This window comes from Rhinatrema bivittatum, chromosome 3 (assembly GCF_901001135.1).
Source record: "Rhinatrema bivittatum chromosome 3, aRhiBiv1.1, whole genome shotgun sequence".
Lineage (NCBI taxonomy): Eukaryota > Metazoa > Chordata > Amphibia > Gymnophiona > Rhinatrematidae > Rhinatrema > Rhinatrema bivittatum.
In genome coordinates this window covers 197,588,185-197,732,363 of record NC_042617.1, presented here as the reverse complement: position 1 = coordinate 197,732,363, position 144,179 = coordinate 197,588,185, and the positions used below count along the sequence as shown (strand labels likewise).

General features: G+C 44.8%; 1 protein-coding gene and 1 long non-coding RNA gene across 4 annotated transcripts; both read left to right on the top strand.

Moving 5' to 3' along the window:
• Window positions 1-54,571: 54,571 nt before the first annotated feature.
• LOC115088722 lies at window positions 54,572-62,237 on the top strand. The gene is made up of 4 exons (XR_003855837.1): window positions 54,572-54,769; window positions 60,417-60,572; window positions 61,958-62,023; window positions 62,190-62,237. It is a non-coding gene; the product is annotated as an uncharacterized LOC115088722 (long non-coding RNA).
• An 11,119-nt stretch (window positions 62,238-73,356) lies between these two features.
• LOC115088721 (neurofilament heavy polypeptide-like) lies at window positions 73,357-140,892 on the top strand. 3 transcript variants are annotated; one of them, XM_029596963.1, is made up of 4 exons: window positions 73,357-73,398; window positions 105,075-105,317; window positions 123,027-123,203; window positions 140,122-140,892. In XM_029596963.1, the coding sequence occupies exons 2-4, from the start codon at window positions 105,162-105,164 to the stop codon at window positions 140,890-140,892; spliced, it is 1,104 nt and encodes a 367-aa protein (XP_029452823.1). In that variant the 5' UTR covers window positions 73,357-73,398; window positions 105,075-105,161. The 3 variants fall into 3 exon arrangements, with proteins under 3 accessions (XP_029452823.1, XP_029452822.1, XP_029452825.1); XM_029596962.1 differs by lacking the exon at window positions 73,357-73,398 and adding an exon at window positions 93,988-94,120; XM_029596965.1 differs by lacking the exon at window positions 73,357-73,398 and adding an exon at window positions 95,029-95,105.
• The last annotated feature ends 3,287 nt before the right edge of the window (window positions 140,893-144,179 follow it).

Genomic DNA, 144,179 nt, shown 5'->3' with positions numbered 1-144,179 from the left:
CCATATGGCCGTGGCTGTGGCCGGCGCCATTTTGCAATACGGCAATACGGCCCGAGTGCAGGAGGTCACTCCTGGACCCCCGCTGGACTTTTGGCAAGTCTTGTGGGGGTCAGGAGGCCCCCCCAAGCTGGCCAAAAGTCCCTGGGGGTCCAGCGGGGGTCCGTGAGCGATCTCCTGCGCTCGTGATGTCGGGGGACAGGAACCAAAATGGCGCCGGCGCCATTTCTATTAACGCAGCCATGGCCCGAGAGTGGAAGATCACACCGGGACCCCCCCACTGGATCCCAGGTAATTTAAAACATTTTGGGGGGGTTCAGGAGGGTGTGGGATTTATTTTAAAGGGTCGGGGTGGGTTTTAGAGTTGTTTTAGTTTGCCGGTTTTCCTGCCCTCCCCCTTCCCCTCCCCCGATTTACGATTTTTGACGATAAATGGGGGGAATTCCTATTGTATCGTGCCTCTAACGAGTTTTGATGATTTAAAATATATCGGACGATTTTTTAAATCGTCAAAAAACGATTCACATCCCTATACCCAAATCCCTCAACAACGAAAAGACTGACTGGCTAAAGGACACCCTTCATCTATACAACTCTCAAAGAAACATACATTCTAAAAACACTGGACTCCTAACCGTCCCTTCAATCAAACAGGCACACCTCACCTCTACGCGAGAACGTGCAATTTCCATAGCAGGCCCCACACTGTGGAACAAACTACCAGCAAAACTCAGAACTGAACCCTCATCACAGAACTTCAAGAAAACCTTAAAAACATGGCTACTCCACAAAGCGTATCCTGACAACAATTAACCCATACTACTGGGCTCCAACCCCAAGCAACCAGCCCTCTAACCCCCCACTTAACCCACCAAGAGAACCCCCTAACACCACCAGCAAAGGTTCTCTCAATCTTGAAAACATCAGCTATTACAACGATAATGCCAAGAAACTAAATAGCGTTCGTCAGTCAAGGTTTTGTTAAAATGTTAATATTGTTAAACTTTTCACTTAAATGTAATTTTCAAAATGTTACAATGTTACAATGTAAAGATAATATGACCGCTGTCACATTATCACTCAAGTTCTCATGTAAACCGATGTGATACCCATGTTTGAATGTCGGTATATAAAAAACAAATAAATAAATAAATTAAATAAATAAACTACTTGATTCCGCAGACTATGGCTGAACTGCAAGCATGCCAGCTATACCGCCTAGGCCTCCAGGCGATTGATGTTCCAGGAGGACTCTTCAGCATTCCAGCACCCCTGGGCCGTTAGCTCCAGACATTGAGCCCCCCAACTGTGGAGACTTGCATCTGTCAAGAGTGCCAACCAGGCCGGAGAGGGCAAGGGAACTCCCTTTCTTAGATGATCCTCCTGCAACCACCACTGGAGGCAGGAGCAGATTTCCATCAGCAAGTGGAGTCAAACCACATAATCCTGAGACTGCGAGACAGCAGAATGTGCAGAAGAGGACGCATATGCGCCTTTGCCCACGGCACCATTTCCAGGGTAGCTGCCATTAACTGAGTACCTGTAGGTAGGACCACACCATCTGGTGTGGTCCTACCTACAGGTACTGCCCTTGATGTCTCAAGTGCTTCAATTGATGCACTTGAGACATCAATCTCTGGATCCAAACTTATGGTAGGAAAACTTGGTCCAGTCCCTTGTCAAACGAGACCCCCAGATACTCCGACTGGGATGGTTGAAGATTGCTCTTGGTCAGGTTCAGCACCCAACTGAGCGCCTGCAATAAGGAGATCACCTTGTGTGTCACCAGGCAGCTCTCTTTCTGAGACTTGGCTTGAATCCGCCAGTCGTCCAAATATGGGTGTACTAGGATCCCTTCCTTTCGCAAGGTCACCTCTACTACCATTATAACTTTGGAAAATGTTCTGGATGCTTTGGCTAGACCAAAGGGCAGCATCCAAAACTAACAGCATCACAACATCGCAAAGCATAGGAAGCATTGGTGTTCCAATCGAATGGAATATGAAGGTAAGCCTCTGACAGATCCAAGGAGGTCAGAAATTCCCCCGACTGCACCATCATTATTACAGAGCATAAAATTTCCATTCAAAAATGAGTCACCTTCAAGTGATGGTTGACCCTCTTGACATCCAAGATGGAACAAAAGGAACTCTCCTTCTTGGGCACAACAAATTAAATGGAATATCACCCCATACTTTCTTGAGACGTGGGCACCGAAATCACAGTGCTCAGTCTGAGAAGCCTTTGAAGCATGAATTCCACTGCCTGCTTCTTCTGTGGGGAATGGCAAGAGGACACCATGAACACGTCCCAAGGTATACTGAGAAATTGCAATGCATTCCCTTCGTGCATCACCTGCAGGCCCCACTGGTTTCCAGGAAGAGAAGTCCATTAACTGCTATTAATCAAGTTGTCTTAGAGAATAGCTATTACTGGCATCAGTAGCATGGGATCTACTTAGTGTTAGGGTACTTGCCAGGCACTTGTAGCCTGGATTGGCCACTGTTGGAAACAGGATGCTGGGCTTGATGGACCCTTGGTCTGACCCAGTATGGCAATTTCTTATGTTCTTATGGTCCGATATGATCTCGACCCACCTCTTATAAAAGAGAGAGAGAGATCCCCTATTTCCTGTTCCGAAAGATGAGTTGGCAGACCTTCATTGGGAAGCTCAGGAAGGACCACCACCCGAGCCTGCTCCTCTCTCTTGGACTGCTGGGGATGAAAGGACTGAGACCTACCGAAAGGCTGAATCCGCTGAAAGTTCATCCCTCTGTAGGGACGAAAATGCCTGGAAACCCAGAAATGACCCTCATACCGAAGGGACGCTGTAACTGTTTCTTATCCTCTAGCAACTGAGGCACAGGAGTCTCGCTCCACTTACTGGCCAGTTTCTCCAACTCACTCCTAAACAAGAGCAAGTCTTTAAAGGGCATCTTGGTAAGATTGGCTTTGGAAGCTGTGTCAGCTGACCAGTTTCGGAACCAGAAACTTCTCACCCTATCATCGAAGCCACTCCTCTGGCCGAGGTCTGGACGAAATCACAGTCTGCATCTGCTAAAAAGGCAGCTGCAGGCTCCATAACCTCTCTGGAATTCCCTCCAGACTCAGTCTCCTGAGAGAGAATCAGACAAGATCTTGCCACTAGGACGCAACAGGAGGCAATCTGTAAATTCATCGCCACTGCCTCAAAGGCTTGCTTATGAATAGCCTCATTCCTTCTATCATGTACATCCTTCAGTGCCACTCCTCCCTCTACGGGGATAGTTGTCTGCTTAGACACGGCACATACGCTCTCTCACACTGGATCCAGGGGATATGGGTCTTCCAATGTCCGACCCCCTTTAAAATTTGCCTCTGGGGCATCCCTTTGCAGATCAATCAGTTCCTGGATGGCATCCATCACCGGGAAAAAACAAGAGGCTTTACGTAAGGAAACCAAAATGGGATTCTTCCTCGGCTCTGACATAGCATCCGAACTAGTAACACCCAGCTGTTTCAAGGTCTGGGAAATTAGAGCCAGCAGTTCATCTCTATGAAAGAACCGCAATATGGTTCAATACGTTCCAGCCCTGGAGGAATTTCCCAATCTTCCAGGGAATCTGGATCAACCTCATTATCAGTGCCATCCGGATTCTTGTCAGGAACACCCGCAGGGAGCTGGGGCAAGCCCCGGCACTTAAGCATAGGACTGGAAGAGGGAGGAACCACCAGCTGAGGGTCCAATCGGGCAGAAATGGGGGAAGCGGAGGACTGCACCTGAAGAAAGGCTTGTAAGCCTAGAAAAAATTTCACCCAAGAAAAAGCAGCCAGGTCCAGGCCAAGCCCAGAAGGAAATAGAGCTGGTCCCACAGAACTGCCCTCACCAGCGGAGGAGCTAGTCAAGGGAGAACCAAGATTTGGCATCCCCCCCAGTCAAGGCTGTGACCAACCCATCATCAGAATAGGAAGAGCCAGGCTTAGTAAAATCCTTGGAAGACAACTCTCCTTGAGTGTCTGAGCAGTGCTGACACAGGTTAGAAGCCAGGTCAGGCTGAGAAGCCATAATATGACAGGCAGTACAAATAGGAAAACACTTAGGCTTCTTGTTTACCGGCGCCATCGTTGCAGTAAACGTGTGTCAGAATGGCTCATGCTCAAAAATGAAATGCGCCCCCCCCCCCCCCCCCGCGAAAAAAAGCGTGGCAAAGCACACACACAACCTGTGCACCAAGTCAAGTTCATAAAAAAGTTTATGTACATAAAAAGCACACCCAAAAACCGAGTGCACAACATGTGCACAGAGCCAACACACTGAGCACGCTGACGGCCTAAAAAGGGCAGCAGAACATACAAAAGAGCACACGAAAACGGCTGCTATGGCCTACCATGTGGTGTGCAAGAAAAAAGCCTAAGTGCGGGGCCTAGCCCACCGGGAGCCACTCAACTCGCCAGGCTGCCTAGTTCCCCTTCCCCAACCCCAATGGGAGCTGGAACGAATGTCGGCACGATGTGCCAAGAACGGAGTTGAGAAGTCCTTAACCCCCTTGCTCTGATTCAGGTAAAACTTTCTCCTTTTTTTTTTTTTTAAAAACCTTACCTGAGCTCAGCGCTTACTGACTGAGTAGACAGATGGTCTCCGGCTGCAGGGGGTGAGACCATCACTGCCACTCTCGGCCTCCTGCACCCGCTGCCTTTCAGCTGAACTAGCAACTAAGTTCACGCTGGAAAACCCAGCCACTAGGACCAAGGCACACCACGGAGGGTCCACGGAAATCACCTCAGAAATTCTCAACTGGGGGAGGGACCTTTAGGTATCACCACAGGAGAGCGGGGCTTTCTTTTCCTGAATTTAGAATTCAAATTTCTCCTTTCAAAAATCTCAAAGCAATCCCCATTAGGGATGTGAATCGGGCTTTCGGACGATTGAAAATATCGTCGATATTTTCAAAATCGTCAGAAATCGGGGGCTCCCCCGAAATGATAGGAAAACCCCACGATATTGATCGTGGGGGTTCTCTTATCGTTTTGGGAGAGGGCGGGAAAAACGGCACACAAAAATAACCCCTAAACCCACATCGACCCTTTAAAACTAATCCCTTTGCTTCCCCCACCCTCCCGACCTCCCCCAAAAACATTTTACAGGTACCTGGTGGTCCAGTGGGGGTCCCGGGAGCGATCTCCCACTCCCGGGCCATCGGCCATTGGCTGCCACTAATCAAAATGGCGCCGATGGCCCTTTGCCCTTACCATGTGACAGGGTATCCGTGCCATTGGCTGGCCCCGTCACATGGTAGGAGCACTGGATGGCCCGCGCCATTTTAAAACATTTGTAAAATGTTTTTGGGGGGGTTGGGAGGGTGGGGGAAGCAAAGGGATTCATTTTAAAGGGTCAGGGTGGGTTTTTTGTTTATCAGCTCGGGCGTAGCCGATAAACAAAACCGCGATCGGGCCCGATGGAAAAAGCCCACATGTGAATCGGAACCAGAATCCGAACTGATTCCGGTTCCGATTCACATCTCTAATCCCCATAGGGAGATGCACATCCACTATCTGCTGGAGATGGAGAATACTGGCAGGCTGGGGTCACTGCAGGGTTATGTATACCATGGCATCAGCTTGCTCATCTCCATCAGCTGGCAGGGGAGCACAAACCCACTGGTCCCATCTGTCTACATGCTAGGAAATCAAGAGTTACAGAAGTATTGGAGTTTTCTTTACTTCTGATTTCCCCCTACTGATTTCTAGGGCAACTCCCTCCCCACCTCCTGTTATGAAATATAGCGCATCTGTTATGGATTATAACAGTGTTCTTGTGTATCTGACTAGTTCCTGTAATTAGGCATTTATTATTTCTACAGCTGACCATTCAGATTAGGGATTGTGCAAGAGAATTCAAGTCAAAATTGCACCTGCTGGATTTCAGTCTGGTTGAACTGTGATAAACAAACGAGATCTATCTGTCATTCACAAAAACAATTTGTTAGATTTTATGCCCCTGGAATCTTGACAAAATCCAAAGCAGATTTCTTAGTGGATTTCCAAGCGGATTTTCAAAAATCTACTTAAGATAGAAATATGCAGGGGAAAGTAAATTGTGCATTTTTAGTGCATGCAATAAACTTGCCTCTTGTTTGTGCTAAACGCAGTATGCACTTAATATACAGGCCCTTTAATGCTTTAATTTTATTGGTGGCTTTGAAGATCTTTTTGAAAAAGTCAAGACATGTTGAGTCTTTCATAAAGGAAATAAAATAGCCAAATAGATTAAAACATTTATATCCTGACTGAATAATTACAAATATTGATAGAACAAAAAAAAAAACAGCCTGGTGGTTATTTGGTAGTGCTTTTTGCTGAAAAGTAAGAAACCATATCTTTTGCTGGAGTAGCTGCAGAGGCAGCATTCACAGCCCCTGTGAGGAAGGATTCTCGGCCATGACACAATAAGAACATAACAAATGTAAAATTTGCTTTACTGGGTCCATCCAGCCCAATTTGCTATTTCCAACAGTGGCCAATCCAGGTCACAAGTACTTGGTAGGATCCCCAAAAAGTTGATAAATTACATGCTGCTTATCCCAGGGATAAGCAGTGGATTTCCCCAAATCCAACTTAATAATGGTTTATGAACTTTTCCAAATCGTTTTGTTAATCAAGCTAAATTAACAGCTTTTAACACATCCACCTGCAACAAATTCCAGTGCTTAAATATGTGTTTTCTCCTAGTTGTTTTAAATGTACTGCCTAGTATCTTCATTTATGTCCCCTATTCTTTGTACTTTTTGAAAGAGTGAACAAACAATTCAAATTTACCCATTCTACTCCCCTCATTCCATATCCACTGAGCTTGTGGCCAGATAAGTTGAATTTTAATTTGCTAGCCATAATATATATTGATTTCTTGCTGACATTGTTCTTTTTTTCTGCATTTCTGTGTTTTTGCATGCTTTGAAAGCTTTATATATTTGTCCTAACTTGAGTGTCTTTTGAATCCTTGCTAGTGTGTATTTAACTTACTGTCAGGCCAATACAGAACGGTGCTCTCTGTCGCACCGTTAGTCCTGCTTTTGGATGCACGTTTTTGATGCGCTATTATTACCCCTTACACACAACCACACTGAGCTTGTGGCCAATGCATGGCCAACACCCCCCCCCCCCCTCCGAAACTAATAGCGCTCATCACATGTAAATGCATGTTGATGAGCCTATTAGGTATTCACCCACAATACAGAAAGCAAAATGTGCAGCCAAGCCGCACATTTTCATTTCAGACGGCACCAGGCAAGTGTACAGAAAAGCAGAAAAAACTGCTTTTCTGTATACCCTCCGACTTAATATCATAGCGATATTAAGTCGGAGGCCCCAAAAATAAAAAAAAATAAAAATCTTATTTAAAAAAAAAAAAAAAATCTGCCCGCGGGTTGGAAAACAGACGTTCAATTTTGCCAGCGTCCGTGTTCCGAACCCATGGCTGTCAGCGGGTTTGACAACCGACGCCGGTAAAATTAAGCATCGGTCGTCAAACCCGCTGACAGCCGCCGCTTCCGCCAATAAGGAGGTGTTAGGGACGCACTAGTGTCCCTAGAGCCTCCTTATTTGCGCGGGCCCTAATTTAAATACTGAATCGCGTGCCCAGGAGCGGTGCCTGGACGCGCATTGGGAGAGCGGGCGCTCGCCTAGGAGCACCGACTCTCCCTCACGGTTTACTGTGTGGGCCTGTGTGTTTGTTAATTTTTTAAAAACAAGCTGCTTTTCTCTGATTCTGAGTCATAGGGCATTCCAGGAGGTCATCAAGAACTACTTAGAGGTGCCTCTACATAACACACACAACCCCTGAGCTTGTGGCCAAATACGTTGAATTTAAATTGATTTCTTGCAGACATTATTTTTTTCTGCATTTTTGTATTTTTACATGGTTTAAAATCTTTATATATTTGTCTTAGCTTGATAGTGTCTTTTGAATCCTTGCTAGTGTGTATTTAACTTACTGTGTTTTTTTAATTTAAAAATAAAAGGGCTGGTATCTATAAAAGTTGTTTGTTCCCTCCCATCCTATCCCACACCCATTCATCCCTAGAGTGTTTTTTCTTAAATAGTTCTTCCAAGGACTTAAGTTAAGTGAATAATATAAGTCCTAAGTACTAATATAACAACTTTTATTTTAGTAACTATTAGCAGAATGTCTTTTATTCACTGTAACATTTGTGGTGCTTATGTCCCAAGGAGAACTAAGGGTTGTTGCATTGGCACCGCGGCCGGGCCTGCTCACCTCACACTCCCTTCGACCAGCTCCGGGCACCCCTCCCTTGCTGCTGCAGCCAGCTCACGGCATCCTTGGGCTCTCCACTCACCGTCCTCCTCGCAGGCCTCGCGGCGGCGCTCCCGTTGGGGCTCCGCATCGTCGGCGTCCTCAGCCATGCCCCTAGGCGCGTGCGAGGCCGACGTGAAGCCCTTTAAAGGGCCCAAGGCGGGAAAACCCGCGGGGGCGCCTCCCAATGACATCACATAGATTCACTATTTAAAGCGAGGCCCTGTCCCCAGGACTTCACCTTGGCAATCGGGTCGACACCGTTGGTGTTCTAGTTTGCCTCCTGTTCCAGCGTCTCCTGTTCCAGTGACTCCTGTTCCCTGTGTTCTCCGTGTGTTCCTGAAGCCTTCTCAGGTAGTACCTCTTTGGACTGACCTCTGTTACTGACCACTGCCTGCCTGACCATTCTTCCGCCTGCCATCTGGAACTGACTCTGGTATTGACCCTTGCTTTGGCTGACTATTCCTGGACTGATACTCTGGCTTTGACCCTTGCGCTTCACTTGGACACTCTCTTCTGGCCTACTGTGACTACCAGACCAACCTGCTTGGAAACCAATCGCGGCTTCCACCAGACTAGACCCGCAGGCGCTGCCTATCTCGCCCGGAGAGCCTCCCCGAACTGCTACCTCCCTGAGGTCTCCGGTTCTTCCAGTTCGGGTCTAGTCCTTCCTTTCTGCATCAGCCGCGCACCCTTGCTCATGGTAGGCACACCCCTCCGCTATCTCTCCGGGAGACCACCAGAGGCCCACCTAAGTCCAGGTGGTCCGGGTACCCAAGGGCTCAACCTGCGGAAACCCCGGACTGTTATTGGTGAAGCTCCAGCTAGCCTCTGTCTCCTTGTGTGCTCCGCCTCCTGGTAGCAGGCGCTCCTTGGGTCCGACCAGAGGGCCTTACCAATCCTGCACCAGGCCAAGGGTCCACCTCCAGCGCAACAAGGGATGTCCAATTTGCATGACTTATTTGAAATAGGAATTGTTTAGTTTTCAAAAGATCCTCTCTTATCTTGGAACTTCCAGAATATCTTTCCCAACTCCCACAGATTATTCAGAACCCAAGAATAAATGATTTACTTTGGGCTCTAGTAGAACAAGATATATGATGGACACACCCAATTTTCCCAACTGTGCAGCATCCTGACTACCTACCCTCACTCCCACAGAAAAATCAGACATCCAGGAATAAATGGATTATACTGGACTCTGGATGATAAGGCCTGTGATGAGGAGACATCCACTCCCCCCACTGTTACCCTTATATAATACATTTTCTGCAGTGGATAACAAAGAAGCTCCAGCAATAGAAAATGAAGTATCTGAAAGAGACGTAGTCACTCATTGTACCCAGATACCTTTAAACATTATTAAATGTCATAAAAGGAAGCTTCTTCACCTGAGAGACTATGTCATCAAAGGAACCAGTTTGGGAAATCATTTTGATGGGGACATAAGAGTTAACTGCTTTCCAGGATCCTTAGCCAGTAGAAATACCAACCAGATATTCAATGCAATTGCAGAAGGGAATAGAGACTCTTATATCAATGTTGTCATCTAGCTGGTGACCAATGACTTTGCTAGAAATGGTATCCTTGAAGCACAGGAAGATTTCCAAAATCTAGGGAAGAAGATCAGACACATGGCAAAGACCATTGCCTTTTTGGAAGTATTACCTATTCAAGAAAAGGGGAAGGAAACATCCTTTTTTGAGCCAGAAATTGAAGTTAGAAAGTGATTTTTAGGTATATTGGAGGCTGGGGGCATGTACAGAGCAATAGATTATATGGTAAGGATGGTCTTGGGCCAGTCACTCCGATCACTTTTTTTTTTTCAACTTCCTGGCCAAAAGAAAATCTTGGCGGGTGGCCACGGCCTGAAGAGAGGCCTGCCCGGTTTTAATGATCATGGAGAGGATAGAAAGGAAGTATCCACTCAGGAAGTCAGGGGGAGGCCGTGCTCAGGCTTCCGAGAGTAACCTAGGAGACTTTGATTGTGATGGGCCACAGGCACTGGTGGCTGAGGAGTGAGGACACTGGGAACAACCGGAGCAGAAGGAGGTGGAGCTGCCTACAGAAACAGAACTCATGGAGACCTCGAACTGAACAGGAAAGGAGATGAGTCCTCAGACCTAAGCCCAAGAAGCCAAAACCCTGATGACTGCAAAGCAGCTGTAAGATTTTTTTTTGTCCTTAGTTTGAATTGCAGCTGGGTTCTGTGGGAGGTATGGGGAGGTTGAACTGAGCAGAGCCTCTTGGCTTGGCCCTGTGAACGAAAAGACTGTTGTAGCTGGTTTTTGGTTAGTTTGAATATGACTAGAGAAGCAGCAACTCCACAGCAGTGCTCTGAATGCTTGTAGGCACTGCAATTAAAAGGGAAATTAAAAAAAAAAGGGATTTTACTTTGGTGGTTTTTTAAATTTTTTTCTGAGGATGGGACTAAAGGAGGAGCAGCAAAACTGCAGTGATCTGAACACTCACAGATACTAAGTTAAGAGAAAAAGAAAAAAACTTGTACTTTGTTTTGTTTTTTTTATTGAGGCTGCTGAAAGGAGTGGCTCTGGAGCAGTGCTGTGGACATTCTCGGGCATGGCAATCGCACCAAACCTGACCCAATGGTGAGAAAAACATGGAGTTTTGGTTGGTTTGTTTTTTTTTGCACTCCTAAGCCAAGCAAGGCAGAAAAGATTGTGTCAACTTTTTTTTTTCTTTCTTTCTTTCCTTCTGAACCCTGTTGCAAAGTGCATCCTGCTGTGGCCCGAAGAGAGGCCTGTGCGGCCGCAGCAGAGCCCATCCTGTCATTGCCTGAAGAGAGGCCTGCGCGGCTAAGGCCCCTCCCCCTCCCACCCCCAGTCATGCAGGAGCAGCGGGTAGCAGTGGCCTTCTTTCACCTCCCAGCATTGTGGAGCATCGCTGCCATCCCACAGCGGCCAACGACAAGGCCAGAAGAAAGGGAGAGGCCTGAAAGCTCTGTGTGCATATGTTTATATGAATGAGAGAGAGTGTGAGCCTGGGTGTGTGTATTAAGGAGAGCCTGCATGCTATGTATGAAACAGCCTGCATGAGACCCTATATGTGTGTGTCAGAGTCTGCATGGGTATGAAAGAGCGACAGAGCCTGTGTATATTTGAGAGACTGTATATGTATGACAGAGTGAGAGAGCCTGCATGTGTCTCTGAGAGTCTGAGCCTGTGCGTATGTGAAGGCAAGAGAGAATATGTGTGTGATAGCATGTGTTGGTGGTGGGGGATGGGGGAGAGTATAAAGATTGTGAGATCCTACTCCTCCAATCCACAACAATCTGTAGGTGACTGGAAATCAAAAGATCCCAGGTATGGAGAGCTGGAGATTTTTAATCCTATTTTTAATTTGGGAGTGTTATTTTATGTGTCTGCTGTTTGTAATATTTAGTGTTTGGGAAATATTAGGAAAAATGTGTGACTTATTTTAATTACTGGATGTTTGTTGGCTGTTTCCTGCTTGACATATTTATTCTTTTTATTAGTATGCTTTTACTATTATGAATGATGTTCTATATCTCTTGACTTTATTGCTTAATGTTGCACTGCATAATAGTCAGGCTTGCTGTGGTTTCCAGAGCATGTGAGTGAGTCAGTGAGCATGTGTGTGTGTGTGAGTGAGAGAGAACGAGCGAGCCAATGAGCATATGTGTGAGCAAGAGGATTATTTAAATCAGTGAGCATGTGTATGAGCCAAAGTTTGTGAGCCAGACAGCATGTGTATGAGAGAGATTATAAGGGAATTTGTGTAAGAATAAACATGTAAGTTGGAAAGTGTGTATATATAAGAGAGAAGAGAAAGTTTGTGCACACCTCCTATCCCTGATCAATCCATGATTAATATAAAGTTCCCAGGTATGGAGAGCAAGGTATTTTTTATCCTTAGTTTTAATTATTGGGTGTTATTTGATACATCTGCTGTTTGAAATATTTTATTGATTGAAAATTAAAAAAAAACAACAACAATGTTATAGAAACATAGAACTGACGGCAGAGAAGGACCAAATGGTCTGCCCAGCAAGTTTATAGTAGAATCTGCTGCTCCATGCAGGTAAGCCCCATGCTTAGCAGTTTCCCAGACCATAAACATCAGGGCTCTTGTTGGTTGCTGTTTGAATCCAATTCCCCATTACCCCCATGCTTATCAGTTTCCCAGACTGAAAAATTCAGGGCCCTCGTTGGTTGCTGTTTAAATCCAATTCCCTGTTACCCTTTGCCATTGAAGCAGAGAGCAATGTTGGAGTTGCATCAAAGTATCAGTCTTATTGCTTAAGGGTAGTAATTGCCACATCAGCAAGTTTCCCACATGCTTCTTTGTTTCCCCAGACCATAAAAGTCAGGACCTTTGTTGGTTGCTGTTCGAATCCAATTGCCACTGTATATTCTATTCATCAACTGCTTTGAAATATTTATTCTTTTTAAGAGTATGGTTTTACTATTATGATTGATGGTTTATATATCTTGATTTTATTGTTTGATGTTTAATGAGGTATGGTGATGTTTCTGCTTTTCCATTGTTGCACTGCATACAAGGTCTGTCTTGTTATATCTTTTAATTCAGTTTTTGTTTACATGTTTCTAGTTAAACTTTATTGTCTCTTTATTCTGCATTTGGTGAGGGTCTGTGTGTTCACATGTGATACAGAGATGATCTATTCTGCTAGCGTGTAGTTTCTGTGTAGGGATTTTTAACAGCTTGTTCTGTTTTTGTAATATCAGGTGTATTGGTGTTTTAGGGCCTGGTGTAATGTTTGCAATGTTGCCTTTTCATAGGTAGGGTTGTAACTGTTTGGGTGCTGGCAGTTAGTATTGTTGTCATATGGGACGTTTACTATATTGTAATTCAGTTTACTCAAAGCTTTACAATAGTCCTAATACCATATGGCTGCAGGTGTCTTTTTTGGCAAAGTATTCTGGTTGGTACCATACCAGTGCATGTTAATAATATACATATTTTAAGTGATATTTTTACCTTAGAACACTGAATGTTTTTTATGTTAAATCTGTTACTATAAATGCATACTTTTTAATTGTTTGTGAGAAGGTGGGACCAGGAGTATGTGCAAGGATATAAAGTTCACCTATGACGTCTAATATCCTTGTACCTGCTCTGGCTGCACTGGCTCCACAAGAGAAAGCAGTATTCCATCTGGAGCTCTGCTACTTTGGGTTGGTCAGGGCTTCATTTTCTCTTTTTATAAGCCATGGGAACAGTGTGGGTTACTTCTGTTTCATCCTCCCCTGGAGTATGAAGGTAGAACAGAATCCAAGGAACTATAAAACCAGCAGATTGTTCAGCCTGCAGTCATTGGGGATGCACTAGAGTGGTGGGAGGTTTGTGGAGAAGTGGAGGGAAGCTATAGGCACAGAAAGCCATGAGGAAGTCCTGTGCAGTGTTGGGGAGGCTTCTGTCTGAGGTGACTGTACTGAGCTCTGAGTGAAGCGGCTGACTGTGGAACCAGCGAGTCTCCTAGAGAATGGGATTGGGAAAGGTAGGGGGCTGCTGCAGAATGGGGAAGAGCTGGCAGCAAGCAAGAATATTACACCATGATGCAGCAGTGCTCAATTGGGAGTACTCACTGTCGGGCCGATACGGTAAAGCGCGGCCGCGGTTGCCCGTTTTTTAACCCGCTTTGGACACGCGTTTTGAGCGTGTAAGGCAGACCCGCGATTCAGTATCGGCTTTTACGCGTCCTTATCGCTTGCAGAAAAAGACACGTATCCCTTTCCGCCCACCGCATGCATTTGATATGTTAATGATCGAATTAGCTATTCCCTCCGATACAGTAATGTACGCCCAAATTATCGCCTTTTTAACCCGCTATTTACCACGTCTTTAACCTGCATATTTACCGCCTACCCTGAGCCTGGCGCTAGTGTGGTGTTCAGTCAGCTTCATACCGGACAGCGCCATGGACAACATGCATTGGCTCTGGCGCTATGCCTCCGATCATGGATGCCCGGATACAGGTGGGAAGGTCCATGAACAGAAGCCCCGACATTGGACGTCCGGCTTCCGTTCATGGACATCCAAGGTCAAGGCTTCCGTTCATGGACCTTCCCGCCTGTATCCGGGCGTCCATAATCGGAGGCCTATGACCTTGGACGTCCATGAACGGAAGCTCCGACTTTGGACGTCCATGAACGGACGTCCATGAACGGAAGCCCCAACTTTGGATGTCCGGCTTCCGTTCATGGACGTCCAAGGTCGGGGCTTCCGTTCATGGATGTCCGTTCATGGACGTCCAAGGTTGGGGCTTCCGTTCATGGACGTCCATGAACGGAAGCCCCAACTATGGATGCCCGGATATAGGCGGGAAGGTCCATGAACGGAAGCCCCGACCTTGGACGTCCATGAACGGCGCTCAAGGCAGTGGGGCCTCCGATCATGTAGAAAAGAACCATTCACCTACCTGGTGAAATGACATTTCAAATAACATTTGAAATGTCATTTGAAATGACAGGTACCAGCGCACCCTGCATACTGTATAGGCACTGTATACCGCTCTATACAGTAAAATGGACTGCGAATGCCTACCGCTTTGGACACTCGTTTACCGCTGCTTGGATTTGCGTCTAATTTGAATACTGAATCGAGCGGCTTGTGAACCAAAATGTGCACGAGTCAAATGAGCGGGCGCCCGGCACTGCCACACTTTTTCTTACGCGTCCTTACTGTATCAGCCTGTGTGTGAGCACATAAGCAGCAGCCCAACAGTAGTATATCCGAGAAATCATTTGTGTATGTGTCTGTCAGAGAGTGAGAGACACATAAATGATTGTGAGAGAGAGTTTATAATATATTGGTGTCTTTCTCTTTGAAATGGACACAAACCCACACTCTGTGTGTGGGTGTGTCTTTGGGTCTGAGAAAGAGTATGTATTTTGTGTGTGTCAGTGTGTATGTGCCAATAAAGTTTCTGTAATCTAAAAATCTGTTTGTGACTGAGTGTAGGTGTCTCTGACACTGGCTTGCTCTGAAGCAAGTCTAAAGTATCGGGCTAACCTAGCCAGATGTACCCAATATTCTACTAGGTTAGCTGGATATCTTAGCCCCTAATCAGAATGCCCCTGAAATGCCCCTTTTTTATATGGCTAAATTATAGCCGGGTAAGTAGTTCATCTAAATGGCTTTTGAATATTGACCTCTATGGATCCCTAAAAGCTAGAGTTGGAAATTAAGAAAAGAGTATATAGGGGTAACCAGTATAGAGCAACAGCTTCTGCCCCTAACAGAAGACATGGGGATTACTACCCTTAACCATTAACCAATTAGCTTACATGATTTTGACACAGCTACAGCATTGCGCTCTGTTTTGATGGCAAGGAGGGAAAAGGGGGAATTAGATTCAAATAGCCAACCAGCACTGGGCCCTGATTTTTATGATCCAGGGTACTGATATGCAGATATTAGGGAAAAGGCACGGGACTGCTTCTACAGCTAAGTTCAAAAGCAAAGCTTGTTCAAGCAGCAGCATTGTATGAATTATCAAGAAAGCTGCTCACCCTGTAAAAATGTTACTAGCAGTAATTTCGTTATGGAATTGATAGTTGCTTGGTTTTGATTGTTAATATTACTACCCTTAACATAAGGCTTGAGGGTAACCTGCACAGAGCAGCAGTAACTACCATAAGAAATTTGCTGGGCAGACTGGATGGACTATTTGGTCTTTTTCTGCAATCTTTACATTGTTGCTATATTTTATAAGTACTACTGGCTCAAACTTAAACAGCCTTTATTTGCCTTATATTTATTCATAGGTCTAGGCCATAAACGGGACCCTTTACAATATTTTTTTAGAAAGTTTTCAGAATTATTAAAAGTAAAAACAACTTATCTTATAGGATGATCACAGGAAATCATTCATGGAAGAGCAACAACATAATAAGAGGGGGTAATAATTCCTAGATTCTACTTGATTTCTTAGCTGCCACTGCTGCACACTGAGCAGAGAATTTCAATATATTATCCTCAATGATGCCTAGATCCTTTTCCTGGGTGGTGACCCTAATGTGGAACCTTGCATTGTAAATTTATAATTTGGGTTACTCTTCCCTATGTGCATCACTTTGCACTTATCCACATGTCCAGTCTCACAAGGTCCTCCTGCAATTTCTCACTATCCTCTTGTGATTTAACAACTTTGAATAGTTTTGTATAATCTGCAAATTTGATTCTCTCCCTAATAGTTCCCATTCAGGTCATTTATAAATATGTTAAAAACAGTAGCACCAGGAGACCAAGATGGCTGCTGCATAGAAAGCATGCAAGCACCTCGGCTCCGTGGGAGAATCTCTGACTCAAGCCTTTTTCTTTTTCATCTTTGGGAAATTTCCTTATTTACTTGAAATGCCTCACACAAAAAGAAAGGCAAAAGTTAGAGACAATAATACCTCTACACCAATTCTTGATGCAAGACAGCCACGGATAGAAGAAGTGTTTGCGAGACTCACTTATTCATTGCCGGAGAGAGGTGCCTCTGGCCTTGGAAGAGGAAACATCCCTCAGCCCTGGAGCGCCAACAACTCCCAAAACTCGCCAACACCATTTGGAATCCCCAAAAGATTGGTGGAAGAACCAACTAAGATGCCGGAGAGGTATGCCGCCCTAATGACCCTGGAAGCCCTGAGAAGAGATGGCGGAATACTGTTTTCTTCAGAGAGCCCGATACAGGGCTCCAAGGGCCCGAGTGAGGAGGAAAGGCACAAAGAAGTCGACGGAGGGAGAGACCTCCTAGAGGTAGGAGTGAAAGTTCCAGATATACATGCAATGTATAATACTTTGACCAGACCTCCTAAAATTACATTGGAAGAAATCTGGAAAGTTCTAGTATCTATGAATAAATCAATAAATTCTCTATGATGTTAAAGGAAAATGCAAGTAAAGTATAGAGACTTGATAACAAAATTACCAGTATGGAAACAATTGTGAATGCAATGGAACTTGAAATCAAGTCCGTTAAAGAGGTGCAAAGTAATCTTATAAAGTCAGAGAATTTATATGTAAATAAAATGGAGTCCATTGAAAATGAAATGAAAAGGCCTAATTTGAGTTCTTTAATTTTCCAAAATCAAGTCTAATACCTCCCAAAGAGCTTTTTAAAAGTTACCTACTCAATATTCTAAAATTCCCTAGTCAGCCATACCGGCAATATCCAAGATATTCTGTCTACCATCATTCAAGGAAGAGAAGAGTGTAATAAATGAAGCACAAGATCAAGATTTAGTTCCATCGGTAAATTTAACAGCTTTGTTGGAAATGTCTCATACAGAGTAGGGCAACTCTTTTGGTGACGTTTACCTTTATCTCAGAGAGAGATTCAGTTCTGCGATTATTTTTTCATAATCAGACACAGCAATTTCATGGACAATTAATACGAGTTTTTCCGGACATTACAAAAACAACTCAAGATAGGAGAAAAAGATTTTTGGTAATGAGGAGTGAGCTAGTGTCAAGGGGTGCTAAGTTTCATTTATGATTCCCATGTAAATGCATTATTATTTTTCAGAATGCTAAATATATTATTGTTGACCCAGTGCAGTTGCATGTGTACCTGGATTCCCACTCCTAAAGTAACACCAGGGGGGATTGGCTTTGAAAAGGAAATAAGTGGGAATCTATGCATATCTGTTGTTTGATTTATGGTGTATGATTTTGTATATATACTATCATGGTTTACCTCATATCTCACCCATAGAGAATACCTGGTCAACATTGACAACTCTGAGTCCCCACGCATACCCCTCCTCCAGGGTGTCCTCCAAGGATCCTCCTTATCCTCCACCCTCTTTAACATATATCTTCTTCCCCTCTGCTATCTACTTTCTAACCTCGGTCTCAATTTCTTCATGTATGCGGATGATGTACAGATCCTCATCCCCATGCAAAAAACCCTACAAGAAACTCTAAACTTCTGGGAATCCTGTCTTGCCTCCATTAACTCTCTCTTAGACAGCCTCCAACTCGCTCTTAACACAGCAAAAACTGAAATCATCCTCATTTCCAACAAACTCGAGGTTACCTCACAGGCCTCTACTAAAACTACCCCCACAACCCTCCCCATCCTGCCATCTATAAGAGACCTAGGTGTTGTATTAGACAAACACCTTAATTTTCATCCACACATCAAATCCCTTCTAAAAACCGGCTTCTATAAACTCCACATCCTCAAAAAGCTCAAACCCCTCCTCCACCTTCAAGACTTTCGCCTTGTATTGCAGTCCACAATCCTATCAAAATTAGACTACTGCAATTCACTTCTCCTAGGCCTGCCCTACGCCACAATTAAGCCCCTATAAATCTTGCAGAACTCCATGGCACGAATCATCACAGACACTCGTAAGAGAGAACACATCACACCCATTTTAAAAGAACTGCATTGGCTCCCCATCCCTTTCCGTATAAAATACAAAACCCTTACAATACTCCATAACATGCTTCACAAAAATACCCACGAATGGCTCAAGGAAACACCACGTTTCCGTACATCCAATCGTCCATCCAGAGCCTCCACGGCGGGCACTTTACACATCCCACCCCTCAAAATAGCACACCACTCAACTACCAGAGAGAGAGCCTTTACCATAGCCGGCCCCTCCCTCTGGAATTCTCTTCCCACGTATCTCCGCCTTGAACCTTCCTTACCCAACTTCAAAAAAGGCATCAAAACCTGGCTTTTCTTACAAGCATACCCTGACTCCAATCAGACCTAAACCCCCTCCACTGCCACTTCCAATTCCCTTACCCCTTCTAATCCGTTGATGCATCCTAGGGAATTCCTGATTTTGTAAATTTGTTAATTTTTTATTCTCAGTTTTTTTTTAACACAGTTCCTATCAATTTCTCTCTCCCCTAGCACTTCACTACCTTTCTCCTTCCCGCAACTTCTGCGCTTACTGTCACCTGACCCCCATCCTCTCCTTTTTCCTTCACTGCTCCACCTCCCCCCTCCCTGTTATTTGTAATTTCCTCTTCCTCCTTTACAATGTTGATTGTGAACCGGCATGATATGTCCTATGAATGTCGGTATATTTTAAAAGCATTTAAATAAATAAATAAATAAATAAATAAATATATTGTCTGCTCCCTTAACTCTTGGTCTCCCAAGCCATTCCTATAATATTCAGATTTATTTAATTTCCTATACAGTTTTGAATTTAAGTATATTTTCCTTCTGTAATTTGCTGGCATGTTCTAATGTTTATGTTGAAAATCCGATAAAAATTTAAAAAAAAAAAACAGCACCAGTATAGATCCCTGGGGCACTTCAATATTAGGGATGTGCAGAGGAACATTTTTGTTCAGTTCATTTGTTTCATAGGGCACCTAGATTCATTTCATTAGTTTCATAGAAAAAAAATGTTCACTTGTTTCTCATTTCCCATTAAAGCTAATAGGGGAAGCAATTTGGGCTCCCAAATTATGATTTTTTTAATAATTTCTAATGAAATATGGGGGTAGACATCATCAGAAAGGTGAAGGCAATGGCATGCCATCAAATCAAGACTATATCAATGTGACACCAAAAGTTGCATGAATAGCCTAAAGCATCGTAGAGGGGCAAAGGTATACCAGCAGTTGCAGGAGTTCTCCAAGGCACTATTAGAAAAGCAAGTAAGCAACAAGAGTGGGAAGAAGACCCCAAGGCTTCAAAAGAAGGCATCAACAACAGAGGCTGAATCCTTGAAGGCAGCACAGGAGGCAAAGTGGCACCAAGAGTGGCATTAACATCCTAAGGCACCATGAAAGGGGAATGAAGCAGAAAAACGGCAGGAAAAACCCCAAGGCATCAATAAAGGGACAAAACAGCACAAAGAGTGGCATCAACACATCAAAGGACCATGAAGAGTAGAAAGAACACCCCAAGGTGTACAGTTTGGGGTAAGACAGCAAGGTAGAGTAGCAGCAATACCTTCAAGGTGCAAAGTTTGGATATGATAACAATGCTGCAGGGGAAAAAGGACTCCTAAGTTGTAGGATAATGGGGTATAGCAGCAAGGCAGAATGGCATGGCAGATGTCTGTCTTCCTGATGAAGCACTTGCCACTTTTAAGATTTAGTGCAAGAGAATGATCTGTCATCACTTTTGTGATATAAGCTATAATTAAATTCCCTATTTGAAACTGATCTTGCTGCTGCCTTAACTTTTGGGTTTCTTGTGAAATTTGCTTTCTGACTGAAACTTGTCTTGATCAGAACATGTATATGGTATCTCTTCAGTGTGACTTTCCTGGCAATTTGTGAGATTTGTTTCATTAATCTTTTAATCTTTTGCCATATTCTGTAGATGAACACAGTCTGTCTACCCTTTGTTGATAGAGACAGAGTTCAGCTGCAGAATATGGTGTTGCATTAGTTCTCTCTTCCTACTGAAACCTTTATCACATCCAGAACATGTAAAACTCTTTTCTCTTGTGACTGCATTTCTCAGTGTAACCAAGAAAGAAGAAGGGTGGGAGAAGTAGGTTGAAGTCCTACAGATGTACAACAAAACAGTAACGGGCAGATACAGTAAAAGTCGCGGTAGAGCGGGCGAACGCCCACTCTCCCGGCGCGCGCACAGGCTACTCTCCTGTGCGCGTGATTCTGTATTCAAATGAGGGCCCGCAGCACAAAGTGGCGCTAGGGACACTAGCGCGTCCCTAGCGCCTCTTTTTGGACAGGAGCGGCGGCTGTCAGCAGGTTTGACAGCCGACGCCTAATTTTGCCAGCGTCGGTTCTCAAACCCGCTGACAGCCATGGGTTCGGAAATCGGATGCTGGCAAAATTGAGCATCTGGTTTTCAACCCATGAGCCACGGGCCGAATTCAATTTTTTTTTTTAACTTTTTTTAACTTTCGGGACCTCTGACTTAATATCGCCATGATATTAAGTTGGAGGGTGCACAGAAAAGCAGTTTTTACTGCTTTTCTGTGCACTTTCCTGGTGCCCAGAGAAATTAACACCTACCTTTGGGTAGGCGCTAATTTCTTTTTTTTTTTTTTTTTTAATGTAATATTTATTGAAATTGAAACATTGGATACAATGAAATAATCAAGGAATTTAAAGAAATAGTCATAATACATGACAAAAAGAAAGAAAGAAAACAACTTATTAACCACATGTGTATTAATATAGTCCACATTCTTGAGAAAAGAAGGAGAGCGACTGTAGCTGCTACATCTTTCATTATTTTGCAGCCTTAATTACCTTCATAGCAACCTTACAAACTAATTACTAGTTTTATCTTTAATAAATTGTTCCAAGTGTAAAGGATCAAAGAAAACAAACTTGTTATTATTATATGTGAGTAAACATTTACAAGGATATTTGAGAAAATAGCTGGCACCCAAATCCAGAACCTTTTGTTTGTACGCAAGGAAAGGTTTCCTACGAGCTTGTGTAGCTCTAGAAACTTCAGGAAAAATGTGGACTTTCTGTCCACAAAAACTCATCTGCTTATACTGAAAATATTTTCGAAATACATCTTCTTTATCACACTTAGACACAAATGATACAAGCAGAGTGGCTTTGGTAGGAATATTATCAAGGGAATCTTCGAGGAAAGTTTTGATACCAGGACTTTCCAAAATATCTATCCCCCCTTCTTGATTTACCATCTTTTTCCTAATAGGAATATAGTCAATTTTTGAGATAGTTGGAATTTTGTCCTCCTCATATGACAATATCTCTCTCAAGTATTTTCTTAAAATTTCTTTCGGGGATAGCAATCTAGTATGAGGAAAATTTAACAAACATAAATTATTAGACCTCAATTCATTTTCTAAAGCTTCCATTTGATTATACATATATAATTTATCTTTTATAGATGATGCCATCACTCCCTGTAATGGGAGCAATTGAGCATTAATTTTTGAAACAGAAGCCTCAACATTTCTTAATCTCGAATCCTGTTCTCCTAATTTAGCACAGGTCTGTCCAGAAAAACTATGGATTTGGGATATAGAACTTGTCATTTTCTTATCAACTCTAGCAACCAGTTTCCAAACACCTTTTAAGGAAACTGACTCCGGCTCTACCTCCTCATCCAACTCATCAGACAGGTCTGGGATAATAGATGGAATAGGTAACAGAGCATTACTATCTTTAACTTCAACATTAGTTAATATCACATTTCTCTCCTCTCCAGCTGTCCCCCCTTCAGCCATATGCTGTGGGTTAGTGCTGGAGAGGGAGATTACCTCCGTTAACAACCCAGAAGCTGTCCCATTGTCCATCTGCAAGATTGCAGGCTGAAAGGGTGGCTGCTGGGGCCTAGGGCTCAATGAAATCCCCAAGGGTGAATTAACCGTGGAGCAATCCTTCATAGATGACTCACCCAGATGTAGCACGTGGTCATCCATTGGCCCAACTCTCACAGATGATAAGGGCAATGGGGAAGAAGTCCAGTTCTTTGATTTCCTTTTCTTCCCCATTTTACACCCAGGGGCGTGCCCCTTTGGTGCGCGGCTTCGGTGGCGCGCCTGCGGCTGTGCGCCTCAGGATCCTGCTTTAAAAAGGTATTCCAGGCTCCACCCGATGACGTCGGCTCCGGAGGGTCACGCCCCCTCTCTCTCCCGGTGACAGCGTGGCCAATCAGGGAAACGAGCAGCGAGTCTCTCTGGGGTCCTTGCAGAAACCAGGGCTCTCCTCCTCTCCTACTGGGTAGGCGCTAATTTCTGAAAGTAAAATGTGCCGCTTGGCTGCACATTTTGTTTTCTGAATCGCGCGGAAATACCTAATAGGGCCATCAACATGCATTTGCATGTTGCGGGCGCTATTAGGTTTGGGGGGTTGACGCGCTATTACCCCTTACTGAATAAGGGGTAAAGCTAGCGCATCAAAAATGCGCGTCCAATCGCGGGTTAACAGTGCACTCCACCGGAGTGCACTGTACTGTATCTGCCTGTAAGGTAGAGAACCAGAAAAGACAGACTGGGAGGAGAAACTTTTTTTTTTCTCTTTTTAAAAAAATTTTTCTGGGGACAAAACACCCAAGTATAACCAACGAACAAACAGGGTGGAAGAACTAGGCTGAGATCTAAACAGCAAACAACACGGAGGCACCAAAATCCCATCCTTCAAACCCCTCCAAATGTTACAAAACTCTGCAGCTAGAATTCTTACAAATACGAATAAAAGAGATCACATCACCCCCATTCTCAAACTCCTCCATTGGCTTCCAATTAAGCAAAGGATTCTTTATAAAGTGCTCACAGTAATTCACAAATCAATTCATAATATATCCCCACTTCAGTTAAGCACCCAAATACGTCATCACTCTTCAGCTAGACCCATCAGAGGAGCTTACAAAGGCACTCTACATGTTCCCTCATCAAAATCCTCGCTCCAGAAACGTACCATATCTACTGCTGGCCCCATTCAATGGAACGCGCTCCCGCCAGATATCCGTCTAGAGATTTGCCACTCCACATTCAAAAAGAAACTGAAAACCTGGCTCTTTAAACAAGCCTTTACAGGACCATAAGCACTTTTTTTCCCTACAACCAGCAAGAGTTCCTCATCATATCATTCTCCAGGATCTACCTGACTCTATATCCATTCTCTTGCTGCAGGTCTTACATGACATCTACTGTTTTTTTTTTGGTTTTTGTTTTATTTTTTTATTTTATTTTTTTTATTTATTTATACTGCTCTATGAGTTTTGTTAGCTAATTTGTTTACATTACAATGTTTATTTTGATCTAGTTTACCCTTTTCCAAGTTCCATAACCTTGTTCTATGTAATGCCTATTGGCAAAATTTATGTTTAGTTTCAATGTAAACCGATGTGATTTGTATTTCATACAGGAACACCGGTATATAAAAATCTAAAAATAAATAAATAAATAAATAATAGGCATGGCAGGTAAGCAACAGCATGACTCCAAGATGGTATATCAAGGGCAAGCCAGTAGGCAGAGTGCTAGCAGCCGGACCCCTAAGGTGGTATTTACATGTATTTGTTTATTCGCGGATTACATCTAAGGTATGGAGGTAGGCAGAATGGTAGCAGCAAGATTGCTAAGGTTTTATATCTGGGGTATGGCAGGTAGGCATGTGGCAGCAAGACCTCTATAGTGGTATATTTAGGGCATGACTGGTTGGCAGAGCGGTAGCAGCAAGACCTCTAAGGTGGTATATAAGGAGCATGGCAAGTAGGCATGTGTTACTATTCTCTGAAATAGCCACTCTTTCCTGCTTCTCACAGAGAACCTGTCCTGCCTTCATGCTGCTATCCAAATGTCCTGCTATTTTCCTGAACCTTTCTATCAGGTTTTATTTTTTATTTTATTTATTTTTATTTAAAATATTTCTATGCCGTGCTATCCTTTGTGGCTCACATAGTAAAACAATCATAAAATTAAGCAATATTTAAGACAAGTTGATCAATAGATTAATAAAACAAAACAAAAATTATATCATCTTAAAAAAAAGCCACTTTGTTCAAGGCTAGTTGTTATCAATGCTTTACAAGATTTACCTGAATGTGAACCAGGAACTTACATTTTCTCCAAATAAAAGTCAGCAAAAACTAATATATATAGATGAGTTTTCAGTTCTTTTTGAAGGTTTTGTAGCACACCTGTTTAAGGAGAGAGATTGGTAGTTAATTCCAGAGCGATGCTCTGTTATTGAAAGCATGCGCTCCCTGGATTCAGAGAGGCAGGTAATCTTATAACTGGGAATTTCTAGCAAATACTGGCCATGAGATCTTATATTCTGCATTAGCCTGTGGACTTTAAACAACAGGTTAATAACAAACGGGAGATCCTTATTAAAGGCATTGTGAATAATAATCAAAGTTTTGTAATGGATATGGAGCTAAACAGGCAACCAGTGAAGGTTATTAAGGATAGATGTAATATGTTCAAAACAAGAGGTTCCTCAAATGCTTCTAGCAGCATTAATCTGAATAGCCTGAATGAATTTAATGGTATAAAGAGGTAAACCAAGGAAGAGTGAATCATAATAGTCTATGCTTGGGAGGATGAGTGATTGAACTACTGCCTGGAAGTCAGCTAGATGCAAATAGGTCTTCAATCAGCATAGCATTCTAAACTTCTAATAGGATTCCTATCGTTGTTGGCTCCCAGCCCCATGGCATCCCTCACTGCCAGGTGTAGCAAGTGTGCAAAGCAATGAATACCCTAAAAGCCCCCATCATCTATTGCCTTTATCATATTTGCACCACAAACTGTCACAAAGAAACCTGCCTGAAAACTTCTGCTGCCAACCCTCCAGAATCTTTCTTATGGTTGACAGAATATTGCATGAGGTATGAGGGCTATGTATCAACTGGGTGTGCAACAAAGCCCACCTGCTCCCCGATGCTACATTCCTGCTATAGCTGTTGCCAACCCCAGCCTAAGCCAGGTCCTTTCAGTGCACCATCAGGTAGAGGTAAGAGTGCATAGCATTCGTACTAAACCAGATATTGTTGATGAAATGCATACTACTCCCCTCTACCTTAGCTAGCTGTGTCTGCATGCGACTATGGCGCTGATTGTACAGGGTTGGAATGATCTTCCTACTAAATGTAGTCATGGAGGGCACTTCGTAATTGGGGGAATATATGCAGCAGACACTTAAAGTCTTTGTTCTCCATTACTTGTAAGGGCAGGTCATCAAGAGCAATCATTTCCCCAATGTTACTCATTACTATTTTAGATGCTGCCTGCCTCTTGACCCCTCCCTTGATGCCAATACTAGTGGGTGCTGCATCTTCAGGTGATGCTGCATACTATTTGTGAGATATCACACTTGCTTTCCTCATCTAATATCCTTCCTGCAGTGAGCAAAACGCAGGGTCTCCCTCACTTTAAAGTGCCTTCAGATCACAGATTTCTTCTGTGATCCTTTCTCTACATCCTTGAATGCTGATGCTGGTACTGGTCTTGAGGTAGAGATTTGACCCTGAGGAAAAATCTGTACAATCTCTACTTGTGCTGCCTGCTCTTCCTGGGGGTTGATTTCAACAAATTCCTGCAAACAAACAAACAAACAAATAAATAAATTAAATCATCAGCATAGTCTCCCTCTTCCCTAACTCTGAACTGGAGGCTAAGACACTACTGACTAAAACTTCTCAAATTCTATGCAGTTACTAGCTCTTCAATGCCAGACAATATTCTTTCTCTGAATCACTTGGTGCAAAATCTGCCTTCAAAAAGTAGCTGCTGGTTTTGGGTGTTGCACTGCTGCTACCCCTGTCCTGATAATGCGAATCTTGGATAATTCTCCCATCTCTTCCCTCTGCTCCAAAACAAGAAGGACAGGAACAGGTGGCAGTGGCACATTGTATTGCCAAATAAAGAACAGGTCTGAGTTACGCTTTAAAGAAAGTGATTTTTATTTACAACTCCACAAGGAGATGCAAAACTTCTCTTTTGCAGTGATTATTAATATACAAAGGATCAGAAACTTACATCACCGGACAGTAGGCATCATCTGTCCATTTAACATCAGCTGGGAAGCTTCTTCAGCGAAGGCAGAGATACTCTTCCGGGAAACACCAACTACGGGGAGGCGTCCCTCCTCCCGTAGGTAACGAGCTTCTGCCCACCCTGGAAAGTCCCGCTGTTTTATACCTTACGATCGGAGCCTGTGTGTTATTTTCCCCCATTCACTCTAAGCTGAAAGTGGCCAGCTTCCAGCCCGAGTGCATCAGAGTCATAATACCTCGGCTCAACAGTGGACAGACAACACCTGGTCTGAAAAACAGCTTATCCCAAGTTTGTTGCAAAATGCATTATGAAACAGCTTCTGCAATAACAAGTTTACCCCTTTCTTGTACCAGTGCCTATGTATTATTCTGTCTGGAATGAAATGGAGTCATTCCTGCTGAATCAAAGTGGAGTCTACATGATCATCAATTTTTTATTCCCCTTACACACATGCTCTCCAAATTTCAGTTTCTTCTGCATTGAACTGCCTTCCTCTACTGCCATTCTGGACCAAAAAAAGTCCGTCTTTAGGTGCTGAATGGCCTTTTTTATTACTGCACCTGCCAACCCTGCCAAGATCCTCTTTTCTTTTCTTTTTTTTTTTTTGACATGATAGAATTTGCTGAGTGGACTGCCTACTGGTAGTTTGAATATTACAAATTAATTTATTGATACGGTAACTGTATCAACACTAACAGTAGAATTCACTGTATGAAGAACTGTCACATGAATATACACACAGTTACATATACAGTAAATGTGTGCTGTGCTATGTGCAGACTGGCTTCACACATAGACAAAAAAATGTTAAAACACTAATGGACTGGCATAAGAACATAAGAATTGCCATACTGGGACAGACTGAGAGTCTATCCATCCCAATATTCTATTTTCAACAGTGGTCAGTCCAGATCACAAGTACCTGGCAAGCTCCCAAACAATAGATAGATCTCATGATGCCAACACCCAGGGATAAGTAGTGGCTTTCCCCAAGTCCACCTGGCTAATTACAGTTTATGGATTTCTCCTCTAGGAACTTGGCCAAACCTTTTTTAAATCCAGCAAGGCTAACGGCCTTTACCATATCTTCCAGCAATGAATTCTAGAATTTAATTGTACATTGAGTGAAAAATAATTTTCTCCAATTTTTAAAAATGTGCTACTTACTAACTTCATGGAGTGTCTCCTAAACTTTAGAGAAAAATATGTAATGCCCCCTTGACCACTTGCCTTGCGGAGTGTTCCTGGGTCTGGGACAGACCTGACGGGAGCCCCCTCTAGGACAGACTGTGTCAGCCCTCATGTTCTTGGTGCTTGGTACCTCTACCTGGGAAAGTAGGAGTTAGTGATTATTTCCCTCCCTTCACCCCAGGAAACAAATGAGACTCTGAATAAGGCTGGCAGTAAGTACAAATATATACAGGTTTATTAGACTATATGCTTATATACATTTCTTCATGACTATGTACATCGCTAACAGGATATCAAACAGCACACTTGTCTTCTCATGGTTATGAGTCTCGGGCCTTGCAATTATATACATTTTTACAAGATAGCAAGGACATTTAATATTTGGATATTTGGGGTTGTTAGTCCCTCCATTATACCACCATATAGAATAGGAGGGACCACTTGTGTTCCCAGTTTTATCCCAAGTATCACCCATGTGAAAAGATGCAAGTGGGCTGGTGGGCATTGCTGGTTGGGGCAGGATGGGGGGGGGAGATCTGCTTCACTTTCATTCCACTGACAGGTCCATGCCTTCCTTGGGGGACTCGACTCTGCCTCCTGGTCCACCGCTGGGGTCCATGCCCTTCGGGGGGACATGCCTCCTGGTTCACAGTTGAGGTCCTCTCCCTCCTGAGGCACCCAAATCTGCTTCCCCATCCACCTCTGGATATGTCCTCCTGGTGGACCCAGTTCTGCCTCCAGATCTGCCACTGTTCTTAAACATTTCTTCTTCGGTGGGAGAGTTTTCCTTTGTTTGGGTTTACAGCTCCACTAGGCTCATGGCTTGCTTATTGCGCAATGATTCAGGCTCTTAGCAATCTCAGTTTTCAGGGATTCCAGCTCAGCTAAGCTGATGCCCAGTCATTTGCAGTTACCCAGCCTGGAGGGATCATTTACTCTCAGTCAAAAGGCCAACATCCAGGCAGGTCTATGGAAAGAGAATATGTGCAGGCCCTTCCAACCTGCCTGGTCCTTTTTTCCTTTTCTGTTCTTACCCAAGGGTTCTTCTGACTCCCCTTGTTAGAGTAAGAGCTTGTTTGTTTGATAGTACTGTTTTTCAGTACATCTTTCTCATGAACCTCTCTCAGTCAGAATTCTGCAATTTAAGACTTTTTCAGTCAAAGATCTATAACATAGGATTTTGCCATCCTTTGTTTTTAAAGTGAAGTTTCACTGTAAGTTAACAGCAGTGGTAAAGGGGGCTGTGACATGCATATCAACCAACTGAATCTCTGACACATCTATTCAGTAGCCGTTGTGGGTTCCTGTTACCAAAATGGGGCCTTTTTAAGGGCAAAGGCCCCTGGTACCAGTTCCTCCAGGAGAACAGCTAACGGTTATGGGCTATGTCCAAATTAAAGTAATTTAAAAGAAAAAAAATTCACATCAGGCCATAATTTCCCTTTTATTATTTTATTGTGGAAAGATATCAGTAAAGAGCCTCTAAAGTTGTTCTGAAATCTCCAAGCACTTACAATCAGTTATTTAAATCATACATTTCATTGAATACATGTCAAAACCAATCAACATATTGCAATGTCCTTACGTAGTTCCTCGCAACATATTCTAATGTTCAGTTGCTATGCCCCTAACCAATCATGGGTCCGGTCTACCATTCCCAACCTAATCACTTAATACCCCATATACCTATGCACTAATGCAACACCTTTTTGCCTCCATCTTAGATCTCATCAGCTATTTTATGCTTTAAGGCAACATGTACTTAGGCCCTCCATTTTAGATCCAGGGACAAGCTGTCCTTTTGACCTTCATCTTAGTTGGAGCATCATGTGATGTTTTTCACTCTTTCAACTGGAAAACATGTTTATCTGCTATGAAATGGGGAACAATTGTGGTTTCCTTATGATCTAATACTCCAGGTGGGGGCTTAAAATAATTCTTGTTTTCAGACAGTTATGACAATCATTCATGTCTTAATCAGGTCATAAGACTTTAGATCTATGCAAAAACAAATTGCCTAGCTCTGCTATTTGTTCCACAGCAATACTTTTTACAGAACTGGCCTAATAATGAAGACCCTAAGACACCAAGAAGGTGTTTTCTTATCTAAATTCCACAGCATTTAAGCATCTTCACAGTAAGAGATCTGGCAACCTTTTTAATCTTGCTCTGGCTTTCCTGGGCTGGTAGCTCATGTTACTTAGCTGCATTTCCCTCTTTTTCTGCTTTTCATTTAAATGATAGTATGCTCTTTCTTCCCCCCTCCTCCCTTGGAGGGAGGGTTTCATATATTTATTTATTTGTTTATTTGTTTATTTATTTATTTATTTATTTAAGAGTTTTTATATACCGTCATTAAGTAATTCACCATCATAACGGTTTACAGATGGGCACCTATACAAAGTAAAATATAGTTCATAAATAACATGGGTGGTGCCATTAGAATTCGGTAACATAGAGTTTATATCAAGAGACATTGATTGTGGTTGGATGTTTAATATAGATTCATCTTGCTGGTTGTCTACAGTTAAAAATAAGTTGAAACTAACTCCATTGAGCGGTGGAATTAAGGCGCTGGGTGCTTTGAGCCGCTTAGCCTTAAATTGTTCTCTTTAATTGCCTGTGTCGCTCTCCTTCTTGAAGGCTTGTTTGAAGAGCCAGGTTTTGAGTTGTGTTTTGAAAAATTTATGATTGCTCTGAAGTCTGAGGTCAAGGGGCATGGAGTTCCATAATGTGGGACCAGCTAGAGATAATGTACATTCCCTCACCTGGGTAAGTCTTGCTGTTTTTACAGATGGAATAGGTAGGAGTGCTCTGCTGACCTTAAATTTCTGTGTGGAACGTGTACTTTAAGTGCAGTGTTTAGCCACTCTGCTTTTTCATCGCGGATGAGTTTGTGTATTAGGCACAGTGCTTTGAATTGAATTCTTTGTTCTATGGGTAACCAATGTAGGGCGGCAAGTGTATCGGATATGTGACCTCTTTTGCTTTTTCCAGTGAGAATTCTGGCTGCAGCATTTTGTAAAATCTGAAGTGGTCTTAGTGTAGTGTTGGGTAGACCTAGTAGCAAAGCATTGCAGTAGTCTGCGGTGGCAAATATTAGGGATGTGAATCGTTTTTCAACGATTAAAATTATCGTCCGATAATGTTTATATCGTCTTAAATCGTTATAGATCACGATACAATAGAAATTCTAACGATTTATCGTTAAAAATCGTTAAATCGTGTTAGTGCGCACTAACTCGAGTTAGTGCGCACTAACTCCCCGTTAGTGCGCACTAACTCGATTTAGTGCGCACTAACTGAAAATGATACAAATAAACACTTTCCAGGTCACTGAAGGTCAGTTAGGAATGAATATGTGTTCCTATTGGCTGGCTGCCCTCTTATCTATTGATATTACCAAGGTTACCACTGAGGTGATGGTTGGGGGGATGGGAAATGGAACTGGAAACTAACGAACACCAACAGAAAATGAAACAAAGTGTTCACACTTCCCAGGTCAGTAAAGGTCACTTAGGAATGAATATGTATGTATGTATTCCTATTGGCTGGCTGTGCTCTTATCTATTGATGTTACCAATATGGTTGGGGGGATGTGAAATGGAAACAGTTGGAAGCTTGACAAAAAAAGTAATGTAATGATCAGCACTCACGTGACTAGAACTTGTTTGTTTATTATTTTTGTTAGCAGGCACCTGAAATGCTAGTGCATGTTGAATTTGCCAATCACTGTGCATTTTAGAAAGGTGGTCCTGGCTGGAACTGTACACAGTTCAAATATATGTAATTGATTGTTGGTAAGTGTATTTTTTAAGTAGCCACACTGGCACCAGTATGTTTACTTTTCCTCCTACTTAACTCACTAGCTCAGCTTTGTAAGAAGGGCTTCTCTGCTTGTGTGTTGTTTTTGTTTGGTGTGAGGAGATCAGAAACATCAGATCTTTATTCAATCTACTACAGTCATCTCTTACAGTGCCCTATCCCTATTAATACCAGGAGTGTTGTGATCTTCCTGCACACAGTGCCCTAACCCTGATACCAGTCTGAGACAGCTCCCTCCCTGCATTACTAGTGAGAGGCTGGCTTCACAGACAGGGGGGAGCTGCCTGACCCTCACTCCTGACTTCCCCCATGTCCCAGCTAGTGAATGGTGTGTGGGGGAGGGGGGGGGGGGGGGAGGATGGTGAAGTCTGAGACAGCTCCCTCCCTGCATTACTAGTGAGAGGCTGGCTTCGCAGACAGGGGGGAGCTGCCTGACCCTCACTCCTGACTTCCCCCATGTCCCAGCTAGTGAATGGTGTGTGGGTGAGGGGGGGGGAGGATGGTGAAGTCTGAGACAGCTCCCTCCCTGCATTACTAGTGAGAGCCTGGCTTCACAGACAGGGGGGAGCTGCCTGACCCTCACTCCTGACTTCCCCCATGTCCCAGCTAGTGAATGGTGTGTGGGTGAGGGGGGGGGGAGGATGGTGAAGTCTGAGACAGCTCCCTCCCTGCATTACTAGTGAGAGGCTGGCTTCGCAGACAGGGGGGAGCTGCCTGACCCTCACTCCTGACTTCCCCCATGTCCCAGCTAGTGAATGGTGTGTGGGTGAGGGGGGGGGGAGGATGGTGAAGTCTGAGACAGCTCCCTCCCTGCATTACTAGTGAGAGGCTGGCTTCACAGACAGGGGGGAGCTGCCTGACCCTCACTCCTGACTTCCCCCATGTCCCAGCTAGTGAATGGTGTGCGGGTGAGGGGGGGGGGGGGGAGGATGGTGAAGTCTGAGACAGCTCCCTCCCTGCATTACTAGTGAGAGGCTGGCTTCACAGACAGGGGGGAGCTGCCTGTCCCTCACTCCTGACTTCCCCCATGTCCCAGCTAGTGAATGGTGTGTGGGTGAGGGGGGGGGGGGGATGGTGAAGTCTGAGACAGCTCCCTCCCTGCATTACTAGTGAGAGGCTGGCTTCACAGACAGGGGGGAGCTGCCTGACCCTCACTCCTGACTTCCCCCATGTCCCAGCTAGTGAATGGTGTGTGGGTGAGGGGGGGGGGAGGATGGTGAAGTCTGAGACAGCTCCCTCCCTGCATTACTAGTGAGAGGCTGGCTTCGCAGACAGGGGGGAGCTGCCTGACCCTCACTCCTGACTTCCCCCATGTCCCAGCTAGTGAATGGTGTGTGGGTGAGGGGGGGGGAGGATGGTGAAGTTTGAGACAGCTCCCTCCCTGCATTACTAGTGAGAGGCTGGCTTCACAGACAGGGGGGAGCTGCCTGACCGTCACTCCTGTCTTCCCCCATGTCCCAGCTAGTGAATGGTGTGTGGGTGAGGGGGGGGGGGAGGATGGTGAAGTCTGAGACAGCTCCCTCCCTGCATTACTAGTGAGAGGCTGGCTTCACAGACAGGGGGGAGCTGCCTGTCCCTCACTCCTGACTTCCCCCATGTCCCAGCTAGTGAATGGTGTGTGGGTGAGGGGGGGGGGGTGGATGGTGAAGTCTGAGACAGCTCCCTCCCTGCATTACTAGTGAGAGGCTGGCTTCACAGACAGGGGGGAGCTGCCTGACCCTCACTCCTGACTTCCCCCATGTCCCAGCTAGTGAATGGTGTGTGGGTAAGGGGGGGGGAGGATGGTGAAGTCTGAGACAGCTCCCTCCCTGCATTACTAGTGAGAGGCTGGCTTCACAGACAGGGGGGAGCTGCCTGACCCTCACTCCTCCGGGGTATTGTGATCTTCCTGCACACAGTGCCCTATCCCTGATACCAGGGGTGTTGTGATCTTCCTGCATGCAGTGCCCTATCCCTATTAATACCAGGAGTGTTGTGATCTTCCTGCATGCAGTGCCCTATCCCTATTAATACCAGGAGTGTTGTGATCTTCCTGCATGCAGTGCCCTATCCCTGATATCGGGATGTGTGCAAGAAGATCACAACACCCCCGGTATCAGGAATAGGGCACTGTGTGCAGGAAGATCACAACACACCCAGTATCAGGAATAGGGCACTGTGTGCAGGAAGATCACAACACCCCTGGTATTAGGGATAGGGCACTGTGTGCAGGAAGATCACAACACTCCTGGTATTAATAGGGATAGGGCACTGTGTGCAGGAAGATCACAATACCCCTGGTATCAGGGTTAGGGCACAAGTTCTAGTCACATTGACTGATCACATTACTTGTTTTGTCAAGCTACCAACTGTTTCCATTTCCCATCCCCCATATACTGTCAGTAGGAAACTTGGTAACATGAATAAATAAGAGGGCAGCCAATAGGAATACATATTCATTCCTAAACTGACCTTAACTGACCTGAAAAGTGTCAAATTGTAACTCGAGTTAGTGCGCACTAATCGGAAAAAACGATTTTTAACGATTTTTTAACTAAAAAATCGTGCCTAAGACGATTTTCTTGCCCTGCCACACGATTTCTATCGTTAAGACGATATGGAAAACGATTCACATCCCTAGCAAATATCAGGAATTGAAGGACAGTGCGAAAGTTTGGCAGGGATAGTAATGGTTTAAGTTTTCTGAGTGTCAGTAGTTTTGCGTATCCTTCCTTTACCTTTAGTGCTATGTGTTGTTTGAGATTTAGTTCATTGTCAATAATTACTCCGAGATTGCGAACTTTCTTCGTTAAGTCAATTTTTTGGGTGTTATTGAGAAATATTGGAGTTTGTGAAATATTCATGCTTTTCCTTTCTAAGTGTATGACATGACAGCAAAAAAGACCATATGGCCTAGCTAGTCTGCTCATCTGCCCAACTAATTTAGCTTTACAATTGTCATCACTCCCTCAGAGATCACCTATATCTAACTCATGCTTTCTTGAATCCAGATTCCATTTTTGTCTCCACGACCTCCTCTGGGAGGCCATTCCAAATATTCACTACCCTCTCTGTAAATAAATATTTCCTAATATTACTTCCAAGTCTAACCTCTTCCAACTTAATCCCATGACCCTTCGTTTTAGTGTTTCCTTTCTGTTAAAAGAGACTCACCTCCTGTGCATGGAAACCTTTGAGATATTTAAATTTCTCTATCATATCTCCCCTATTTTGCCTTTCCTCTAGCATATTTTTAAAAAAAATAAATAACCGATTCACATTTATCCATTCTATTGCACTCATGATTGTATAGGCCTCTATCATATCCCCTCTCAGCTGTCTCTTTTTCAAGGTGAACAAACCTCTTCATAAGGGAGCTGTTCTATCCCTTTTATCATTTGGTTGCCCTTCTCTGTACCTTTTCCAGTTCAACTATATGTTTTTAGAAGTGCGGCGACCACAGTTGCACACAGTTCTCTAGGGATGGTCCACCATGGAGCAATACAGAGGTTTTATGGCATTCTCCATTTTATTCTCCATTCCTTTCTTAAAAGTTCCTAACAATCAGTTTGTTGTTTGACTGCTACATCATACTTAGTTGAGGAATTCAAAGTATTGTCCATGATGATGCCCACTTACTTTTTCTGGGTGGTAATTCTTTTTATGGAATCTAACATCATGTAACTACAATGTGGGTTACTTTTCCCTATGTGCATCACTTTGCACTTGTTCACATTAAATTTCATCTGCCATTTGGATGGCCTATCTCCAAGTCTTGCAAGGTCCTCCTGCAATTTCTCACAATCTGTTTGTGATTCACAACTTAGAATAATTTTGTGTCTGCAAATTTGTTCACCTCACTTGTCGTTCTTTTTTCCAAATCTCATATATATATATATATATATATATATATATATATATATATATATATATATATAACAGTACCTGTTCCAGTACAGATCCCTGATCCACTCCACAGTTTACCTTTCTCTGTTGAGAAAACTATTTAGTCCTACTCTCTGTTTCCTTTCCACAAAAGGACAGTGCCCCTTATCTTGTGATTTTTTAATTGGGGGACTTTGTAAAAGCACTTTCTGAAAATCCACCGGCTCACCGTTATTCACATGTTTATTAACTTCTTCAAAACATGTAGCAGATCGGTGAAGCAAGATTTCTCTTGTGTAAATCCAAGCTGGTTATGTCCCATTAAACCATGACTTTTTGTTTATTCTGTGATTTTGTTCTTTAGAATAGTTTCTATGATTTTCCTGGCACTGAGGTCAGACTCACTGGTCTATAGTTTCCTGGATCAACCCTGGAGCCCTTTTCAAAGATCAGCATTATATTGGCCACCCTCCAATTTTCAGGTACACTAAATGATAAGTTACAAATTGCTAGTAATAGATCTGTAATTTCATTTTTTAGTTTTTAGAACTCTGGGATGTAAACCATCTGGTTCAGGCAATTTGCTACTCTTTGTTTTGTCAATCTGCTGTATGAACTTTCCAGGTTCATATTCCAAATCATCACCATTAAATACTGTTTTTGGCATGGGTATCTCCCCAAGCATCTTCTTCAGTAAATACTATAGCAAAGAATGAATTTATTCTTTCCGCTATGGCCTTGCACTTCCTAAGTACCCCATTAATCCTTTAATCATTTATTCATCTAACTGTCCAACTGACTCTGTTACGAGCACGTGCGGGCACGGTCGTCGTAAGCGGGTGGTGAGCCCTTGGGCCACGGCGAAAGCTAGGGAGGAGCCCCAAGCCACACCGTGGGAGGTGAGCTGAGCAGGCATGGTGAGCCAGGCAGGCAGGAACAGAAGCAGGGAGTCCGACCCTCAGCCGGACCTGCATGCCCATGGTAGCCAACACGGGGAAGTTGACTAATGAACGGTCCTCCGACTGTTCCCGGCCCTTTCGGACCTGCCGCTGGGAACGGCAATGGGCAGCAGGCCGGACAGAGGCGAGGGCAGACAGAGTCCTTACACTGAGGACGTGAGACGAGGGCTGAAGCAGACATCCAAGAGAGGCTGAAGCAAGACGTTGGAGACATCAGGGCAAGGGCTGAAGTGAGACATAGAAAAGATCCAGGCGAGCGGGACCTCCGATGCTGGGATACTGACATCCGAAGCCCCTTCGGCTGGCAGAAGCTCAAGAGCCCGTGGGACAAATCCCTCCTGTTAGCCACTCCAGGGCCCAACAGGACAGAAGGCTCAGGAACCAGACGAGGACGTAGGTCAAGGCAGAGACACGAAGACATCCGGGCAAGGGCTGAAGCAAGACACTGTAGACAAGGCTGGACGGAAACATGGCACTGTCCATCAGGGCGCCCTACTCAGCCAGCACAGCTAGACTGGTCACGGACCACCCCGTCCCAGACGCGCCCTACACAGCCCAGGAAGGCTGGTCGCAGACCACGCTGAGGAAAGGAGGGTGCGGGGAAGACCCAGGCGAACAGGAACTCCGATGCTGGGATACTGACATCCAAAGCCCTTACGGCTGGCAGGAACAGGAACAGACATCTAGGCAAGGTCAGAAACAGACATCGAGACAAGGTACCATCTAAGCAAGACAGACCACGGTAGACCTGAATCAGGCAAGGTTACAGACAACTGTAGAGCTTGATCCGCAGGCCCCTTGCAAGTGAACAGAAAGTCCTTAAATACTGGAGGTAGAAGGCAACTCCCTGGGAGGAGCTTACCAGGACCGCCCACCGCTGGTCCTATAACTAGGGTAGAGAGCTGCGGGCCAGCCCCTAGGGAAACGGGCGTGGCTGGAAACCAGGAAGTCCAAACGCAGAGGCATGCAAGCCACAGGCACAGCTAGGCCTCTCAGGCCCTGGAGCAAGTCCTGGATGGAACATAGGCGAGGCCCTGGCTTCAGAGCGGCCTCTGGAGGAAGGTAAGAGACCTCCTGTAGCGCAGCAGCAGGGGGGATCGCAACAGACTCCCTCACAGGCATCCTGATTTGGATATATTTTAAAAAGTTTTTATTATGAGTTTTTGCTTCTATAGCCAGCTTCTCTTCAAATTTTTTCTGCCTGCCTTATCAATGTTTTACATCTAATTTTCCAAAACTTATTTTCTTCAGATGGATCCTTTTTCCAATTTTTGAATGAAATTCTTTTGGCTAAAATCACCTTTTTCACATTACTTTTTAACCATGCTGGCAGTCATTTGTTTTCATTTCACCTTTCAATGCATGGAATACATCTGGTCTGGGTTTCCAAGATGGTATTTTTAAACAATGCCCATGCCTGATGTAAGCTCAACCTTTAGAACTGCAACTTTTAGTTCTTTTTCTAATTGCCTCATTTTAGCAAAGTCTCCTGTTTGAAAGTTAAATCCTAAAGCAGTTGATTTACTTAATGTCCTCCCTCCAGTAATTGTCAAATTTGATCATGTTATGATCACTGTTGCTCAGCGGCCCCACAAACGTTACCTCTTATACCAAATTTTTTGTTCCACTAGGAATTAGATCTAAAATGGCTCCCCCTTTTGTTTGGTTAATGGACCAGCTGTTCCATGAATTAATCATTTATTTCACCTAGAAACTTTACCTCCCTAGCATGTTCTGATATGATATTTACACTGTCAATGTTCAGGTAATTGAAACTCTCATTCTACTGAGCTACCAAATTTGTTAGCTTTCCTAATTTCTGTTAGCATTTCATCATCCATCTGGTTATTTTGGTAAAGTGGATGGTAGCTTATCCCCCTGCTAAACTCTTCCCCATCATACATGTAATTTCTACCCATAAAGATTCTACTGTATATTTTGTCTCCTGCAGGATCTTTATCCTGTTGGACTCTGTGCCATCCCTAACATAAAGTATCACAATCTCTACTAAGCTGATCCACCCAATCATTGTGATATAATTTGTAGCCTGGTATAGCATTATCCCATTGGTTATCCTCCTTCCTCCAGGTCTCACAGATGCCAATTTTGTCTCTCTCTTCATTCAGTGAAATACATTCTAATTCTCCCATCTTACTTTTTAGACTTCTGGCATTAGCATACAGATATTTCAAGGTATGATTTTTATTTGTATATATAACTGTTATGAGTGCGTCCTCCACGATGCTGAAGAACCGAGGGTTTGAAGGCCTTCAGGTTCTGTTGCAGGCACGAGGAGCGCGGTCACCTCTAGTGCAGGTGGTGTGAGCCCTTGGGCCACGGCGAGACTCAGGGAGGAGCTCCAAGCCACACCGTGGGAGGTGAGCCGGTGCAAGCATGGAGAGCTAGGTGAGGCAAAGCTGAAACAAGGACTAGAGGACAGGGTCTGACCCTCAGCCGGACCTGCACGCCCACGGCAACCAACAACGCAATGTTGATTGATGAACAGTCCTCCGACTGTTCCAAGCCCTTTCGGACCTGCCGCTGGGTAACGGCATTGGGCAGCAGGCCGGACAGAGGATGAGGGCAGACAGAGTCCTTTGAACACAGAAGACATCATAGACGAGGGCTGAAGCAAAGACATCATAGACGAGGGCTGAAGCAAAGACGTCATAGACGCTGAAACAAGCAGGAATGTGGAGGGATGCGACAATAGCACTGTCCCTCAGGGCGCCCTACGCTGCCAGTACAACTGGTCAGGTCACGGACCACCCTGTCCTACACCCGCAGGAGCGGGACCAGCGCAGGAAAGGTAAAGCGCTGCACAAGCAGTCTGAAGAGGGTTGCTACACTCCTGGCAGCCTAAAGCAGGTTGCTGCACTCCTGGCAGCCTAAAGCAGGTTGAAACATCAGGAACTGGAACAGGAACAAACATCTAGGAACATCTGGAACCAACATCAAGGAAACAGGCAGAGATACAGGACAGGGAGCCGTCAAGACAAGCAAAGACCACGGAGGACCTGAACCGAGGAAGAAGCACAGACGACTGTGAAACTCAATCCAAAGGCCGACATCAGGACTGGGAACAAAGAACATGAAGACACTGAACACGAAGCCATCAAAGCAAGGGAGACCACGGAGGACCTGGATCAATGAAGGAGCACAGACAACTGTGGAACCCAATCCAAAGGCAAACAGGAACTGAAGTGAAAGTCCTTTTATACTGCTGTATGCGGGCAACTCCCTGGGAGGAGTTCACCTGGACCGCCCCTCGCTAGCCCTATAACTGAGGAGGAGTGCCGCGGGTTGGCCCCTAGGGAGAAGGGTGTGGCCGAACCAGGAAGTCCAAGCAGACACATGCAAGCCACAGGCAGGCCTCAAGAACAGCTAGGCCTCCCAGGCCCTGGAGCAAATCCTGGACAGTATGCAGGCGAGGCCCTGGCTTTGAAGCGGCCTCCAGAGGAAAGGTGAGATACCTCCTGTAGCGCAGCAACAGGGGGGATCGTAACAATAACTTTCCTAAATGTTAACAGAGCAATTTGAAATATTTTAACTCAGTCTGTTCTTTACTTATAGTCATGTAGGCTATTTTGGTTGTTTTTATTGGAAATATCAGAATGCTCTAACTCCCCTGTTTCTTTAGTATCCTTCAAAGATACTTCCCTCCGAACCATGCACTGCATGAATGACTGCCAACTTTTCCCCTTTTCCTAGTTCAAAAGCTGTCCTATCTCCTTTTTAAAGGTCACTGTCATCAGCCTGGTTCCAACCTAGTTAAGAAGGCTCCCCCTTCCTCAAAATGTCACCCAGTTCCTAACAAAACTAAAACCCTTTTTCTTGTACCATTGTCTCATCCACACATTGATGCTCCTGTGCTCTGCCTGCCTTTAGGGTCCTGTGTGTGTAACAGGGAGTATTTCAGAGAATGCTACCCTGGAGGGTCTGGATTTCAGCTTTCTATCTAATAACCTAAATTTGGCTTCTAGGACCTCCTTCCCACACCTTCCTATGTTGTTGGTCAACAACATAGGAAGGTGTGGGAAGCTGAAATCCAGACCCTCCAGGGTAGCATTCTCTGAAATACTCCCTGTTACACACGCAAGACCCTAAAGGCTTCTCCCCAGCATTGTCTAAAATCCTATATAGGTGATACATGAGGTCTGTCTCCTTCATACCAGGCAGGCAAGTTACCAAGTTATCTTCATGCCCACCAGCCACCCAGCTATATATATTCCTATAAATCAAATCACCAATTATGACAGCTGCCCTTGGAGACATGTTCTCAGTGTAAAAAGATATTGCATCACCTGAAGAGGCGGTCCTAACTAAAGGATCATTTTCTGCTACACCAAGGTGATACTCTTTGTCCACATGACCTTGCTTCTCCAAGGCAGCACAGTGCTGCCAGACTGGAGTTAGGACTTGCCTACTATGTTCCTGAAGGTTTCCTCTATATAAAGCTCTCTTTCTGCCTCAGCTTCTCCAGATCTGCCTCTCTAGCCTCCAGAGATCAGATTCATAGTCTGAGAGTCAGGATCTCTTTGGACTGGGCAAATACATACAACCTCTTACCAGCTGGTAGGTAATCATATATGTGGCACTCAGTGCAAAAAACTGGAAGACCCTAATCTCATTGCTGGACTACTATCTGCATTTAATATTGTTAATTTGCAAGGTCATTTTTCAAATCACATTAGGGCCCTAATGCCCGCAATGCCATAATACCCGTGATAAATAACGCATCATGACATGTGTATGCTAATTTTAAAATTTTTACCAAATGGGAGGAATTTGGGTGGAGTTAGAGTGGAGTAAATTAAAATGAGGGGTGCTTAACATTGCGTGCAATAGCATAACGCCCATTATGGTGGGTTTTAACTCCAGAAATAACTACACCTTTTTTCCTGGCATTATGCCCGAAATGGGATTTGCACTAAAAATCACAAATTCCATTTTGGGCAGGATAGAGAGAGAGAGCCTCTGGGGAGGCACACATATTAGGCAACTTTTTATACCACTGTAAGAGGGGGCAACTAGTAACTCAGGGTGAGGTTTTCGTGGTGGCCTAGGTTTTAGGGGGGAAGTTTTACATGCACAGTCAGAAGTACACATCCATGAAGATTTGATGTGATTTGTAGTGATGAAAGGTACACAAAGATGAGATTTGATAGCACCCTGGGTAGAGAGTGCATCAAACTAGGTCGAGAGTACATTGTACAAATCTCAACTTTGTGGTATAAATAGTTTACTTATATGAGAGCCTTATAAAGAACCTCTCTCTCTCACCAGCACGGGTGCAATAAATTTAACACGCGATATGCTAAAATAGTGCACACCCCTTTTTAATCGAGGGTGCTATTTTTACTATATTTATAGCAAAATGAGAAATCTAGGTCTTAGAAACATATAGAAACATAGAAACATAGAAATGACGGCAGAAGAAGACCAAACGGCCCATCCAGTCTGCCCAGCAAGCTTCACATTTTTTTCTCATACTTATCTGTTTCTCTTAGCTCTTTGGTTCTATTTCTCTTCCACCCCCACCATGAATGTAGAGAGCAGTGATGGAGCTGCAACCAAGTGAAATATCAAGCTTGATTAGTTAGGGGTAGTAGGGGTAGTAACCGCCGCAATAAGCAAGCTACACCCATGTTTATTTGTTTTACCCAGACTGTGTTATTCAGCCCTTATTGGTTGTTTTTCTTCTCCCCTGCCGTTGAAGCAGGGAGCTATGCTGGATATGCGTGTAGTATCAGTTTTTCTTCTCCCCTGCCGTTGAAGCAGAGAGCTATGCTGGATATGCGTGAAGTATCAGTTTTTCTTCTCCCCTGCGGTTGAAGCAGGATATGCATTGAAAGTGAAGTATCAGGCTTATTTGGTTTGGGGTAGTAACCGCCGTAACAAGCCAGCTACTCCCCGCTTTGTGAGTGCGAATCCTTTTTTCTTCTCCCCTGCCGTTGAAGCAGAGAGCTATGCTGGATATGCGTGAAGTATCAGTTTTTCTTCTCCCCTGCCGTTGAAGCAGAGAGCTATGCTGGATATGCGTGAAGTATCAGTTTTTCTTCTCCCTTGCCGTTGAAGCAGAGAAGGTTGCTTAGGGATGCATAAATTAAAGTCCCTTAAATTTAGGTGGTATATTTAATGTTCATTTGGCAATGACCTGCAAGGGGACAAAAATTAATTTAATGATAAGGGCTAGTTTGCTCCAATTTTTTTTTTTAGATAAATCTCTGATACATTTTCGATGTGAAAATGTCTCATGTGCTCTTATATGGGATAAAAATGTATAAACCAAAGAATGTGCTTAGGGGTGGGTGTAAAGGAAAGAAAAATACACTAAAAAAGTTTCTACCTTTCCTTTCTTTTAATAAGGCATGTTTACCTAACAATAATCTACTTTAACTTTCTTTTAGTCAGGTATACATACTTAAAAATTACCTGCCTTTTATTTCTTTTAGTCAGGCACACATATTAAAAAAAAATCACCTACCTTCCCTTTCTTTTTATCATGCCCACACACTTAAAATTACCTGCTTTTCCTTTTTTCTAGTGAAGCCCAAATACTTAATTATCTACCTTTCCTTTCTTTTAGTCAGGTGCACAATCTTAAAATTAACTAGCTTTCTTTTGTAATTAAATACACAAAGATTAATTTACCCCACAATTTTATCTCTCCCTCAAATTCTAAGTCCCAAAATTACCCAGCAAAACAATACTCACTGATACTCTTCAGCCACCAGCAATATCCTTTTCCACTCTCAATACTCCATCAGCCTAATAGTACTCTTCTCTTCAGCTTCTAAGTATGCTATGCTTACCTCACTGTCCAGAGGCAAAAAAAAAAAAATAATTTGCACTGCCTCAACTGCAATTTCTCCATTGTTTCCTATCCTGACCCTCCCCCAGTCAAGAGAAAAATCAAAATCAACAGCAGGGCACTGTCTCTCTTCCTTGCAGTGAGTGAGCTCATTGCAGCACAGAGAAGATTAGAAGCAGCCCTTTAACTGTGTCAAATTCAAAAGATAAGCCCTTTTAAAACTCTGAGAGAGCTTCTCATAGCATGTTTTTCTCTGACAAATGCTTAAGAGGAAATACAGACTGCTTCTTACATATTCTCAGACTTTATAGTGGGTCAGTGTCACTTGTTCCAGATAGCCACTATAGGCAAGTTAAAAAGATGCTGCACTGTGATTTGATTTCTGTGTGGTTTCCTTGCCAACTTTTCCTGCCTTAGCTCTGATAAGACTCTGACAAAGTGGTGAGGTCATACAGGCAAGAGCTGGTTGTTATAGTTACTGGTTATTTTTTTTTCTCCACAGGACACAGCAATAGACTTGAATGGGCCATTGAAATTAATGGGAAACATAAATGAATGGGATGAAGAATGTTAGTTTCATTTCTTTCAGAGGGCCACAAATGAATTGATCAAGAGCGCATTTGTTATGTTTTACCTATCTGTTTAAAACAAGTGAACATTCTTTTCCACTAATCACCTTACTCAATTGACAAAATATTTTCTATATTTTAACCAGTTTCCATTCCACAATAGAATATTGCTTCCTATTCCATTGGACCTGAAAATTGAAAGGTGGCCAATGTAATACCAATTTTTAAAAATAGTTTCAGGGTGGATCCAGGAAACTACAGGACAGTGAGCCTGAATTCGTCCTGGGCAAACTGGTAGAAACTATTATAAGAAAAAAAATACTGAACTTATAGATAATCATAGTTTAATGGGACAAAATCAACATGGATATAGTCAAGGGAAGTATTCTCTCACCAATTTGCTACATATTTTTTGAAGGTGTGAATAAACATGTGGATAAAGGTGAGCTACTTGGTATAATGCATTTTGATTTTCAGAAAGTATTTGACAAAACTTATGAAAGACTCGAGTAAATTCGATTTTCAGGAGTCTCTCATGAAGATTGTAGGGGTTGTGAAAGCTGAGCCTAGAAGGCTCACGGTAACCTCAGTAATCCTAGTGGTCAGACTTAGGATGCAGGCATATCAGGTTCCAGAAGGATCTATGATGCCCTTGGCTGAGGATAATTGCTGCAGTGACAAGGCTAAACAGGAAGGAGAAAGTGTGGCAATCTCCTCTATAGCTGTGAATATAGCTCATGACACTAGACTCAACAGAGGTTGATTCAGATGAACTGGAGTTCGAAAAAGTAGGAGGAAACTGCTTGGCCCCCTAAAAACATCTGGCAAAGAATGATTATGAAATACATTCACCACTTACTTGCTTGAAAGAAAAAGACCTTACTACAGGTTTAGTGGAAACAGAACTGTTTATACAGTACATCTGGTTTTATTTGGTTAAGCTCAATGCTGAATACCTTAGAGTAAATTAAAGCAATTTATCATTCATTTTCCTTTTATTTCTCTGTTAACAAATGACGCAGTAGCACACAATAGCCTTCCTCAACTGTGCTGCCACAGAGGTTGTGTAATCTTAACACTGACACCACTAGATGTTATCTTCAATTTTTTTGGCGCTTCCTGGTCTTTTGGGGGTTTCAAGTGTTTGTGAAGGAAGTCATAATTTTTGTTAACAGACCCCTATGGGTGAGAACTGGATGTCTATCCTGAATTCAAGCATTCTTCTGCAACCATTTCCAGATGTGCACTGCACAGCACATCCCTAATGGCGCAGGGCATGAAAACTGAGAAATGCTGTTTAAGTTTCAGATTCTCTCCCTTTTGACAACATAAAAATAATCCTGAGCTGAAGGTTCATCAACAAGAGTTTTTTGATCCACTGCTTGAAGCTAGGAGACACATTATTATTTTGCTCATCCTTTCATTGTCAGTACAAGTTACTGAAGCTGCCAATACTGGGAAGTTCACTTTCGTGTGATAAGGGCCTTGCTTTTGCTCTAAGCATAGAAATCTGAGGAAACCTTTATGGGCTAAGATTTTAAGTCATTATTTGAAAAGAGTTTGCATAATTGACTTGAAGCATCCTCATTATACTATTCAACTGGTGCATCCTGTCAGCTGTGACTGACTGCACAAGTGATTGATCTCAGAGAAAGATATAACACAATCCACAGAAACATAACCATAGGTCTTGAAAATCTCTAACTAGAGTTTGTATAAACAGGGCTACAGAAAAAAGGTCAGAGTGTTGCAAACTGCAATTTTCTTGCATTTCTTGCTTTTTTTTTCTGCAGATTATTTGCTTTTTTGTTTTCTTTTTTTTCCTTTGCCAAATTCACAGTCTGTACATTTGATCAGGCTTTAAATTTTCTGTCCTCCATGTCACTGCAGAAATAATCAGACAGATTATGACCATTAGCTGTGAGAAGGAAAGGTCAGCTAATTTTAGCCATAATATAAAATAATTGCCCTTCTTGATTATGTGTGAATTGTATTATGTGTTGAATTTTATTATTTATCACTTGTATATTGTTGAGAAAGGTGGGTAATCAAATTTTATAAACAATTCAATAACCAGTCTGCAAGAAGTGGGTCTAACTGAATCTTTGTAATTTTAATTAACATTATGTACAATTTCCAAGTGGCTCTACTCCTAACATAGACCATAATTAACAATGTGTGGGACAGTTATTGCTATCCCTGTTGTTTAAGGTCTATTGATATACGAAATTCATGAACTAGGTAGTTTCAGTTCTGAAATCTTCCCTGATGATGCTAAGATCAATTGACTAATGATTTTGAAATAATTTAAATCTTATAGTTTATACTTTTTATTTCTTTATTTTCTGTTTAGCTCATGCCTTTTCATTGGTAACTCAAGACAAGTTACATTCAGCTACAGTGATGACACCAGCTATAAGGAGTGATGATAGCAATGAAAATCATAAATTTGGTTGAAGGATTTCTATAAGACTTAACAGAGAAAACAAAACCATTTTTGGCATCTGGCCATTTCTTAACTCTATGGGCAGATGATACAATTCCGTTAAATCTTCCCTTAGAGAAACTTCAGCTAAGTCAAAAAGAAAAAAACACAAGAGCAAAATGAAAACAATAAGTTCTTGTGTAGCCCCTCCTGTAGATAAATGCAGGAATCATACTTGATCCTGGGGCTTAGTCCTTGCACAGCCCAGCAGCCCTGAGGCATGGATTCTCTGAATAAGAACATAAGAACATGCCATACTGGGTCAGACCAAGGGTCCATCAAGTCCAGCATCCTGTTTCCAACAGTGGCCAATCCAGGCCATAAGAACCTAGCACGTACCCAAAAACTAAGTCTATTCCATGCTACTGTTGCTAGTAAAAGCAGTGGCTATTTTCTAAGTCAACTTAATTAATAGCAGGTAATGGATTTCTCCTCCAAGAACTTATCCAATCCTTTTTTAAACTAACTGCACTAACCACATCTTCTGACAACAAATTCCAGAGTTTAATTGTGCGTTGAGTAAAAAAGAACTTTCTCCGATTAGTTTTAAATGTGCCACATGCTAACTTCATGGAGTGCCCCCTAGACTTTCTATTATCCGAAAGAGTAAATAACCAATTCACATCTACCCGTTCTAGACCTCTCATGATTTTAAACACCTCTATCATATCCCCCCTCAGCCGTCTCTTCTCCAAGCTGAAAAATCCTAACCTGTTTAGTCTTTCCTCAGAGGGGAGCTGTTCCATTCCCCTTATCATTTTGGCAGCCCTTCTCTGCACCTTCTCCATCGCAATTATATCTTTTTTGAGATGCGGCGACCTGAATTGTACACAGTATTCAAGGTGCGGTCTCACCATGGAGCGATACAGAGGCATTATGACATTTTCTGTTTTATTCACCATTCCCTTTCTAATAATTCCCAACATTCTGTTTGCGTTTTTTGACTGCCGCAGCACACTGAACCGATGATTTAAATGTGTTATCCACTATGACGCTTAGATCTCTTTCTTGGGTTGTAGCACCTAATATGGAACCTAACATTGTCTAACTATAGCATGGGTTATTTTTCCCTATATGCATCACCTTGCACTTATCCACATTTAATTTCTTCTGTCATTTGGATGCCCAATTTTCCAGTCTCACAAGGTCTTCCTGCAATTTATCACAATCTGCTTGTGATTTAACTACTCTGAACAATTTTGTATCATCTGCAAATTTGATTATCTCACTCATCGTATTTCTTTCCAGATCATTTATAAATATATTGAAAAGTAAGGGTCCCAATACAGATCCCTGAGGCACTCCACTGCCCACACCCTTCCACTGAGAAAATTGTCCATTTAATCCTACTCTCTGTTTCCTGTCTTTTAGCCAGTTTGCAATCCATGAAAGGACATCGCCACCTATCCCATGACTTTTTACTGTTCCTAGAAGCCTCTCATGAGGAACTTTGTCAAACGCCTTCTGAAAATCCAAGTATACTACATCTACTGGTTCACCTTTATCCACATGTTTATTAACTCCTTCAAACAAGTGAAGCAGATTTGTGAGGCAAGACTTGCCCTGGGTAAAGCCATGCTGACTTTGTCCATTAAACCATGTCTTTCTATATGTTCTATGATTTTGATGTTTAGAACACTTTCCACTATTTTTCCTGGTACTGAAGTCAGGCTAACTGGTCTGTAGTTTCCCGGATCGCCCCTGGAGCCCTTTTTAAATATTGGGGTTAAATTTGCTATCCTCCAGCCTTCAGGTACAGTGGATGATTTTAATGATAGGTTATAAATTTTTACTAATAGGTCTGAAATTTCATTTTTTAGTTCCTTCAGAACTCTGAGGTGTATACCATCTGGTCCAGGTGATTTACTACTCTTCAGTTTGTCAATCAGGTCTACCACATCTTCTTGGTTCACCGTGATTTGTTTCAGTCCCTCTGAATCACTACCCATGAAAACCTTCTCCAGCACGGGTACCTCCCCAACATCCTCTTCAGTAAACATCGAAGCAAAGAAATCATTTAATCTTTCCACAATGGCCTTATCTTCTCTAAGTGCCCCTTTAACCCCTCGATCATCTAACGGTCCAACTGACTCCCTCACAGGCTTTCTGCTTCGGATATTTTTTAAAAAGTTTTTACTGTGAGTTTTTGCCTCTACAGCCAACTTCTTTTCAAATTATCTCTTAGCTTGTCTTATCAATGTCTTACATTTAACTTGCCAACATTTATGTATTATCCTGTTGGATCCTTCTTCCAATTTTTGAATGAAGATCTTTTGGCTAAAATAGCTCATGGCAGGGTTGAACCCAAGGTGCCGGGAGTGACTTTGTTGTGGATACTATCTTAATAAGTGCAGACTATAGATGGTTGTAGGTGCCAATAAACAGACAGGACACTCTGAATGGGTATTCCAACTTAAACTTTACTACAGATCTTCCAGGGTAATAATTTGGCACCAAATGCATGTAGTTCTGATTATATCTGTATCCCAAAGTTATTCTCCAAACTGCTCTTCTATCTGTGAAAGTGTCCTTTGGTAACGGGCCCTGAAATGGTCTCATTCTCCAGGGCATGGAATGGTAAGTATCCCAGGTGGGCCAAGGGTCTTCTAAATGCAGTAGAATTCCCCTCTCAGACATTACATAAAGTCCAGATGTACTTCATATCCTACAAAACTTTCAATCCTCTTCTCTTTCTCTGAAAGATCTCTCCAGGATCTTTCAGAATAAAAGATCCAGGCAACAAGGAAAAATAACACCTACTTATTCCCCACTCATGGGCAAGAAGGGTGATAAGCTTCCTTCTGAAACAGAAGGAAAAATCTCCACCAAAAATACTAAGCCCCTCAGAACAGAATTACCCCTGTACATCGACTGGGTGTGAGGGAACAGCGGATCTTTTCATCTTAATCCTTTCCAGAGACAGGTATTTTCCTCCCTTGAGCAAAGACCAGGGGGCAGAGGCATGGCGAGGGTCTCTGGCACCGAGGGCCAATGCATTTCTGTACCATCCCAGCGCCCCCCACCCTACTTATTTCTTTGCATTTATAGGCCGCTAATACCAAAGCCCACGGTGGCTTACAATTCAAACATACACAATAAAATACATAAAAACAATTCAAATATACACAATAAAAATACCTGAGACATAGCCTTCTTGTGATAATACTTCATATTATAGAAAGTCACACTGATACAACCCTCCCCCCCCCCCCAAAAAAAAAAATAAAACCAACCTGACTTGTGAACAGTCTATGGAGCAATAGCTTCTCTGTGCTCACTGTGATGAAAAAAGGTGATCTCTTTCACTATTAGGATGAACACTGACTTCACCCTAGAATTCATTCTGTAGAGGTCTATATAAAAAAAAAAAATTCCTATGCTCCAGCTGCTTAACTAAACAGAAAATCTTACTCAGCTACTAGAGCCCCAGGGCTTGGGAAGGGAAGACAAATCTGAAAAGAAAAGACTGGAGAAAAAGTAATGGGGAGGGATCCCCTTGAAATAAATGAGAAAAAGGAGACCCACTAAGTTCAGCCTCCCTGAGGGAGCACACAGGGACCACTGGTGGTTCAGTGCTAGGCAGTACTACATACTTCACAATAATATTATACCAATAATAATTATAATAGTATTCAGAAAGATTTTATTATTTTTTCCAGAACATGCAACTGAAAACAGCAGTAGTGTGTTTTTCCCCTCAAAACAAGGAAAACTCAGTTTTAAGCCAGAACCACCAAATCGTTTTTTAGGTTCCTCTTAGCATAGTACAAAACCTCCAGATGACAACCACAAATTAACTTCAACAGAACCCCCAATGTGTCACACAGTCATCACTCCCATGGGAAAAGCATTGATCAGAACAGATAACCAATTATACAAAATTATAACCATAGGTTATACTGCATTGCTCATATTTAAAATGCAACTTTTCGAGTTTTAATTTCAGCAAATTTATCTAACATGCTACCAGTACTAATACTTTCAAAAACATATTTTTCAATAGAAAGCAAAGTAAGGTTTGAAAGGCACTCTTGCTTCACTGTTGACCTTAAGTGACTTTTTATGCTAAACATTCGCTCACAAGAAGCCACTGAAATGGCCCCAGTAAGCATTAAAAGTAAAGTAACTTTGAGATCTGCACAAACATCTTTACCATACGTTATAATGCATTCTAGTAATTCTTTGGCATAGCTATTTCACTCTCTCGGCGGTTCATAAATAGCATCCGACTGTCCAAGACATCTTGATAGAGAGAGTCTTCCTGAATGTCTGGTTTATAAAAAGCTGCAAAATCATTACAATATTCTTTCAACTTAGAGAGCTCTAAATTAGAGGAGACGAAAAAAAGAAGGCCCAAACTGAGTGGCTTCAGCCCTGGTAGATTCTAACCTGCAGAGTTAGAAACACACTCAAACTGCAGGGAGGAGCAGCAATTTGAAATACTAAAGATCCCACTAAGGACACACAGGGAGGGGTAGAGTGGCAGTGTAAAGACAGTCCCTCTTCACTGAAATTTAAAATTAGAAGAGAGATTAGGGGTGAGCATTCGTTCCCTACGAATTGGTAATCCGCAACGTATAGGGCCATATTCGTTGTATTCGTGGGGAAGCGAAATGTATCATGATTCCCCCCGAATACAACAAATCTTCGCCGAATTATTCGGCCATGTAAAGGAGCCAATTTAAACAAACCCCCCACCCTCCTGACCCCCCCCAAGACTTACCAAAACTCCCTGGTGGTCCAGTGGGGGGTCCGGGAGCCATCTCCTGCACTCATGCCTTCGGCTGCCGGTATTCAAAATGGCACAGATAGCCTTTGACCTTACTATGTCATAGGGGCTACCGGTGCCATTGGTCAGCCCCTGTCACATGGTAGGAGCAATGGATGGCCGGCGTCATCTTGTGGAGGGTGGGGGGTTGTAGTTAATTTAATTTTAGCCAGGAAACAAATAAGAATCAACGTATAAACATATCGGGGGCCCCCCTTGCCGAATGCAACGTATCTGCCCCCCGACGAATACGAATCCCGAATGCAACATATGGCGTCCCTCTGCACATCCCTAACAGAGATCTCTTTGAGATTTTGGTTTAACTATAATGCAAGTTACATCAATATTTTTGCTTTAAATCCAGGACCAGGGTAACACAGAGGGGCAGATTACAGGAAAATATCAGTCAGGGAGATTTTTTCAAAACCACTGTCTGCTGCCCTTGTGTGCTTTCCCTGCAGCATATGCTTCAACAGCTCCCAAGCAGGCCAAACTGACCCTTGAGAAAAACATTATGCAATCTGGCAGGGTTTAATGAAAAAATCTCCAACATAAGGGGTAGATTTTATAACATGCGTGGGCGGGCGCACATGTACACCCGATTTTATAACATGCGCGCAACACTAATAATGGCACTCAGAAATTGTTGGTTTAAAAATGTAGTTGCTCACACGAAAAAAATTTACACATTGGCCGTAAGCTGTCTGAGCACTATGATGAAAATTCTTAAACATCAGAATCCCCTCTCTTCCCTCTCCTTGAGATACTGTGTCCAGAAATCCCAGGCCTCATCCCTGTATATCCTACAACATTGATACAATTGGCTGCATCAGTTAACACTGTCTTTTCTTGCCCTGAGTTTTCTATTCAACTGCCTCAGGTGCCAAAACAAAACTTTTGCAGCTGGTATTCTGGGAAACACAATTTGGGTAGCATTTGAACTTTCTATTCCAGATGTGAGGTCTATTTTCTGGAAATAGAAAATTGATGGATAAACATGCAACTGGTTGTCTGCAATTATTTATTTTAGCAAACCAGTATTTGTCTTTGCTCTGCCAAAAGAAAATCAAACATTGAAAGTTGCAGTAGTGACTAAAAGGTTTTATAAGATGTAGGCTTGTTGGATAATGTATCTAAGCAGCAGCATGAAATCGGCTGAGATTTAACCACATTAAAATTGGTGTTTGCTTTATTGGGGTTTTTGAGTAAAAAAAATTTGATTATATTTCAGCCAGAGGAGCTTTTCTAATGTAGTTCTCAAAACAATCTGCATGTAAATCTTGAGGTCCATATTCATTCACTGTCCGGATAGCAAATGTAACTGGATAAGCTTATCTGGCTAACTTTTGAATATTTAATAGTGTAGCCACACTATTGGATATAGCTGGCTATCTTAAAGTTAGCTGGCTACCTTTATCCGTCTAATTTTAGGACAGCTCTTTGGCTCGGCCAGACTTAACTGGCTACATTAACCAAGAGGGTCATTCAGCAAAATGTGTTAGGGCGTTAATGCGGGCATTAGGGCCCTAACGCCCGCAATAACCACCACATTGCGAAATACGTATGCAAATTTTATTCAAGTGGGAGGAGTTTGGGCAGAATAAATGGAAATGAGGGCTGCTTAATGTTGCGTGCGATAACATAACACACACTATTGCAGAATTTAACTACACCATTTTTCATGGCATTATGCCTGTGATAGTTGTATGGGCAAAACAGGATTTATGGCAAATCCCATTGGGGGGGGGAGAGGGAGAGAGAGCCTCTGTGGAGGGCCACTGATTTTTGAACTACTTATGCCTATGCCACTGTACGAAGGGGTACTAGTAACTTGGGGTGAGGTTTGAGGGGTGAGTTGGGTTTTAGGGGGCAGTTTAACATACACAGTCATATGTACGAACAGCACTGTTACCATCAGTGAAGACTTAATGTAGTTTAGAGGGATGAAAGGTGAAAGAAGAGTAGATTTGTACCGTGTTCTCTCTACCTTGCTTGATTGCAGTTAGGTATAGTGATCAAGCTAGGTAGAGAGAACGTGGTACAAATCTACTCTTCTTTCATCTTTCATCCCTCTAAATCATATTAAATCTTCACTGATGGTAACTGTGCTGTTCGTATGTATGACTGTACATGTAAAATTGCCTCCAGAACCCACCCCACCAACCCTCACTGTGAGTTACTAGTGCCCCCTATACAGTGGTATAAATAGTTAACTGTTTTGTGAGTCTCTACAGAGGTGTGCTCTCTCTCACTCTCTCTCACTCTCTTGCTCTCTCATCAGGTTAAATACTTTTGAATATGGACCTCCTTCTGAATTTATTTTATAAAAAAAAAAGATTTTATAATTACTTTAGTTTTTCTATAATTACTTTAGTTTTCACAGTTGGCTGTTACAGTTCTATTTCTTTCTATCTGTGCAAGGATCTCTTTATTTTCATTCAGGGCTGAAGGAAACATTCACCATGCTGGGCTTCAATTAATGAGGTTCCCAAGTGGGCAGAGGTTTCCTTGTTGAGATGGAAAACCCCCTACCAGCTGGCCAAAACTCCATCACACAGTTTCTGCACCATTTTCTCATTTATCGACCCAAGCATGGAAACTATAAGTGGGAATCCTCTAACGTAACTCAAATTTGGTCTTTCTTCAGGCATTCTCGATCTCACTCACTTTTCATGAATCACAAGTTGGGAAGGGATCCTGGAACATGCAGTTCTCGAAGTTCCTTTATCAGGGTAGGTAGAAGGGACAGGCAAAGTCTTCCTTCCAGATATTCTAACAAAATGTCTTTTTATCCTCAAAACTGATATTAACACCGGAGTTGTTCCTTGCAGCAGGTCACCACCTCAGACAGATCTTCCTTATCCCTGGGAACCCCAAGCACAGGGTTCTCTGAACTTCAAACCCAGCAGAAGGCCAGATGTCTCACAAGGATCCTACCACAAAAATTGTAAACATCTAAAAACAACCCAGAGGGGAAATCCTAACCAGCCAGTGAGTAGACTAAAAAAGGAATACCCTTCTGACCCCAGTCAGTCGCCCCAGACAGACTTTTCCTGGCTCCTCTTCTCATGAATAGCCAAGCTATGCTTTCAGCTTGATACAGTTGTAGGTATAAGAAGTGGGCCAGAGGTCAGTTATTGCACAACTTAGAGTAGAATATATTGTCTGAAATGTATTACAGCTGTGCAGAAAGGCTTTAACTTCAGATATCTGGGAAAGGATGATAAGAGGAAGACTGTAAGAATATAGGGGAAAGATGTTCTGACATGCTTAGTAATGAAAGAATGTGATGTTTTTATAAATCTTTGTTTATAAATTACTGAGTACTGAGGTTATAAATTACTGCTTCTATTCAGTGCCTCCCTGCTTCCCTGCCGGCTGAAGACCCCAGGAGTGGCTGCAGAGCGTTGGGGAAGGCAGGAGCGGCAGTGGAGGTCCCAGCCGCATGGGAGAGCTCCTGGCAGCACGACCCTGCTGCGCAGGACTGGCGGCAGCCGGAGAGGAGCCCGGTGACGGTGGCACACCTGCAGCGAAGAGGACAGCGCCAGTGGCCCGACTGGCCGCGGCAAGGTAGGGAGCCTGCCCGCGCTTCTCGCCTGCACTCACTATGCCCAAATTGCCAGTAGATTTAGATTTTGCACAATATAAACTAATTCTACATTTTATATCACAGTTGTATCATCAAATCAAAAAAATTAATCAGCAGATTACTCCAGTCTTTAAAGTGCCACCAAATGCAGAGACACCAGGTGTGCAGTCTAGAAACTTTGTTTATTTCAAGGTATTAAAGCATAAGAACTGCCTGAGACCTTGGAAGGACCCTTATCAAGTCCTGTTGTTGAGTCATTCTGCACTAAAAGCTCCAAGGACTGGATCATTGGGTCCACACCAGTCACTGTAGAAAAGCTTACGCAGTACAAGCTATTCTTATTGACAGAATCAAAGTTACCACAAATCCTGTGAGGCCAGCATCAACTGACTAATGGAAGAAACTTATTTGAGGAGTACTAGAAAAGGGGAGGCCTGGCAGGGTACCTCAACATCTAAGTGTGTCAATCCAAGTGTTCTTGCTGCAATGTGTGGAAAAGAAGTTAAGATGTTCCTGGTGTGGCTCTGTTTCCTAATGCAGTGGCCCATAATCATGCCATTCCAGCTTTCTGATAAGAATGGCTATGTGCAGAATAAGAACATAAGAAACTGCCATGCTGGGTCAGACCAAGGGTCCATCAAGCCCAGCATCCTGTTTCCAACAGAGGCCAAACAGGCCACAAGAACCTGGCAATTACCCAAACACTAAGAAGATCTCATGCTACTGATGCAATTAATAGCAGTGGCTATTCCCTAAGTAAACTTGATTAATAGAGGCTGCAGGATTTTTACCAGCTGACTCATAACTAACCAGTCATGATGCCCTAGGGGATTCTGCACACCTATGTCCATTGAACCAGAAAGTTCATGAAGGGGTATCTACAGCTCCACTAACCTCTGCAGCATCATATAGGTGGAATTCCACCAGGTGGCAATGTCTTGAATGAGACGCTTGTGAGGCATCTCCAAATCAGTCTGCTTTTGTCGGAGAACCTGCCCCGCCTTCACACTTCTGTGGAAGTGCCCTGCTATGTCCCTGCGCTTGTGTATTAAGTCCTGCAGGTATTCATTCTCTTGGTGCTTGGACTCCAACCCCAGAGCTGACTTCATTACCAGGTGCAGAGTGTGTGCAAAACATTGGATATTCTTAAAGCGCCCGTCGGTTATTGCCTTAACCATGTTTGCACCATTGTCTGTGACAAAGAACCCTGGCTGAGGATTCCTGTCTTGCTGGTGTAGTTGCCAGCCCTCCAGCATCTGTCTGAAGCATGCTAGAATATTGGCTGCAGTATGGGCCTGGTCCGTCAGGTGGGTGTGCAGTGAAGCCCACCTCCACCCTGATACTTGTTCACTAATAGAGCTGCTGCCTGCCCCTGCCTCAGCCAGGTCCCATCAGTGTGCTGTCAGGGAGAGGTAAGAGTGTGCAGCATTCATGGTGGTCCAGATATCACAGGTGAAATGCACACTCCCCTCTGCCTTAGCTAGCAGCACTTGGATACGACTGCGACACTGCTTGCACAGGCTGGGGATGACCTTTCTGCTAAATGTGGTACTGGAGGGGACTTTGTAATTTGGAACTATGACCTTCAGAAAACGCTTGAAACCCATATTCTCCACTAACTGCAAGGGCTGGTCATCAAGGGCAATCATTTCCCCAATGCTCCTGGTTACAACTTTTGAGGCTGCCTGCCTCCTACCCCAGGATAGTGTTACCGCACTCCACCCCATTTCCTCCATTATGGGTTGTCGCTTCTGCCACATGTCAGGGGGTTGCTGGCCTGCCACCTGACTGCTAGAAGGGGCTGAGGGCATGGGGTGACTCTGCTCCTTTTCAACCACATTATGCTACCTGGAAAAAGGGGTCCCCTGACTGGTACTGCCACCATCCCCAGATGGAGATACTGTTGTTGGGTGTTGTCTCTTCATATGATGCATCATGCCAAAATTAGATAGATGTCTCATTTGCTTGCCTCTGCTAATAGCCCTGCCACAGTAATTACACCAAGCAAAACGCGGGTGCTCCATCACTTTAAAGTGGCTCCAGATCGCAGATGTCTTTCGTGATCCTCCCTTCTGTATAGCCTTGGGGGTGGATGCTGGCATTGGAGCTGAAGTAGTGGGTGCACCCTCAGAAGCAATGCCAGGGGCATCAGTCACACTCTGTGCCTGTGCTGACTGCTTTTCCTCTTCCTCATCATCAGTTTCATCTCTCCCCTGCTGCACTGAAGTGGAGGCTAAGACAGGACTAACGAATCCTCCTAAAACTTAGTCAGCTATTACTTCTGTTTCTGATGAGAATCCCACACAAGATTCTTCATCGGAATCAGAAGCAAATAGTGCCTGTGCTACATTGTCAACGCTAAGTCGAGACTGCTGTCCCACTGCTGCTTTTGGGTGTCGACATTTTGTCTTGCATGACTCAGCCCCCCCTTCCCTCACCTTCAAAAGTACAGGGTCAGAAACAGGTGGTGGCGATGCATCATGTTTAGATTTCATTTTTTTCTGGATGGAACTGCCTGCCCCTCCAAAGAGTTTAGATTGCAACAGGTCCCTTTTTAACTTTAATGGGGGACTGGCACTAGTGCCTTTTGAAGTGCCCCTCTGCCAGTCCCGATCACTCGACCAGATCTAGCTTTCCCTGACATTATGGATTTAATGTCACTGCCTTCTAGGGATTTCAATTAAAATAATTATTTCCAAAAGAGGCCCACTGGGGATTGGGCTTCACAGACACCCACTGTCCCAATATACTTAAGTCTGCAAAACTGGCTGCCCACAGGCACAGTGCCTTGATGTGCACTAATGTAATGTGTGTGCACACACCGAGCTTGTAACTACAAAAGAGGCCTACTCGGGATTTGGCTTCACAGACCACTGCTGTCCCAATATACTTGAGTCTGCAAAACTGGCTGCCCACAAACACAGTGCCTTGATGTGCACTAATGTAATGTGTGTGCACACACCGAGCTTGTAACTACAAAAGAGGCTCACTGGGGATTTGGCTTCATAGACACCCACTGTCCCAATATACTTGAGTCTGCAAAACTACCCAGTGCCCACTGGCACTGATGCCCAGTGCACAGAGAGACTGAGTTCAATTTAAAAAATGCAGTTAACAAAAAAGCTGGAATTGGCACAGCAGGAAAATCGATGAAATATATTTTTCAATGGAAATTCTAGCAAACTAGCTAGACCTAAACGGTGCTTGCAACCTACCCCAGGGGATGAATTAAGCAGCAAAATGCCACTGCTAGCAGCTTCTCTCCATGGCACAGAGAGACCATCTCAGATCAATGAAAAAAAAGTGCTTAAAAAAAACAGGGCTAGCTGGCACTGCAGCCAAATGCAGAACAAATATCTTTTTCTATTGAAGTAGCTAGCCTAGCTAGCAATTGAATACAGATTTGAGAACTCAGACTATCTCTGAGAACAGCCACCTTCCACAGAGACCACCTCCCCAGATCACCCCTGCAAAGAAAGTGTGTGGCACGCCGCGTGCTTAAGTATATATAGTGCTGGGTCATCAGCAAAAGCGTCACCGACCACTGAGTGAGAGCACGATTGGCTGCATTGCAAAAATTCTTATCGCTGATATGTTGCATTCTGGTCTCCTTGCCAACCTGTCCGACCCACTCTGACAGGGCTGTGAGGTCACTGATGACTCACAGGAAAGGGCTGGTTTTTGGCTATGGATACACCCAAATGGCGTCGCTGATATGTTGCATTCTGGTCTCCTTGCCAACCTGTCCGACCCACTCTGACAAGGCTGTGAGGTCACTGATGACTCACAGGAAAGGGCTGGTTTTTGGCTATGGATACACCCAAATGGCATTCTCCTATTTCAAATGGCCGCTAAGAAATCACTGCAAACGCGCAGCGCCAAACGTATGGAACGGATGATATGTTGTATTCGTGGGGGATCGCGATACGTTTCGCGACCCCACGAATACAACAATGGCAATTGTTTTGAATTGCCAATATGTTGCAAACGAATGCACACCCCTATGAACCGGTAGATGTGATATATTTGGATTTTCAGAAGGCATTTGAAAAAGTTCCTCATGAGAGGCTTCTAGGAAAAGTAAAAAGTCATGGGATAGATGGTGATGTCCTTTCATGGATTACAAACTGGCTAAAAAACAGTAAACAGAGAGTAAGATTAAATGGACAATTTTCTCAGTGGAAGGGAGTGGGCAGTGGAGTGCCTCAAAGATCTGTATTGGGACCCGTACTTTTCAATATATTTATAAATAATCTGGAAAGAAATACGACAAGTGAGGTAATCAAATTTGCAGATGATACAAAATTGTTCAGAGTAATTAAATCACAAGCAGAATGTGATAAATTGCAGGAAGACCTTGCAAGACTGGAAAATTGGGCATCCAAATGGCAGATGAAATTTAATGTGGATAAGTGCAAGGTGATGCATATAGGGAAAAATAACCCATGCTATAGTTACACAATATTAGGTTCCAGATTAGGAGCTACCACCCAAGAAAGAGATCTAGGCGTCATAGTGGATAACACATTGAAATCATCGGTTCAGTGTGCTGCGGCAGTCAAAAAAGCAAACAGAATGTTGGGAATTATTAGAAAGGGAATAGTGAATAAAACGGAAAGTGTCATAATGCCTCTGTATTGCTCCATGGTGAGACTGCACCTTGACTACTGTGTACAATTTTGGTCACCGCATCTCAAAAAAGATATAGTTGCGATGGAGAAGGTACAGAGAAGGGTGACCAAAATGATAAACAGGTCAATACAGTAAAATGCGGCCGCGGTTACCCTGCTTCTAACCCACCTTCTACTCACAATTTGGCCGCGTTAGTCCAACCCGCGATTCACTATCCCCTCTAACCCATTCTTACCGCCTCTTTAAATCAACGAGTAACCCCTTCCGCCCACGGCATGTATATGAGATGTAAACGATCGGATTAGCTATTCCCCCCTCCCCCCCATTCAGTAACGCGCGCCCTGACTATCGCCTTTTTAACCTGCAGTTTAGCCGCATGTTTAACCTGCTAATTTACCGCCTACCCCTACCCCTGCATTAGAGGCAGGGGTAAGGGTAGACGGCAAACTTTCCCCCAAAAGAAAACCTAAAATCCCCTCCTCCTGAAGCGACTGGACATGTAAAATATGTGAATAAGTGTAACCAACTTACTTTTTGTTTCTTTTTCAGCCCTTTCAGCCTTCTCTGCCATCCTCCGGAGGGGGCAGCCGGCAGCGAAAGCGGTTTCCAGCGGCCCCCGCCGGCGAAGACGGAGGAACGCACGCCCGTAGTGCACGGGCGCTCAAGCCAATGAAAGCACATGGACGAACGTGTGTGACATACGCCGTGACATCACGCACGCGTGTTCATGTACTTTCATTGGCTTGAGCACCCGTCAATTTGGGCGCTCTAGCCAGCGAAGCGCATGACATCACGGCGTACGCTTCGCTCACTCTAGCCAGCGAAGTGTACGCCGTGATGTCATAGCTTCGCTGGTTCTAGCCATTGGCTTGAGTGCCCAAATTGCAATTCAGACCTGGAGACAAGGTTTGTTTAAACACCTGCCACATACTGATCAGAATACCTTCCATGAGGTTTGCCTCTTGCTACATCAAGCTTTTCCCTGTTTCTCTTCAGGTGGGGCCTGTGACCTACCAACTGCAGCTACCCGCCTCTCTGGGGATCCATTATGTGTTCCACATCTCCATCCTCAAACCCCTAATCCTCACGTGACCATCCCGAAGGGTGCCTAGATCCCAAGAAGTATCCACCGAAAAGGATCAGGTCTATCCAGTAAGTGAGATACTGGATGTTTCAGCATAGGAACAAAAAATGGGAGTTCTGATCTCCTGGGGGGGGGGGGCTTATATTCCGGACAATGGTTACAATAATAATGCAGTATAATACTTTCTATTACTGATGTTAAATAGACCAGGAAGGCAGCATGACTCTGTTTCCTCTAAAAATTCAGGATTCTGTCTCTCATACATACATAGACACAGAAAAACACGCCTGTGGTTTACTTCTCCTACTCTCATAGCTGTTTTACAGTCTCAAGATTATAAGGTCAGAGGGAGAATATTGAGGTCTACTTTCTAAATACATTCTTAGCCAAACTTGTCAGACTTAGGCTAAGAAATCCTATTACAGCATGTGAGAAAAAATGTGTGTATGTGTGAGGGCATGTATTGGAGCAGGTGAGAGCATGTGTGAGAGCAAATGTGAATCATGTGTAAGAGAAAGCATATGTTTGTGAGAGCAAGAGAGAGCATACAAAAGGACAGTTGGGTCCATATTCAGCTGCTGAGTAACTAGTTAAGTTAGCAAGATGCACCTTATTGGCTAATTTAACTGGAATATTCAGCAGCGGGGCAGCATCACTGATGCCCAACTATCTTAAAAGTTAGCCAGATAGGTATATCCAGCTAACTCTAGACTTGCCCTACAGCGTGGCCAGAGTTAACTAGTTAGGTTATCTGGCTAATTCCAATATTCAGAGTTAGCTCCTCCTGGAAAAGCCTATTGTCTGCCCATACTTGAAACAAGACATCGGCACATTGAATACCCTTGTGTTTGTGAGTGAATGAGAGACAGGGGTGCCGCTGCCCATACATGATTTCCAAAGTCTGTTTAATAGTGAGTAATCATTTTATCGTATGAAAAAGATATGAGGTTTTTAGTTGCACACCAAGAAGTCGAAGCTGTTTTAATTATATGGTAGTTTTAATAATTTTGTTGACTTTTTGAGGGGCAATACATGGAATTTTAATATTGCTTTATATATATCTCATATTGCTAAATTCATATTGTTTTTTTTGTTGCTTTCAATAGCGTTATAAATTGTAGCCATAATAGTATTGATTTTAGATTAAACTGTGGCAGATAGTGCTGCCGTTATATATATTAACTTATGGCATTCTTATTTATTTTGTTTTTATAATTGATTTATCCAGCTTTGCGTGGCAATTTTATTATTATCACTCACAGTGGGTCCTAGTTTTTTTCAAGATTGGAACATCTGTTTACTACTTTAGGTAGTATTTTTTAGTCATATATTATTCCATAGTGCTCTCTTTATGACCTTTTTTGACGTGCCAGTCAGCCATGAGACATTTTTTGCAACATTAGTTTTATCATGATATTTTAATAAATGAATTATTATTTTTTTTTAATTACAGACCAGCTGTTGCACAGTCTTTTTTAAGACCTGGATATTTACTAACCAAAACACGTCACAAGTTGAGGTAAAGGCAATATATTTTGTTTAATGACGTGCCATATGTATATGTTTTTTAATGTGAGTTCATTACATTCTGTATTTTATGTTACACTACACATTTATGTTACCATTTTATCTGTATGTCATGTTTTTATTATTTATGAGTATGTGTTATTTATTGTATATTGTAGCCCCTGATGTAGCCCCATTGAAAGAGGGAGAAACTCGGCCAGAGTCGGGCTTGTTCATATATTCGTGTTACTGCTCAATAAAGAAATCCAGATTGGACACCTGGCTGCTAATCCTGTATTGCTGCCCTCATTGCCATGAAAGAGTTACATGATGATTCCTCTATAAAGATTGTAGCAGCAGACAAAGGCGGACTGATAGTGGTGTTGAACGAACTTGATTATGATCATGAAGTTATGAGACAGTTGGAAGATAACCAATTTTTTATGTGGAATTGAACACTAATTCTATCCCTGTGATTCATGAATGGGTCAATAAGATTTTGGAGGCTGCATTTAAAGATAAGGTTATATCTAGCAAAGAGTTTAACTTTTTGTTGGTGTCTTATCCTTCTATACCTCATTTTTTTATCTTGCCTAAAATACATAAATCTATGACATCTCCTCCGGGGACACCCATAGTATCAGGGTTAGGATCTGTATTGGAACCCCTATCTAAATTTCTTGATAAAATTTTACAACCTAGGGCTTTTGCTTATACCTTCTTATCTTAAGGACTCCATTGATTGTATTAATCAATTGACTTCTTTACCCACTGTCAACAAAGATTGGGTTATGGTGATGGCTGATATCACTGCCCTTTATACTAATGTACCTCAGTCTGCTGCTCTTGACATCATTAAAAAGAGTTTGGCAATATGAACTTTTCTGAGAAAAGATTTGTTTTTAATGACAATTGCTGAAATCACGTTGACCTGTAGTTACTTTTCTTACAAATCACGATTTTTTCTACAAACCAAAGATATTCCTATGGGGTCTCCCATAGCCCCGGCTATTGCTTGTTTATATGTTGCTTATTTTGAGAAACGTGTAGTTTATTCCTCTGTTTGGTTTAAACAGGTAGCCTGGTGGGGTAGATACATTGATGATATTTTTTTGATTTGGCGAGGGAACACTGAAGATCTTAAGTTGTTTCTACATGAAGTCAATGTAGGGGATCCACACTTAAAATTTACAGTGACTATGGATTTATACACAGTTTCCTTTTTGGATGTGAAGGTTCATCTCCATAACAACAATATATATAGGAAACCCACTGATAAAAATACACGATTGCATTACCAAAGCTTCCATCCCCGACAATTAAAGAAAAATATCCCCACGGGACAGTTCTTAAGGTATAGGCGTTTATGTTCCACCGTGGATTAATTCAAAATGCAAGCCCAGAATTTGAGTGAGAGATTTCAGGCCCAGGGGTATACCAAATCTGTGATTAAGAAGGCCTATAAATGGGCTTTATTTGCCAACAGGGACAACTTGTTGATAAAATCTCAAAGTGATGGTCCCTCTAGAAAGATTTGTTCCATTCCATACTCGTTGAAATCCTCTAATGTTAAAGAACTAATAAGGAAACACTGGCATGTTCTTGCCCCTTTAAAAATGTTTGTTGAAGCTCCTATATTTGCAATAAAAAAAACATAGGAACTTGTGGGATAATATGAATCAACGGAGAGTGCAGGTTGTTGATAAAGGGTTTGAACATGGACAGGTAGCGTGTGGTTCCTGTTCTGTTTGTTCTCATGTATTATCTTTACAGTTTTTCAACATCCAAGTTTAAGCCAACCATATGTACTTTCTGAATTATTTACATGTGAATCTATTGGTGTTGTCTATGTGGTAATATGTCCTTGCCAATATATCTATATAGGACAGACTGTTAGATCAGTTAAAGTATGCATCATTGAACACAAAAGCAGAATTAGATCGCTTAAAGAACATGCACCACTGGTTGATCATTGGGTGGAAAAACAACATACTTTACATGATCTTAAATTCTTTGTGATCAAAAACGTTAGATTGGAACTTGGGGATTTATCAGCTGTATTGAGGCGAGTGGAACAAAGATTAATCTTTAATTGGAATACCTCTACTCCCAATGGTCTTAATGGCCCTATTGAATGGACTGCATTTATTGGATAAGTCCTCAGTTTTATGCGGTGGTAGATTGAATTCTTTTTCCTTATGGGACAGCTGTAATAAGGTAGTGTGACTTATAAAGAGCTTCGGTATGTTTTGGTAATTGGTTTTGTAAGAAACATGGGTTAGTACTAATTAATGAATTGATATGTAAATGGTGTAGTCTGGGGATAATTGGTTCACTCGTGACATCCTTTTGCAATAAAAGGTTAGTAGGGTTCCCCTTGCACCTTAGGAATTTGTCGGCGAATTTGTCGTTTCCAGTGTAACGCAGGTACATGGCAATGTTGGCGTCTGTTCAGGTACGTGTTGTGCTCTCTCTTACCTTGTAAATTTTTATAAGTTGATTTTTGGTTGCAGTTTCTGCTACCGGATGAATTTGTGAAAAACATTACATTGAATTACATTTGAGAAGACTTGAATGTGTTATGACCATCTCTAATCTGTTTTTACGTGGCTTTGAATATGCGAGCTTAAGGCAGTGAGTATTTGTTGGTGTTGGAAAGGTAAGGGTTATTAATACTTTTTGAAGTTATGGGTAAAAATGGTGGTTAAGGCTGGTGTCTAAAATTAAAATTGTTCGATTGTTTTAGTGGATGGCGTGAATGAATCCCTTTCAGCGGGTGAAACAAAGATCTTTGTCGGATGGTATCAATTTTGTGGATTAAAAACAGTGGAATAGCAGAGTGGACGGTGTCGATACTGCGCATTAAAAACAGTGCTAGTGGAGTAGTTGAGTGGACGGTGTCGGTACTGTGGATCAAAAACATCTGAATGGACAGAGTGTGATTTTTATTGAGCATAATTGATCGATGAATATGAAGATTGAAAATATATACATGTTATATTATTTAAGTTTACATTATTATTAGTAAGAACAATTGAGCATTAGCTTGATTTAAGAAATAATACTTGATTTAAGGAATAATAATGATATTCAATACTTTGGGCCGGATTTTAAAAGGATTACGCGCATAAGGTACGCGCGTAACCCTTTTAAACCCCCCCCCCTGCGTGCGCCAAGCCTATTTTGCATAGGCTCGGCGGCGCACGCAAGTCCCGGGGCTTGCAAAAAGGTGCGGTCGGGGGCGTGGCCAGGGGCGCAGTTTTGGATTGGGGGCATGTTCGGGGGCATGTGGGCGGTCCGGGGGTATGGCCGAGTGCCCAGACACAGCGGCCTGTGTCGGGGCCTGCCGCGCCGGCGTGCGTAAGTTATTACTGCCCGGAAGCAGTAGTACCTTTTCTGATAAAGGTAGGGGGAAGGGTTAGATAGGGCCGGGAGGGTGGGTTAGGTAGGAGTAGGGAGGGGAAGGTGTGGGGGGGTGGAAGGAAAGTTCCCTCCGAGGCCGCCCCGATTTCGGAGCGGCCTCGGAGGGAACGGGCAGCGCGCGCAGGGCTCGGCGTGCGCAAGTTGCACAAATGTGCACCCCCTTGGGCGCACCGACCCCGGATTTTATAAGATACGCACGGCTACGTGCGTATGTTATAAAATCCAGCGTACTTTCTTTTAAAATGTACCCCATTGTATATAACCATTTTGTTGGATATTTGGTAATGATTCACTGATGTTTTGAATTAACAAATTGGGGGGATACATTCTGTACTTGTGGATTATTTTAATGATTGAATGGCGAGGATGTGACTGTGTGGATGGGTTAGTTAGTATTTATTTGTCTAGCTAGGTGCTCATGTTATATGTTTGAATAAACATTTATGTACAATTGAATATTAGTGTGATGTGATATATGTGGAGTTCTCTAGTAGTGTTGTCATTTATTGAGTATAGAGAACCTGTTAATATTAGCCCTCTGTAGTAGTGTTACCTATATAAGGCAATGGCAGACATCCCTCCAGTGCCTGGCAACAGGTCTCCCTACTGCCTAGTAGTATGAGTTGCTTCAGCGTTCCTGTCTCTGTGTTTTCAGCTCCAGCATCTTTAGTTCTTAGTTCTTCAGTGTGCTTTGCCTCCTCTGTTGCTTCTCACTTCCTGCCCTGCCTATCCATCCCCTCTTTCCCTTCAGATGTGTACCCGGTACTGACCATTGCCTGCTTCTCGGACCTTCCTGAACACCGCCTGTCACGGACTACTGCCTCCTTCTTGGATCTTCAGCTCATCAGCAGAGGCCCTCACCTGCCTGTTCTGGTACCCTAATGCTCAGTCTGAGGGGAATGTGGGCTGGTAAAGGCGAAACTCCTGCTAGGCCTCTGTCTCATCCGATTCTACGTCTGTCCAAGGGTCCACGTCTCCAACAATGTGTGTGTATGTGGTGTGAGATAAAGCATGTGGGACAAAGAGAACATGTGTATGTGAGAGACTATGTGTGTGAAAGCATGTGCAAGAGAGCATAGCATGTGTGTATATGTAAGAGCATATGGGAGAGAGAGAGAGTGTGTGTTTGTGTGTGGGCGAAAGAGACCATGAGCATGTATTTGTGTGTGTGTGAGTAAGTGAATGTGTGAGAGAAGGAAAGGAGAATCTTTTAGCCCAACTTCTCACCAATCTATGACAGTCTCAGAATGACTAAAAATCAAATGTTTGCAGTTATGGAGAGCAAGGGATGTTTTTTATCCATATTTTTAATTATTGGGTATTATTTGATTGTCTGCCGTTTTGAAATATTGTATTGGTGGTTGGGAAAGTTTTCAAAATTTAATTGCGTTTTTAATTATTGGATGTTATTGTGTTTATCAGTTGTTTTGAAATATTTATTTTTTGTTAGCATGGTTTTACTATTATGATTGGTGTTTTATATTTCTTGATTTTATTGTTTGATATTTTGAGGCATGGTGATAGTTCACCCTTGTTGCACTGCATACAGAATCTGTTGCGGCTCGCGGCAACCCCCGACGGAACCCCCCTACCGTCTCTGTTGCTCCTCTTCGCTGCGGCTTGGCATGGCAGGCCGCCGACGCCATCCTGCTCTCCTCAGTGGGGCTTCCCCTAGGCGCGTGCGCGAGGCTCCACCCTTTAAAGGGGCAGTGGCGCGAAAAACAAGTCCAGCCCCGGAGGATGACATCACCAAGGAGGGGTATTTAAACCCCACAGCTGCTACTGAAGATTGCCTTTGCAATGGGTCTTCTCTGCGGAGTGTCTAGTTGCTGTGCATATGTTCCTGAGTTCCTGCCTTGCTCCAATTTCTGCCTTTGTTCCTGCCTTGCTCCAGTTCCTGCCTTCCTCCAGCTCCTGCCTCATCCCTGCTCCAGTATCCAGTCCTTGGCTTGATCTCCAGATTTGACCTCTGCTTGTCTTCTCGTCTCTGCTTGTCTGCTGCCCGTCTTGACCCCTGGCCTGTTTCACCGTTTCCGCCTCTTCGCTGTCTGCCCCAGATCTGCCTGGACCCTGGTTCCGCTTCTTCGCTGCCTGCCCAGACCCGGACTGCTGACCTTGCCTTCGTCTCATTCTTCACCTCCCAGAGACGATTTCCATTGGGGCCAATCCCTCAGTAGTCATCACTTGCTCCGGCTCAAGGGTTCCCAACCACAACAGTTTGCAAAGGCCATGGACCCGGTGGACTTGTCCGGCTTCCAGGCCATTCCGGGTATGGCCCAATGAATACAGCAACAGCAGCAATGTCTGGAGGCTTTGTCCGCCACAGTGGAGCGCTTGGCCAGTCGCCTGGAATCCGTGTCTGGGTCCGGGACTGCTGCCCCTCTGCCTGTGGTTCCAGTTGCTCCACCTGGGTTTGCTGGGGAACCAAAGCAGTGCCAAGGATTTTTGAACCACTTCTTCATCAGGTTCTCACTCCAGGATCAGCAGTTCCCAATGGATCAAGTCAAGACATCATTCATCTTGTCCTTACTGGATGGCAAGACCCTGGCCTAGGCATCCCCGCTGTGGGAGTGCAGGGATTCCATTCTCGGAGACCTGCCCCGTTTCGTCCAGACCTTCCGCCAGGTATTTGATGAGCCTGATCGTCAGTCCACTGCTTCCTCTGAACTAATTCATCTCCACCAAGGTTCACGCCCACTGGCCGAGTTTGCAGTAGAATTCTGTACCTTGGCGTCTGAGCTGGGTAGCATGAGGACAGCCTACGCAGTATCTTCCTCGCGGGGTTGTCCTCCCGGATCAATGATGAGCTGGCCACTCAAGGCTCTCATTGATCTGGCTGGCCAGATCGATTGGCGATTGCAGCAGCATGCAAAATAACGTAAGCCTGTACGCTGCCCGGTTCCCCTGCTCCGTCCTTTTCTTGCCCGATGGTCCCTCCAGCAACATCTGGGGCTTCGCCAGAACACGGGGAGGAGCCCATGCAACTGGGCCATAGTCGCCTGACGGCAGAAGAAAAACAGCACCACAGAACACTGGAACTGTGTCTCTATTGCGGTGGTAAAGGGCACTTACTGGCTCAATGCCTTGAGTGTCCGGGAAACTCCCGGGCCTAGGTGTCTCTTGGGAGCTGACCCTAGGCTGCATCAATCCTGCTCCTCAATGTACTGTTACTGTCATGCTCCAGTTCTCCGAAGGGTCGTTCATGACTCTGGCCTTCATTGATTCTGGGGCTGGAGGAAACTTCATCCTAGCTGAATTGGTACGCCAGCTTCAACTTCCAGTACGTCACTGCAATCCACCTTTGCTCATCTCATCCATCCAAGGGGAACCACTCCCTGGATGACTTACCTCCTGCACAGCTCCAGTGACCCTCCTTGCTGGGGTTCTCCACAAGGAGGAGATATCCTTCTTTATCCTAGAAAAGGCTGTCCACTCAGTTGTACTGGGCCTCCCTTGGTTGCAGAAACACTCGCCCACTATTGACTGGAGAACTCTCCAAATCGTGGCTTGGGGTCCCGAATGCTTTGCATCCTGCCCACATCAGAAGCCGCAACCTCAGGTTCAGCTTGCAACCTATCATCCATCTACGTCCACAGTACGCCAATTTTTCAGATGTTTTTTCCAAGGAGGAGGCGGAGACCTTTCCAGCGCATTGTCCCTTTGACTGCGCCATTGATCTGTTATTCGATACTGTTCCACCCCGAAGACGGGTATATCCACTGTCCTTGCCAGAGACTCAAGCCATGTCTAAGTACATAAAAGAAAATCTGGATCGGGGGTTCATTTGTCTTTCTTCATCTCCAGCTGGTGCAGGGTTTTTCTTTGTATCCAAAAACGATGGCTCATTAAGACCCTGCATAGATTACAGGGGCTCAATGCCATCACCTGCAAGGATCACTATCCTCTCCTTTGATTCCTGAGCTCTTGGACCGCCTCCATGGAGCCAAAGTATTCACCAACTTGGACTTGCGTGGCGCCTACAACTTGATCCGAATAAAGCCAGGGGACGAATGGAAGACCGCGTTTAACACATGCGACGGTCATTACGAGTTTCTTGTGATGCCATTCAGACTGTGTAACGAGCCCGCAGTCTTTCAGAATTTAATGAATGCAGTATTTTGGGACATGCTTCATAAAGGAGTAATTGTCTACCTTGACAACATCCTAATCTACTCCAAGGATCTAGCCACCTATCGCTCTGACGTCCGCCGGGTTCTCCAACGTCTCAGAGAGAACCGCTTATTTGCAAAACTCGAAGTGCCTTTTTGAACAACAGTCATTAACCTTCTTGGGCTTTGTCGTCTCCACCACTGGTTTCCGAATGGACCTGGATAAACTAGTCAGCATCTGGGAGAGGCCGCAACCGGTGGGACTTCACTCATTACAACACTTTCTTGGTTTTGCCAACTTTTACAGGAACTTCATCCCACGCTACTCACATATCATAGCCCCAATTAAGGCTCTGACCAAGAAAGGTGCTGACCCTAGGCACTGGCCCAGTGAGGATGTTTAAGCCTTCGAGGAACTCAAGGCAGCTTTCCTGCAAGAAACCATCACCCAGAACCAACTCAGCCATTCATTGTGGAAGTGGATGCTTCCGACGTCGCAGTAGGGGTGGTCCTTGGTCAGCATTCTGACCAAGGGACTCTACTTCCCTGTACCTATTTCTCTCGCAAGTTTTCTCCGGCAGAGAAGAATTATGGAATTGGCGACAAGGAGTTGCTGGCGATAAAAATGGCTCTTGAAGAATGGAGGCAATGGCTGGAGGGGGCACAACACCCCATCACCGTCTACACCAACCACAAAAACTTGGAATATCTCAGCAAAGCACAGCATCTGAACCTACGCCAAGCCCGCTGGTCCTTATTCTTCAACCATTTTAATTTCATACTACATTACCATCCTGCAACAAAAAATGCTTGAGCAGATGCCCTTTCTAGATTACATGAGTCTGAAGACACGCAAGATCCACCTAGCTACATTCTGGATCCAGCTAAGGTTCTATTAGCCATCACAGATACCGTGCTGCCAGGGAAGATGGTGGTCCCACTCCATCTTCGTCCCAAAGTGCTATCTTGGGCGCACGATTCCCTCACCGCTGGGCACCCACGGAGGGCACGAACCCTAGAATTGTTGTTCTGCTACTGCTGGTGGCCTCACATGATGCAAGATGTTTGGGCCTACGTCAGCTCCTGCCCAACTTGCGCTCAGCAAAAGCTGCTACCCGGCCAGCCATGGGGGCTCCTTCAACCTCTACCACCACCACGAGAACCTTGGACTCATATATCCACGGATTTTGTGGTAGACCTGCCCATGTCTTCAGGGAATCAAACAATATGGGTAGTGGTCGACAGGTTCTCAAAAATGGCACACTTCATCCCGTTGCCCAAGCTGCCATCAGCTACTGAGCTGGCGCGACTGTTCACTCTACATGTGTTCCGGCTGCATTGTCTCCTGCTACTCAGAACGGGGGTCCTCAATTCACAGCTAAATATTGGGGGGCACTATGTAAAATGTTGGGGAGTGCAGTTGGACTTCACCACAGCCTTCCATCCCCTGGGGAATGGACAAGCAGAACGTGTCAACAGGGGCTTGAAGACGTTCATCCACTCATTTGTGAGCTGTCGCTGATTGGGCTACACTTTTGCCATGGGCAGAGTTCTCACATAATTCCCACATGCTCTCCGCTACCGGGAATTCTCCTTTCCAAATTGTATATGGCAAGTTCCCGAGACCTCCACTTCTATTGCCACTCTCTGTAGCCTTCCCAGCAGCTCAGCTTACGGCCGAACAGCTACACGACCTGAGAATCTACCAACTCCAACCTACTGCGAGCTGCCAAACGAAGGCGGATAAACACCGTCAACCGCCTCCGCTGTTTAACACAGGAGACCAAGTTTGGCTCAGTACCTGCAACATCCGCCTGAGGGTCCCGTCCATGAGGCTCGCTCCCAGGTACATCGGACCCTTTTCAATTAGTGAACGCTTGGGACCAGTAACTTACTGCTTACGGCTTCCCACAAGCCTCCGGATACATAACTCCTTTCATGTATCACTATTGAAGCCTTTAGTACTTTCTCCTTTCCATGCTGCTCCACCTAAACCGCCTGACGTGGAGTCCGATGATGATCCTATCTATCAGGTTCGAGAGATCCTTGATGTCCATCGGCACCATAGATGCTGGGAATATCTGATTGCCTGGGAGGGGTTCGGTGCTGAAGAAAATTCATGGGAGCCATCATCCAATATTCTTGATAAAACTTTGCTCCAGCACTTTCATCAAACCCACCCTGGCAAGCCTGGTCCTTCTCAAAGGGGGCTTAAGAGGGGGTACTGTTGCAGCTCGTGGCCGCGGCAACCCCCGACAGACCCCCTACTGACTCTGCTACTCCTCTTCGCCACGGCTCAGCGGGGCTTCCCCTAGGCACGCACGTGCGGGAGGCTCAGCCCTTTAAAGGGGCAGTGGCGCGAAAAACAAGTCTGGCCCCGGCGGATGAAGTCACCAAGGAAGGGTATTTAAACCCCACAGCTGCTACTGAAGATTGCCTTTGCAACGGGTTTTCCCTGCGGAGTGTCTAGTTGCTGTGCGTTTGTTCCTGAGTTCCTGCCTTGCTCCAGTTCCTGCCTTCCTTCCTGCCTTCCTCCAGCTCCTGCCTCATCCCTGCTCCGGTATCCAGTCCTCTGCTTGATCTCCAGATTTGACCTCTGCTTGATTTCTCGTCTCTGCTTGTCTGTTGCCCGTCTCGACCCCTGGCCTGTTTCACCATTACTACCTCTTCGCTGCCTGTCCCGGATCTTCTGCCTGGACCCTGGTTCCACTTCTTCGCTGCCTGCCCAGACCTGGACTGCTGACCTTGCCTGCATCTCATTCTTCACCAGCACCACCTCCCGGCGATGAGTTCCATTGGGGGCAATTCCTCGGTGGTCATAATCACTCGCTCCGGTTCAAGGGTCCACAACAACAACAGAATCTGGCTTGTTGTAGTTTCCAGTTCAGTTTTTGTTTGCATGTTTCTATTTATACTTCTGGTCCCTGTATTCTGTATTTGGTGTGGGTCTGTCTGTGTTTACAAGTGTGACTAGGTAAAGTATTCTGCTAGAATGTTTCTTTATATAGATCTATAGCAACCTGGCTTGTACTGTTTGCAGTGTATTGGTGTTGTAGTAATATTTGCAAAGCTGCCTTTTCATAAGTTGGGTTGTTACTGTTTGAATGCTGGCAGTTAGTGATGTTTTGGTATGGGAGGGCCAAAATACCACTATACCTAACAAGTATTGCAATAGGTCTAATATGAGTTTTGAGTGTCTTTTTTGCAGGGGTTTATGGTTGCCACCACAGTAATGCATGTAAATAAAATATACATGTTGTTGTAAGTCATATTTTTACCTGATTATCTTTTTTCATATAAAATCTATTATTAACAATGCATAATTTTTAATTGTGTGTGGGGAAGTCCTGAGGGTGGGGGTGGGGGTAGGGACGCCAGGCTATAAGTTTTGTCTCAGGCAATTAATACCCTTGCATTGTCCCTGCTATACATCTCTCGCTGTTTACTGCCCCACAGAAAGCCCCTTTGAATTCAACCATTTATCTGTGAGAGAAAATAATTATTTTCAGTCTTGTGGTGGATTGTAAGGCACTTTCATTTAGTGGTTGACTATTGCAAACATGGGTTGAAAATATTCACTATCCTGTTCATGTGAAGACAATGCATCATGCTTTCAATCAAGTTGGAAAGAGGTCTCTTGTCAGTTATTTATAAATCTTTACTATATACCAGTGATGTCATAATACTGGTGATGTAATAATTCTATTGATACAGTACTTCTATGACATATTAAGATCTGGTATTATAAGACTTTGAACATTTCTAACTTTTGGTCATTTGGATGTTTCAGAAAAACATCAGGTTATGACTACAAGGGAGATAAACAGATAGTAAGGGAAGGATAATTATATCAGCGGTAAGATGATTTTTACATGTTTGGTCATTTTTAGAATACTGTATATCTAGAGACTTTCCTAAGTTTATTTTCTCTTGTAATTTATGATATATTTAGCCAATGTTGCTCCTGGATTCTTGGCAGATTGTGATAATTTTTGTCATTCTACATGGGTTTCTGAGACTCTACCCAAAGAAGCCCATTTGGTCTCAAAATCACATGTAGATCATCATCTTTGGATAATGCTTATGTTGATCCAAGCAAATGTATCCCAGCCTGCACAGAATCTATGATATCAAAGCTTAAGTTCTACTTGACATTATAAGAGCACTGAAATATACCCTCAAAGAGAAGATAACTTTCAATTATGAAGTTATTTTCACGAAGATGAACTACTAGAGAATGCCAAAGCAACTATTGGAGTTTCTATAATCCCTTATGATATCTCTAGGAAAACAACCTGCTTGAGCACTGGATTTCTGATATTTTTTATACAGGAGTCAGCGAATCAACTTGCAAAATGTTGTGTAAATGATTATTTTATATGCTGTTTTTGGCAAATCAAAGTAGATTACATTTAATTACTTCTCTATCCCGAGAGGGTTTACAATCTAAGGGCCTGATTCATCAAGGTATTTTCCCACAGACACAGAAAGGGAGAAATGCCTTAGTGAATCAGGTCCTAAGTTTGTACCTGAGGTAATGGAGAGTAAAGTGACTTACCCAAGATCACAAGGAGCAGTAATGAGATTTGAATGCTGGCTTCCCTGGTTTACAGCCCACTGCTTTAACCATTAGGCTACTCCTCCATTCATGTTGAATTAATAGGTGAATATCAAAAGAATTTCATTAGGAGGTATACATCAACAAACTGAATTTTTGAGAGGCTCTACAAAGTGAAGTTGCTTACCCACAAGTGGGTCACGTAAACACACTCAGCTCCAACTGAAAGAGTTCTTCCGGGACTTTCTGGAAGGACATAGAGGCCTTTCACTGTTCATTTATGGCTGTTCTTGTGGCTCCCCTCATGTTTTATATAACAATATGGACTGAATCGGGAAGAACTCCAAATGGAAAATGGGAGATTTTGTGGTTTGTGAACAGCTGTCTTCAGAAAATTTCTATTGAAGGTAAGCAACTTCACTTTCTCTAAAGAAAAACAGGTTCACCAAGCCACACAATGGTATTCCCTATCTGAGAGTTGTCTTCAGAAAAAACAGACCAATAACAGCCATCAACGGGTGGGAAGGATAATACACTTGACTTTTTTTAAGAGGGAAAAAATCCCTAATTATAAAAACTGAGCTTTAAGAGATGGAGTTAAGCTTTGGAATGTACATTCCAAAATTACTATCCTGCTGAAAGGCTATGTCTACACAGTAGTGGAATGTGAATGTGTGGCCTGAATTCCATGTTACAGTCTGCAAAACAAGGAGTCTGAGCTACTCCAGCCCCCAGATGCTCTCCTACAGTCCTTGAATGGCTTGTTTTCTCTGGGTATTTAGGATCTATTGGGTTTGTCTGTTGTGGAAACATGCCATGAGAGTGACATGAATGATAGAAGCCATAAGGCCCAACAGTCTCACCATGAACCATACTGATTTCTGCTAATTCTGAATTACAGTTGCCACAGCTGCCACTGCCATAGACACTGTTGGTGGGGAGATAAGTCATGATGAGCCCTTATAAATTCCAGTTGAGTTGTTGGGCTGAATTTGTATTTGGAGTAGTAGATGATGAGCCCTAGCAACTGCAGTACTTTGAGGGTGTTTTACATGGAATAGTTTGCTCCTATTTGAAATTTGGTCTTGACTAGTCAATCGTCCAAGTAGGGAAGCACATGATTCCCCAAGTTTATGTAAACATGCCACAATGACTACAAGATACTTTGTGAATATCCTCACTGCTGAGGCTAGGCTCACTTCAGATGTCTGTCTGAGTATTACATCATAGTTATATTTATAACTTTAGATAAAGAAAATTACTTGCAGATAGCGAAGTATAATGAATACAAAAATAATACTGTGGTAATAAAAGAAGTTAGGTGAGAAGAAGTGACGATATTGTACTGCTTTAGACATGCAATTTCCACCCCAGAGAATGTCCCTGTATGCAAAACTGATATAGTATTAAGCATAAGTAAAGAAAAAAAAAGAAAACTTTTAAATTAAAAATCCCCAAAACAACAAAAAACACAAAAATCAGCTCATCTATCTATGGTCTCTTACTTTCAGCTTTGGACAGATTTGTTATCCCATCCTCTCTAATGGAGACTGATTCTGGGTTGTTGCAGACAATACCTGTTGTACATGGGATATTTCCATAGGAAGGTTTATCGGGGCCTGAATGATAGTGGGCTCCCTCCCAGCACTGGCTGACTGATAAAAGTCCAGCGAATCAGAAACAGTGTTATATTGTAATATTTTACATCAACATGAGATGGAACTGTAGAAAAACTACTCAAAGCTCTGACATTACTGGGAATATTTTTAAAAAATGGCCCACATAGGGCTTTCTGCAGGGTTCCCTCCACCGCAAACTTTATTCTGAATTTTCAAAGTTGACATGCGCATAATACTGCTTTGGAAATTTACAGGTTCACTGGGCACATAGAAACATAGACATGACGGCAGAAGAAGACCAAATGGCCCATCCAGTCTGCCCCACAGGCTTCCACACTTTTTTTTTCTCTCTCATACTTATGTTACTCTTGGTCTTTAGTAACCTTTTGGTTCTATTTCCCTTCCACCCCCACCATTAATTTAGAGAGCAGTGCTGGAACTGCTTTTAAGTGAAGTATTAATGTAACCTTTTGGTTCTATTTCCCTTCCACCCCCGCCATTAATGTAACCTTTTGGTTCTATTTCCCTTCCACCCCCATCATTAATGTAGAGAGCAGTGCTTGACTGCTTCTAAGTGAAGTATCTAGCTTAATTGGTTAGGGGTTGTAACCGCCACAATAAGCAAGCTACTTCCAAGCTTATTTGTTTACCCAGCTTGTGCAATTCAGTCCTTGTTGGTTGTTATGAATATAAATCCACTTTTCTTCATTTCCCCCTGCCGTTGAAGCAGAGAGCTTCTCTGGATATGTTTTGAAAGTGAAGTATCAAGCTTGATTGATTCGGGTAGTAACCGCCATGGCAAGCAAGCTACACCCATGCTTATTTGTTTACCCAGACCCTGGAATTCAGTCCTTGTTGGTTGTTGTTGGAATATAAAAATCAACTTTTCTTCATTCCCCCTACCGTTGAAGAAGAGAGCAACACTGGATATGCATTGAAAGTGATGCATCAGGCACCATAACAAGCAAGCTAATCCCTGCATTTTTTGTGAATGCAAATCCTTTTTTTCACATTTCCTCTTGCCGTTGAAGCATAGAGCACTGTTGGAGTCGCACTTACCATGTGTATGTCTATTGAATAAGGGTATTATCTCCAGGTAGTAGCAGTCTTTCCTGCAAGCCTCCCTTTCTTCCTTCACATCCTCTAGACTTTATGGATCCACAGTGTTTATCCCACGTCCCTTTGAAGTCCTTCACAGTTTTAGTCTTCACCACTTCCTCTGGAAAGGCGTTCCAGGTATCCATCACCCTCTCCATGAAGAAATACTTCCTGACATTGGTTCTGAGTCTTCCTCCTTGGAGCTTCAAATCATGACCCCTGGTTTATTTATTTATTTATTTATTTAAAAGTTTTTAATATACCGCACATGGGATCACTTACGTGTCCGTCTAAGCGGTTTACAAATTTACATACACAATAAAACAGAGTTTACATACTTAGTATAACCAAAATTTACATACATAGTAGAGCAAAGTAATACCTAATAATAGCGGAAACAAAGGAGTATGAGAGAGTTCAGGGTGTTGATTTAGGTGCAGGTACTGTAATTGTATGCATTGTTAAATAAGAAGGTTTTAATCATCTTTTTGAAATCATTTCGATTGGGTGTCATCCGGATATGGTCTGGTATGGAGTTCCACAGGGATGGGCCAAAGACAGAAGGCTCTTTTTCTTGTTAGTGCTAGGCTGGTAGATCTAACTGATGGTATTTCTAATAGGCATTTGTCTGTTGATCGGAGTTGTCTTGTTGGTTTGTATATGTGCAGCATAGAGCAGATCCATACAGAGCTGGCCAAAAGTCCCTGGGGGTCCAGCGGGGGTCCAGGAGCGATCTCCTACGCTCCTGACATCATTTTGCCGTACAAAATGATTCGAGTGCAGGAGGTCGCTCCCGGACCCCCGCTGGACTTTTGGCAAGTCTTGTGGGAGTCAGGAGGCCCCCCCAAGCTGGCCAAAAGTCCCTGGGGGTCCAGCGGGGGTCCGGGAGCGATCTACTACGCTCCTGACGTCGTTTTGCCGTACAAAATGATTCGAGTGCAGGAGGTCGCTCCCGGACCCCCGCTGGACTTTTGGCAAGTCTTGTGGGGGCCAGGAGGCCCCCCCAAGCTGTCCAAAAGTCCCTGGAGGTCCAGCGGGGGTCCGGGAGCGATCTTCTACGCTCCTGACGTCGGGGGACAAAAAACAAAATGGCGCCGGCGCCATTTCTACAACGCACCGGAGGCCCAAGAGTAAAAGATCACACCGGGACCCCCCCTCTGGACCCCAGGTAATTTAAGGCATTTTGGGGGGGTTCGGGAGGGTGGGGGATTTATTTTAAAGGGTCGGGGTGGGTTTTAGGGATGTTTTAGTGTGCCGGTTTTCCCGCCCTCCCCCGATTTACGATTTTCACGATATTTAAAAAAACAAAACCGCGACGATCCGATTCCCTCCCCCCCCAGCCGAAATCGATCGTTAAGATGATCGATCACACGATTCACATCTCTATTACCTTATCTAAGACCAAGAAGGAAATGGTCTCCATGTGCAGAGACCCAGTGCGGAGACAGATAGGTTTAGTGGAATAGGTGACTTTGCCAGGTAATGGCTCGCCATGAATTGATGACAATAGCAGTGGTGTAGGTGTCCGAATGGTGTGGATTCGTAGGTGCTCCACGAGTTGTTTGAGTATAAAGTTCCCATCAGCACCGGAGTCCACCAGGGCTAAAGTGTGGAATTCAAGGGTATCCGAGTTAATGGAGACTGGAAGTGTCAATGGAGGAGATGGAGAGGTGAGACCTAGGAGGAGTCCTCCAGCAGATCCTAGGTCTGAGAGTTTCCTGGACAGATAGGACAAGAGGGCACAGTGTGCCCTGGCTGACCGCAGTACATACAGAGGCCTAATCTTTGCCGGTGATATCTCTCTTTAGCAGATAGGTGACTGCAGCCCAGTTGCATGGGTTTTTCTTCCTCGATACTGGGTGTGGGAGTAGTCTGGGTGACCGCTGTTGGACAAGAGCGTGGGACCCCCCGAGGACATCTACTTGGGCCACTTAGTCTCCTGGGATCGCTCACGCAGGCAAGGGTCAACGCAAGCAGGGAGGTCGATGAGAGAGTCCAGAGTCTCACGTGCAGCTAATTCGTCTTTGATGCGTGAATTGAGACCTTCCAGGAATATAACACGTAGGCAACCCAGATCCCAATGTAATTCCGAGGACAGAGTTTTAAACTCAATCACATACTCAGTCAAAGTTCTGGTACCTTGTTGTAGATGCAGGAGTGCAGATCCAGCGACAGTCTTGCGAGCAGAGTCGTCAAATACCGAATGAAATAGAGCAAGGAAACCTGTCAAATCATTGAGAATTGGATCCATTCCCTCGCAAAGGGGTGATGCCCAGGCCAGGGCTTTCCCGTCCAAAAGAGACAAGATGTACGTAGTTTTGGACACTACAAACGGAAAGTATGAGGTTGCAGCAAAAAGTGCATACAGCATTAATTCAGAAAGCCACTTCATAACAGGGGATCACCTGTAAAACGAGTAGGTGCTGGTAAGGGCACAGAGAACCATACAGGCAGTGCATGTGAAGTGGAAGTGGGCTTGACAGGTGTTGAGGCAGAGTCCAGCCGAGCGCTTAACTGATTGATGGCATTAGCCAAAGTCTCTAATACCTTTTGTTGCTCTGAGATCCGTTGAGCCAGGCCAGGGATGGCCTGGATGGCTGAGATCTTAGCTGGGTCCATGGAGTTAGCAATCTATTATGACTTGTAAGACTGTGAACCCTGGGTTGAGGTGAGAGGTGTCTCCACCCACAGGGAGGAGCCCTGTGAGCCTCACCGTCGGTAGGCACGGTCTCAGTGGAATCAGACACAGCTGTGGAATAGAGTCTTTATTAAGAGAGAAGAAAGGCACAGCCCGCAGAGCATGAGGTACAGTATAGGTAAAGTTCTGAGCAGAGGGATATACCCAAGGGTGATACCTCCGATGTGAAGATCAAGTAGTGGCCCGCGGAGTGGGGTACGCCGGAGAGGTGTCTCAGTAGTGATAATGAGATAGTAGTTCGAGGTGCAGGAACTCCGATGAGGATCCTGAAGTGGTGGTGTGTTAATGACCTGCAGCACAGGGTATACCGGAGTGGTTTCTACTGGAATAATGCGGTAGTGGCCCGAGGCATAAGGTACACCAAAGAGGATCCCACAATGAGGCTTGGTATAATTGAAGTCTGTAGAAGGAAGGTACTCACAGGAGGTGGTTCCAGAAGAGGTCCCGGGGAGTGGGACAGATAGAAGTCTAAGGCAGGTAGGCCCTCCGAGGAGCGGATAGCCAGAGATGAGGAAGGGCCTCCGAGGAGTGGGTACCCAGAGCGTCTCACGCCAAGTGTAGAGTCTGGAACCGGAGCAGAATTCAGCAAAGAGGGAACTCCTTGCTAACTCGTCAATCCGAAGGGCCAGCCAGCTTAAGTACAACAGATGGATGACGTTATCCGGAGGGAACGCCCCCGAGGTTCCCGCCAAGACGTGTACAAAGGTGGCCCGTGCGCGCGCGACTAGGTAATTCCTGAAACAAGATGGCGGTTGGCAGTGACCATGCCGTCCCGGGGACGCCAAGCTGGTCGGCGGTGGTTGGTAGAAACCGCCATTCTTCCAAGAGATGACAAGGCAGTAAAGAAAGAGGTGAGCAAAAGTGGTCGCAGCCGTCTGCGACCGGGCATAACAAGTGTGCACAGATAGTGTGCTCTATTTTGAGGTTAAATAATCAGTGCTTTGGAAACACTATAGCGGTCTGCTGCTGGAAGGAGGTGCGAGAGATCTGCTCCCTGAGAGCAAGCCAGAAAATCAGTAAACCCTGCAAATAAAATTGTTTTCTTCTAAATATGTATCCTAAGAGAACTGCCATGATGAATGGAAATTCAGGCAGTATTGCAGCAGCTTTCATGGTGTCGCACAGAGTCCAAAGAATCAAATAGGATTCTCCATCGCCACAGCCAATTCTGCTGGCTAAAAGCCTGAAACCTCCCTTACCATCATCATGAGGTAAGATGAAATTTTAACTTAGCAGTTTTTAAAGATTTAAATCGATAAAAATCAATATGCAATCACTGGAACATGTAGCAGAGATATTTTAAAAGGTGCCAACATCCTCAAAAGTGTCTTCAGGGTTCTATCCATGGACCTGAGTGAAAAGAAATGCATGCTTACCATCCCTCTACAGAAGTACTCCCATATGGGATAACAAGGAATTCCCCCCGGGCCTACAAAAAGGGCATTTATTTATTTATTTTATTTTATTTTATTTTATATACCGACATTCATTGGAGTACATCACATCGGTTCACATTATAACAAGTGTGATAGCATGACAGGGGTGTCATACTATTTGTACATTGAAACCTTAAACCATAATGGGTCAACATAGAACAAGAGTAACAAAATAAATTAAGCATAGGAAGTTGAGGGAGTTGGAAGTTGAACTGGGCTAGGGGGCTTTTTCAAAAATAAACTAAGATACAATATATACAAAGTGGCATCAGATAGTAATAGTAGTAGATAGTGTGGAGTGTAAACGATATATATATCTTGTTTTACCCGATGGCACAAGTTGGGCATTCATGTGATGGGGCAGCTTCTTGACCACAATGAAATTATTGGCCTCCCTATGTTGCAGGCAAGATACAACTTACCTCACTCTGATATATTTATGTACTCACATAAATCTGAAATATTTATGTACTCACATAAATCTAAAATAATGTTTTAGATGTACTCACATCTAAAACATTATTTGACTCGAACTAGGATTGGAAAATCGCTATTTGAGGGATTATGTGGTGTGGAGGGGAAAGTTATGAAAGTGATTTCCAAGATATACTTGTACCTCTTGGGAGATATGAGAACAAACCCCAATATCTGCACTATTGGTGGAAAACGGGTATAAAGCTACTCTTCCGATGGTATATGACCCCATACAAACTGCATGCGATATACCCAACTATTTCTAGTTATTGTTGGAGGAATTGTCAACAAGAGGGAACATTTATACATTTGTGGTGGGAATGCCCGGGTATCAGTGATCTTTGGAACTCTGTATTTAAAACACTATCGGATATATTGGGAGTGACAGTAACAAAAGAGGTTAAATGTTGTCTACTTACCTTCCCTTATCCGGACACCAGCAAGGCACATCGCACGCTCATAACACAGGTGGCCTTAGCTACAAGAATGACTATAGCAGCCGCATGGAAACAAGTGGCACTGCCACAGCATCAGGACGTTTGGAAAAGAATGTCTAATGTTTATTATTTAAGCAAGTTGACTGCTATTCAGCAAGACCGATTAGGCATTTTTCAGAAGGTGTGGAAATCTTATGAACAATGGATACATGGAAATACTGTTCATTAGTTTCAGACTTTTATGTACTAGGTTTGCTGCAATTTGGAGAGATTATAGAGAATCGGAACATTTATTCATATGGATATGGAATGGTATGACCAGATGGGGGTGGGGAGGGAGGGTGGGAATCTTATGTATAATATGCTTGATGTTGGCGATAGGACACATTTCTGTTTAACAAGTTTTAAGTTTTGGGGGTTTTTTTGTTTGTTGCAAGATGTGTTGATGTATAATTGATATTTAAAACAATAAAACTTTCAATTTAAAAAAAAAAAGCATGCTGAACTTCAGTGCACAATCTCTTTAGTCACACACTAAAAAAAAGAGAATTAACTGCTGATGCACTAAGCTAATGATATGCTAACACACTGAGAGCTGCTAACCTGAAATCAACACAGAAAGAAAATTTAGCGCACATAGAAATGCACAGAAATCCTGAGTAGAGGACCCCCTCTCCCACAAACTCTAGGTTCCGCCCTATGGTCTCACATTAACCCCTTCAGATTAGGTTAATTTTTTTGGGGGGGTGGGGGGGAGGCTTGGGTTTATCTTGGACCATTGTCAGCTTAAGTATGTGGAAAGATATATTTACAGCTAGGCCTATTATATTTTTTTTCTTGCTAAAGTTTTTCTTTTTTGGTCCCCCTCTTATTGTGGAAGTTACATTAAGAATGTAAAAATGTTTTTTCCTTCTTACTTTTTAGACATGTCTTGTTCTCATACTTATGTTTTCTTTGCATTGAATCATTGTATGATATTTTGAATGCTGTTAGATAGTACTTTGAAAAAAATTAAAAAGAGACTTACACTAGTTCCAAAAACCTTTATTGAGCTTCTTACCAGGAGCTACATTTCTGGCAGTAAGCTTACACATCTCTGTGTATTGGGGAGTTACAGTTAATGCCGACATTAACATGGGATTTGCATGGAAGCGTGCTAAGTTGTGCACAGTTTTATTCACGTTTATGAGCACATTTCTTTTGTGTGCTAAACTCCTTGTTAAATCAGGAGTAAAGTTGTGCATGCACAGAGATAACATTTTAGCAAATAGTAGACTGATTTTATTAAGTAATTGCCATTTTGTGTCATGCATGTATTAAAAAAAAAAAAGTCAGGGCCTGTGGTTGCCTGCCTTGGAAGACTATCATTGGTGGCAGAGGATGGCATAAGCTACCCTCCTCTCCAATCCCCAATTCACTCTCCCTGCCCCACCCATATTCTCTCACTCACTGGCTCCTATGACAGTGAAACAGGAGCAGGAGGGCAGCCTTGTACACCTTCCCCCATCCCCTTCCGGGGCCTAAATGGAATGCTTTCAATGCGTGACATGCAGGCCCCAGCAGGGGAAAAGGCAGGCTGTGCCAGAGGGGCTACAAGGCTGTCCTTCTCCTTCTCCTCCTCCTCCTGTTTTGCTGTCATAAATGGCCGAGGATCAAATATATTCACCTTTTTTGCTCTCACTGGAGCATTTTTATCCTGTAACACTCTTATGCCTGTAACACGCCTATGCCTTCCCAGTTACTCAATCATACTATGGACTGCTTCTCTAACCAAATTATGGTCTATACACCATCGAATACTGTAAATAGTTTCTCAGTTACACAGTTTATCTTGTTATTGTAAGTTACTGTACATTTTGTTCCTGTTCTATGTAAGGGCATTCCCAACTAGTTATAAGTTACATGTAAACCGATACGATGTGCAAACGGTTGTCGGTATATAAAATTCTCTAAATAAATAAATAAATAAATACATTTTCCTCACTAGTGTATATGTATATATAAAAATAGAGCAAGTATACCTATTTAAAGCAAGAAACCCAATTTCTTGAGATTCATTATAGTACTGACTGAGCGCATACAGGGGTAGATTTTAAAAAGGTGCACGCACATGTTCACCCGATTTTATAACCTGCGCACGCAAGTTATAAAATCAGGGGTCGGTGCGCGCAAGGTGGTACACAGTTGTGCACCTTGCGTGTGCCGAGCCGTGCTGCCTTCCCCTGTTCCCTTCCCCCTAACCTTTCCACCCCCTAGCCCTACTCTAACCCCCCCCCCCCCCCCCCCTGAAATTTTTATTTTACCTTTTGCATCTGCCTCCGGGCAGGCGCAAGTTGCACGCACCGGCAGGCTGCCGGCACGCGCTCCTTCAACACAGCAGCAATAGCCGCCGTGTCGGAGGCCTCTGGCCCCGCCCCTGGACTGCCCCACCCCGCCCCCAGACCGCCTCTTTAGAAAAGCCCCAGGACTTACATGCGTCCCTGGCTTTACGTGTGTCGCCGGGCCTTTTTAAAATCCGGCCCATAATATATATATATATATATATATAATAAACATATATGTATTCACACACATATAGACACACACACATGTGAATTCTGCTTTATGTTTCAAATTGCCTTTGTTTCATTTCCAGTTAAGTAAAACTTTAATCTTACTTAATTAATGTGTGTGCTTTCCCGACTCCTGTGGAGGCCTGGGCATTCTTGTGGGTGAGGGTCCAAGGAAACCAAGAGATTACCCTAGGCTGAAAGAGTGCGCACAGCAGCATTGTCTCTTTCCAGTTGATCACAAACCCACAAATCACTGAGATTCTAATTTATAGTGTTGCCCAGTGGGTTTCTTGGGTGCCAGGTTTTCCCTCCCTTGGCACCAGTTTTACGGTAGAACCTGAGGGGGTTACTACAATCAGTTCTCAATCCAAGTTCTAACTAATTTGAGGAAATTTGTAAGACTGCAATATGGAACTCAAACCACACAAGCACATCACATTATTATCTGGTTATCACCTCCCATCAGGAAGCTAAATTTGGACTGTTCATCCTTAAGAACATAAGAAATTGCCATACTGGGTCAGACCAAGGGTCTATCAAGCCCAGCATCCTGTTTCCAACAGAGGTCAATCCAGGCCATAAGAACCTGGCAAGTACCCAAACACTAAGAAGATCCCATGCTACTGATGCAATTAATAGCAGAGGCCATTCCCTAAGTCAACTTAATTAATAGCAGTTAATGGACTTCTCCTCAAAGAACTTATCCAAACCTTTTAAAAATCCAGCTACAGTAACTGCACTAACCACATCCTCCAGCAACAAATTCCAGAGTTTAATTGTATGCTGAGTGAAAAAGAATTTTCTCTGATCAGTTTTAAATGTGTTACTTCTAACTTCAAGGAGTGCCCCCTAGTCTTTCTATTATCCGAAAGAGTAAATAACCATTTCACATTTACCCGTTCTAGACCTCTCATGATTTTAAAGACCTCTATCATATCCCCCCTCTGTCGTCTCTTCTCCAAGCTGAACAGCCATAACCTCTTTGCCTTTGCTCATAGGGGAGCGGCTCCATCCCTTTATCATTTTGGTCGCCCTTCTCTGTACCTTCTCCAGTGCAACTATATCTTTTTTGAGATGCGGCAACCAGAAATGTACACAGTATTCAAGGTCGTGTCCTTCTACTCCACCAGTCAAGAACACATGGAATGTAGCAAAGCCCCATTATATTGGGTGGGTGGATTGTAAACTTGCTCTTAAGATAGCTGTTCCAAAATTAGTATCCTGTCTCACGAGAACATCCAAACTATAGTGCTTGGCAAATGGACTTTGAGTTGCCAAGTTGCCATTTTATCCATATCGATCAAATTTACTACAGGTATTTCCTCCCACGATGAAGACTGTGCTCTAGTCGAATGTGTCCTGATGTCCTCTGGCAATTGCAGCTCCTGTAGTAAATATGCAGAGACTATGGCTTTCTTAATCCATCTTGAGATGGTTGCCTTTGAGGCGGCTCCCCTTTATGTGTGCCACTTAATAACACAATCTACCAGAATTTCAAAATTCACTTGCCATCTTTAAATATTCTCTTACACATTTCCTGATGTCTAAGAACTTTAAAGTTTGCAGGCCCCTGCAATCCTTCTCATTAAAAGATGCATTGTTTTAATGTTTTTATTATTTTATGTCTGTATTACTGTACTCAGCATCTATCTTGTTATTGAGACTGAGGAATATAAAACATGCCAAATAAATAAATAAATAAATAAAATATTACTAGGAGCCAATTTAAATTGAACACTGAAGCTACATTACGTAATAGGTTTCAGCATTACATAATCCTTACTCAAAATTTAAATAGGGAGATTTGCAAGACAGACTGCAACTTCAAAATGCATTTTGCTGAAGTAATTGACAACAAAAACACAGTTTTCAATCTCATATCCTTCCAAGTTGCTAATTCCAATGGCTTATAAAAGGGCTTGCTAACGCACTTACTACAAAATTCAAATTCCATAACAGTTCAGACCACAACTTAAGATTAAGGCATTTAACTCCTTGTCAAAATGTGCGACACCTCCTTGTGAAACAATATAGATGTCCCATTAAACTTTCCCCTTAATACAAAAATAATTGCTTCAACCTGTACCTTTAAAGAATTCAAGGCCAAGACCTGTAGAGACTCTTCTGTAAGAATGTCCATATATCTCCTATTTGTAACACCATGGCAAACAGTTAATCTGTTTACAATATATTGCAATAAATCGCCATACCCTCACATAGATTCTCTGCGTGGAATTCTCTTTAACGCTTAACCTTGTTCTAATTACTGATGGTTTGTATCCCTTCTTGGCTCATCTCACCTTACATAATACGTAAGAACATAAGATATGCCTGTTATGCCCGTCTGTCACAGATGGCTGTGACCACTAATGCTCACCTCTTTCTTTACTGACTTAACACCCTTGGGGAAAGTGGCAACCTCCACCAGCTACCGCCGACCTGCCTGGCATACCCGGGACAGCGTGGGCGCTGCTGACTACCATCTCGACTCCAGGATCACTTAGGCGCGTGCACGGGCCAGTCTTAAGCACATCATGGCGGGAACCTCAAGGGCGTCCCCTCCGGATGGCGCCTTCACTCCACGATACTTAAGCTGGCTCGTCCTGCCTACTGTTGAGTTAGCAACGAGTTTCCTCTTTGCTGAATCTGCTCTGCTCACTAAGGATTTCCTGTTCCAGTTCCTGCACTTTTGGCGAGAGACACTCTGGTTACCTGCTCCTCGAGGGTCCTTCCTCGTCTCTGGCTATCCGCTCCTTGGAGGGCCTTCCTGCCTGTCCTCTTCCTCAGGACATCTATTGGAACTATCTCACTGTGAGTACCCTTATGCTACAGACCACTACTGTACCATCTTTGTTGTGGAATCCTCTCCGGTGTACATAAGAACATAAGAAATTGCCATGCTGGGTCAGACCAAGGGTACATCAAGCCCAGCATCCTGTTTCCAACAGAGGCCAAATCAGGCCACAAGAACCTGGCAATTACCCAAACACTAAGAAGATCCCATGCTACTGATGCAATTTATAGCAGAGGCTATTCCCAAAGTAAAATTGATTAATAGCAGTTAATGGACTTCTCCTCCAAGAACTTATCCAAATCTTTTTTGAACCCAGCTACACTAACTGCACTAACCACATCCTCTGGCAACAAATTCCAGGGCTTTATTGTGCGTTGAGTGGAAAAGAATTTTCTCCGATTAGTCTTAAATTTGCTACTTGCTAACTTCATGGAATGCTCCCTAGTCCTTCTATTATTCGAAAGTGTAAATAACCGATTCACATCTACTCATTCAAGACCTCTCATGATCTTAAAGACCTTCCCGCGCTGTGGGCCACTACGTACCCTTTCAGGTTGAAGACCTCTTCAGTGTTCCCCATGCTGTGGACCTCTACTGTACCATCTCTAGCGGGAGACCCTCACCGGTGTACCCCATGCCTCGGGCCAGTACTGTATCATCTCTGAGTGAGGAACCCTTTTGGTGTACCCTGCACTGCAGGCCACTACCGCATCATCGCTATAGAGAAACCTCATCGGTATACCCTGTTCTGGGGACCATTACCGGATCTCCACTTCTGAGGTATTTCCTCTGGGTATACCCCTTTGCACAGACTTTAATACTTTCTCCTGCACTCCCCGCTTCATGGGCAGTGTCTTTCTACCTCTCTAATAAAAATTCTATTCCACAGCTGTGTCTGACGTCCGCTGAGACCGTGCCTCCTGACGGTGAGGCTCACAGGGCTCCTCCCTGTGGGTGGTACCATCTCTCATCTCGGCCCAGGGCCCACATACCTACAAATCCTAACAGATTCCTAACAGATTGCTAAATCCTTGGACCCGGCACAGGTCTCAGTGATTCAGGTCATCCCTGGCCTGGCCCAGCGAATTTAAGAGCAGCAAAAGGTTTTAGAGACTTTGGCTAACGCCATAAATCAATTGAGTAGTCGGCTGGATTCTGCCTCGACGCCTGCCAAGCCAGGTTCTGCTTCACATGTGTCACCGTTTCGGCCTCCAGTGCCTTTACCAGCACCTCCATGCTTTGCAGGTGACCCCTTGTTGTGTAGGGGCTTTTTGAATCAGTGCAGCATGCACTTTTCTTTACAGCCTGCATACTTCCCTGATGTAGTATCCAAAACTACGTACATCTTGTCCCTCCTGGACAGAAAAGCCCTGGCCTGGGTGTCACCCCTTTGGGAGCGAATGGATCCAGTTCTCAATGACTTGCCAGGCTTCCTCGCCCTATTTTGCTCTGTATTTGACAACCCCGGTAACAAGACCATCGCCGGATCTACTCTCCCCAATCTGCAACAAGGTGCCAGATCGTTGATAGAGTATGTCATTGAGTTTAGGACTCTCTCCTCAGAATTACACTGGGATCTGGGCTGCCTGTGTGCCATATTCCTAGAGGGTTTAAGCTCACGCATCAAAGACGAATTAGCAGCGCAAGAACTTCCTGAGGCCTTGAACTCCCTTATTGACCTTGCCAGTTGCATTGATCGTAGTCTGTGTGAGCGATCGCACGAGGCTAGAGGATCCAAGAGGATGTCATCGGGTGTGCCACGCGTTCGTCCAGCACCTACTACCCAGACTGCTCCTGCACCCAGCACTGATGAGGTGGAACCCATGCAAATGGGTCACAGTCATCTATCTGCCAAGGAGAAACGTCATCGGCAAAGATCAGGTCTTTGCATGTATTGTGGCCAGCCAGGACATGTGGTGCCCTCCTATCTACTCTGTCCGGGAAACTCCCAGGCCTAGAATCTGCCGGAGGACTCCTCCTAGGCCTGACCGTGCCATCTCCTCCGCTAACACTACCTGTTTCTATAATCTCGGATGCCCTAGAGTTCCACACACAAGTGCTGGTGGACTACGGGGCCGGTGGGAACTTTATACTCAGACAACTCGTGGAACACCTACGAATCCTCACCGTTCGGACACCTATGCCATTGCTACCATCTTCAATTCACGGCGAACCATTACCAGGTGAGGTTACCTGCTCCATGACTCCTATCCGACTTCGCACTGGGTCACTGCACATGGAGACCATTTCCTTCTTGGTTCTAGATAAGGCTATACATCCTGTGGTGCTTGGACTGCCATGGTTACAACTGCACATACCACAATTCGATTGGAGTACTTTGCAACTGTCTCAATGGGGCAACTCCTGCTATGGTAAATACTTGGAGGTGGTGTCTCCTATGCCTTGCCTGACCACTACTACATCCCTTCCGGGTCTTCCTCCACAGTACTCCTCTTTTAGAGACGTCTTCTCCAAGAAAGCCACGGACACTCTACCGCCTCACCGCTCATTTGATTGTGCTATAAACTTATTACCCAACACTGAGCCTCCCAGAGGAAGGGTGTACCCACTTTCTCTGACTGAAACCAGGGCCATGTCCGAATATATACAAGAGAATTTGGAAAAAGGCTTCATTTGGCCTTCTAAGTCTCCCCGCTGGAGCCAGGTTCTTTTTTGTGGGAAAAAAGGACAGCTCTCTCCTGCCGTGCATAGATTACCGCGGCCTAAATGAGATCACCCTGAAGGATCGCTACCCATTGCCATTGATCTCTGAACTTTTTGATAAGCTCCAAGGGGCCAAGATATTCACCAAATTGGACCTCAGAGGAGCATATAACTTGGTCAGGATACGCGGGGGCAAAGAATGGAAAACTGCATTTAATACCCGCAACGGCCATTTTGAATATTTAGTAATGCCGTTTGGCCTCTGCAATGCCCCGACAGTATTTCAGAATATGATGAACGAAATCTTCAGAGATATGCTCTTCAGCTGTGTAGTGGTATATCTGGACGATATTCTGGTTTTTTCACAAGACCTTCAGAGTCATCACTTGGATGTTGCCAATGTCTTACTACGCTTGAGGGATAACCAGTTATACACCAAACTGGAGAAATGCTCCTTTCACCAGAAATCTGTTCCCTTTTTGGGCTAGGTGGTCTCCAGCCAGGGTTTTCAGATGGATCCACAGAAAACCAAGAGTATATGGGATTGGCCACAACCCACAGGCCTTAAAGAACTTTGAAGATTCCTGGGTTTTTACTAACTACTTTAGGTCGTGCATCCACCATTATTCAACACTGACCGCCCCACTTACAGCTATGACTCCCAGTGGTCTCCTGAAGCCATGACCACCTTCCAAGAACTAAAAAAGGCATTCCTACGACAGCCGTGCTTACGTCAGACCTTCAAAGACCTTTCATCATCGAAGTAGACGCTTTGGACGTCGGTGTTGGTGCAGTCCTCATCCAGCATTCAGCCAATCACACCTTGCACCCATGTTCATTTTTCTCACGACACATCTCGCCTGCTGAGAGGAATTACGAGATTGGGGACAAGGAACCGCTGGCGATTACATTGGCCTTCGAGGAGTGGTGTCCCTGGCTCAAGGAAGCACAGCACCAAATCACGGTTTACACTGACCACAAGAATCGGGTTGAAGACCTCTTTGGTGTACCCCATGCTGTGGACCTCTACTGTACCATCTCTAGTGGGAGATCCTCACCGGTGTACCGTGCCTCGGGCCACTACCGTATCATCTCTGAGTGAGGAATCCCTTCGGTGTAACCTGCGCTGCAGGTCACTACCGCATCATCGCTACGGAGAAACCTCATCAGTGTACCCCGCTCTGCGGACCACTACCGAATCTCCACTTCTGAGGTATTCCCTCTGGGTATTGTTTATAGTCCCAAGGGCAGCTGTCTCAGAGACTATTTAGTTCCCTACCTGCCTTACCAGCAGGGCAGGGACTTTACTAGTTATTACCTTACAAGAAGTTCTTAATTTACTATCTGAGGCTCGTGGCACTCAGAGGTTTCGCTGTGCAGGCTGATTTGTTATAGAAAAACACTCACAGTTTTTATATTTCTCAATAATACTCTTTATTATAGTAAGCAAAGGAAAGCCAGAAGAAGAATACAGGAAAGATACAGGTTTCCTGGGAGTGACTTGTAGTGTCTTAACAGTGACGCATCAAAGCCTTCTCAGTTTTCAAGTTACACATTACATTCTTATATACAGATTTTGCTAACAGTGTACGTTTTTTATTTTGGGATGACTTCCTTATTTGGACTAAACCTTTTACCTAAACTAATGATGTAAAAGTACTGTTATCTTGGTACGCCAGGCCAGAGCTGGCTCCACACAAACTGCTTGCGTCTCTCATGCAAAGCCTGTTAAAAACAAAAACACATTCCTTTCTCTTGTGCAAAACTGTTCCACTAATTTCATTATTTAGTTATTTAATCCAGGTTATCTTCAGTATACCCCTTTGCACAGACTTTAATACTTTCTCCTGCACTCCCCGCTTTATGGGCAGTGTCTTTCTACCTCTCTAATAAATACTCTATTCCACAGCTGTGTCTGACATCCGCTGAGACCGCACCTCCCGACGGTGAGGCTCACAGGGCTCCTCCCTGTGAGCGGTACCATCTCTCATCTCGGCCCAGGGCCCACATACCTACAAATCCTAACAGATTCATAACAATGCCATATTGGGTCAGACTAAAGGTCCATCAAGCCCAGTATCCTGTTTCTAACAGTGGCCAATCCAAGTCACAAGTACCTGGCAAGTATCCAAACATTAGACAGATCACAAGCTGCTATTGCTTAATTGCCATTATAGCAGTTTATGGATTTATCCTCTAGGAACTTATCCAAACCTTTTTAAAACTCCTCTCAATAGGTTTCCCATAAGCAAGAACGAAGATGGGTTTCCCATTACTACTGATCCCTGGTGAAGGAGACTCCCCCCCCCCCCCCCCCCCCAAGCCTTGAAAATGCAATGGCCAATCCACTATCAGCATTCTTAGATCAGCATACATGGTCTTCACAGCCTGTCTAGTGCCAGTAGGATCTCATATACCTATTCCTTTTCAAGCTTCTTTATTACATGGCCTATTAACAGCCAAGGTGGGGGAAAATGCATAAAGCAATGTTTCCCTTGGTCACTCCTTTATCAGCACATTCATAATCCTTTCATTGGCTTAAGAACCTTCTTGCCTTTGAGTTTTGATAGGTTGCTATTAGAACCATCTATGATTCACTCCATTTTTGTATTTTCTGCTTGTGTGTCCAGTGACCTAGCACCTGGGCCTTCGTATTTCGGCTCAGAAAATCTGCTTGCCCATTCTTCTGACCTACAATGTGTAATGCTGAAAGCTGTAGCAGATTTTTCTCCAAATAGCAGCTATGCTCTTCTGAAAGTCTTTTGCTCTGGGTATCCTCTTGTTTATTTATGCATGCTACTGCTGTTGCATAGTTGTATAGTACACTTACTGTTCCTCTACTAATCATTGACTACAAATGGAGTAATGATAGTTTTATGACTCTTAACTCTGATTTTTGTACCCCGTACTCTGTCATTTTTCTCAACCTTGAGCAAAACAGTCCTGACAAAAGGCACCCCAGTCACTTAAAATCGGCATCTGTTGTCTTAATATCCAATCTAGGTACTCTAATGATATTCCCCTCTGCAACATTCAGGGAGTTTGTCCACTAACAAAACCTTACCAGTATTTTCAGGTGAATTTTTTTAAATTATGCATACAACTATTGAATTCTATCATAGTAATTTACATAAGAACATAAAATATGCCATAGTGGGTCAGACCAAGGTTCCATCAAGCCTAGGATCCTATCTGCAAGTCACAAGAACATGGCAAGTACCCATGCTACTAATGCCAGCAACAAGCAGTGGCTATTCCCTATTGATTAATAGCAGTTTATGGATTTCTCCTAATGCGGACAAAAACCTACTTTCAAATTGATGGCAAATGTTATCACAATTTTTGAGCGTAAAGCTCAGCAATAAACATATAAATGCTTTTTGAGCAACAGGCCGCTAGCATTAAACAGTTTTCTTTGTGACTCCAACCAAAGACAAAAACATGCAAACGTAATTATGAATTTAAAAGGAACGTGAAATACAATTGCTGACCCCAATATTTTTAAATGCAAATTCAGTATTATAGTCTATTTTAATTTATTGCTCTGAAAGGTCTAGCAAATTCAGATACATATGAAATCCAGAAATGGTCTGTAAGTGCTAATCCTTTTTTTTTGGTTGTTTTTATATATAACTTTTGGAATTTCAAAGTATAATGATTAACATCCTTGTTCTTGCTTTTGAAATGGAGCAGGACATAACAGTATTAGCTTTATTAATTTATTTAGTGTTGCCAGTATAGCAATTGTCTTCGCTGGTGATATACTTGGGGAAAAAAAAACCACGAACGTAAAAAACATTTGTTCTAGGTTTTCTGGCACCTTCTGTAAAATCTAATATTTAATCTATCCTCAGGAAGTCTCTGTAGTTTTGATTCATCTTGACTCAAGACTAGTCTTTCAAGTATCTCAATTATTTCTGTTTGCAAGGCATTTGCAGAGATGCAATTTGGAGCAAGAACCAGCTGCCTAATGCCTGAGTCGTAGAGATCTTCTAGTTTCTAACACACTAATGATCTTGAAGAACTAACTAATTCATTAAACTAGATAAAATGATAGGCAGCTGTGGATTCAAGCTGTGCAAGCTATTCTCCATCAAAAAACTGCAGATTTCAGCTTAATAGAGCTCTTTCCTCTCTATTAGTGCAGATGCTATTCGCACATTTAGTTGATGGGGAAAAAAAAAGTGAAGCATAATTCCTTACATGCAACGTCTCCTTCCACAAGGATAGATGATTTCCTGCTCAGTGGTGAGAATTTGGCAGCAACATGTGTCTTTTAAAACAGATGTTACTTTACCTGTGGAGAAGGTCTATTTTGAAAATAGTTCAATCTCCAGTTCTGCATAGAATGAAATGACTATGGATACCTTTTGTTTCCCTCTCAGAACTGAATTTCAGTTGGCAGAATTTTTCATACCTAAATTTCAACTTAGTGAAACAGACAGATTAATTCTGAGCAATAGGAGGTCTCAATCTTTTTTTTTTTCTTTAAAGGCAGAAAGAGTGTTTAGGATTCTTAAGGATCTGAGAGAGAAAAAAACCCCAGAGACAGGAATGCTGGCAATAATCACTTTGTTCCAGAACTTGGAGAATTAAACAGCAGAGTCCTTGTTTTTAACCATATACAGCTGTGCAGAGCCTGTAAGTACTCCAGAGTTCTCAAGTTGACAGCAATCCAGACACAACGGAGTGAACTGCTCTCTCTGGGAATGTCTCTGACAAGGAAGGAGAAATTAAGACTTACCTGATAATTTCCTTTCCTTTACTTCTGCTACACCAGTCAAAACGTTGACCCTGGGATGTGCAAATTGGGCTACCTCTGAGTGAGATCTGATTGACTAAATGTTATAAATTATAAAAAGAAAAGAAAAAGATTAATAAAAGGGGGAAATGGTTTGAGGAGATTTTTCTTTCCTCCGATGATTTTTAAGACTAGATTTTTTTAGTTAAAGTGCTTCTCAAAGAAAATATAGATATTACATGTTTGTGTGTTTTTTTGTTGATATTAGATCAAAACTTTAGATTTGTTATTACATTTTTGTGTTTGCTAGTTGCTATAATTTAAATTTAGCTTTGACAGTAGAACATTGGCTGTATCTGGTTCCATGCATGACATAACATACAGGTGATGTCATAAAAAAAAAAAACATTCTGTTTCCAACTGCTGGATGAAGTGACTAAACCTACATGTTCATGACTAGTGTAGCAGAAGTAAAGAAAAGGAAATTAACAGGTAAGTCTTAATTTCTCCTTATCAATTGTTACGGGAGCGCTGGAGGTGGTCCCATTTCTGAAGAGGTTGTGTACCCTTGGGCCACGACGTAACCACAGAGGAGCTCTGGGGAAGCACCGAGGCAGGCGAGGAGTGCCCAAGCATGGGCGAACAGGCTAAAGATACTGGACCCTGGCCTCTGCTGAACCTGAACGCATCAAAGAGATCCAGCAATGCAGTGTTGGTCTCAGGAGTAGCCCTCTGGCCACTCGATAGCCCTTTCGGACCTGCCGTACGAAACAGCAGATGTGTCTGGATGGACAGAGGCTGAGGGCTGGAACAAATAGACTCAGACGAAGACTCAGGATACTTGACGGACTCAGGTTGCTTGGAGGTTCAGACAAGGTTCAGGATTAAGGATTTTACTGAATAAGTACTAGGGATGTGCAGAGGGATGCCATACGTTGCATTTGGGATTCAGATTCGTCGGGGAGCAGATATGTTGCATTTGGCCATATGGCATCCCGATGCGTTAATACGGTGATTTCTTTTTGTGTCCCAGCTAAAATTAAAATTAACTACAACCCCCCACCCTCCTGACCCCCCCCCCAAGACTTACCAAAACTCCCTGGTGGTCCAGTGGGGGGTCCGGGAGCCATCCCCTGCACTCTCACACCCTCGGTGCCGGTTTCATCATGGCGCCAATAGCCTTTAACCTACTATGTCACAGGGGCTATCGGTGCCATTGATCAGCCCCTGTCACATGGCCATCGGCGCCATCTTGTGCTCCTACCATGTGACAGGGGCTGACCAATGGCACCGGTAGCCCCTGTGACATAGTATGGGCAAAGGCTATTGGAGCCATTTTGATTACTGGCAGCCGATGGCCCGAGGGCAGGAGATCACTCCGGGACCCCCGTTGGACCCCCAGGGACTTTTGGCCAGCTTGGGGGGGCCTCCTGACCCCCACAAGACTTGCCAAAAGTCCAGCGGGGGTCCAGGAGTGACCTCCTGCACTCCGGCAGTCAGATGCCTGTAATCAAAATGGCGCCGATAGCCTTTGCCCATACTATGTCACAGGGGCTGCAAGGAAACTCTGGCGGCAGCCGCTGGGCCGCGAAGAGGAGCTTCAAGGCGGCCTCCCGGCTGCAAGAAGAGGAGCTGAAGATGTCGGCGGCTCCTGCCGCAAGCAAGGACGATGGCGTTAGTGGCCCCCTGGCCGCAAAGGACAGGCAGCGGCTCCATCTGCGCAAAAAGGACATCAGCAGCCTCCAGGCCGCACAGAAGAGGAAGCGGCGGCGGCTCCCCAGGCCGCTTGATGGACAGGCAGCGGCAGCGGGCCGGCCGCAGACCACAGCGGCTCCCAGCCACGAAGCAGGGAGGAGCAGGAACATCTGCGGCCTCCTGGCAGCAAGGACAGTGGCCTCCGGGCCGCTGAAGAAGCTGAAAAAGAAGGTGAGAGGCTGCCCACGGCTGCAGCCGCAGGTAGAATCATAACACCAATCCTGGCTGAGCCCCTTTTTTATTACAACAGGAAAATAAAAAGGGAGAAGTGTCATGACACCAACATCTTTTCAACAATGTGAAAGCCAAGACCTTTTCTCAGGGCTTGTTCAACCTCCATCTGAAGCTTTCTGACTTCCGAATATGAGAGGGTGGAATTAACTTTCAAAAAAGTACTCCCTTTTTTTTCTTGAATACTGGAAGGATTATTCTGATTTGAGGAACCATTGTTTGAGGCTGGTAAAAACTGGACTTTGAAATTCACCAGCATTTGTTTATAATGGTGGTGGAGCAGCAACGGTCTGAATATTGCAACAATAGGACTGGCCCAGCCTGCTGAGTTACTGCTGATGCTAAGTCTATGATGCTTTCTTGTACAGCTCTCTGCCATTCTAGGACAGTTGTATATGAACAGATGTATGGCTTTTCCGCAGATAAGTAGGCTGAATTAGCCATGCTGTCTGGGTGTGCCCTCTGGCGGCTCAGAGCGGAACTTCTCTCAGAATGTTTAAAACTTTCTTCTCTCGCTCCTGTGTACCTGCACAGTGGATTCCTGTGCGACTGAACTCTCTCCCTCAGTCTTATTTTTTCCCACAGCGGTAATAGTAGTGGTTCTTTTTCTCTCCTCAAACTTTTTAATTTATTCTCTCTCTTTTTTCCTCACTTCAGTGAGCCCCCATAGGCACTTTTCAGTGCCACTATGGTGCCGAAACCATCAGGTTTTAAATTTTGCCAGTGCAGCAAAATAATGTCACTCACATACGGGCACTCGTGCTACATTTTGTTTTAGAGCCTGACCTTGATCAAAGGGCCTGTCAGGACTGTGGACAGATGTGTCCTCGGGCATTGCAGCAGAGAGCCACAAAATTGTCACATTAAGAGACCCAGGTGAGGGCACTTTGGGCTTGTATGCCCCCAGCCAGGCTCACTCCTCCCCGGGTAAGCAGCTCCATAAGACACAACATAAAAAGAAGGCAGCTTCATTGGAATCCGGGGATAAGCAAAAATCGGGATCAAAAGTGCATAAAAAGCACTCTCATTCCCGTTCATCCACCGATGTACTGCAGCGTCATTGAGACTTCCAGTCTGCATAGACTGCATTACTGAATCGTCAAAGCGACACCGAGATCCTGCGTTGATTGCGCTGGTCGACACTCAAAGGCGGCATTGGAGCCCGGCTGCGCTGATCATGGAGACTCATCCAAAGCCGCCGCATCATTTGACGCACAGTGCGTCAACTCCTGCGTCGAAGAGTGTCAGTATGACTCCAACGCATTCAACCTCGACGCATGCCTCAAAGACTATGATGCACCCAATCAAAAAGCCAAAAGACCGACTTATATATCTCAGGATTCAAGCCAGTTGAGACCCACTTTTCATTCCTTATCAGATTCAGAAATGGAAGTAACAGATTTATCAGGAGGGAACTTCCTGGATAGTCCTTGGTGCCCACTTCCTGTAAAACATACTGGACACTTGGATTCACCTCCCACAAAAAGGAAGAAGAGAGAGTCAGGGTCTACCAGCAAGGCAGTGCATGCAGCAGCCTCTCAGTCTTTATCCCAAATCATAGGTATTCTTCAAATGTTCTTTGACACCCTGGTGTCTTCCTAGAATTTACCTCCTCCGTCCAGTCCTTCCGGTGAAGAGTCAATGGAATTACAAAAAATCACCCTCACCTAATATACAACTTATAAAGGGCAATCACAGTTGGACCGCAAGTCCAATCACAGATCCAAAAGTGAGAATTTCTCATTCTCTTCCATCGTCTCCAGAATCATCCATATGCATTCCATTGACCCCTAAAGAGGAACATTCCAGAGCCATCATCACCTCCAGAAGATATTTCCTATCCCATATTTATAGAAAAAGTGGGTACTGCCTTGAAACTGGAAACCACGAAAATTCCAGATCCAAAAGCAGAGGTCCATAATCTGCTAAAGATCTTTGACATGCCTATGGAGCCAACAACCTTACCCTCCCATCTAGTTTTGGATGGAATGATGGAAAAGGTGTAGGAATCCCCCTTTTTGGGCCCGACTACATCCAAAAAGACAGACCTGAAAGTTAGGATGCAGAAGTCAAAGTTCTACTCTCCTACACATTTGCCATGTGCATCCATTGTTGAATCAGCAATGAAAAAGGCTAGAAGATCGAGGTTGTATTCCAATACCCCTCCAACAAAAAATAGCCATTATCTGGAAAACTTTGGGAAAAGTTTTTCAAGGATCAATGCTTAACGCTAAGATCCAACAGCATCAGTTTTATATTGTGCAGTATTTATATGAATGTCTGCAGAAAGTAAAACCTGATTCCCAGCAGCCAGATACTGATTCCCATTATAAACAGGGCTTTTTGGATATGGAAGAAGTGATCCGCCACCTTCTACACACAATGTTGCGAGCGAGGAGGCATGGTCGCTTGCTCAAGAGGGATTGTGAGCCCTTGGGCCATGGCGCGGCTCAGGAGGAGCCCCAAGACATACACTGTGGGAGGTGAGAATGTTCAGGCATGGGCTGGAGCAGGAGCAAGGCTGAACCAGGGTCAAGACATGGAACATCAGGAACTGGAACGAGGCAGGCCCAGACCTCCACTGGACCTACATGCACAGGTGAGACCCAGCAACACAATGCTAGTCTGAAGAGTAACCCTCCAGTCACTTGGTAGCCCTTCCGTACCCACCGCTTGGGAATAACGAGTGTGTGAGGCCAGACGGAGGCTGAGGGCAGGAACAAGATGAAACATGGAACTCAGGAACTTGGAAGACTCAGGTGAGGTTTCACGATACTTGGAAGACTCCAATGAGGATTCAGGATTCAGGCACTAGTATAGGGTGAGTACTGCACTGCAGTGCGCCCTACACAGCCGCCCGTGGCTGGACATGGACCACGCTGAAAGTGAAGCAGACTCCAGGCGAGAAAGTGAAGACTTAGAACCAGAGACATGTCGAACATTCAGGAGATGCCTGCACTGAAGCGTGCCCTACACAGCCATCTGTGGCTGTTTGCAGACCACGCTGAACTGGAGCAGGTTCTGGCTTGAGGCTAGGGCATGGATGGAAGCAGGAACAAGATACTCTGAAGATCAAGAACAGGATTCAAGACTCAGGATTCAAAACTTCGGAACTCGGATTCAGGAACAGACCTTGGCATTAAAAGCAAGGACCTTCCGGAGACGTGCACTGCAGACATGAGACAGGCCTTGTGCCATGAAGCACCCTACATAGACCTCCATGGGCTGGTCACAGACCACGACAGTAGCACACCAGGAAAGGTAGACAAGCAGGAAACCTGGAAGCAGGACAAAGAGCCAGAGACAGGAACATCACGATCAGGACTGGAACATCCAGAACATGGAATGACAGAACATGGAACATCAGGAACTTCAGGAGCATGGAACATCAGGAACATCATGGAACTGGCAACGAAGGTGCTCCGACGAGGAACAAGACCAGGAACAGATAAAGGAGACCAGGAACATCAGGAACATCAAACGAAGAGCCATCTAGACACGAGAAGACCACGGAGGACCTTGACCAGAGGAAGACCACAGGCAACTGTGAGACCCGATTCGAAGGCACCGAGGAGAACAAGCTGAGCCCTTTTATAGGGCTGGATTAGGCATGGAGTGATGAGGTCATCCATTGGGGCCGCGGGGCTTTCTAGCTGCTGGCCTTTTAAATATTGTGAAGAGGACCAGTGTTATGGTTTTGAAGGTGTTTGAGTGGATTCTTGGGTACTGTGGAGATGACCACGCCCACAGGGAGGAGCCCCATGGGGAAACCATAGTACTAGGCTAGACTCGAGATGCATAAACAGATTTGTCTTTTATTATACAGCTGATGCTTTCCACCAGAAGTGGCAGTAGTGAGGTAATCCAGGGATAGCAGTCCAGGGACCCTCGGCAGAGGAGACCCGTCTCACCGAGATGGAATAGGGATTTCCAGGTGAAGGTTCCCAGCGCAGCAGAGCTGTAGATGAGACAGACTGAGAAGTTAGATTACTCACTATGTTGGTGGCTGTAAGGGTGAAGATTCCAGCAGGCAGAAGTAGTTGAATACAGGCACTGTACCAGGGAGAGCAGGCCCTCGAGGAGTGGGTAACTGATCCCAGATAGGCACCTGAAAGAGAGCAAAGGGGCCCCCGAGGAGCAGGTACCCAAGGTTAGTGAAATACCTCTGAACGGCAGAAAGAGCTTCCAGTGGCAGCAAGGAAGCGGCAGAGTAGCTCAGACCAGAGGCTTTCCATGCAACACAATCCTTGCTAACTCGATGAGCTAGCAAACAAGGGCAGGCTAAATACCTCCAGGAAGGGGCGGAGATCAGTGGTAGTAGGTCGGCCTTTCTGTGCTGATCCTTTTTTTAAAAAAGGCTGGCTTCACCGCACACGTCTAGAGGATGTCGGGGGGGGGGGCTTCCCTCGACGGTGTCCCGACCGCAGGGGTAGGCCTTTTGACTTTGCAGCAGCCCCCGGGGGTCTGTAGCACGTCAGACCATGGCCGGAAGGGGTAAGCTGGGCCCTCTTCAAGGGCCCCTCCTGACGGTTCATCAATTTCCTCCTCATCCTCTGTGGTCCAATCCTCTTCATCCATCTCGAGAACCTGTTTGTCCGTAGGCTGTAGAGAAGGGCGCATCCTTTGTTGCATGTAGTTGCTGAATCTCCCGTTCCTTGTATGCCAGTACGGCTAGAAGACCTTGCGTGGCTAGCCCCTGTGACTTCATCAATACCTTGTTCTCCAATTCTTTGCAAATCAACTGTTCCCCCTCGTGCGCAAGTTTGTTATGCGGAACGGACACCCCAGATGGGCTAGACCTCCTCTGGCAGAGTAAGGGCACCGATAGTGCCGTTGGTTCAAACGTGGTCCTGGGTAGTTCAGAAGTTTTTAAGCAAGACTCTGCACAGAACGGTCCCCATTGGATCTGATCGGGAGAGGACCAATCAAACTGCAGCTGATGTTTTTGTAGCCAAGGTAACCCCAAGATTATAGGACTCACTGCATCGGGTAGAATGAAGAAGGAGAGATGTTCGATGTGATTCGTTCCAATCTTCAAGGATAACAGCTGAGTGACGTGAGTGACCTTCCTGGTAAGAAGGTCTCTGTGCACTGACGAAAGAACTAATGGAGGATTCACTGGTGAGGTGTGAACTTGATAATATTCTACGAGGTCATGCCAAATGAAATTTGCTGCGGCGCCCGGATCCACCAAGGCCTGTGTAAGGTTATTGGAAGTAGACAACTCCAGAGAAGCAGGTAACAGAAATAAAGGTGAGGCTGCCGTAAGACCGCGGTTAACAGCTTCCGCAGTCTCTGGACACCACAACTTCTTCTATTGTTCTGGAAATGTGAGGACGGAGGATCTGGAGTTAACAACACATCCTGGTTGCGGGTGAGGAGTGGTTACAGCTGCCGAAACATGGGCTCGACCCAACTGCATTGGTTCCTCTCCAGAAGAAACAGGGTCCTCCAACAGAAGGAGAGGGTCGGAGACACGACCACCTTGTCTTGCATGGTTCTCCCGGGCTTGTTCCTGGAGTCTCCGATCAATCTTACCCGTGAGGTTTATAAGGCCCTCAAGGGAAGTGGGGAGTTCCCGGGCTGCCAGTTCATCCTTGATATGTGGAGATAATCCTTCCAGGAACATGGCGTTAACACTGTTCCCCTGCCAGTTTAACTCCGTAGCCATGGTACGAAACTCTATAGTGTATTCGCCGAGGGACCGGGACCCTTGCAGGAGGGGAAGCAGGTCAGATCCCATCGTTGGTATCCTGCCGGGTTCTTAAAAAATCTCCTTAAAGGCGGAAACGAACAGGGACAAGTTGGATAGTAGAGGATCCGAGTGTTCCCATAATGGTGAAGCCCATGCCAATGTTCTTCCATCCAGAAGGGAAAGAATGAAGGTAGTCTTTACGAAGTCGTTTGGGAACAATGCGGGCTGAAGTGCAAAGTGCATATGGCATTGGTTTAAAAACCCTCAGCAGCGTCTTGGATCTCTGGAGTAGTGAGGTGGGTTAGAAAGAGGAATTACCGCATGATTAGATCCGGAGGTAGCGAAAGAACTAGTTAATGATGGAGAGGCATCAAATTGCTTCAGGAGGTCCTGACGAAGGGTTAAACGCTGAACGTCCATCATCACTTTCTCCAAGGAAGTCTGGAGACTCTGTACCTTCTGAATAAGGCCAGGTAGAGATTGGAGTATCTTCAATTCCTCTGCTTGAGAATCCAGTCGAGCATTCAGATGGTCTACAGCCTTTGACAGTGTCTCCAGAATCCTTTGTTCTTGGCCTCTCTGGGCCAGACCTGGAATGGCCTGCAATGCAGTGAGCTGAGCCGAATCCATGGAGTTAGCAATCTGTTATGGTTTGAAGGTGTTTGAGTGGATTCTTGGGTACTGTGGTGATGACCACGCCCACGGGGAGGAGCCCCGTGGGGAACCACAGTACTAGGCTAGACTCGTGACGCACAAACACAGAGATTTGTCTTTTATTATACAGCTGATGTGTTCCACCAGAGGTGCCAGTAGTGAGGTAATCCAAGGGTAGCAGTCCAGAGACCCTTGGCAGAGGTAACCCGTCTCACTAAGATGGTATAGGGACTTCCAGGTGTAGGTTCCCAGCACAGCAGAGCTGTAGATGAGACAGACTGAGAAGTTAGATTATCAATACGTTGGTGGCCGTAAGGTTGAAGATTCCAGCAGGCAGAAGTAGTTGAATACAGGCACGTACTAGGGAGAGCAGGCCCTCGAGGAGCGAGTACCTGATCCCAGATAGGCACCTGAAAGAGAGCAAAGGGGCCCCAAGGAGCGGGTACCTAAGGTTAGTGAAATACCCCGAAGGGCAGAAAGAGCTTCCAGCGGCAGAGTAGCTCAGACCGGAGGCTTTCCATCCAACACGATCCTTGCTAACTGGATGAGCTAGCAAACAAGGGCAGGCTAAATACCTCCAGAAAGGGGCAGAGATCAGTGGTAGTAGGCCGGCCTTCCTGTGCTGATCCTTTAACAAAAAAAGGCTGGCTTCGCTGTGCACGTCTAGAGGACGTCGGGGGCAGGGCTTCCACTGCAATGGCGTCCTGACCGCAGGGGTAGGCCTTTCGACTTTGCACAGCCCCCGTGGGTCTGTAGCGTGTCAGACTGTAGCCGGAGGGGTTAAGCTGGGTCGACTTCCTCGGCCGACCGGCATAACACCCGGAAACAGGCAGGGGCAGTCGTCAGCGGCGTTCCTGCCACAAAGGTGCTGAAGACGGTGGCGGCACTCATGCCGTGAAGATGCAGTCAGTGGCGGCTCCATGCCGGGAAGAGGAGGAGCCCACAGCAGGGCAGGCCTGCTGGGGAATGCGGCAGCAGCGATACGAGGTGGCCTAGACCGCAAGAAGGCGTCAGGCCAGTGTGGAGGTGAGAGGCTGCTCGCTAGAAGTTCGGCAGTGGCCATCACAACTCGCAGAATGGCCTGTCTTAGAGCAGACACAATACGTGAAGAAGTCCACGACAAATTAGTGGACCTTCCATGTAAAGGTGATACCCTATTTGGGGAAAAACTAAAAGAAACGGTGACTCAGTTGAAAGACCAAAGTATAGCAGTGTCCTCTTTAACATAACCTCAAGACCATCCAACAACAAGGCGTTATTATCCTCCTTATAGAAAACCATTTTATCCTAGATGTCCTTCTAGGCCATACATGCACCCCTAGGTAAGTTTGTAGAGGCAGTCTAGAGCAGCGGAGAAAGATTCCTCCTTGCTAACTCGATTCGTAGTTGCAAGCAAAGACCTTTTATGTTGGAAGCAGATGACGTCACTTTGGGGGGTATGCCCCAGAGGTTCGCGCCCTGGCCGGTACAAGTCTGAAGCGCGCGCGCCCTTGTGTCATCAGGAACATGGCGGATCTGTAGCGTCAAGCCAGCCCGGGGACTCCGGGATTCAGAGGCAGGGAGAAGCCGCGGCAACATCTGTCCATGAGACCCGAAGGGAGTCACCACAAAGGTAGAGAGGCTGGAGCGAGGGCGAGAATAGGTACGAATGCAACCTCTAGAGTTATTGTTACTTCTCTAGTTCAATTTTCAGGCTCCCCCTAAAGCCTCCTGCACTCGAGTTTCTACTATTGTCCCTCTCCCACCCCTGTTCATTGTATTTTCCACCTACTATTGAGATGTAAACCGATATGATGTGCATTCTAATGTCGGTATAGAAAAGCTGTTAAATAAATAAATAAGTTTTAAACATTCTGAGAGAAGTTCCGCTCCAGGCCATCAGGGGCGCACCCAGACAGCATGGCTAATTCATCCTGCTATCCACAGAAAACACTGTTTACGGTTAGCAAACTTGCTTTTTTCTGTAGCCCTAAAAAAAAGTTACATTTTTATTAAGATTTAAAAAAAAAAAAAAAAATTTGGCAAGAGGGCCACTCTGAGCTCTCCACAGTCTTTTTAATTCTGGATTTAACAAAGTCTCCGATTTGCTGGTTTACTCACTCAGTTTATTTTTTTTTATTTTGAAGTTGAAGCTACTGAAAATATTACAAGGAGGAGGAAGAGAAAAGAGTCCAGTGTATGAGTGCTTAATCTCTCTAAGGCACCCAAAAGTGATGCAGGAGCCAGATGCTGAGATACCCTGCAGCAAAGAGGAGGCTGGAGTTCCATCCCCAACTGCTGGAGAGGATCCTCTGATGCAGGGGGATACAGCAAGGTCTCTGCAGCAACCAGCTGCTACAAGAAAATCCTTGTCCACAGAGGAAACAGAAGTAAGTTAAGGGAAAGTTGTGTGTTGCGGAGACGTTGCATGAGCAGCAGGGATCTAACAGACAGGACCATGTGTATACTAGAAATTGTAATAATACTGAGAAAAATGTTCCTGCTATAAATGAGGTAATGAGGTGGTTTTTCTCCTTTAATCTTCATTGAAGCCTTAATCAGATCAATATAGTTTAGTAATAGGGTACTTTTGTAACATCAAGGGTACGTGGCAGCAATGCTCATAAGTTACACTAATTTTCAAAACAAACACACACGTTTGCTTTAAAAATTATGCAAAAGTATGTGCACAAATTAACTTGCACAATGTAACACCTGCTCTTTACAACAACACTGCATGTGAATCTATGCACACACTTTGTAAAATAAAAAATTATGCACATAAATCCAAACTCTACCCCAATGCCATACCCCAGAATGCCTTATTTTTATGCACCAAATTGGGTTTTGTGCATACTTCTACATGCCAAACCTCAGAGTATTTTATAAAAGACTATTTATGTGCGCAAACTGTTTTATATGCATAAATACCTTTGAAAACTCACTCCATAAAGTACTGTATATTATCTTTATATTGAAGATTAAGCAATACATTAATTCTCATGATGCACAAGTTAACAGACATTCAACCACACAAAACTCGTAACAGTTATGTCAAGTATCATTGAACCAAGGACTTATTTTGGGCTTAGCTTTCCATCGCTTATCTTTTCTTCTACAACATATTCATAAAATGGGCCCAATGAAAAAGGAATAACTCATTTTTGGTCTATTTTGTGTCTGTAACCCTCTGCCCTGCTTGCAGCACTGGAAACGTAAGCTTAACGCAAGCATCTTTAGCGCTGCTTCTCTTAGAGGAGCGCTGGAGGTGCCGGGTGCGGGGCAAAGGGTCTCTTGCTTCTGGCAATAAAAGTAACAGTATTGGGGGGGTGTGCCACGCCATGCCATGCCCTTTAGTATACATGCAAGTGGGTGAGAAGAAAGGGAGGGAGCATGTTGATATTTTAATTTATAAAACTGTGGGACCGGGTGCCTCTGCTGCATTTTAAGGTTGTTATGGTTTGTGGGTATGTGGACCCTTGGCCTGAGGTGTGAGTTGTAACAGCCCATGGGGAGGAGCCCTACAGATCCGCACCGTCAGGAGGCGAGGTACAGGCACAGTGGGGAGCTCTGGGTGCAGTGGAGGAGAGACCCCCAGGGATCAGGAGGTAACCCCAGTAAGGTGACAGACAGTTGGTAGTACCTGGAGTGAGACCCTGAAAAGAGAGGCACCAGGCGGACCGCGGAGCAGTAGGCATGGGATTAGTCGTGCAGAAGGTTCTCTGGAGGGCAGCCCCAAGGGACGGAGCTGCAGCGTAGTGGGAGTAGATTAGGAGGCGCAAGCCAACCCACGAGGCAGGGAAGCCCGATCCCGATCTCAGCTGCTGACGTAGGCAGGAACCTGGAGAGTGGAGGAATGCCGAAAGTATAGTAGAGAAGCAGGCCCAAGGAGCGGGACAGCTGACAGTCGTTGAATAAGCAGGAGCACAGCCCCGTGGAGCGGGGATGCTCTAGGTAGTCTCTTGAGTAGTAAGTGCAGCCTGAGGAGCAGGAGAGTGCAGTCTTGCCAGAACACAGGTGCAACCCCGAGAAGCAGGGAAGGCTAGCCAAGGAACTCACAGGTTGCCGCAGTGTTCCAAGGGAGACCCGAGTAGCAGGAGCCAATGCAGAGTAGGACCCAGGAGGCGCTGTTACGACTGTCGCTGCCCGACGTCTCCACTCTGCCTTCCTTACCTCTCTGGCGACTCCTCCCGCGGTTGACGGATGTTTGGCTGCCGCAGCGTCTGCCTGCCATCCTCTCTGGCGTGCCCGGTCCGGCTTGGGCGCTGCCTCCCGCCAGGCTGTCCAGCTGTCTTAGGATTCACGCGCCAAGAGGCCCTGCTTCAAATACTTTCTTTGGCGCGAACCTCAGGGGCTGGAACCCTGTGATGACGTCACGCATCCCGGATACAAAAAGCCCACACTATTGCTAGCTAATCGAGTTAGCAACAGGTATTCATAATGGTGAACTCCTTACGGATGGGATTCGCTCTCCGTACCTAGCAGCTTTGCCTCTCCATTATTGGACTTACTCTATTTGGGGTACCCACTCCTCGGAGGCCTCTCTCTTCTCTTTCAGGTCGCTGTCTGGAACCGGTACTTGCTCCTCGAGGGCCCATGTTCCTGGACTCGCTGCCTGGACTTCACTTCTGCCTGGAAGATACCGCTGCCTACACCATCAGTGAGTTACTATCTACTTCTCTCTCAGAGCTGTTCCCTGGAACCAGGAACTCGCTCTTCAAGGGCCTGCCTCTACTCCAGCTCCTGTGATTCTTACCAAGAGAAACCGCTGTCACAGCCATTGTGGGATCGCTGTTCCAGAGCCCTGAGGGACTACAAGCCTAGCCGGGCTCCATCTCTGCTCACTACTGCCACCTCTGGTGGCTCCTCAATACTGTTAATCAAAGATCTATCTGTGTTGTGTGTCCTAAAGCTGAGCCTGACCTGTGGCCCCTCATGGGACTTCCCCTGTGGGCATGGTCAGCAGCCCCAGTGTCCAAGGGTCCACCCAAAACCTTACAAACAATAACAGATTGCTAACTCCATGGATCCGGCACAGCTCAATGCTCTGCAGGCCATTCCGGGCCTGGCCTTGCGCATTACTGAACAGCAAGACGCATTGGAGAAACTCACTTCAGCGTTTCATCAGCTGCACACGCAGAAGACCCAAGGCGCTAATTCCAGCAATGAAGGTCAGCTACATGAAATAACTTTAAAGACTGCTTTACCGCTGGCTGCTCCAGTTCATTTCTCGGGAAAGATTCAGAAGACCAGGAGCTTTTTAAACCAGTGCTGCATGCATTTTGCATTACAGCCTTATCAGTTCCCCACAGCTTTTTCCAAGACTACTTACATTCTATCTTATCTTGATGGAAGGGCCTTGTCTTGGGCCTCTACACTGTGGGAAGGCAAGGATCCTATTTTGCAGGGCATAGATGGATTTTTGGACTTATTTAAATCCGTATTCGATGTTCCTGCTCGAATGACCGTTGCCGGTTCTGCTCTGGTGGACCTGAAGCAAGGCAACCGACCACTGGCTGATTTTGCGATAGAGTTTAAGACTCTTGCTACAGAACTCTGCTGGGACCCCAAATGCCTGAAGACCCTCTTCTTCAGAGGCCTGGATACTCGCTTGAAAGACAAGCTGGCCGCTTGTGAAACACCTGACTCGCTGGATGAACTAGTGGCTTTGGCTACTAGGATCAATCACCAGCTTCGTGATAAGGTGAAAGAGCTCCGGCCTAATAGAGGACCTGGTCAGAAGGAGGCTAGTGCTAAACCTGCACCTCGTATGGTTCCAGTAATTCCTGCTGCCAGTGGAGATGAACCAATGCAACTTGGTCGCGGACATTTGACTTCCAAAGAGAGAAGATCGGTCACGATGTCCCAACATGCCCAATTCGTCCGGGAAACGGAGGGGCCTAAGTCCTGCAGGAGGACTGTTCTTAGGCTTTACTATGCCCTCTCCTCCGCGCTCTCTCCCAGTCTCCTTGATCTGTGGACCTTCTAAGGTTCAAACTCTTGCCCTGGTGGATTCAGTGGCAGGAGGCAACTTTATTCTTCGACACCTAGTGGAACATCTGAGGATTCCCCTCGTCACATTGAAGGTTCCACTACTCCTATCCTCCATCCATGGAGAGCCCTTACCGGGTGACATGACTTGCCAAACTGTACCGGTAACTCTCCGCACCAGAGCTCTCCATATTGAGTCAATTCCCTTCTTTGTGTTAGAGAAGGCCATGCACCCTATCGTCCTGGGGTTACCCTGGTTGCAGTCACACCAACCCCAATTTGACTGAGCATCCTTAGAACTCTCCCGCTGGGGCCCAGGTTGTCATGGGAAGTGCCTTAAGATTGCTCATGTCATCTGCATGCCTACTACTCCAACGATGCCAGAACTGCTGCCCCAATACGCATCTTTTAGTGATGTGTTTTCCAAGGAAGCTGCTGACATCCTTCCTCCGCATAGGTCCTATGACTGTGCCATAAGGCTGAAACCCAATACCGAACCTCTTAAAGGATGTGTCTATCCACTCTCAGCGATTGAGAACAAGGTGATGTCCAAATACGTCGAGGAGAATTTACAGAAGGGGTTTATTAGACCATCGAAGTCTCCAGCCGGCGCAGGCTTCTTCTTTGTGGGGAAGAAGGACGATACCCTACGTCCTTGTATCGATTACCGAGGTCTGAACAAGATCACGATTAAAGACCGCTACCCCCTGCCTTTAATCTCAGAGTTGTTTGACCGGCTTTAGGGGGCCAAAATATTCTCAAAACTTGACCTTAAGGGGGCCTACAACTTAGTTCGCATTCGTAATGGCGACGAATGGAAAACAGCCTTCAACACTCGAGACAGCCATTTTGAGTACTTAGTTATGCCCTTCGGCCTGTGCAACGCACCCGCTATATTTGCTTGCAAACTATTATATTTCAGAACATCCTGCGGGAACTGCTGTACAAGAGAACATAAGAAAATGCCATACTGGGTCAGACCAAGCGTCCATCAAGCCCAGCATCCTGTTTCCAACAGTGGCCAATCCAGGCCACAAGAACCTGGCAAGTACCCAAAAACTAAGTCTATTCCATGTAACCATTGCTAATGGCAGTGGCTATTCTCTAAGTGAACTTAATAGCAGGTAATGGACTTCTCCTCCAAGAACTTATCCAATCCTTTTTTAAACACAGCTATACTAACTGCACGAACCACATGGTTCGTGCAGTTAGTATAGCTGTGTTTAAAAAAGTGTCGTGGTATACCTGGATGATATCCTGATATTTTCCCAGGATTTTCCCACTCATCTAGAGGATGTCAAGCAAGTACTACGCCGACTCCGTGAACACCGGCTCTACGCCAAACTCTCCAAGTGCGAATTTCATAAAGACTCAGTGCCTTTTCTTGGCTATATCGTGTCTAAAGATGGCTTCCAGATGGACCCTGAAAAGCTTGAGAGTATCAAAAATTGGTCCCAACCTACCAGCCTGAAGGCCGATTCCTGGGGTTTACCAACTATTATAGAAGCTTTATAAAGAACTACTCTTCTTTAACAGTACCCTTGACCACAATGACCCGCAAGGGTGCCAACACTTCAAAATGGTCTGCGGAGGCCATTTCCGCGTTTGAGAAACTAAAGACTGCCTTTTCCACGGAACCATGCTTGTGGCATACTGACCCCAACAAGCCCTTTATCATAGAAGTTGACGCTTCAGATGTCGGCGTGGGGGCTGTATTGAGCCAGATTGGAGACTCTAAAGTCTTACGTCCCAGCTCTTTCTTCTCACGACGGTTCTCCCCGGCAGAGAAGAACTATGGCATCGGTGATAAAGAGCTCTTGGCAATAAAGCAAAGGCGCTCAACATCAAATAACTGTATTCATGGACCACAAAAATCTAGAGTATCTCTGCCATGCGCAACGTCTTAACGCAGACAAGCTAGATGGTCCTTATTTTTCAATCGTTTTGACTTTGTGCTTAAATATCGCCCCGGAGACAGAAATACCAGAGCTGATGCCTTGTCATGCTCCTTTCTCTTGGAGGATGTGCCTGAAAAGCCTCAGCACATAATTGACCCGAAGAAAGTCATCTTGGCGACTATCTGTGCCCACTGGTAAGACCATCGTGCCTAAACACCTCAGGAAGAAAGTGCTCTTTTGGGCGCACAATTCCAAGCTGGATGGCCATCCTGGTCAACGCTGTACCCTGCTCAAGATCCAGAAGTTTTATTGGTGGCCTACTATCAAGAAGGATACCCTATCCTACGTGGCATCCTGTACTAACTGTGCCAAACACAAACCCGCTTCTGGCTAACTGTGGGGATTGCTGCAACCACTGCCAGTTCCGGAACAGCCCTGGTCACACATCGCTACTGATTTTGTAGTCTATTTACCCCCTTCTGGACAAATGAATATCATCTGGGTAACAGTCAATCGTTTCAGCAAGATGGCCCATTTCGTGGCGCTGCCTGGCTTACCTTCAGCCTTGGAGCTTGCGAAGCTCTTCATATCGCACATTTTTCGCCTTCACAGCCTACCAAGACACATTGTCTCAGACTGAGGATCTCAATTCACGGCAAAATTCTGGAGGGCCTTGTGCAAGTTATTCGACATCTCTCTAGACTACACTTCAGCCTATCATCCGCAATCAAATGGCCAAACAGAACGGATGAATAGAACCTTAAAACAGTTCATTCTAGCCTATGTGAGTTGCCATCAGAATAACTGGGCCGAACTGTTACCTTGGGCTGAATCACCATCAACTCTCATCCAGCAACATCAACTGGATCAACACCTTTTGAAGTGGTATATGGACACTCTCCAACACCGCCACTTCCACTGAAACTCTCAGTGATGTCCTCAGCAGTTCAATCTACTGCTGATGAAATCCATAACCTGTGGACTCAGATGAAAGACATGCTAGTTAAAGCGAGAGACTGCACTAAGAAGTTCTGTGACGCTCACCATTCTCAAGCGCCTGTCTCCAAACCCGGTGACAAAGTTTGGTTATCTACCAAACATCTCAGACTGAAATTACCTCCACTCGGTTCGCTTCTCACTACATTGGACCATTTCCAGTCCTCCGACGTCTTGGCAACATCACCTACAGTCTGAAGTTACCACTCGGACTAAACATCCACAACACTTTTCACGTTTCACTCTTGAAACCTCTCATACTCAGTGAATTCTCTTCCAAGACTCAGGAACCACCTGCCATCAATGCAGAAGATGTTGCGTTCGTGCCTGCTCTTCGCCCTCGCTCCACCCTCTCTACCTCTGTGGCGACTCCCTCCAGGTCTGAAGGACAGCTGCTGCCACGGCGTCTCCTTCCTGCGTCTCTCCGGAATCCTCGGGCTGGCCTGACACTGCGGATCCTCCATGTTCCTGATGACGTAAGGGCGCGAGCGCTCCAGAGTTTGCACCGAATCTCGGGGGCGTCCCCCCGTAGTGATGTCATCCGCTTCCAACTTAAAAGGCCTTTGCTTGCAAACTACAAATCGAGTTAGCAAGGACTCGAATCATACTCTTCTTGGTTACGATTCATCCAAGCTACTCTGCCTTCTTGTACTTATCAAGGGTACCCGCTCCTCGGGGGCCTCGCTCTCTCTTCTTGATTTCAGATTGCTAAGACGGGATCCGGTACTCGCTCCTCGAGGGCCTACATCCCTGAATGCTCAGAAGACTCCTTACTAGGGATGTGAATCGTTTTTGAACGATTAAAATTATCGTCAGATAATTTTAAAATCGTCCCAAATCGTTAGATACGCGATACAATACAAATGCCCCCGATTTATCGTCAGGGGCATTTGTATTGTATTGTTAAATAGGGCGCGGGAAAACCGGCACACCAAAAAAACCCTAAAACCCACCCGAACCTTTAAAACAAATCCCCCACCCTCCCGAACCCCCCCCCCCCAAAATGTTTTAAATTACCTGGGGTCCAGTGGGGGGGGGTCCTGACGCGATCTCCTCCCGCTCTCTGGCCACCGCTGCGCTGAGAAATGGCGCCGGTGGCCCTTTGCCCTTATCATGTGACAGGGCAAAGGTAGCGCTGTCGCCATTTTGTTTCCTGGCTCCCGACGTCATGCGTGCGGGAGATCACCCCCGGACCCCCGCTGGACCCCCAGGGACTTTTAGCCAGCTTGGGGGGGCCTCCTGACCCCCACAAGACTTGCCAAAAGTCCAGCGAGGGTCCGGGGCGACCTCCTGCACGCGGGCCGTATTGCCAATCTTCAAAATGGCGCCGACGCTACCTTTGCCCTCACTATATCATACGGGCGACGGTCGCCCGTATGACATAGTGAGGGCAAAGGTAGCGCCGGCACCATTGGCAATACGGCCCGCGTGTAGGAGGTCACTCCCGGACCCCCGCTGGACTTTTGGCAAGTCTTGTGGGGGTCAGGAGGCCCCACCCCCAAGCTGGCCAAAAGTCCCTGGGGGTCCAGCGGGGGTCCGGGGGCGATCTCCCGCATGCATGACGTCTGGAACCAGGAAACAAAATGGCGTCGGCGCTACCTTTGCCCTGTCACATGATAAGGGCAAAGGGCCACCGGCGCCATTTCTCAACGCAGCGGTGGCCAGAGAGCAGGAGGAGATCGCGTCGGGACCCCCCCCCCCACTGGACCCCAGGTAATTTAAAACATTTTGGGGGGGGGGGGGGTTCGGGAGGGTGAGGGATTTGTTTTAAAGGTTCGGGTGGGTTTTAGGGTTTTTTGGTGTGCCGGTTTTCCCGCCCTCCCCCGATTTACGATTTTTAACGATTTTTAGAAAAAAACAAACTCGACGATCAGATTTCCCTTCCCCCCAGCCAAAATCGATCGTTAAGACGATCGATTACACGATTCACACCTCTACTCCTTACTGCCTGGAAGCGATCACAGACATGAACACTGTGAGTTCTATTACAGATAGGTACCGGTACTCACTCCACGAGGGCCTATGTTCCTAATCTCTGAAGACTCTCTTCTGTCTAAGACGTTATCGCAGGTACGGAGATCGTGAGTTATAATTCCAGTCTGCATGTAGGAACCAGTACTTGCCTACGGCTCCTGTCCTGAATATACTGAAGACTCTCCGTTGCATAGAAGCCATTGCAGATGTATATAATTGTGAGTGAATCATCTACTACTGGTTCTGTATCCAGCTTACCTTGTCTACTCACTACCTATAGTCTCACTCTACAGCTCAGCAACCCAGAGATTGCAGTTCCAGGATTGGAGGGACTTCAGCCCTGCCGGGCACATCAGCTCACTACTGCCACCTCTGGTGGTTCTACTTCCTGTCTAATAAAGAACTATCTGTGTTTGTCTCCATACTCCAGCCTAGCTGGTGGTCCCTCTCAGGATATCCTCCTGGGGGCACTGTCATCTGCCATTGGCCCAAGGATTCACCAATTTCCATTAAGTGTTTATTCCTTACACTACTAGAGCGGCATCATACAGACTGCCACTCTGTGGGAGCCAACCCACAACAGATCATTAACTCCACCTACGGAGTATTACAAATTGCTAGCTCCTCCCCTTGGGGGAGCAGCATTAAACAGAAGATGACCTAGAATTCAAGGTCGAAGAGATTCTTGATGTCCGAAGACGAGGCAAAAGGCTTGAATACCTCCTTTCTTGGGAGGGTTTCGGCCCCGAAGAAAACTCTTGGGAGCCTCAGGCTAACATCCTTGATAAAGAGATGCTCCGTCAATTTCACCTCGCGTATCCTTCAAACCCTAAACCTGGTACCCGCAGAGGAGACCGCCCTTTGAAGGGGGGTACTGTTACGGCAGTCGCTGACCGACGTCTCTACTCTGCCCTCCTTACCTCTCTGGCGACTCCTCCCGAAATGACGGACTTTTGGCTGCCGCAGCGTCTGCCTGCCATCCTCTCCGGCGTCCCCGGTCCAACTTGGGCGATGCCTCCCACCAGGCTGTCCAGCTGACTTAGGATGCGTGCACCAAGCAGCCCTGCTTCAAATACTTTCTTTGGTGCGAACCTCAGGGGCATCCCCCTGTGATGACGTCATGCATCCTGGTTACAAAAAGCCTACACTATTGCTAGCTAATCGAGTTAGCAACAGGTATTCATACTGGTGAACTCCTTACGGATGGGATTCACTCTCCGTACCTAGCTGCTCTGCCTCTCCATTATTGGACTTACTCTATTTGGGGTACCCGCTCCTCGGAGGCCTCTCTCTTCTCTTTCAGGTCGCTGTCTGGAATCGGTACTCGCTCCTCGAGGGCCCATGTTCCTGGACTCGCTGCCTGGACTTCACTTCTGCCTGGAAGATACCGCTGCCTACACCATCAGTGAGTTACTATCTACTTCTCTCTCAGAGCTGTTCCCTGGAACCAGGTACTCGCTCCTCGAGGGCCTGCCTCTACTCCAGCTCCTGTGATTCCTACCGAGAGAAACCGCTGTCACAGCCAAATTGGGATTGCTCTTCCAGAGCCCTGAGGGACTACAAGCCCAGCCAGGCTCCATCTCTGCTCACTACTGCCACCTCTCGTGGCTCCTCAATACTGTTATCTGTGTTGTGTGTCCTAAAGCTGAGCCTGATCTGTGGCCCCTCACGGGACTTCCCCCCGTGGGCATGGTCAGCAGCCACAGTGTCCAGGGGTCCACCCAAAACCTTACAAACAATAACAGGCGCAGTGCCAGCCAGAGGAGCAAGTCCCCGTAGGAGTACACACTGACCCCCGAGGAGCGGGTGCCAGACAGGTCCAGGAGCAAGGCACGTAGCGACGTCTCAGGAACACAAGGCAGAAGTTGAGGACTCATACGGAAATTGTTGCCAAGTCAGCTAACTGGGGGAAAGGGTGGAGCTTAAGTACAGGAGTCCGATGACATCATCAATCAGGGACGCCCCCAAGGTTCCCGCTGAAGAGACTTCAAAGGCAGAGTCTGTGACACGCGCCCACGCCTAGGAAGGCCCAACATTGAAGTAGGAAGTAACGGCGTCCATGCCGCTGTGAGGAGTCCCGAGGAACATGGCAGTGAAGGCAGGCCCGCGTTGTGAGCAGACCCGGGGAGGGCAGGAGAGCAGTGCGAGAAGTGAGTACTTGTGGTCGCAGCCATCTGCGACCGACAGGCATAACAGTACCCCCCCCTCTTAAGGCCCCTCCTTGGGTGTTTGGGTTTGTGGGGATGGTTGGCATGGAACTGCCGAAGAAAATCCTTGTCTAAGATATTAGCCATAGATTCCCAGCTGTTCTCCTCAGGACCAAAACCCTCCCATGACAGAAGGTATTCCCATTTCCTTCCATGCTTCCGGATGTCCAAGACCTCCCGAACTTGGTACGTGACATCAGCCTCAGAAGACAGCGGGACAGGGTCTGGTGGCCTCTTGGAGAATCTGGAGAGAATCAGAGGCTTGAGTAGAGAAATATATTAAACATAGAAACATAGAAGAAGACCAAACTGCCCATCCAGTCTGCCCAGCAAGCTTTCGCACTTTTCTTTTTTCTCATACTTATCTGTTACTCTTGGCCCTTAGTAACCTTTTGGTTCTATTTCCCTTCCACCCCCGACATTAATGTAGAGAGCAGTGTTGGAACTGTATCTAAGTGAAATAGCTTAATTAGTTAAGGGTATTAACCACTGCAATAAGCAAGCTACACCCATGTTTATTTGTTTACCCAGACTATGTAATTCAGTCCTTGTTGGTTGTTGTCTGTATATAGATCCACTTTTCTTCATTTGCCCCTGCCGTTGAAGCAGAGAGCTATGCTGGATATGCGTGAAGTATCAGTCTTTCTCCCCTGCCGTTTAAGCAGAGAGCTATGCTTGATATGCATTGAAAGTGAAGTATCAGGCTTATTTGGTTTGGGGTAGTAACCGCCGTAACAAGCAAGATATACTCCCTGCTTTTTTTGTGAATGCAAATCCTTTTTTCCACATTTCCTCTTGCCGTTGAAGCTTAGAGCAATGTTGGAGTCGCATTAACCGTGTGTATGTTTATTGAATAAGGGTATTATCTCCAGGTAGTAGCTGTCATTCCCACGAGCCACCCACTCTTCATTCACATCCTCTAGACTTTATGGATCCACAGTGTTTATCCCACACCCCTCTGAAGCCCTTCTCAGTTTTGCACAGGTAAATATCTGCTCGGTGACTGTATTTTATTTGCTGATGCTGACTGCGAATCTATTTGATTTACTATTTTTAACTGAGACCTGGTATGGGGTTTTTGATGGGTCCCTTCTTCAGTTAGCTTGTCTTTGAGGCAGTGCCTCTAGTGTTCCCCTATTTACCTGTGCAGGACCAGGCAAGACGCCTGCTCTACCTTAAATTACTCTAGGACAGTATGTATGTATTTATTTATTTATTTATTAACTTTTTTATACCGGTATTCAAGGGCACATCATGCCGGTTTATATTCAACAAATGGTTGGAAAATAGATAGAACAGGGCATGGGATGGGAACAATAGGAACGAAGAGGTCAAGATGGAAAGAGAGGAACAAAATGAACTTGCCAGGAACAGGCATATCATTAATATTAACAATGAGCTATATACAAGGTTCAGTGGTATATGCAACAGTTCGGGAAGATATACAGTATACAAAGTGGCATATGCAGTATATACAGTATATGGTTCAGTGGTATATGCAACGGTTTGGGAAGATGTACAGTATACAAAGGCAGAGATTCAATATACAGTGTTCATGGCTGAATTTCAGGAAGGGGGGAGGGGGTTAGTCAGGGTAGGCCTGTTTAAAAAATATGCTCTATGGGTTGGATCATGCAGGGCAGGAGGGGCTCAGAGGGCTTAACCAGAGACTGGGGAATAAAAGCTGGGATCCAGATGGGGATAACCAGACCAGGTTTCCAGGAGGAAGACAGCTCCTGTTGAGTAACACTGTCCAAACACTGAGCTAAGACGAAGCAATGCAAACTGTGAGTAGAGTGAGTACACTCTCTGAAGGTAAAGGCAGTCTACTGTTGTGACTAGGGATGTGAATCGTTTTTTGACGATTTAAAATATCGTCCGATATATTTTAAATCGTCAAAAATCATTAGAGCCGCGATACAATAACAATTCCCCCGATTTATCGTCAAAAAATCGTAAATCAGGGGGAGGGGAAGGGGGAGGGCGGGAAAACCGGCACACTAAAACAACCCTAAAACCCACCCCGACCCTTTAAAATAAATCCCCCACCCTCCCGAACCCCCCCAAAATGCTTTAAATTACCTGGGGTCCAGAGGAAGGGTCCCAGTGTGATCTTTTACTCTCGGACCTCCGGTGCTTGTAGAAATGGCGCCGGCGCAACCTTTGGTTTTTCCGTACAGAAAAACGATTTGCATGCAGGAAGTCGTTCCCGGACCCCCGCTGGACCCCCAGGGACTTTTGGCCAGCTTGGGGGGGCCTCCTGACCCCCACAAGACTTGCCAAAAGTCCAGCCGGGGTCCGGAACGACCTCCTGCAGTCGAATCGTGTTGTCTACGGCCGCCGCCATTTTGCGCCGCCATTTTGCGCAAAATGGCGCCAGCCGTAGACAACACGATTCGACTGCAGGAGGTCGTTCCGGACCCCCACTGGACTTTTGGCAAGTCTTGTGGGGGTTAGGAGGCCCCCCCAAGCTGGCTAAAAGTCCCTGGGGGTCCAGCGGGGGTCCGGGAGCGATCTCCTGCCGCGAATCGTTTTTCCATATGGAAAATGGCGCCGGTCATACGCCGTGGCCGGCGCCATTTTCCGTACGGAAAAACGATTCGCATGCAGGAAGTCGTTCCCGGACCCCCGCTGGACTTTTGGCAAGTCTTGTGGGGGTCAGGAGGCCCCCCCAAGCTGGCCAAAAGTCCCTGGGGGTCCAGCGGGGGTCCGGGAGCGATCTCCTACGCTCCTGACCTCGGGGGACAAAAAACAAAATGGCGCCGGCGCTACCTTTGACCTGTCATATGACAAGGCAAAGGTAGCGCCAGCGCCATTTCTACAAGCACCGGAGGTCCGAGAGTAAAAGATCACACCGGGACTCTTCCTCTGGACCTCAGGTAATTTAAGGCATTTTGGGGGGGTTCGGGAGGGTGGGGGATTTATTTTAAAGGGTCGGGGTGGGTTTTAGGGATGTTTTAGTGTGCAGGTTTTCGATTTACATGATTTTCACGATTTTCACTCTATTTAAAAAACCCAAACGGCGACGATCCGATTCCCTCCCCCTCCCAGCCGAAATCGATCGTTAAGACGATCGATCACACGATTCACATCTCTAGTTGTGACTATGATTGAAGCTGTGAATAAAGATTAATTTTTAAGAAAGGCTGGAGTCAGGCTAGTTTTGTCTCCAGGCCTGTGGGAATCACCTCTCATTCCCACACTGTCCTTTTTATCATAAAGCTCGACAACATAGAAGGGGAAGTGGGGTTATTTTGGACTTTAGAACTTCTCTAGCTTTAACTCCATTATCCCTTAAGTTACGGAGAGGGTGTGAGAGTTTAGTGTTTAGATGTGAAGACTGGTTATTTGGTTTAGTTTACAGTCCTAGTATATATTTCACAAATCCAAGTTTATCGCAAGTAACATATTCGCCTGTTAGAGATCAAAATTTCAGAATTTCAACACTTATCTTCTTTGAAGACCTATTTGAAGAATTTTTTTAAAAAACGCCAAAAGTCAACGGTTTTCTGCAATGCTCAATCTGCTCTGCTAACAGTTGCCTTTCAAGACGCCGACGTTGACAACGTTTCGCCAGTGCTGCATCAGTCCGGTGTAATTATCGTAGTTTCTGAACACATCTCTTCTGAATGTTGTATCAGAATCAGAATTGCTCAGTATGGACCTTTCTATGCTTGCTGACTTTTTTGCCTTGCTGACATCAAGAGTGGATAAGATCATGGTGTTGGATTACTTTAATATCCATGAGGATAGTAGAGCAGTAGGTGTTTTTTAGGTCTATCAGTTCATTCTTTCCTCCCTTTCTCTAGATCTCCTTATTTTTAATTGTACACATAAAGGGGGGTATGTTTTGGATCAAATTACAGTTTCAAAGCATTTGGCCTTCCAGCAGGTTATTAAGATATGGGTTATTGTACTGATACCATGGTCTGACCATTTTTGATCACTTTTGATTAATATGTTGGGAGGGATTTTAAACTTAGTGAAAGGCCTAAACCCACCTTAAGATTTAAAATGGAACCTATTAATTTGGCCAAGTTTAATTCAAGGTGGGAAATAGAAAGAGCTACTGTTGGCTTGATCTCCATTGTTTCTTTGGCTGACTCTTTGTCATACGTTACATTCTGCAATGGATGCAGTTGCTTTATTGAAGTGTGTTCAGTTGATCCTGAGGGAGGTGGGAGTTCCTTGGTTCACAAATGAACTTAGAGATAAAAAGAGATGTCTATGGAGAGATGAAAGGAAATAGCGCCTTAAGCTATCTCCTGAGAATAAGTGATTATCAAGTATTATGGTTGGCATATCAAACCCTTTTTATCAAATACATAGAGATTTTTTCAGTAAACAAATTCAGCCATGGGGGGGGGGGGGGGGGTTGGGGGTGAGGGGGACTGACGAGAAGCAAAAACCTATGAAGCTGTGGGAAAAGCAAGAGAAATGAGCAGAGAACCACAAGGAAAGCTCCTGCTCTACCACAGCTGCTATGGTACCTAGTGTTGAATGGCTTACAGGGGTCCTATAAATTTTGTCAGGTGTTATTGAATGCTGGTGTGTCATCCAAACTTCATGGTGTGTCACCTTTGACACACGTGTCATAGATTTACCATCACTGTTCTAGGGCCTGGTGTAGTATTTGCATTGCTACTTTTTCATAAGGTTGCCGTTATTTGAGTCCTGAGTATCAAATAACTGTGATTGTATGTTATGTCAAGGTACTAGATGTGTCTTTTTTTGCAGGAATTTGTTTACTTCACAAAATGTTTAGCAGTGAAGGGATATATGTTTTGTTGAGGTGACACCAAAATTAGAATATTTTTTTCATGTTGATTGTAATGTGACTTGTCCTAGCTCTGCTCTGTACCTTTTCCGATGATTAATGCTATTTTATTGTAGTTATGATGATTTCTGGCTTTCTGCAAAGAGGATTCATGAAAAACCCCAAACTTTCGATTTCGATGTTGTGTTTGGTGGACCGTGGGCTTCTCCCATGAACTACCACACTTAGCCCTCAGGCCGGGCCTCTCCCATTGTTCCCTGATGCCAGACTGCCTTCCTCTCCAGCGCAGCGAGATGTTGTGCCTCGACATGGCAGAATGCTGCTGACATTGCCAGATCCTGCTCCTCCCTGGGCATGCGCGCACCCAACGTCATTGGTTGTAAAGGGCCCATGGTGGGAATGACCTGGAGGAATCTAGCAGAGGTACCTCCTCATAGCCTCCTCTGAATTTAAGCCCTTCATGGACGTCCAGTACCTCTGCAATAGGTTGACTCCTTTGGAGATGTGCTTTGCCCCTGCATGTTCCTGGTTCCCGATTCCTGATTCCTGCTGTGTGTCATTCCTGAGTTCTGTCTTCTGTTCATCGTTCCTTTGGCAGCCTGGTCTGTGTTTGAGTTCTTGTCTTCATGATTAATCTTCCCCTCATCTATCTTCAGCATCTTGTCCTGCTCCTGTGGTCCCTCGTCCTTCATCATCCTCTTCGTTCCTCATCTCCTTGGATTGGACCTCTGGCTTTGACCTCAGTTCAGACTTCTGGTTTGACTTCGATGTGGCTTGACCTCTGCCTGCCACTGACCATTGCCTGCTTCCCACCCTCTAATCAAACTCTGCCTACCTCAATCACTGCCTAAACCACGAAACTGTGAGAACTCTGCCTGCCTCTGTCCACAGCCTGAACCAGACTCCATCTGTCTGCCTGCTGCTCAGCTCTGACTCTGCTATCATCTTGTGCAGGCCTGCAACATCTCCTATGTAATGGATCTTCACCTCCACAGAAGTCCGTGCCTAAGTCCAGCGGGTCCCGGCACCTGAGGGCTCAACATAAGGGGAATATGGCTTGGTATTGCTGAAGCTCAAGTTGACTCTGCCTCAGCCAGCTCCGCCTGCCAATGGTGGGGACCTGCAGGGAGAAGCCCTGCAGGTTGTACCAACTCGCCCTCAGTCTAAGGGTCCACGCCTGCAACACAACATTATGTTTTGTTCAATTCTGACAAACAAAGCTGTTGTTAGCATAGTTCTGCATGAAATGCAATTCTGCATAACAATTTGAATAATCTGTTGGCCTCTTAAGGCATTTAAAGTTGGCTTTGCTCTGTCAAGTGCATGTCTGAAGTATAGTTTGGTTAATGCTACTTTTATGCATTGTCTCTGGGAATGTGCCAAAATTCAGACATTCTGATCTATCATTATTAAATTTATGAATCTTATTTTGCATGCGACCATAACTTGGTCAGTGCCTTTTTACTTAATTGGTCTTGTCGACAAATCTATATCCTTGAAGAGGTCTCAACATTTGTTATGCATGAGAAGCAGCCTGATTTGTGAAAAATGCATCTTGATGACCTGGCTGAAAAATGATGGGTGGAGATCTTCGATGCTCAGTTTGTTGCTTCTGGAGCATAGATCTGTAAACCCATTGCATTCTTCATCTTCACAACAGTATCATGAAATATGGTCTCCATTTTTTACAGAATTACCTGCAGACATAAAAGTCACAAGCAAAGAGGTATTTTTTATAGAATATTATAATTTGTCTGTGATCCCTTTTCTACATTGATATTATTGCAGTAGAGTCTTCTTAGGAGATTTTCTGGGTATTATTGTTTTGTTTCTTTCTTTCATTTTCTTCCTTTGCTGTACTGTTATTCTGTTTACTTTATGTATGTTTGTTTTACTGGTGACTGTAATGCAATCTTCCAACAGGGAGGTAGGTTACAGGCGGAAGCATGGAGTGCGGGTTTTGGTTTTTTGGTGGATATATTGATAAACAACAATGGAATAAACACAAGTCAATGTGCTAATACAGATATTCTTGATGTTATTGTTATATAAAAACAATAAATAGATCTTTACAAAAATTACACTCATAAAAAGTTTATGTGGATGATTTAGTAGACATAACTGCACGGGTAGATTTGATGGGATAGTTTACAAAGCAAACTTGTGAATGTAAGTCTATTAGGAAATTTGTGTAACATGTGCATTTGCTGACTTTTTTATGCATGATATTACAAAATTGAAAATTATTCCCTACAGACTACTGCAGAACTACAGGAAAAGACTTCAGATTCTACCTCTGAGAATATTGAACCTGAGACAACTGCTCCAAAGGGTCGTCCCTGGATCTGGCCACAAGGTTTCCGTAGGACTGGAATGATTTATGTAGATAATGAAGGAGAGTACTGGGCCCTAACTCGTCCTCCTTTATTTACAGTAAGTAATTCATACAAAAATAAGTATAAACATTTTTAATACATAGTGAACATTGAATTATGGAGAAATAATATCCTTATGGGGTTTGATGCTATTTTGCACAAAGAACAAACTTCAGTGACCTAGAGATTGTCACTGCTCACAAGAAAAAAAACATTTCTGGAAGGTAACTCTCAAGTAAAGCATATTTTTCCAAAAATAAGCCCTTTTAATAGTCACATTTTACCATGCAACCTTTTTCTTGCTTCATCCAAAACAAAAAGCTCCTTCCAAACTCTAACATGTTTGAAAATTTCACGTCATTGAGTGGCAAGGATCTTTGGAAACAATCTCTCCTCTATTCCTTTTTCCACTGTTGCAGAAGTATTGCCTCTCTCGTATCTACTTTTTTGCTGTATACTTCTATGTCTTTATTCTTCCTCAGTTTCTTCACAATTCATTAATTTTGCTGATTTAGACCTTTTTTATTGCTTGTTTACTTTCTCTTCTGATGATAGGGAGAGTAATTTTCAAAGGCATTTTCACTAGTAAAACAGTGCTTTACCTCTAGAAATAACCTACCATAAAATTGCTCACCCAGTATGTAAATTTACACATAAAGGGGCAGATTTTAAAAGCCCTACGCGCGCCGGGCCTATTTTCAAAAGGCCTGGCGACACGTGTAAAGCCCCTGGATGCGTGTAAGTCACGGGGCTTTTCTGAATGGGCAGGCAGGGCGCGGGACAAGGGCAGGGTAGGCGGTCCAGCGCAGGGGCAGGGTGGGAGGCATGGCCGAGGACTCCGGCACAGTGACTGTGTCAGGGGATCGTGCGCCGGCCAACTGCCGGCGCGCGCAATTTACGCCTGCCTCTGGCAGGCGTAACTTTTGAGATAAAGGTACGGGGGGGGGGTTTCGGGCAAGGGGGTGGGACAGGTAGGGGAAGGGAGGGGAAGGTGGAGGGGGAAAAGGAAAGTTCTCTCCGAGGCCGCTCCGATTTTGGAGTGGCCTCGGAGGGAACAGGGAAAGACAGCTGGTCTCCCTGAGGGCTCGGCGCGCGCAAGGTGCACTAGTGTGCCCCCCTTGCGTGCGCCGACCCCTGATTTTATAACATGTGCGTGGCTGCGTGCGCATGTTATAAAATTGGCGTAAATTTGTGCGCGCCGGGTAGCGCGCACAAATGTACGCCATGCACATACCTTTTAAAATCTTCCCCAAATAGCCAGTATGCTTGTTAAGCATACTGGCTATTTGGGGCAGTATTAGTGTTCGGAGGCGTTCCTGATGCCAGGGTTGAAGAGGGGTTTGCACTTGCATGCTTTTGCATTTTCAAAAGTACACAAGCAATTTTCCCTGAAAAATCTCAGTGCACAAATTAGCAGGTTCAGGTAGTTTTGGTGGGATAATTTTTAAACGAAAATTGTGTGCATACTTTCCCTTTGAAAACTTATGTAACTTATGCACATATTTGATTTGAAATGAAGAAGGCTGTTACCCTCATAATGTCAAGTTAACAACTCACAGGTTTCTCCATAGCTGCTTTCTTCCTGCATATTTTTGTTCTCAACACTCTTAGGATCTATTAGTAACAGGCATTAGGCTTAACGCATGCAGCTAATGTGCCTTAATGTTCAAGTTACCTTAAGCTTGTGTCACTAAACCGGTTAATGCATACAATTTGAGCAATGCTCCTGTGCCCAATTATCTTATTTATTTATTTATTTATTTAACACTTTTCTATACCGACCTTCATGAAAAATTTCATATCAGATCGGTTTACATGTAACAAAGGGTATAACTTAAACAAGAACAATTCACTAGAAGCGGAAGTTACATATAACAAGGGTAGATAACTTGGAGGCTAGGCTAGTCAGAGGTACAGGACAGTGTAACTGAGGAGAACTAGAAAAGGCAATGAAACAAAAGAAACGGCGGCTTAATTATAATGTCTAAACATAGCGGGGCGTTAGCCAGTAGAGCAGAGTCCTGTCTTGCGGGGTCATCCCTGGGTCTGGGACCAATCTAGCCGGAGACCCCCCTTGGGTTGGCTCCTTCAGTCCTTGTATGCTTGCTTGATGCCTGGCACCGCCATATGAGGAAGGTATTAGTGGGTGGGATTTCCCTCCCTTCACCCCAGGAAATATGAAAACACTACAGATAGAATTATAAACAGGGCTGGCAGTATTTACAAGTATGTACAAGTTTTATGTGATTACATGATATACATTTCTACAAGATACCTACCAATTGGCACATTTAGCTACTTGGGGAGTGTTAGTCCCCACAAATACCACCATATAGAAAAGAGAGAATGTCTTTTTTCCCTTTGATCAAATACATTTACCCTCCCCATTTTTCCTTTTCCATTATACTCCAAGTCTCACCCATGTGAAGCAATGCAACTGGGCTGGTGGGAACTGCCAGTCATAAGGGGGGGGGGGATCCATTGCATTCAAACTGCTACTGCTGTCTCCTGTTCTCTTCTTGTGCTCTACTATTGGGTCCATGCCCTCCTGAGGGATCAAACTCTACCTCCTGATCCACTGTCCACACCTTCCTGAGGTACCCAACTCCATCTCCTAATCAGCTGCTGGGGTCTGCATTTTCCTGGGAGACTCAGTCCACCTTTGCACAGTCAATGTCCTGAGGCTTTTTTCCTCAGTGGGAGGTGTTTCTGTTTGGGTTTATCACTCAGCTAGGCTCATGGCTTGATCATTTTTCAGTGATTGCAGCTCTTAGTGACTCCTGCTCTTAGTGATTCCAGCTTAGCTAAGTCCATGAGTAGTTATTCACTTTTATCCAACCTGGAGGAACCTCTCCTCAAAGCCACAAGGATGAGTCCAAGGCAGGATTATACTACCTCACTTATTTTTGTTTGCTCTGAAAATCAAGTACCCAAGGGATTGAACCCCTTGCCCTTTGTCATTCAGGTTGAGGATCTGTTTGATAAAGACTGTTTTTCAAAACATATCTAACGCAAATCTCTCTCTTAGTCAAAATTCTACAATGTAGGACTTTGCCAATATTTGTGAAGTAATATTTTACTGTAATTCAGCAGTAACAGTTAGGGGGATTGTCATATGCAAATCCCTAACCGGAAACTCTGACTCATACCTCTTCAACAAGAATTTAATCACCTTCATAGCAGGGGTCTGATCACCTTTTCGGTCTTGATCTGACTTTTATGGTCTGGCCGCTCATGTTACTTTGCCTTGCCTGTTGTAATTCATTTTGATTGCAGCATGCTGTTTCTCAACCCCACTTCCCAAGAGAAAGGTTGCATTTGCAAGTGTGTTAGCATTACCGGCAGGTAATGTTAACACATAAATACAATCTAAAATGTGATCAGCTTCTACTGTTAATGCTGGATTTTTACAGGAGGTTTATGAAAGGCTTTTCAAAGATTGTAACACTTCTGTCTACCCTACTGATGAAGAATATGCCCTTCATATGGACAAGAGAATCGAAGGAAGCATTCGACCTCTTTAAAAAGGCGTTTACTTCAGCCTTGATATTAGAGCATCAGATTCCAAGGAGACAGTTCATTGTAGAGATGGTGTCATCCAATACAGCACTAGGAGCAGTGCTAAGCCCAGCAGAAAGCTCTGGAAGAGGTGCCACATCCCTGTATTTTTTTCTATTGAAAACGAAATGCAGCCAAACAAAATTATAGTACCTGGCAGTAAAGAAAGCATTTGATGAATGGTGCACTAATTAGAATCAACATAACTCTTGATTTTGGTTCTGATGGAATACAAAAAACTGGAATATTTGAAAACGCCAGAGTCAGTATTTGAATATGAGACAGGTACGGTGAACTCTGTTTATCTCTCAATTCCAGTTCATACTGAAATATATTATATACTGGGTAAAAAAAAATGCAAAAGCTAATGCCTTGCAAAAGCAGATGCCTTATCAAGGACAGATGAAGAAGATGTTAAAAAACAGTCAAGGCCAGGAAATTTTGTGATGTCTAAAGTCTCAAAAGACCTGATAACTTTGATCAAGAAAAAGACCAAATGAGATCAGTGGCGTAGCTAGACAATTTGACGCCCAGGGCAAGAGACTTCTTCGGCGCCCCCTCCCTCCATCAATGATTTGCATTGAAATCGGTGCTATTCTTCTGCACTCATTTTTATGAGCGAGAGTGCAAATAAGATAATTTCAAAACAGCTGATGAATAGAATATCCAATAATTAAAGATTAATGCAAATTTTGAAAGCTTTACCAAACACCAATAAAATATTTCAAACAGCAGACACATCACATACTACCCAATAATTAAAATGGTAGTCAATCAAGAAAAATGAACTTAAAAAGCCACCTTTACTTACCCTCTCCAGCAGTTCTCCTCTTAAAATTTAGTAATTTCATCTTTCATCCAACTTTTCAACAAAATCAGCACAAAAGTTGAGGTATATGCATTATCACACTTCATTTTTTTAAACTGGCAGATTCCTTTCTCACATACACTCACACACAGAAGCTCCATTCCTTTCTTACATATACATCACATCACATACACATACACACACACACACACACAGAAAGAAGATTGGCGCAGCCGGTCTAGCTGATCATGTGGCCGAAGAAAGGAAGATCGGTGCAGCTGGAGACCAGCCGCCGAGACATAAGGGGTGCCGCGGCAGGCAGCCAGCCCCCGACTCTCCCTGCCTCCCCCCCCAGTGCCACCCTCCCGACGCCCCCCCTGGTGGTCCAGCGGAGGGCCCGGGAGCGATCTGCCACTCCCGGGGCCTCCGCTGCCACTAAGCAAAATGGCGCCGGTGGCCTTCAGCCCCTGTCACATGGTAGGGGCTAAAGGTCACCGGCGCCATTTTGCTTAGTGGCAGCGGAGGCCCCGGGAGCGGCAGATCGCTCCCGGGACCTCCGCTGGACCACTAGGGGGGTGTCGGGAGGGTGACACTGGCGGGGCGGCAGGGCAGGTCGGGAGCTGGCTGCCTGCCGTGGCGTCCCCTAAATCTCAACGCTTGGTCTCCATCTAGGCGAGTCGAAGGCTGGCAGAATTTTGAAAGGGCACTTTTTGCCCTTTCAAAATTCTGCTGCCTGCCGCGGCGCCCCCTAAGTCTCGGCGCCCTAGGCACAGGCCTAGCTCGCCTAGTGGTTCTGCCGGCCCTGAGGCAGAGCCAGGCGTTTTGGCGCCCCCTTAGACCCGGCGCCCGGGGCGGCCGCCCACCCTTCGCTACGCCACTGAATGAGATCCTTCTGAAGAAATAATAAAGAGTACAGTATGGAAAGCAAGGAGACTTTATCAAAGAAAATGATTGTGTATCTGATAGGGGTGTGCATTCGTTTGCAATGTATTGGTAATCCCCAACTTATTCCCAACTTATTCCATATTCGTTGTATTCGTGGGGAAGCGAAACATATCGCGATTCCTCACAAATACAACAAATCTTCACCGAATTATTCGGCCATCTAAAGGAGCGAATTTAAACAAACCCCCCACCCTCCTGACCACCCCAAGACTTACCAAAACTCCCTGGTGGTCCAGCAGGGGGTCTGGGAGCCATCTCCTGCACTCACACCATCTTGTGCTCCTACCACGTGACAGGCGCTGACCAATGGCACCGGTAGTGATTGCTATCGGTGCCATTTTGATTACTGGCAGCCGACGGCCCGTATATCCTGTCTCTTCTAGATGGGAAAGCCCTGGCATGGGCCTCACCTCTCTGGGAGCATAATGATCCAGTTCTCCAAGACTTGACCGACTTCCTTGCACTTTTTCGTTCTGTTTTTGATGACCCTGTTCGCAAGACTATTGCTGTTTTTGATGACCCTGCTCGCAAGACTATTGCTGGATCTGCATTACTGCACCTTCAGCAAGGTACTAAATCTTTAACAGACTACGTTATTGAGTTTAAAACCTTGTCCTCAGAACTACATTGGAACTCAGACTGCTTACGGACTGTCTTCCTGGAAGGTCTTAACTTTCGCATTAAAGATGAGCTAGCAGCACGTGAGCTCCCCGACCACTTGGACTCCCTCATTGAATTAGCTGGAAGTATTGATCACCAGCTGCGAGAGCACTCACAGGAGCTGAAAACTTCCAAGAAGGTACCATTGGGGGTTCCTCGCTCCTGTCCACCACCAGTACCCAGACTATGCCGGTACCAACTATTGAAAATGAGGAACCCATGCAATTGGGCCACAGCCACTTGTCCGCTAAAGAGAGGCATTACGGGAAAAGACTGGGTCTCTACATGTACTGTGGACAACCTGGTCACGCCGTTCCCACTTGTCCTATCTGTCCGGAAAACTCGCAGACCTAGAATCCGCCGGATGACTCCTCCTAGGTCTTACCTCACCATCTCCTCCACTAACTCTTCCAGTCTCCATTACTTCCAATGCCTTTGAGTTCCACACATTAGCATTAGTGGATACCGGTGCCGGTGGCAACTTTATACTTCATCAACTCGTGGAGTACCTACGAATCCCCACCGTCCAGATACCTACACCACTACTCTTGTCTTCAATCCATGGTGAGCCACTGCCAGGTGAGATCTTCCTTACCACTCAACCTATTCGTCTCCGCATGGAGTCCCTGCAATACATCCAGTGGTTCCTGCAATACATCTAATGATACTCGGGTTACCATGGCTGCAAGTACACACTACTCAATTTGACTGGAGCACCCTCCAATTATCTCAGTGGGGAAAATCTTGCCATGGGAGATGTCTCGAGGTGGTGTCTCCTGTGGCATGCCTGACCACCACCACATCTCTTCCGGGCCTGGATGGAGACCTTGACGAAGATGAAGACAAAAACATGGAATTCCAACATGGAACAGAGTGCCAATGAGAACAGGGATGAAGAGAAGTCCTAAGGAGGACTGGCTCCTTGCGAAGGCCACGAAGCAATGAAGACAGGTCCTCTTTATAGGGCTGAAGAGGAGACTCCCACAATGACATCACAGGAGGACCACTCCTACGCTGGCCCTTTAAGAATGGACGAGAGGCACGGCCTCACACCTAAGAAAGAAGTGGGCAGGACCCTGGAGAACGGCCTTCCACTGACAAACCGCCCCCCAGCCATATAGTCTGGCAACTATTGTGACCACCATCCAATCTGGAATCACCAAAGGCACCCCCCCCCCACCCCCGCCTGAAGTTGTCTGGGTTGAGCCACCAGCCTAGGCTGGAGTGAGTGCATTCCATCAGAGGTAACTGAATATGAAACTGTTCCAAGACCAGGTTCCAGCGGGAGAGCAATGCTGATTGCAAGGGCCACATATAAACGAAAGACCAAAGAACCAATTCCAGAATCGAGGTCATAGATCCCAGCACCTGTATGTAATCCCAAACTATCGGGGATTGTTTGTTTAGTAACACCCGTACCTGGCCTTGAAGCTTGACCATACGCTCCTCCGTTAGGGATACTGTGCCCTGACGAGTGTCGAACAGAGCTCCCAAAAACTCCAAGGACTGGGAAGGAGCCAGTTGACTTTTGGACAGGTTGACCACCCAACCAAGGCTTCATAGGAATTGCAGCACCCGATTGATTGCTTCTTGGCAACGCAATTCCAACTTTGCTCTGATCAGCCAATTGTCTAAGTACAGATGTACTAAATTCCCCTCCTTGCGGAGCTGCGCTGCCACCACTACCATAATCTTGGTGAATGTCCTGAGCGCAGTGGCTAGTCTGAACGGTAGTGCCTGGAACTGATAGTGGCGTCCCAAGACTGAAAACCTTAGAAAACGTTGATGATCTTCTCGGATGCCGATGTGCAGATAGGCTTCGGTGAGATCCAAAGATGCCAGAAATTCCCCCTGTCGCACCGATACAATTTATTCATTTATTTATTTTTAGCTTTTATATACCGATCTTCTTGCATTGGATACAATGATGGACCTTAAGGTTTCCATATGGAAGCGAGGAATCCACAGGCATCTGTTGATCCGCTTGAGGTCTAGGAAGGGGCGAAAAGTTCCTTCCTTCTTGGGTACCACGAAATAAATGGAGTATCGACCCTTTCGAAGCTCCGTCGATAGGACTGGCACGATGGCTCCGAGGACGAGAAGTCGCCTTAAACTCTCTTGAACCGCTCTGCGCTTTGGTATCTGACGTAGGGAGAGACCAGGAACCGCTGGTGGAGTATACATGCAAAATCTAATGTGTAACCATATCTTATCACAGAAAGGACCCACTGATACGACGTGATTTTGGCCCACTCCTCATAGAACAGAATCAGTCTGCCGCCCACCACTGGAACTGAGGAATGAGCCGGCCACCCATCTGGTCTTTCCACCCAGCGTGCCTTGGCCGGATCCAGGCTTACTGAAACGCCGCCCCAAAAGGATGGAGTGTAGGACTGCTGCCTGCTGGCATTGAGACAAAAGGAAGAAACTGAGCCCTGAAGTCTGGGGTCTCCGACCTCCATGAAAACGAGATCTGGAGGGAAAAACTCCTCTCGACTATGGCTTATCCTCCGGCAGGTGATGGACCTTATTCTCGGCCAGGTCCTCCAGTTCCTTGCTGAAGAGCAGCTTACCTTTAAACGGCAGGGATCCTAGTTGAGCCTTGGAAGAGACATCCGCAACCCAGTTGCGTAACCACAAAAGACGTTGTGCGGACACTGCCGACATCATGGTCCTGGCTGACGTGCGAAGCAAATCGTAAAAAGCATTCGCACTGTAGGCAATTTATTTTATTTTATTTATTTATTTGAAAACTTTTTTATATCGATATTCGTAGGGACATCATATCGGTTTACATCTTAACTAAAGAGAGGAAAATACAATGAACAGGTGGGGGGGAGAGGGCTAACATAGGAACAAGTAAGACAGCAATGAATTGAGAGGAACATCAAGGGCTGCTCAAGCGAGCTGATAAATGACATGAAGGAGGCAACTGTGCCCAACAAACTTTGTATAAGGTTCAGGGAGTAGTAATAAGGGGGCAGGAGGGGTCAACGGTTATGGGGGGGGCAGAAGGGTAAGCTTGCTTAAAAAGCCAGGTTTTGAGGTTAGCCCTGAATTTAAAAGCGCAAGTCTCAAGCCGGAGGTTGGGGGGGGGGGGGGTAATGAATTCCAGAGTGTGGGTCCAGCAACGGAGAGGGCCCGGTCCCTCGTGGCGATGAGGTGTGCCTTTTTTAGGGAAGGCACGTGGAGGGTCCCATTGTTGGAGGCTCTGGTGGCATGGTTAGATCGTATTGGACAGAAGGGCTCGTCAAGCCAATTTGAGTTGTGGGAGTGAAAGGCTTTGTGGATCACAGTAAGGGTTTTATAGATGAATTGGCTAACCACACATAACATCCATCACTTAACCACAGTCAATTATATAGCTGCAATCTCAAGAATATCTCCATAGAGGACATTTAAACCCTTAATTTACCGTCGGGACAATACTATACACCTACTCTCAAGGTCATATAAATCAGTTTTATTTCATAGATTCATCTAGCTTCAATACTCGCCGCCTTCCGCTATATCATAATCCGGACTATACTCCATGCCTTACCCCACATTTCTTAAAATAGTTGATATAAGTTATACAAGTTGCATTTTTTGCTGTTGATTTTTAACTTGTTTGATGTCAGTTGTTTTCCTGTTTGATGTCAGTTGCTCCCAAATGTATTAAGTTGTTGTATCTGTAAACCGGAGTGAAGGCAGCTAGCTAAATTCCGGTATATAAAAGCTTTTAAATAAATAAATGATGCGTGATGGAATCAGGAGCCAGTGAAGATTTTTCAGAATGGGGGTAATGTGGTCATATTTGCGGGTGTTAGAGATAGTTCTTGCTACAGCATTCTGTAGCATTTGGAGAGGTTTTACGGAGGAATAGGAGAGACCTAGGAGGAGGGCATTGCAGTAGTCCATTTTTGTTGAGAGGGTGGATTGTATGACAGTGCGGAAATCAGCGGCGTGAAGCAAGGGTTTTAGTTTTTTCTTCACATTAAGTTTGAAAAAACCTTCCTTTAGGATCAGGATGATGTGTTTTTTTAGGTTCAGTTGTTGGTCAATTTGAACCCCGAGGTTTCTTGCGCAGGGCTGTGTAAGAAAGGCTTTATAGGCAGGGTCATTTGCAAGTGCAGGTTTGGGGGGAGAGTGTTGTGAGATGAGGAGGAGTTCTGTTTTTGAGGCATTTAAGGCGAGGTGCAGGTCAGTGAGGAGTGCGTTGATCGCGGTGAGGCAGTTTTTCCAGAAGACAAGTGCGTTGGTCAGGGAGTCCTGGATGGGTATGATGATTTGCATCATACCCTCCAGGTGGGGCGTCTGGAGGCAATGACCGCCTCCAGATGCCCTGCCTGGAGGGTTTCTTCCTGGGATAATGACTTGTTGGCAAGGAGCTGCTGCACCCAACACAGACCTGCTCACAACAAAAAATTGCTACACATTGCCACTCGGATCCCCAGGGCAGAGACGTCAAAAATCTTTTTAAGCTGAATTTCCAGCTTACGATCCTGCAGGTCCTTGAGGGCTGTTCCCCCCATTACCAGAATGGTGGTCGTCTTCGTGACCGCTGCCACAGATTAATCTACCTTAGGAACCCTTAAGAGCTCCAAGGCTTCCTCGGGTAGGGGATAGAGCTTATCCATCGCCTTCGCCACCTTAAGGCCCAAGTCCGGAGTGTCCCACTCCTTAAAAAGTAAATCCGTGGCTGAAAAATGGAAGGGGAAGGACGAAGGACGCCCCCGTAGACCCAACACCACAGGATCCATAGCTCCTAGGCGAGATTCCTCCTGAGGAAGATGAATTCCTAGCTCCCTAAAATAGGGATAAGGGGTCCCAGTTTATCTCTGCGAAAGAGACGGACCACCTTCGGATCATCCCCGTCTGCCCCATGGACCCCCCTCAAACTGCTTTGCTGTTGCTCGGTCTCCCCCTCTACTCCCCTCGGGGGCTGAGAGGGCAAGTCCTGGTCGTCTTGATCCTCCAAGACTGAGGAAGAATCGGGGTCAGCCACCGGAGTTCTGAAGGGTTTAGGCCGCTGGCCAGACAAGGAGCCTACGTCCTGAGAGGTCCGCACCCGCTTCTGAGGCCGGGGATGGGAGTCCAGGAGGGAAGGCCTTCTCTTACTCACCTTGCAAGCCTTATGCATGAGCAGGATAAAATCAGAGGAAAATGAAGACTCCGATGAGGTATCATCCGTGTCCCCTGCAGCAGTATCCTCAGCATTAGTCCTGCCACTATCCGTGGGTCTGTCCCCCTCAGGGACTCCGCGCTGAGGGAATAAACTCGGGGGAAGGTCGTTCTGCCCAGACGCTGCCTGCACTGCTGAAATCACCGGCCCCAAAGGAGATAAAATGGTGCCTACCACCGGGACCGCTGACCCCAAGGGACCTAAAATGGCGCCCGTTCCACGCTTCCCGGTAACGGGCCAGGAATCGCAGCCGGGCAGCTCCCCAAAGGCACCCATAACTGTCTGGACCCTGAGGACTACCCCCTTCGGAGGCACGGAGGCACCCTCACCCCCGGAAACACACAAGGTGCACAGGCCGTCCCGAGATAGGTGTGCTCGCTCCGCGCCGCAGGCCCCACACATGGCCCAATGTGGCATGGGAGCAAAAGGAACAAAAAACTACCACCAGCCCCCTGAAACCGCGGCGCCAAAACACACACACACACACACACCGCAATCAGAAGGGCCCCGGGATTCGAATCGCATTAAACAACAAAAAATGATTTTTTATTTTTTTTTACAATTACCTGTCCAGCAGCCTCAGGTCCTGAACCTACTGGGGGAGTGAGCCGGGCTCCCCGGTGTCACCCCCAGTCGCTAAGTGTGTTGCCATAAGAGTCCTCAACCTCCAACACCAATGGCCTCTGTAGCCAGGGGGGGTGGTCCCCTCAGGACCTCACAACCCCCTGGGAGGCGAGAGACCCTAACCTGCAGGAACACACTGTGGTCCATCTCCTTAAAGACTGTCCCTACACTTTTTATTTTAACTTTCTTTTGACCTAACTCTATTCGAACATAAGGCTAGGCCCTAACTCAGACTGTAGGTTTTGCACCTCCTCCACCTGCTGGAGACAGAAGAATACTGCCAGTAGGTGGCACCCTCCTAGATAAGGCAGAGTTTTGTTTGTAAACTTCTGTCTCCATCTGCTAGAGGAGAGGCAAAACCCAGGAGTCTGGACTGATCCGGATACGTACAGGGAACAGACTTTGAGTACCTAGTGAGAGGAGAAAGGGGTGTTGGGAGAGGGAGTACCTAATGAGAATCAAGTAACTAGAAAATGAAAAACAGACCCTTAAAAAATAAACTCAAGACATGTATTATCTGTTCATGTTGTTTGTTTCACCTTAAAGAAACATGTCAATGATTGAGGAGGGAGAGGCATCTGCAAATAGATGAAGCATACAAGCGTGAGATGCATCTGCATTGGAGGGAAGTGCAGGAGTGCAAGCACCATCTCCACATACAGCAGTAACAAACGACGACCATGACATCCATCTGAAAAAAGAAAATAAAATTAAATACATTAACACTACAACCTTGAGACATTTCTGCATACCCGGGGACACAGAAAGGATAGCATCACATAAAATTATGTGTGCAGGTGTTTGTATCCTTTCTTTACTAACAACTAAGACCTATTAGTATTTAGTGGGGAAATGGCCAATAGGGCTGTTCCACAACCTCTTATCAGGCTTAAGAAGCAAACCTGCAGTGCTGTTCTTCTCTAGGCTCCCCAGTCTTCATCCCCCTTCCCCTTTGCTCTCACCCTGTATTACTAGGAGAAGAAGAGGAAGGGGGTCATAGTGAAGCTTACACAGCAGAGCACAGAACACTCACACAATGGAGGGATTTAGCATTAGTCAGAAACTGTTGAGCTAGTAAATGCCGCTCTGGGCCACTGCTTTACCCAATCCAGGGTACGATGCCTTCCAGTTTCTCAGGCTATCATCCTAGGTCTTGTTGCCTCTGCTGCTGATGTCCACACAAATGAAGGTGAAACATGCAAGGGCGGTTGTCACTTTGACATGTACTGGTAAAAGCATGGCCCCTTCGGGTGCTTGGTTCCAGATCACTCTCTAACTGCTGGCATAGGTCGTGTATGGTTTTCTTGTTGAACTTGAACCTGCACATTACTTGCTCCTCTGAGAGATCCAAGTCTTATATACCATGTGTAAGGGGTACCTCCTTCTTCTCCTCTGCTCTCTTTCCCTCCTCAGCTGCACAGACATCCATACCCATAGGGTCAGTAGAGTCATCTTGAAAAGGGAGTCTCCAATACAGACTAGCTAACCCCTGTATGTTGCTGGAACAATCACTGACAGTCCCCCTTTATAAGCCTTTATGTCCCTGTATCCCCCCTATCTGTTCCTCAAACCCCCAGTATATATCTGTATATCCCAGGTAGCAACCAACATGGCCTTATCTATCCAAGGAACACTGTGTGAACCCCCTCCCCCCCAAACACACAGTCTATCCTTGATGCTCCTCTCTGTATGGCCCACACTTTCCCAATAGTCCCCATTTGGCCCTGAGACACTCCCTCACACTCAGAAGCCTGCTCCAGCGTCCACTCACCTGGAGGAACCAAGCCACTGAATGCCAAAAGAGATGTGAAAGGACAAGTGTTTAAATGTATACATAGATAAGCTGAAATAAATATACATGCATAAGTGAGCATTTGGCGCATTTAAAATGTCACTATGTATGTACCGTTTGTCACGGCCCTGACACACCCATTTTCTATGTACTTAAAGGTATGTGTGTACAGCTATATACATGCAAATTTGCCTCCATTATAAAATTCCCATTAAATGCGTTCTGCCAGTAAATGTGCGCAATGTCTTTTTTACGCGAGTAAGCTATTAAAAATTCACCTGTTAATTTGGATCCACTTTCTAGTTTGTGAAAAATGTCCTTTTGATTTAATAGCCTGCTTGGTCTTCTTCCTGTCTTTTCTAACACAAAAAATACATCTTGTCTGGGCTTCCAAAATGTCATTTTTAAACAGCGTCCATACTTCATGCAAACGTTTTACCTTTGTAACTGATCCTTGCAGTTTTCTTCTAATTTTCTTATTTTCTCATAGTTTTCTTATTTGAATTTTCAATCTTATTTTTCAGACTTCTGGCATTCGCATAGAGGCAATTCAAAGTATGATTTTTAATTGTATTCCCACTCAGTAGTTGAATGGGTAGTGTAGAATCATTTCTCTTTCTCTCTCTCTGCTCTTTATTTAAATGCACCTGGGCTACTTCTGCCTTTATCACAACCTCTCTATTGAGATATTCTAACTTCCCCATTATGCCAGTATCCTTTGAAGATACCTCACTCAAACCATGTCCTCCTGAGTGATTGTTGTCTTTCCCCCATTATTTAGTTTAAATGGTGATCTCTCTCCATTTTTAATATTAGCACCAGCAGGCTGGTTCCACCCTGGTTAAGGAGGAGCCCATCCTTTTGAAATAGCCACCCCCTTCCTCAAAATGTTGCCCAGTTCCTAACAAATCTAAAGCCTTCTTCCCTGCATTATTGCTTCATCCATGCATTGAGGCTCTAGAGCTCTGTCTGCCTTTGGGGTTCCTGCATGAGGAACAGAGAACATTTCAGAGAATGCTACCCTGGAGATTCTGGATTTCAGCTTTCTAATTAAAATTATACATTTTGCTTCCAGAAACTTCTTCCCATACCTTCCTATGTCATTGGTACCCACATGGGCTAAGACAGCCAGCCCCTCCCCAGCACAGCCTAAAATCCTATCTAGGTAATGCAAGAGGTTTGCCTCCTTCATACCAGGCAGGCAAGTTACCCAGTGATCCTCATGCCCATCAGCCCCCCCCCCCCCCCCCCAGCTATCTAGAATCCTAATGATTGAATCATCAACTACAACAGCTGTCCTAATCCTTCCCACCTGGGTACATGCCCCTGGAGATGTACCTTCAGTGTGAGCGGATATTGCATCACCTGGCGGATAGCTCCTAGCTAGAGGATCACTTCCTGCCACATCCAGGTGATGCTCTCTTTCCACGTGAGCTTTTTTCTCCAAGGCAGAACAGGGGCTGCCAGAATGGAGGTGGGATTGTTCTACTATGTCCCTGAAGGTCTCCTTTATATACCTCTCTGTTTGCCTCAGCTCCTTCAGTCTGCCACTCTATTCTCCAGAGATCATGCATCCTCTGAGGGCTAGGACCTCTTTGCCTCAAGTGCACACATACAACCTCTCACCAACTGTTAGATGATCATACATGTGGCACTCAGAGTAAAAGACTGGAAGTCCTTCATCTCACTGCTAGACTGCTGTCTGCATCTTAATATTGAGCTGTTTGTTAATTAAGGTTGCTAAAGGAGTATGGATGCTTAATCTAATATAATGTCTTTTACATTTATTTAGTGTATTTTATGTTAGTTTGGCAATGATCTGCAAGGGGACAACTGTTGATCTATTGATAAGGGCTGGGATAATCCCTTGTTTTATATTAATGCCTGATTGAATCTTATTGTGAAAATGCCTCTTTACCTCTTAATTATGATAAAGTCTATAAATCAAAGAATGTGCAAGGGTCAAGTTACAGCTTTCTAGCAGTTTGTTTCCTAACTCTCACCGTTAGGTACCCAGACGTCTCTGCTCCTGAATGAGGGGGAGAGAACTGGAGCCAGATACATGATTAATTCTGGAGCAGGGGTCCCCAATCTAGATATTCGAGGGCCACTATCCAGTTCAGTTTTCAGGATTCAATGAATATTCATGAGAACTATGGAGTCAGTGTCTGCAAATAGATCTCATGCATATTAATTGAAATCCTGAAAATCCAATTGGATTGTGGTCCTCAAAGATCTCATTCTGTGTCTATGGAGAAAACAAACTTAGGAGGTCATTTACTAAGCCGCAGTAAGGCTTTACAAGGGGTAAATGTGTTATCCTCTCTCAAAAAATCCAGTGACAACTTGGGTATGTAAATACATGCAAATAATCTCATTAATATGGTAATCATATAACATGGCTTGCAGTGAAGTTGGCAAGCCACGTTATTTGATCGAAAGTTAGCTACACCTTAAGAGGTATAACCAACTTTCTCTGGGAGCATTGGGACACTAATGCATATCCCAAAACTCCTAGACCATTGTATTCAAGGGCCTGAACAGTCACAGATTCCCCCCCCCCCCCCCCCATGCATTTGTGTAAAAATCCCTCCAGGTCTAACAAGACCCACTTTCTCACACACACATACACACACACACACACACACACTACCACCACCACCATACCTGGAAGCAGCTGAAATGTAAAAAATAAAAAATGTTTAAAGTACCAGGCCAGGCCCTACCAACTAGTGCCAAACCCCACCTCTTAGTATCACAAACATTACTCCCCCAGGAGCTCCTTACCTTCCCCCTTGCTCCCCACCCAGTGATCCAGTGGTGCCTGGAGAGCCCCATAGGGCTCTAGGTTTGGCCACACCCTTTTCAAAAGGGAACTGGCCAGCATCAGACTGGGGCAAAGGTCTGATGCAGGACCCAAAGCCCTAGAAGTGCTCTGGCATCACTGGACCACCAGGAACTTACAGTAAGTGCTGATGGGGGGCTGGGGAGAAAGGGAAAGAGGAAGGAGGTTGAGGGTGGTATGGGATTAATTTTGTGTTACTAAGGGGGCAGGGTTTAGTCCTGGGGGTGGAGCCTGGCTGGCCTCTTAAACAATTTATTTTAATTTTTTAAATTTTGGCCACTTCTGGATACGGTGGGGGAGGATGTGCGACAGCAGTTTCCAACAGATTCTCAGGGGTTTTTACACAATGATTGGGGATGGGCTGCTTGAGCCCTTTAAAAGATGGTGAACTTAGGATGTGGGGTCATCATCATGTAGTACAGCCACCATCATGTGGTACTGCTACCGTGAAAATGCCAGTTTTGAAATGACCCTCTTAGACCCTTAGCTGTTTAACTTGCATATGGTTGATTTTGTTATTTTGTATTTGTCCGATATTCTTAAACTATGGTTATAAAATTATTATGTATTTATCTCTTAGGAACCAATGTTGAACCCACATTTGATGTGTCTCCTCAGACTTCGTTCAGAATTTGTTTCAGCTTACAGTACTGGAGAACATCAGAAAATCTATGACCGTTTTGATGAGCTAGCACTGAAATATCCTTCTAAATATGAGCACCGAATAAAGATCTGGACACCAAATGAAGGAGATGGATACTATATACCTGCCTCTATGAGAAACTCTGAACCTGAAGAGCCTAAGAAACCTGAAGAGTCTGAACAACCAGAAAAGTCTCTGAACTTTGCAGAGTCTAAGCATCCAGGTGAAACCATGGAAACTGCAGAGTCTGAGCAACCAGAGCAGACTGTGAAAACTGCAGAATCTGAGAAACAAGTAGAAGCTATGAAAAATGTAGAATTTGGAAACCCAGAAGAGACTCTGAAAACTTTGGAGTCTAAGAGATCACAAGAAGCTCTAGAAGCTGCAGAGTCTGGAGGACCAGAATTGGTTACGGAAACTAAGAGAACAGAAGAAGCTCTAAAAGCTGCGAAATCTGAGACCCCAAAAAAGAAGCCTGAGCTTGCTATGAAAGTTGACAAGCTTAATAAACCTGGCAATCCCAAGAAACCTATCATACCTGACAAAATTGAACAGCCTGGGAATCCTGCCAAGCTTAAGAAAAGTAGAATACCGAGGCTTCTCAAGCGATTTAACATCATAAAAAAGCAAGAAAGATACTTAATTAAAAATACTTCCAAATCTTTGTTAAATGTTTCACAGTCAAAAATAAAGAAAGACCTGTTTTAATTGAGAGTGAAAATCATTCTTGAATAAAAACAAGCCCTCCTCTCTAATTAGCAGATTGTATGTGCATCGCATGTTTCAGTTTATACAATTAAACTCTCTTAAGCGCCACACCATTCTTTATGATGCTTATATATCCAGAGATGGAAGAACACTTAGATTTTGTAGAAAGTATAATTTTTTATTGATCAATATAAGTATTCTTGGGAGATGCTGATGCCATTTCTCTGACAAACTGACTACCAGCATCTCCTCATATACAAGAAGTGATCCTTCTTTTATAGATAACATACAATATCATACTAGGTTAGAAGATAATAGAGTGCTTGACTACCCAAATAATAATTTACATTGGTTGTCATGTCAACAGCATGATGTGATTATCCCTAAACTGTCCTGATTACTTCTAGGTGGGGCGCATTTACCATCACTCTCTAGACAGTCCTTTGTTCTGTTAAAATCTTGCTGGTCAGGGCAATTAATACATCTGAGGTTGTGTTTATAGAAACCCCTGAGAAAGAGTACCTCTATTGTGACAGTATAGCCTGAAGTTCCCTCCGTTGCCTTCTCCTTTTTATGACCCTATAATTAGGCATCATAACGTGGGCCAGCTTCAACTGCCTGTCCAGGTGTCCTGGGTATTCCTGCAAGTCATGCTCAGTAAGTCACTTAGAGTTCATATAGCCAGGACAGACTAAGAAAGCAGAGGATTCTGGGTCAGTTGCCTTTCTCCATGTTGGTTTTCTGTTCAGGCACACTCATCAACTCCTATAATACTGCAAAATCTTAACTTGGGTAAGAGCTAAACTGAAAGTGTTACAAAGCTACAGTAAAAACATAACTGTGGATGCTTACGTTTAGGGACACTTATCTCCCCCTCCCTGCCACATCTTCTTCCCAAATATTTTCATTTGTCAGTTTCAAACAACCTGCTTGAAATTTAAAGTGGTGGTTCACTAGCCAAGCTGTTGAGCTTGCATGCCAATGAATTAAGGCTTCATGCAAGAAACATCAATATCAAATGGAAACTCTTATGTTTATGTGAATGGTGACCTCATAGATATCGAGTGTTATCATTTAACATATGACAAACAATCTGTGTGGATGTTTTATGTAGTAACCACTACAGACATGCCAGTATCTTTTGTGGTGCTTATGACAATTTTTAATCATTGGTCCCCATGCACAATTCGGAATTTTTAAATTTTTCAATAAATTTTTCAAATTTTCAAAATTAATATTTTATGTGTGTGTATATATATATATATATATATAGGTGACTTAGAAAGGACACTTATCAAAGGACACTTATCATTTATGTTTCAGTCCTTTTCCAACGATCTGAAAAAACAGTCAGGAAGCAACCCTGATGTCTCACTCTGTCTTGCCCAACACGGCTCATGTTTTATCTCCCTTCGTCAGGGGCACCGACAGTGTTTTTAATTTATCTACAACAAAAAGATAAGACAGTGCTTCACTCAAGTGGTTAAACATCTACTTCACTGATGAACATAGTTTTTAGGTACATATGCTCCTGTTGTTTCGTCACCCTTCATGATCATAAGTCAGCGTTCCCGGTTTTGATCCTCCATTTTGTTATTTTCAGCTGTTTTATGCTGGTATACGGCTGCTACGTCAGCTAATCACCTACCTTCTGAACCGGCATTAACCAATGACCTGTTCGTTAGTGTAATTCAAATCAATGTCATCCAGTCTATGGAATCATTCATGCCATTCGGCGCTTGTGAAGACAATATGAAAATCCATTGCTGCTCATGATAATTCAATTGGCTATAAAGATCGCCACCCCGTTCCGACTTCTGCACTTGATCTATGATGGTCCATTTAAGCTGTTCAAATGTGTGTTGGTATTGGATACAGTGTTTTACGGACAAGACACCCATTGAACAGGCAACAGCAAGCATTATAGAATTTCAAGAACAAATGCATAAAGATTGTAAAATGGAACAACTTGACCAAATTATAGAACAAAATAAAAACATTCTTGAGGAATTTTGTTCATCAGTTAAACAAGTTAAAATCAAAAAATAAAAAGTGACGAGGCTGATTATGCTAGTAATAATGTATATCGCTGGTTAAATAAAGATCAACCACAAGGGGGTTGACATGTGACTTTTGAAGATTCTGACAGTAGTGGCTCTAATGATTCAGATGATGGCGATCCTCCCAGGAATCAAAGGAGGGGATCATATAATCAACCTTTTTTAGGAAGAGGCCGCTTGCTGCGATTAAATGATTAAATTAAGCATCAGACAGAACTGGCATATTTTACAGTTGCATAAAGGCATCTTCCTGGATCCACCATTGATTTCTTACAAAAGGGGCAAAAACATTTGTGATCGAGTAGTACATGCAATATCCAACCCTAGAAGAGATGATACAATTATGGGGTCTCATGTCACCTGCGATGGATGTGACATGTGTATACAAGCTATCACAGGTCCTTTTTGGCAACATCCTGCCACTGGAAAACAATACAAAAAAAGAAGCATAACCAATTGTACATCCATTAATGTGATTTATTTAATACAGTGTCCCTGTCCATTGGTGTATATTGGACGTACCAGCAGACAAGTGAAGATCAGGTTAAGGGAACATAGAAGTCGAATCAATACTAAGTATATGGAGGCCCCAATGGTTAAACATTGTGTTGAATTTTCTCATTCATTCGAGCAATTAAAATGGACAGTTGTAGATCAAATTATGAATTCAGAATGTGGAGGTGATCTACCCTCACAATTGAACTACATTGAACAGAAATGGATATTTAAATTGGCATTGAACAGCCTCCTGGGTATGAATGATTCTGTCGAATGGCTCACGTTAATTTGATATCAGTCTCAGCAGCACACCACTGGTGATTCCTGGTGAGAACGATGATTGGCTATACTAACATCCCATGATATGGTTTAAAAAGGGCTTGGGAAAAACAAAATGGAGGATTGCATTGAGGAAACGCTGAAGCGGGTTTAAACGAGCAACATTTTGAGAAATTGATAAGGAGACTTGCGGAGCGTATGTAAGGTTGTTCTTTCTAAATTACTTTGCTAGCAAATGGAAAATGGGCTAACTAGTCTTTTTCCATCGTAGAAATAAAACAGATACATCGAGAGCCCCTGACGAAGTAGCCGACAAAACACGAGCTGTGTCGGGAGGTACATTGTGCATCACTCCCGCAGCATCTATCGCTCAGCTTCCACCTCAAATGATAAGTGCTAGTTTTGCTATTTAATAGCATGAAAGCACACAGCAAGTACCATAATATGAAT

Coding starts and splice junctions, on each gene's coding strand:
- LOC115088721 (XM_029596962.1), top strand. Junction 105,318..123,026: donor TGTCCACAGAGGAAACAGAA/GTAAGTTAAGGG, acceptor TATTCCCTACAG/ACTACTGCAGAACTACAGGA. Junction 123,204..140,121: donor CTCGTCCTCCTTTATTTACA/GTAAGTAATTCA, acceptor TTTATCTCTTAG/GAACCAATGTTGAACCCACA.